The sequence below is a fragment of the Bidens hawaiensis genome, unplaced genomic scaffold (genome assembly GCF_021521415.1).
Source record: "Bidens hawaiensis isolate Kalapana, Puna unplaced genomic scaffold, B.hawaiensis_p1.1 tig00009253_1, whole genome shotgun sequence".
Taxonomy (NCBI): Eukaryota; Viridiplantae; Streptophyta; class Magnoliopsida; order Asterales; family Asteraceae; genus Bidens; species Bidens hawaiensis.
Window position 1 is genome coordinate 561,817 of NW_027491683.1, and position 144,179 is coordinate 705,995.

Consider the following 144,179-nt stretch of genomic DNA (forward strand, 5'->3'; position numbering starts at 1 on the left):
GCAACGGGCGAGAAGGTTTCATCATAGTCAATACCCTGAGTTTGAGTAAAACCTTTCGCGACTAGCTGTGCTTTATAAGTTTGCACATTTCCATGCATGTCGGTTTTCTTCTTGAAAATCCACTTGCTCCCTACTGCCCGACACTCGGGAGGTAGCTCAACCAAGTTCCAGACTTGATTATCACGCGTAGATTGCATCTCGGTGTTCATGGCATCTTGCCATTTCTCAGATTCCAGATCTAAGATAGCAGATTTGTAATTAGTTGGTTCGTCGCTTGACTCGGTTACTAAGAGGACCTCGGGACCATCTAGATGCCATAGGTATTTAGAGTTTGGTACGCGAGTCCTATTACTTTTGCGAACGCTTGTGTTCATGTCCGATGTATCAGCAACAACAACTTGCTGATCAGACGTTCCAACTTCCTCAGCGGTAGTTTGTAGTTCTTGAATTTCTTCAAGATCGACAATATTATCTCTAGTTCCTCAATCAAGAATTTCCTTCTCGAGAAAGTGGCCCTTCCTTTTGATAGAAATCACATTTGTATCAGAATGGAAGAAATAATATCTGCTTTGGTTATAGTATCCGACGAAAACAACTTTTACGCCACGAGGATCGAGCTTATCGTCATAATCACTATTGACATAAGCATCACATCCCCATACTCTAAGGAAAGACAAATTGGGTTTTGCCCATGCCATATCTCATATAAGGTTTTGCTTACCTTTTTAGTTGGAGCCAGATTGACAATGCGGGCGGCGGTCAAAAGGGCAAAGCTCCAAAAGGAGTGAGACAAGTTAGTTCAACAGATCATCGATCGGACCATGTTTAGCAAGGTTCGATTTCTCCTCTCGCTCACGCCATTGTGTTGGGGTGTGCCGGGCGGATGAGCTGTGAAACAATTCCACGCTCTTTCAGATGATATGTTAATTCTGAGTTGAGATAAACTCTGCCTCGATCTGATCGAAGCATTTTAATAGTTTTCCCGAGTTAGTTTTCCACTTCATTTTGAAACTCTTTGAACTTGGGTTGCATGCTTGTGTTTCATGAGATACACATAGGCATATCGACTGTAATCATCAATAAAAGAAACGAAGTATCTTTCATGATTCCTAGACATGGTTCTGAAAGGACCGCATACATCAGTATATATGATTCCCAACAGATCCTTTGCTCGTTCATTCTTATGAGTGAAGGAGCCTTTGGCGAGTTTGCCAGCTAAACAAGATTCGCAGTCATCAAAGGAGTCCGGTCCTGTGGATTCAAGAATCCCTTCGGATTGGAATCTCTTGACACGTGCCTTGCTTATGTGGCCAAGTCGGCAATGCCATAGAAATGTATCATTGATGCCATATCTGGTACGTTTAGAAAGATTATATACATTATTGTTTATTTGAACCTCATAAATACCATTTTGAGGTTTAGCCTCAAAATAAAAGATATCATTCAAGTAGGCAGAAATAGCAATACTATTAAAAACGTACTTAAATCCTTGTTCAAATAGGAAAGAAACTAAAATAATGTTTCTGGTCAAACCAGGTGCAAACAAACAGTTATCCAAAGTAACTACAAGGCCAGACGGACAAGCAAAACGATAGGTGCCAGTTGCAAGAACTGGGACTCTCTTCCCATCACCAACGATGAGTTCCATGCTGCCTTATTTCAGCTTCTTCCAGTTTTCAGGCTCCTGCAAGACATTAACAATATGGTAACCACATCCGGTATCAAATACCCATGTGTTGCTAGAGACAGTGAAAAGTTCAATAACGTAAATAGAAATACCTTTAGAGGAGCTTTCATAATTGGTCCACTGCCTTTTCAGCTCAGCAAGGTAGTCGGGACAGTTACGTTTCCAGTGTCTCATTTTGTTGCACTTGTAGCACTAGCGCTCCTCAGGAGGCGACAGTGGTACCTTTGTAACACCTTTGTTAGTGTTGATGGCAGACCTGGCAGCAACAGTAACCTTCTTCTTGCCTTTATCGTTATGACCCCGATTCTTGGGTTTAGGCTTGACAACACCAGCAGATCGAACCATAAGAACTTGATTGGTTTTAGCGGGAATATTCATCTCAGACTTCTTGAGCATTCCATGAAGCTCCGGCACTGTCTTCACCCATCCATTCATATTGAAACATTACGAACTGGTCGTAAGAGCTGGGAAGAGAGTTCAGGATGAAATCCGCTGCTATTTCATCTGACAGGGGATAATCAAGTTTCCTTAGTTGTTCGATGTACCCTTTCATCTTGACGACATGCGCACTAACAGGTGATCCCTGTTCCATTCTGTAGCTGATAAGCTGCTTCATGGTGTCATAGCGTTCTTGACGGGCTTGTTTCTGGAACATGCCCTTGAGTTGCTCAAGCATCTCATAGGCACCAAAATCTTCCAAGCCTTTAGCAAGCTCGTAAGACATGGTGGCTAGCATGATACAGGCGACTTCATCCGAGTCATCCATATGCTTGTTAAGAACCCTCTTGGCATCAGTAGTATTGTTTTCAGGCTCGGTTGGAACAGGTCCATCGAGAACATAGTGCTTCTTTACCATCTTGAGAACAAGTCCCAAGTTGCGGTGTCACTCAAGAAAGTTGGTGCCATTCAAATTTTCTTTCTCAAGGATAGCCTTGAGAGTGAATGAGGAGTTATTATCAGTAAACATCTGTTTAAATAAGCAAAAGTAAATTTTATTAGTATTTTCGATGTTTTAATCCTATTATTAATGACCCAATAACATTAGTAAAGAGGAACTTGAGAATCTGGCTTCCGGTTACTAATGGCAGCTGTAGCACACAACATTAGTAAGTGGTTAGGCAAACAAACAATGATTGCCAATTATGAATAGAGCACAACTCTCGTTTATGCGGCCTGTTAAGACAACATTTGCCTAAGTAGATACGTTTAGCCTCATCTATGCCCACCTTAGTATCCAGACAGCTGTAGCACGTAACAAGAGAGTAAAGTAATAGTCGCCCAAGTATAGTCACTTGTGAAAGAGCCGGATGTGTCAACGAAACCCTTTCACCTTTAAGGGATAGGCTAGAAATCAAGTGCGGTGCTGTAGCTCCAAACACTTGAAGTTTCGTAGTATGCCTCAAGTGTGACTTATAGTAGGATAGCATAGACTATTGATTTAAATTGGGATTAATTTTAAATATTACCGAATAGAGTAAAAGTCCAGTTTTACTTTATTGATCGAGACAACTTGATGAACCCTATCATCTCTCAGGACACTTAGTTTTATATAACCTATTAAAACTAAGTTTGTCGCGATAATACCAACCAATTTTAAGTTAATAGTTTTAACTATTAAGTTATTAGTTATGGAAAATTAAATTTAGTTTAATTTTGCAAAACTTGATTGGTTAATTTATTTTAATATATTTGGTATTAGGTTGGTGGTATTATAACCTATTATAATCAAGCAAGCAACCAAAATAGCAAACAGATAATGTAAATCTTAAATGGACAAAATTAGTGATTGATCTTACTAGAGCCTATTAACAAGATCAATCAGGTCAAGGGATCACAACACAAAACAACCACAAGGATGGACTCTTGGTGCATTACGTCATCTTTGGTAACTCCCACTGACTTCAAGAACTCCATGAGCTCGTCCTCGGTTTTCCTTCGGGTCTTCTTCATTACAAAATTACACTAATACAAGTAATGAAAAACTAAACCCTATCTATTACAATTTTGAACCATCAAGGTGGCCAAAAACCATAAAATAAAACCGAAAACTAAATACAACTTTTGAACCATCCATATGGCCAAAATAAAAATCATTCAACCAAACAAACAAGGTCGGGCCAGATTTACATATACAACGAAAAATAAGTCGGGCAACATTTTGGTCAAATAAAATAAATAAAATTTTGACCAAACTAAAATAGCCCTAATATTTTATCTAGATAAAAAACGTCAACTACTTTGAAGTTTAAGATGTATAACCGGTGAAAATACCGGATTCGGCTCGTATGTTGTAACCAAGGCTTTGATACCACTGTTGGTTTCAGTGGTGATCAGTTAAAAAAATTTTGTTTATTAAAACCGGTTTAATAAACGTTGTTAATAATAATTAATCTTATTAATTATAATTATACGCAGCGGAATGTATACAATTAATCAGCTCCGAAACTAAACCCGACAGGATCCGGTTACAGACAATACGAGTACGAGTCAAACAATAAATATATAATTAAACTAACGATATATTTAAGTTTACCTCGGTTAATAAAGAACCGGTTGAGACACCGAAGGCTAATGAACCGAGCTAGGTGACACAACGAGATCTAACAACCAACGGTGATGGTTCGCGACGGCAACCCGGCAGCAATTGTGGTGTGCGGCGGCGGCTGGAGGTGCGGTCGGCGGTGGCGGACAGCGACTGGTCAGCGGCGGCAGGTGGCAGTGGCACCGGCAGACAGCGGCGGACAGGCGGTGGCGGCGGCTGGTCAGGTGCCAGTGGTGAAGCAGCGGCGGTGGAGCAGGTGGTCGGCAACTATGGTGGAGGAAGAAGGACATGGACTTGTCAGGATTGGCTTCAAGTTATAAAATATCATATATTTATATAACCCCTCAATTAGGTTTAACTAATCTAATTAGGTATAAACCTAATGGGCCAATAAGTCCTTGTCTTGCTCCAAAGCCCGTTCCATGTAATTTTATCTCGTTAAAGTATCTAACCCGGTTAACTAACTTAAGCGGGTTAATGGTTCGCTACCTCACGTTGTAACTCTCACGGGTCATAACCCGGTTGACCGTATTGACTTACCCGAACTGGTCCATAATTCCAACAGTTAAGAACCAAATGTGGTTCTCGTTTTCTACAAAAAACCAAAGAGTTGAAAACATCACAAGTAGAAATTTTTTACCCATCTTTGCAACCAGAGTAGCATGACATAAACTGATGAAGAGACCAAGCTCTAGCAAAACCTAACATGTACTAACCAAGACACTCTTCTCCATACGAACATATGTGAAAAACCATGCTCAATAACATCCTCTTCAATCATGTCACACCCCGCCTTCGGGCCTAGGCGTGTGACTCACAATTGGTACCACTTTTGTCAATTTATCAAAGTTTGCAGCGGAAAATGTTAATTTAAAATATTTAATTTCATAACAAAGGGATTTAAATACCCTTGATCGTTTTACAAAATTACTTGTTTAAGAACAAGTTTAATATATATGCTTCATTACAAAATTAGCTGAGCCACCAGCTGTAAACTATGCCTAGTGTTCTTCTATCTCCACTGACATATCCATCACTATTCCTTACTCCTGATTACCTGAAAACAGTTTCAAAATACGTCAGCTATATGCTAGTGAATACGCTGACTCAAAAATATTTTCACAATTCGTAATGATACAACACCAATAGTGTTCAACGACTCAGTGGGTCTCAATCCCATCTCATCGGAACTAAACATACGGACAAACCACATAATCGGATTTTACTCGCCCTAGAGACAGTCACTTGCCTCATGGTCAGTATGTCTGTAGTGTGCTCACTACAGTACATATATGTAAGGATCCAAACACATGTGTATTTTAGCCTGAGTGTTTAGTACTACCTTATATCAAAACACATATGTATTTTAGCCTGGATGTTTAGAGGATTTGAACCAACCCTCATGCAAAATATTTCCATAACTCTTTTACATATGGATAACAGGCCATAGTTTCAAAGAGCAAATATCTTTTTAAAATATACAGTACATAGATGTATTCACGTCATAAAACATTTCACACTATAAAAAGATTTGGACGTATTCATGTCATAAAATATTTCACACTATAAAAAGATTTGGACGTATTCACCTTTTGTTGATTTCAAGATTTCTCACCAACAGATGTCTGATCTTTATCTCGGACCTATAGTACGAGAATAACATTCTATAAATAACTAGATCTACAATCTAGCTATAGACCTTAAGTCTATTTGCATAACCTTTACCTTGATATTCATTTCGTTTTACAAAACATTTATATGCTACGTATATATATCAAGTTTCTTCTTTCATAAGTAATATAAAAATAATGAGTAACATTTCATCAATAATCTTATCTTATGAAAGCTTATATTTCACTTAGTTACTTGATCAAGGTATAGACTATACCATTGACTAGGGTCTAGGCTATATAAAAAAATAACTTAAGCAGAATCCCTACCTTACGTGGGTATTTTGATTTGCCTAAGCCTTGTACAAGTAGCACTTCTACTTAAACCGTCAGAACCTTGTTTCGAACTCGCTTAATCACTCAATAGAGCGTTAGAACTTCAATTCATGCACGAATTACGAGAAATCGGAACCACGGAACCTCACATGAGTCGGCACGTCTCCCATGGTTGTGTGTGTGAAAGTGAGTGTGAAATTGAGATAAAATGCTTCAAACCCGTAGGCCCCTTTTATAGGCAAAGTTTTGACCACCATCTCGTAGCGCGATGGGGTTTTCCCCCAGGCCATCGCGTAGCGCGACGCGGCAATCCACCAGAGATTGCCACGTGTTGACACGTGGTTGATCCGATTACTTAACCGGGTCATCGCGTAGCTTGATACCCCCTTCCTTCTGGACCATCGCGTAACGCGACGCCCCTTTTCTAAACTCATGGGAAACTGCATCGCGTAGCGCGATGATCTAATCAGTATACCCGTCGCGTAGCGCGAGGGGTCTGGAAATCAGAATTTTTATTTTTAGTCCTTGAACTTTGGTATCTTGTCACTTCTTGGTTGATCTTCCACATTTCAAAAATACTAAGGCGGCCCTTATACGGCTCGCGGCGATGCAAGCGTGCGAAGTGCGCCATCAAAACGCCACATTACGCCCATCGCCCGAGTCCGATTCCGAGCGCGTCGGGTGCTTCGCACCCTCCGCTAGGACTAGTGAGAGTGGTTAGCCCCATAAGAACATTACCATGGAAAACTCCTTCCTTATAAAGTGCTTATATTTTTTTTCCACCTTCCATGTAGGACGGAGTTTCCTTACTTATTCCTTTAACATAATATGCTTTCTTTTCTTTATCATCTTTTTTTTCTCATTATCTTTCTCATAATTATTTTTGGTCCTTTATCTTTATAAACTTGTCAAATTTGGACCTAAACTTTGTGGGTGTTACAAATCAGTACCTCATAAATGACACAACGGCGTAGTGGAAGTGATTCTCTTCATAGCGAGATTGGCAAATAAGAGAATTCTATATTGAAAAAGATCATGACAGAAACAAATCAACTTTAGAGGAACCCATTTGATTCAAATAAGTTGTTACCGTTATTCGCCAGTGGAATGGCCTCATATCTCCATCCTATTTAATGGTAGCTTATTAAGAGGTTGCCAAATACCCTTCTCTTGGTATTCTTATTTAAACCATAACTCAGCGGTAGTACATGCAACATGTTCCATTAAATTGTCTGGCAAGGATATTAAGGCCAAAAAGCAAAAATGGAGTGCCATGAGCGTACCAAGATATTTGTACCATATCATAAATGTAAGAGCAAATAATTGTTTACAATAAATTTAGGACTTAGGGTTCATTGAAGATCCCTGGTTGACAGACCGAAATAACACATATTTTCATCACAAAAAGATTCAACAACTAAGAAAAGCACCATGGAGTAATTAAATAAATTACCCTATATATTCTCATACTTTCTATTATTAATGACGGTAATTTCTTAAAAGGAAAATATTCTTATGATAAATAATAAGCCATCATCATTTTTATGAGGTGGTCTGAAAGATTTTCCCAAGAGATTTCCTTCCTGAGGAGGAATTCGAGTCCCAAAAGGATTCGCCACTACCTCCTAAAAGTAGTTAGATGCAAGAGACTTGTATTAATAAAAGTCTAGTTAGCAACAATAATTGGTTATCCATGACCAAATGGACTTGCTTTAGTGGTATGATTCTGTTCTTACAAATTACAATTGTAAGTTTATGACCTATGGGGTTCAAATTTTAACACGTGCAAGATAGAAAGGTGAAATTAGGTGTTAAAAACTTGTGGTAAAAAAGAAAATCCTACAATAAGTGCTTATAAAGCTTTTAGATTGTAACAAGTTAAGCTCATTTTATATCATAACAAAAATTATGAGTAAATTGAACCCTGTTTTTATTTGATTTCTTCCTCTTTAACCATAACAATCTTAAAACCCTCGATTTGATTTTCTCTTATTTAGGTTTCAATGTTTTCTTTTGATTAGATTGAAGTCTCTTTAACGTTCTTTTTTCTTCTTAATAGCTTGTACATTTCAATTTTTATGTAGGGCATGCCTTGACATACGCACCCATAAGTGCGGCTATGCTTATCTCCACTTACGTTCGTTTTCTCATCTGCTATGCACACCCTAACACAACGACACTTCCTATTTCAATAAACGACAACTTTTTCTGTTTTTCCCTTTTTTTTCCTGTAAGGAATCTCGAAATAGCAATAGGAAATAAAAGATTCTGACTACATATAAGAAGGTTTTGAATTTTATATATTATCAAATTTTAGATGCTTTAATTATTTTATTTTATTATTTTAATAAATATAACCTTTAACTAAGAGTTAAAGATATGCTTAATTGTTATACAATATAAACAAACATAAAATTTAATAGATAATTAACATGTTTTAGCTCCTAATTACAATTAGTAATTTCAAATTGTTATAGGTGAGGTAACAAATTATTCACTTAAGTCTTTTTCTTCAAAAAAAAAGCTAAATTTTATAGAAAGGAACCGACTAGCAACAAACTAGACTAAAAGAATAATTACAATGTCAACATAGAATCTAACTATACTATTAAAGCAACACAAGTTGTCCACGTGATATTAAACTAGACCATCCACATAGAATGCCAAGTAGATGTCATGTCACTATTTCCTATTATATTATGACTCATGACCCGTTTTTCTATTATAACTCATGGCCCGTAAGGCTATAAAACTTTAAAAAAACAAATTACCGTGTGATACGTGTTTCAAACCCAAAACCTCATGTTTCAAACCAAATGTGTTTATCAACTTCATTAAAATAGTAATTGTGTTTGATTTCTTGTCTTAACATATATAAATGTGATTTCTCTTCAAGTATAAAACTAAAATTATACTTAATTGTTAATATTTTCATAATTCACAATATATTACATTGTCTTCTCATATCTCTTTAACACAATCATTTAAGATTGTTCATCGTTTCTCTCTTTATTTTAAAATATAATATATTTTTATTTATTTTCTTTTACAACAAAACGTTAGTCATTGTAATTTTAGTTTTTTTGTATGTGACATCATTTTGTTATAAATATCATTTTTATACACACAATATTTAATATAGCAACATTCGTATGAAGGTTTAATTTTAAATAAATCAAACATCAATATTTGATTTTCAAATTAAACTTAAAATTATAGTGCTTAATATATCAAAAACTTAATAGAAAAAGTCATAAATAAAAATTATTATATAAAACAATTGAATTTACGTATTACATATAATAATTTTTTATTTTTATTATACTTTTCACCCGCGTGGAACACGGGCTCTAACCTAGTTTAGTAATCAACTAATTCAACTAAAATTACAGTTATGATTCCTATTAATAAAACCATAAATATGCAAATTTGATAACATAATCAAAAGAAATTCTACCTTCTTGATCAACTGCAAATCAAGCATAATTCTCTATTATCTTTGGAGAGGCGCAAATCAAGCATCATATTCTCATTTCATGTTAATTTGGGTTTACTTCCATCTCACCTTTTCTCTGTTGTGAGTTTCTACTGATCTAACATCAATCGGTGTCTGTCTCATCTTCACATGTCCAAAATATCTCGTCTCCATTATCTTATCGTCAAGTTTTGTATTTTATGTAATTTTTCTTTGGAACTTTCCATTGCTTTAACTAAAAATAAATTTGTTTGTTCTTTCCAATATGGTGTAGTGGTAGTGAGTTTGGGTTTCTTAATGGAGACTCAAGTTCAATTCTCACTTACAACACTTTAGGTGGACATGAGTGGCTCAATGAAGGAAGACTGAGATCTTTGTGATCTCCAGTTCGATCCTGAGGGCATCCGGGTTATACCATCAGTGAGCTTTCGGGCGGGTGAGTTTTCCCCGGAACTAGAGTTAACTTGGAGGCGCTTAAGGGCTCCGTACGACTGGGTTGAGCCAGCTGGCGGTGGCCTTTAACAATTGGGTCACCCCGTACAGAATACCTACGCATTCTATGTTTGTTGGCTGTTAAAAAAAAGAAATAAATTTGTTTACTTAATTAATTTATTATATACAATTAATATTTTGCAATACAAGCTTCTACACAACTTTGAGAAGAGAAAATTACTAAAATGATTCATATTAGGAGAGAGAATCTAGATTTGGCCCAAAATTTGAATGTTTCTCATAATCCATACGAAAAGTCACGAAGCCGATGCTTTTGGATTCCCATAAATGGATTTCATTAGCCACTAATATACTGACACGTGTAATATGTCTGACCTCAACCATGAATTTTCAAAGGAAATTCATCTGTTCCGTAAGTTTTAATACAAAAACCGTCTAATTGAAAACCATCTCCTTTGTGATGTTTTCATCTTGTTTTTATTTCCTCCATAAGTTTTGAAAAAAAATTGAATATCCAAATCCACTCACCATTGATTCACCACTACCGCCACCACCAGCTTCTCCATGATGGATGTTTGACCACCAAGCATTTCCGTGAGGATCCATATGGGACTATGATAAAAAACCAAAATGCTAAAAAACCAACAGTAAGAACACAAAACAAGCTTCAACAACACCAGCCAACACCTTCAAAACTCTCCGATGAACCACCACGACCGGCATCCCATACGCAATCATCATCGAGAGCCTACATTCCCCGACCGACGGATCCTCACGGACACGTTTGGTTGCCGGACATCCATCACGGACACGTTGATGGTGGTGGCAAGTGGTGGTGGTGGTTGTGAATCAATGATGAGTGTATTTTGATATTCAAACTTTTTCAAAACTCAAGAAGGAGATGAAACAAGATGAAACATCACAGAGGAAATGGTTTTCAAAGAGACGATTTTGATATCAAAATCCACAGTTCAGATGGATTTTCTTTGAAATTTTACAGATGAATAAATATGTGTCAGTATATTAGTGGCTAATGAAATCAATTAGCTGTGAATCCAAAAATATCAGCTCCGTGACTTTTCATAGAAACATTATGGGAAACATTTTAAATTTGGGCCAAAACTAAATTCTCTCGTAATATGAATTATTTTAAGAATTATTTCTTTTTTGAGAAACTCAATTACTATTCTCGTAATATTTGTCACAACATAGTGACACAATACCCACTAGTCAATTATCAGCCATCAACTTTAGTCAGTTTGACATTCAACATGATTCACACTTTTTTTCCATATTGGTACTTTTTGTCGTATGCTTTTACCATAAGGTTGAGGGGTGTGGGGGGCTTTAATGGGGGCTCCAATCAATAATATTATGACGTGTGGCAGAGAGAGAAACTGGATAAGGGGGTGTTGGAGCCCCCGTTGGAGCCCCTGGCCCTGGTGTGGAGGGGCTCCAGCAGGGGCTCCAGCGAATTTTTTTTTATTTTTTATAAATATATTCAAACAACGTATTATTAAAAAAACTCATAAATTATTAAAAAAAACACACATTAATAAAAAAAACACATTAATATCTAAAAATAAAATAAAAATTAAAGTACTAAAAAAAACATTATTCTTATTCTTCGGCTTGGTCTTCTTCGATCAACCTCTTTCGGATACGTTCCTTTTGCTTTTCCATTAGCATTTAATCGACCGGATTTAGGTTACTGAAGTCTCTAGTAAGAAAGTCCAAATCTCTCATTCGACTTTTTTCCTTTTTGTCATAAGAGACCACCTCCATGGTTTTGTTGAATTTATTGAGGGATTCAACAAGATTGGCGATGTTTACGGCTTCCCCCTCAGCCGGTTTTTTCCCCTTGGCGTCCCTTCCCAATGGCCGCCTCCTCGGCGGTGAAGACGTTTCCTCCTCCGCAATGTTTAGGTCGAATCCAACGCGGCAATCCGACCCGGTTGAAGTGCTATACGCTCCAGACGAACTAGTTTTAGTCCGTTTCGGCCCTACTTCCGCATCAACGTCCGGCGCCACCAGCTCAACCCACTTGGAACACCTTTTCAACCTATCCCACAACTTTAAATCGTCCCACGTCTTCACCATCCCATACCTCCGCAAACACTCCTGCTTCCACTCTTCGACCGTGAAATTGTAAACCGCCAAATCATCACTGTCACTTGGTCTCATACGACCGCTGTTCCTGTTGAAAAGATTAATAAACAAGCCGACAAATTTTCTGATTTCGGACCACCGACCCGAAATCATATCGGCGTTCCGCTCTGTACTCCCAACGAGCATGTAGAACGTCTCCTTAACCTTTGTCCAAAAAATCTTGCTCTTTTGGTAGTCAGCTGCAAAATGAATAAATAAATTAGATTTCCATTTAACTTTTTTGTTTAACTTTTTTATTAAAAATCATTTTTAAAAACGTTAAAACAATTACCGCAACGCCGATCCTCATAAATGACTATCCAAGCCCGACACAAGGCTTCCTTCTCATCCGATGACCACTGAGTGGCTTTCCGTTTCGTCCTCGGAGTCAAAGCCGGTCCCGACCCGTCCGTTGCAACTTGTTTTTTCCGGTGGACGCGTCTTTTTGGTCCCGTAGCTTCACCGTGTGATTCTTGTGTCTCCGGAACAACAAAGTTAGGAGACGGTTGTGTGTTGGATGGTTGAAAGCCGGATGATTCTTGCGGCTCCGAATAAAACATCAGTTGGTGCGGTGACGACCATAAATCGTCGTCAATATAATCTGAATCAAGGTTTGAGTACCAATTTCCAGCCATTTTTTTTAAAAAAAGTTGAGAAGATGAATTGATTTTGGGTGAAGGTTTGAAGTTATGGTATAAAAATGGGTGAAATGGGGTATTATATAGGAATTTTTTTTTTAATTTAATAAGAGCCCAACGGCTCTTTTTCTAAAATTCAACAAGCTCCTCTCTCTCTTCTCCCGCTAACAGGCTCACGCCTGCATGGATTTTCGCGTTAGCGCCCCCATTAACGCCCCGGTGGTGTGGTGTTAGCGCCTGGGGGCGCGAGCGGAAGGGCTCTAGCGCCCCCGTTGAAGCCCCACACCCCTCAGCCTAAGTAAACCATATGACATGATACAAGTATAAAGTATTCTTATAATGGAATTGCTACTTTAAGGAATCAATGCCTTAAATTGAAATAGCCCCTATATAAAATAATAAGAATAATAATCTCATAGAAGTCGACCTAACTTCTTAATTAGACTCGATGCTTCATTTTAATAATTAAATCTTAAATTAAAACAAGTTGTTGCTAGCATTTGTTATATAACATGTTTGTAGATTAAAAAAGTAAAATACTTGAATAAATATAAGGGTACACGATGATCACTTACCACTAATTAATTCATGCATTCACATACCTATTTGGCATACATGTTGCTTCTAGTGGCTATGGAAACTTAACACCTTGCTGACGATGTTGATGTGCTAACTTCATGGGTTAGGTTAAAATAAAAACTCATTTGAGTTCTGAAAATTCTAGAAACTCATTCTCAATCACATGTTTTTAATTAAAGATTAAATCTTATGGTCCACAATTAAAGTTAATAAAAAATATTAACATAAATATAACTTTTTCTCTCTCCTAAAAACATATAAAAAAATTAGTAAAAAATGTTAAAAAATAGCAAAACAAATTTTTTTAATGTTTCGATGTTTTGTATTAAATGTTATAACATATATTACATGTAACAAAAAAAAAAACAATGTTACATAGATTTTTTTACGGGTTTTCACAACTCAAATAAGTTTTAATTCTATACTTTTCCCTAACTTCATTTGTTAAAGAAAGTTTGTTTTGTTAGTTAATAAAACATACCTTACTATGTCTATCATTATACAGTAGAGTCATATGTCATGAATTCTGAAAATATAAAATTCAAGGATACAAGTATGTATATATTTAAACTTCAAGGATACCACTATAATGAGTAACTAACCAATTAACTACTTTAAATAATAAATGCAAGATTTGACAATCTTAATCGGGATGAGTATTTTTGTCACCTGGTGGATTATTTGTAAATTCAGAAATCACTTGGTATTTAAGAAGGCTCGCCATAACAAAGAAACGCTATTTGATGAAATTTTACATTTCTCGTTATTGTGGTATAGTAGTAGAGATCGTAAAGATCAAGTAGCTTACAAACCCTATATTGTATTTGTAATGTTTTGTGTTTTTTTTTGTTCTATCTACTTGCTAGGACTTTTTTATATATATATAAAATACCGTCTTTCCCAAAAATAAATAAATAAATAAATTTGACAATCTTAATAAATTATTTTAATAAAATCGCAGACTAGAAATGAAAATTATATGAATATATATATAAACACAACTTCCTGAGAGTACCATGTGAATATTGTGACTCTAAAACTATCAAGTTGCAATTATAATTACCAAATCCCTAGTCGATGTGCTAGAATCAAAAAGCTACTTCCACAACAACCCTTGGATAGATGGAGTTTGAATCCTGCTCAAGTGGGATTTCTAAGTTGGTGTCTGGATACATAGTATTCAACGTACCCAAGTGAAGAAACACTAATGGACCCCGGGCAGATTACGGATAATCTGGGGGTTAAATAGATGTTTCCCACGAGGGGTTAGATCCGGCAAAGATGGTTCTTCTGATAACCTGCAAAACAGACACCGTGAGCTCGTCACTGAGAAGGGGGGGTTCCTCCTTGTGACCACCCTCCGGCGTGAGAATCAGACTAGATTGCTCTTGAATATAAGTGTATATTAAGAGATTGCTAGAGCAGATATCAGGTATAATATGTAAGATACAAGATTAGATATGTGATAAGATGAGATGATCATACCATTTGGGGTATTTATAGCCGAATGTAGGTTTCCAAGAAGGTATAGCCGGCTGAATAGTATTCCTGTTCTACCAACTGTGGCCTACGCACGTGCCATGCTGGTAGTTGGTGGGTAGGCAGCGGCTGACAGTGACCAGGCCTGCTGTGTACTATTCCTTTTCCACCAACTGCCGGCTATGCACGTGGTATGACAGGAGTTAGTGAGTAGGCAGCGGCTAATAGTGACATACAGTACAAGAGCATGCTGCTCGCCATACTGTTGTCAATGAGCTGTCGTATCTTTGGTCAGATCTTTTGCCCATACCTCGTCAGGTACAGTACAAAAGATCTTCCCGTATCGTACGGACTGGCTTATTTGGGCGGGAGTATTCCCCCTCCCGCCTTTGTGCGAGATTGTTCCCGGCTTTGCTCATTCCTTCAGGTGACAACTGAATTATTGAGAGCTAAGTGCCTTGTGCGTGTAGCCTTGCTGCGCGGGTGGCCTTCCCTGATGGCTTGTATCCGCAGCTGCGGGAACAGGCGGAGTACTTCACCATTGGGAGGCATTTCCTGCGGGAACGGCTTGCGTACTGCGCGTAAGGACGTCACGTCTCTGAGCATGGTGGGTCCTGCGGATCCAGTTGGTTTCTGCGCAGACGTCTCTCTTCAAGGTGAGTCCTGCGGGTCCAACTGGGCTCTGCTGGGACCTACCTCTTCAAGTCCCCCCAGTCCAATGTTCTTCTCATGAATGTTTAATAAAGTGAGGTGAACTTTTGGACTTAAGCAAAGGGTTTTGAAAAGGGTTTAGTTTTAAGGTTTTCCATGGGGATTCTTCCCGCGGAAGTCCTTATGTCACTTGCAGAAATTCCCGACTTTCCTGCTTGATCTTTGGGTATGATGCGGGTAGGTCTGTAACCTCCTCACAAGTCAGGAGCGTTGAGTCCCACTTGTGTGGATTCTCCATAAGGTTTTGGTAGTTTTGAACATAGTGATCAATTATGTTAAAACCACCAATTCCATCCTGGAGCTTCAAACAATGTAGTTCTCGACGTTCCCGCTATGCGGGGATGTTATTCCCGTTTCCGCAAGCATTGCCCAGAAGATCCTTCTTGGTTTCAATTCCCTGCGGAGCGCTAGGTATGTGAAGGGTTTTGCCTTGACACTGTACCCGCACTCGTCTTACGGTTACTTTACTTCCAAGGTATTCCTGGCGTCAATTCCCTGCGGGTGCTAAGTATGTGAAGGGTTTTGCCTTGACACTGTACCCGCAGCCGTCTTATAGTTACTTGGTTGCCAAGGTATTCCCGGCGTCAATTCCCTGCGGGTGCTAAGTATGTGAAGGGTTTTGCCTTAACACTGTACCCGCACCCGTCTTATAGTTACTTGGTCGCCGAGGTATTCTTGGCTTCAATTCCCTGCAGGTGCTAAGTATGTGAAGGGTTTTGCCTTAACACTGTACTCGCACCTGTCTTACAGTTACTTGGTTGCCAAGGTAAGGGGTATTTTCCCGCTTACTTTTGAATCTTTTTGAATTTTTGAAATTCGAAGAGTTGGTGAAAGGATAAGAACAGTCCAAACTGTTGAAACGTCGTGCGACGGTTTCTTCTGACTGTGTCAGGATGTGCAGGAAGTTATGGTGACGTGACAGTACATGGTCATTCCAGACGCTTTTTCAGGCGCGTGGGCGCGATTTTTCGGGCGCGTGGCCGCGAAATTAATGGCACGCGTCCTTTCAACAGCTGTTGCCAGCTTGCTTTTTGCCACGTGTTATAGTTTCATTGCACCTGCGATTTCTCTCTCTTCCGCATTAAATTCATCGCATTAATTGCGATTAGTATATAAAGGGGGAGAGGGTCCTTTGTAATCCACACTTTCACTTCATCTTCAAACGATTTCCGGCGAATACTCACCTTTTCAGTCGAGCATTCTCTTGAAATCGTTCTCTTCTTTCATACCTGCAAGATGTCTTCTCACGATCTTGAGGCTACAGCCCAGGAGGCTGGGGTGTACGCCGATGACAAGAGTATGCCTGTCGATCTATATCAGTACATCGTCAGGAAGTTCATGCTCGAGTCTTTCGAGCCTGAGTTTCCTGAACCTCATCGACGGTGTATGATGCCCCCAGAGGCAAGATCGGGGTATATGCCGCATTCTTTGTCTATGGGAATCTTAGGTTCCCCTTGACGAAGTTTGTGTACCGTTTTCTGGAGAGGCACGGTGTACACCTTACCGAGGTACACCCGATGGCGATCGCAAAGATTCGCCACTTCGAGTGGGTGTGCCGGATTCTGGGCGTTGAGCCCTTCGTCGACCGCCTGATGACCTTCTACTCTTGGAGGTGCATCCAGGGGTGGTATACTCTGATAACCCGGATCAAGGGTTTGAAGATTTGCGCAACCGAGCGCAGTCTTCATTCATGGAAGCGGGAGTTCTTTTATATCTCCGCTCGCGCCATCCCCCTTGCCATGAAGTTTAAGAATGGGCAAGCACTCCCCAGCCTTCACGCCTTCAACTACCAGGAGGCGGAATGGTTCTCAAAGATTTCCCGAGTCCAATCTCCGGTTTACCGCTTTGCGGAGTCCGGGATGGTGATGCTCGGGATGAGCCGGGTGTGGAAGGATGCGGAGGCGCAAAAGATCCCGATCGTCCTTGAATACGGTTTGAACTCTGTCCCTTACGGTATGCTTCTGTCTTCTTTGTTTATATAGGTTTGTCTTCTAACTGTTTTTCTTTTATTTCAGAGGGGAACGGCTTGCAGTCGCTCTTGTATCCGCGGGAGGCTGATAGTCCCGCTCGGATGGGTACTCGTGCTCTAGATGAGAACGAGTTGCCCATCCTAGAACAGACGGCGGATCGGTTCTTGGAGGTCTACCCGCCAGGCCACGAGATCCTGAGCGCCAGGCGGCCAGGTAAGGCGTTATTCAACCCTCGACCCCTCAATGCTGAAACCTCTGCTGGAATTCCTCTAATCTTGTGTTCTGATGAGGAATCCGCAGATGGTCCTCCGTTGGTGCGGAAGAAGAAGGTTGCCGGCGGGAAGGGGAAGGAGAAGGTGGCCTCCACTGCCGATCCGGTGCCTCGGTCTGATTCAGAGGTCGAGAGCGAGGAGGTGGCGGGGAACCCTGGTGGTGATAAGACCACTGCTCCGGAGGCTGCGACGACTGTCACCTCCGGAGAGCCCAGGATGACGACGGTGAGCGGCGTAAAGAGGCCGGCTCCATCGGGTTCGTCCCCGCCTCTCCGCACCTTTAGGCTCAAGAAAACCCGTAAGTACAAACTTCCTTTATTTTTAACTTTATAGGTTTCCATCATTAATACTTATCTTCTTTGTGCAGGCGTGGATGCTACCGCATTCCAGGGTGGAGCGGGGAGGAGTACCTCCGGACCCATGACGGTAGGCTTGGTCAGCCTACCTGAGGCGACGACCCAGGCGGCTGCGCCTGCTTCCGTTGGTTCAGTTGCTCACCCCGTTGAGCCAACTGTTCCAACTGTGATGACATCACCGCCGGCTGTCAGTGCCATATTTACTGAATCTTTCACTGAGCCGGCGGTGACTTTTTCTGCGGACTCCTCCGCAGCGGCGACCACGGTTGTGAGTTCACCTACGGTGAGTTCACCTCCGCTGGTTTCTACTACCGCGACGGCCTTCACCATGCCTCCTCCGTCATCGGCAACGACGACCGATCCTTCAGGTATGCTTGGGGCTTCTCGCCAACCTCTGCCTCATTCCCATCTGCCTGACCTCTTGGACGGATTTCCCTTGGGTTCAGGTGATGGGCTTGGCGGCTATCGGCCTGTTGTCGACCCTACAGGTGCGTAGGGTTCTTTTGGCCTTTTTTTTATATCATATTTTCCTAACTGCTTTTTGTTTTTTGCAGTGTCGGATTCCAATGAAATGTATGTTCCACGCTGGAACATCCGCCGAGGAACAACCCTTCGCACGCCTATGGAGTGCGTGGAGTGGGCTCGTCATGCAGCTCCCAGCGGTGCGTTGGGGGAAGCTATGGCTAGCTACCAGGAGAGTAGGCTAACCAATGAGCTTCGGATTCTCCTGGCCCGGATGCAGCCGCGCGTCGAGCTGCTTTGTCGTGAAAACGACAAGTTAAAAGCAGCTCGTATTCAAGAAGTAGCTCAGGCGCGGGCTGTCCGGGAGGAGAACATAAGGCTTACCGCAGTGGCTGCGGAAAAGGAGAAGGCCTTCAAGGCCCTCGAGGTTGAAGTTCAGGCCCGGCTCGAGGCCCGTTCCAAGGCTGCCCAAGCTGTTAACGAACAGCTTCGGCTGGCTAAGGAAACTGCGCGGAACACAACCGAGAGGGCCACCAAGGCAGAAGCTGTTGCTGAGCCTTTACGCCTCGAGAATGAGGAGCTTAAAGCCAAACTAGAGGCGCTCCAACAGGCTCATGATGCCTTGGCGATGGAAGACGCCAAGAAGCTCCAAGAGATCTTGGACCAGAGGGGCGTGCTTGACCACATTGAGCGGAAGCTAAAGGGCGTTGAAGAGGCTGCTGCAAAGGAAGTGTTGCTTGCCAACCTCAATAAAAGTGAAGCCGAACGCGCCCGTAACCAAGCTAAAGCCGCCCTCCAAGAGGCTCTGGTTGCAAAGGAATGGCTTCTTCGAGAAGCGTTGTCTCAGGTAAGCTTAACTTCATAATGTCTTTACGCTTTTCTTTGTAAATAGAAAAGGTTTTGATACTTGTATTTTTTTTTTGTAGGTTGTGCATCGAGTCTTCACGGACACATCATACGACGATGCCATGAGCGCAGCCCTCAACGCTTCTCATGAGGATGGGGAAAAGGCCGGCTTCCTGCTTGGTCTAGGGTTCGTTGAGAAAGGCATCCCGCCTTCCAACTTCCCTTTGTTTGATGTGGATACTGAAGCTGTATACGACCAAGCAGTGAATCAGTATGCCGCCTTCCCGCATCCGGTGGTGGAGAAGGTAAACGAAGTTGCCGCTGCTGATGATGGGCTAGCTATCCTTAAAGCTTTCCTTGAACCGCCACGCTTTACTGATGGTGCTGGTCCAAGTGGAAGTGGTCCTGAAGCTTGATCCTGAAGATCCCTTCCCACTGTTAGGATAGGTTTAGCTTGTATAGATTTATATTCTTGTAGGCGGGTAGTTACCCGGCCCTTGTAATAAATATATTATGAAATATAAATCTTTGTGCGGGTAAGACCGCTACTTTCACTGGATTACTTGCTTTATAAACGTTATATGACTTGCTCATGCATACTTTAGTTTAAATTAGCAATTTTCCAAGTGTTTAGAATAAGTTAACATTTGAACGTGGTAGATAATAGGTTGAAGTTTTGCTTCCTCCTTCGTGATTGTGCGGGTAGGACCGTCACTTGCACTTAGTAGGATGGCTAAACTTTACCTATATCTGACCTGCGTGGAGGTTTTCCTCATCTTTTTAGAAATTTCTAAGTGTTTAGAATAAGTTAACCTTTGAACGTGGTAGATAATAGGTTGAAGTTTTGCTTCCTCTTTCGTGATTGTGCGGGTAGGACCGTCACTTGCACTTAGTAGGATGGCTAAACTTTACCTACATCTAACCTGCGTGGAGGTTTTCCTCATCCTTTTGTTAGAAATTTTCTAAAGTATTTTGAATAAGTTAACCATTCGACGCGCGGTTGTCAATAGGTTCGGTTTCCTCTCATGATTTGTGCGGTTAAGACCGGCACTTTCATTTAGTTGGATGACCAAAGTTTACCTATGACTGACCTGCGTGAAGGTTTGCCGTTTTTTGGGTTTATGCGGGTTTTGCCGCCTTCCCCACGCAACGACTTTCCACGTAATTATGCGGTGAAAACCGGCATCAGTGTTAAGTAAATTAACCGTTCGACGCGCGGTTGTTAATAGGTTAGTGTTCAGTTTCCTTTATCATGATTCGTGCGGTTAGGACCGACACTTTCATTTAGTGGGATGACTGAACTTTACCTTTAACTGACCTGCGTGAAGGTTTGCCGTTTTTTGGGTTTATGCGGGTTTTGCCGCCTTCCCCACGCAACGACTTTCCACGTAATTATGCGGTGAAAACCGGCATCAGTTTTGAATAAATTAACCGTTCGACGCGCGGTTGTTAATAGGTTAGTGTTCAGTTTCCTCTATCATGATTCGTGCGGATAGACCGGCACTTTCATTTAGTGGGATGACTGAACTTTACCTTTAACTGACCTGCGTGAAGGTTTGCCGTTTTTTGGGTTTATGCGGGTTTTGCCGCCTTCCCCACGCAACGACTTTCACACTTATGTATGCGGTGAAGACCGGCATATCCGTGTGGAAAGTTCATTAGTATAAATGTAAAATCATCAGCGTCGATGTTCTAAGGAGAATCATTTCCATTAGAAGTGGCTCTGGGCCTTTACAAATTTGGAATTGATCTACATGCAAACTGTGTAATTGAGCTCCCTTCCATGTTGTTGGGATGGGAGTGCCATCGAGCCGATATGCGCCTGGTTCGGGATCTCGTTGTTTACGCAGTATGTAGTCTCCAACATTGAAGCTGCAATTTTATTCGTGTTTTCCCCAACTAGGGTTCTACACGCATCAGCCTGCTCAGCGTTCATTGCGCCACGAGGTGCGCGAGCGTCCCATCTCTGACAAATGCTTCGACCATGTCCTTTACGTCTGTGCATTCTTCAGTGTTGTGGCCTTTTGTCCTGTGAAAGTCACAGTATTTGCTCCGATCAGCATTGTGACGATGTCGGATTATTGGAGCCTTTGGCCATGGGAGCTCCTCAGTGGCGAATATCTCGGTGACGCTCTTGGTGAGTGGCGTCCATCTGGAGTTCTGGTTCGACTGTACGTTATCCCTTCCGCCTAACCGATGTTGCAAGCCGGATGAGGTGTCAAAGTTTACCCTTGACTGCCAAATGCCTAGCTTCCGCTTTTTGTTTAGTCGGGCGGTAAGGACGTTGTTTTCCCTTATTTTCTGGGTGTAGAGGTTTGTGCTCTGGGGGAGATCTCTACCCAATTGCTTCTCCGTTTCCGCAAAGCGTTTAGCTGCTGTCATGATGGCATCCCATGTGGATGGCATGCCATCTTTACCCGTTAAGGTGCGGATGAGCTCTGGGTCGTTCGCGCCCTGGATAAAAGCAGCGCGAACAAGATCTTCGCTAATATTACCCAGACTTAGCTTCTTTGAGTTGAAGCGAGTGATGAAGTCTGGCAAAGATTCATCTTCCTCTCGAATGCATTTGAGGATTTTCCATTGCTCCTCGGTATACTTTCTTTGTTGGCTGAAGTGTTGGCTAAACTTCTGCTGGAAGTCTGCCCAGTCGTAGATGTGGTTGACCGGTAGACGACCGAACCACGCTCTAGCTGGCCCAACAAGCGTCATTTGGAACATGTAACACCACGTAGGTTCCGTCCAACTACTGACGGTTGCCCCCGCTATGAACCTGTTCAAATGATCGTCTGAATCAGATATACCATCGTAAGTGCCGATGTTGGACATCTGTTTGGCACTTTTCGGGACGATTACTTCCGCAATGTCCCTTGCAAATTTGGACGTTCCCGCCTTTGCAGCAGTTGGTGTAAATGTTTTCGAGAAGTCACGTGGATTTCCACCTGTGTTTTTTGGTTTGAAGATTTCTTCAAAACGCCTTCTCGGTTCGGAGTCCGTTTCCTTACGCTTCCCTTTCGCCCTATAACGAGGGTTTGCGTCACTATCGGATTCCTCCGAATCATCGTCAAAGTATTCTTCGAATTCCTCAGGCTGTTGGAGTGAACGTAAGCGTTCATCCAACTCGGCTTGGAATTCTTTTTGACGTGCTTCCGCCCACGCTTTAACTTCATCGAGTGTTTGGCGGGGGAGCCTCGTTCGTTCTCTCTCTAACCGAGTATCAGTGAATCCCAGTGAGCGATTATTTACTGCACTTGCCCCAGCTTGGGTAACTGGGGTAGTGTTCGTAAAATTTACTGCACTTGCCCCGGCTTGGGTAACCGGGGTAGTGTTCGTAAAAACTGTGTAGTCGCCGGTATTCCCCCCAGTAGCTGGGGTTGTGGTTACCGGAGTTTCTTTAACCATCTTTCCAGAAGTTTGAAAAAACTGAAAAGAAATGAAGTTCTAGCTTTTATGCACGGATGGCGCCAATGAAGAAACACTAATGGACCCCCGGCAGATTACGGATAATCTGGGGGTTAAATAGATGTTTCCCACGAGGGGTTAGATCCGGCAAAGATGGTTATTATGATAACCTGCAAAACAGACACCGTGAGCTCGTCACTGAGAAGGGGGGGTTCCTCCTTGTGACCACCCTCCGGCGTGAGAATCAGACTAGATTGCTCTTGAATATAAGTGTATATTAAGAGATTGCTAGAGCAGATATCAGGTATAATATGTAAGATACAAGATTAGATATGTGATAAGATGAGATGATCATACCATTTGGGGTATTTATAGCCGAAGGTAGGTTTCCAAGAAGGTATAGCCGGCTGAATAGTATTCCTGTTCTACCAACTGTGGCCTACGCACGTGCCATGCTGGTAGTTGGTGGGTAGGCAGCGGCTGACAGTGACCAGGCCTGCTGTGTACTATTCCTTTTCCACCAACTGCCGGCTATGCACGTGGTATGACAGGAGTTGGTGAGTAGGCAGCGGCTAATATTGACATACAGTACAAGAGCATGCTGCTCGCCATACTGTTGTCAATGAGCTGTCGTATCTTTGGTCAGATCTTTTGCCCATACCTCGTCAGGTACAGTACAAAAGATCTTCCCGTATCGTACGGACTGGCTTATTTGGGCGGGAGTATTCCCCCTCCCGCCTTTGTGCGGGATTGTTCCCGGCTTTGCTCATTCCTTCAGGTGACAACTGAATTATTGAGAGCTAAGTGCCTTGTGCGTGTAGCCTTGCTGCGCGGGTGGCCTTCCCTGATGGCTTGTATCCGCAGCTGCGGGAACAGGCGGAGTACTTCACCATTGGGAGGCATTTCCTGCGGGAACAGCTTGCGTACTGCGCGTAAGGACGTCACGTCTCTGAGCATGGTGGGTCCTGCGGATCCAGTTGGTTTCTGCGCAGACGTCTCTCTTCAAGGTGAGTCCTGCGGGTCCAACTGGGCTCTGCTGGGACCTACCTCTTAAAGAAATCACTTGGTATTTAAGACACCTGGTGGATTATTTGTAAATTCAGAAATCACTTGGTATTTAAGAAGGCTCGCCATAACAAAGAAACGCTATTTGATGAAATTTTACATTTCTCGTTATTGTGGTATAGTAGTAGAGATCGTAAAGATCAAGTAGCTTACAAACCCTCTATTGTATTTGTAATGTTTTGTGTTTTTTTTTGTTCTATCTACTTGCTAGGACTTTTTTATATATATATAAAATACCGTCTTTCCCAAAAATAAATAAATAAATAAATTTGACAATCTTAATAAATTATTTTAATAAAATCGCAGACTAGAAATGAAAATTATATGAATATATATATAAACACAACTTCCTGAGAGTACCATGTGAATATTGTGACTCTAAAACTATCAAGTTGCAATTATAATTACCAAATCGCTAGTCGATGTGCTAGAATCAAAAAGCTACTTCCACAACAACCCTTGGATAGATGCAGTTTGAATCCTGCTCAAGTGGGATTTCTAAGTTGGTGTCTGGATACATTATTCAACGTACCCAAGTTTTAGGTCTAATGCTGTGTTGGTTTTACGAAAATCGTGTCTCTTCACTAATATTTTATTTTAATTAACCTATGGACAAGGAATATCCAATTGTCATTGTTTGTTGGTTGGCTGTCGTTTTATAAAAATATCACACTCTACTTTTGATTGAGGAATGAAATGATGTTCATGGTGGAAGGTTAAACCTTCATCATCACATTTTTATTACAACTCCTGGATTAACTGAATCGCCCGGAGGTAAATCCAGTCATATTTGGTCCGAACTTTGCTCCTTTGCCACCAATCAACGAGCGGCTTGTGTGGGAATTTATTGAAGACATTGTCGCAAATTGGAGGCCTAGTTTTAACCTTTTTTCCATAGTAAATCTAAAAGAGGATAATCATCAAAATAGTTATCTTTACCGGTAATTCTGATAATTAACTTTATTTTTTGTATATATCAATTGACCCTTTTATTAAAAACATTTTTCGGCCAACCATAAGTTCCACAAAGTAAACTCCTGCCTTGCGGCCGCCAAATTGAATTTGACGCACCATACTCTCTTGAAAACAATAACTTGACTTTAAGATTGTAACTTGTTGGCTCTAGTCATTTGCTCTATTTCACACCCATAAAAAACTTAAAGATTTTATCTCACCAATTGTCCTACTTAGTTGGACAAAGTAACAAGTTTTAAACACTAAGCAAAAAAAGTAACATGTTCTGTTTTTGTTTACAAGTTTGGGTATTAAGGAGGTATTTGGGTGAGCTTTTGAAAATTACTTATTTGCTTTTTCAATAAGCAAATAAGTCATTTCCAATAGCTTCAAAATGGAGATCTTCCAAATGACTCATTTGCTTATTTGCTTTATGAAAAGTAAATAAGCAATTTCTAAAAGCTCACCCACACACCCTAAGACTAACACTCGTTAACTTTAATGTTAAACTAGGATGAAATGACCAAAATACCCTTTAAGAGCTACCTTTTATTTATATTAAACATACACTTAGTTATACAGGGACAATTATATATTTTACTTAAATTTAAACAAAACTCTTATACCCCCTAGTACACCGACCAACCACCATTGGCGTCCACCAGCTTAAGATGAATACAAACAAACTTAAGATGAGTTTGATTTGAGCTAATCGATTGACTAAGATCTTATATTGGTTTGGTTTGTTTGATTTGGGGTTAATCGACCAGGCAACCATTAATACACTACAACCTTATTCTATTTCAAACAAATGTTTTGCCATTGATCAAAGAAACCCGAAAGTCTTGTGGAGATTAAGAGGAGAATGAAGAAAAAAATTAAATTAAGAGAAAGTAGAAGAAAGCTTGTATAGTTTCTAGATACAAGTAGTACATAGATAGTTCTCTTTCAAAATGTTAAAGGGCATTTTGGTCATTTCACCCAAGGTTAGTAGAAAACTTAACTGGAGTTAGGTGCTGTTTGTTTTTGCAGACATAAACTGTCTGCAAGCTGATTTCATCTGTTTTCATGTCTGCAACTGAAGATGTGGTCTGAAGATCTGCAAGCTGAAAATATAAGACTGTTTGTTTTTATAAGCTGATACTGTCTGCATAACTGTCAAACTTATCTCACAAGATAGAAGTCATTTATTCAAGTTACATCTAGTTTTTAGTCTTTGCTTGCCATGCCGATTTGGTTTTGGTGGGTGGTGGAAGGTGGTGGTGGTGGATGGTGGTAGTGGCGGCGGACGGTGGGTAGTGGCGGTGGATGGTGGTGGTGGACAATGGGTGGTGGTGATGGATGGTTTTGGTTGGTGGTGGACGGTGGTGGTGATGGATGGTGGTGGTGGCGGTGATGGATGGTGGTGGTGGTGATGGATGGTGGGTGGTGGACGGTGGTGGTGATGGATGGTGGTGGTGGTGGCGGACGGTGGTGGTGATGGATGGTGGGTGGTGGACGGTGGTGGTGGCGGTGATGGATGGTGGTGGTGGTGGCGGTGATGGATGGTGGTGGTGGTGGTGGCGGTGATGGATGGTGGTGGTGGTGGAGGACGGTGGTGGTGATGGATGGTGGGTGGTGGACGGTGGTGGTGGCGGTGGATGGTGGTGGACGGTGGCGGCGGGGTACGGGGGTGGTGGTGGCGGCGTACGGTGGGTGGTGGTGTTGGCGGACGGTGGTAGGAGCAGTGGATGAGAGGGTGGCTGCAAAGGGAGAAGAGTAGGGTTTTTTTGTGAAGATGTTTTAAGCAAGATTTCCTTGCTTTTCTTTTAAGATGAAAGAAGATAACTTCAGATCTGTTTTAAGAAAAAAAACAAACAGTCTTCAAGGGTAATGTCTGCGCGCCTGCAGACATTAGCTCCCTTGAAGATGTTTGAAGAAAAAACAAACACCCCCTTACTCTTAATGCCCAAACTTGTTATAACAATGAAATCATAAAACCCATGCTTAGTTACCAAACTTGTTACTTTGTGTTATTCGAAAATTTGAATGATTTTTAGAAGGTTTAAAACCTTATTTAATATATATATATATATATATTAATTAGGTATTAAGACCGGCACTTTAAAAATTTAAATCAAGTCAAGCTTAAATAAATTAAGCTTTTTAAGTAAATGAGCAAAAGCTCATACATGAAGCTAGAACAGCATTGCGAGTTTAAATGAGTTTATATAATTGCATGAAAAATTATTATATCTAAATCTGGTAAAAGTTAACTTATTAATATATCTTATGTTCTATAACTAAAATATATGCAAACATTTATATATGTTTATAGTTATAAAAGTTTAGTAAATAATAAAGATCATTATCGGTGTTTATAATGCTAGGGTTAGGTTTAAATAAAAAGTTTATTTTTCTAAGAAGGTTAAGAAGGAGGGTATTTTAGTCTTAACACTTTAATATCAAAACCCACTTACTTTAATCTCAAAACCCACTTACATTCATTTCAAAAACCCACTTACATAAAACTCATTTATATCTTCACTCATCTCCTACAACCACCACCACTCCACCGCCCACCGCCACCACAACCGTCACCCACCGCCACCACCTCGTCGGAAAAGTCTATGGAAATTTCGTCAGAAAATTTCACCGGAAAAGTCGTCGGAAAGTCACCGGAAAACAATCCCCGAGAAATTTCGTTGGAAAATTCACCGAAAAGTCGCCGAAAAAACTCACCGGAAAACGGCCGTCGAAAAAAACACAATGGAAAACACTATGAAAAACACAATGGAAAAAAACACTATGAAAAAAAACACAATGATAAAAACACAATAAAAAACACAATTGTATGAAACAATGGAAAAAAACACTGTGAGAAAAAAAACACAATGATAAATACAATTGTATAACACAATTTTGTAAAACACAATTTTGGTAAAACACAATACGTAAAAAACCCACTAATTTTTTTTAAATTTTATATAACAATATGGTACTCATATAAAAGATAAAAAGTCACTCGTTATTATGGTGAAATCGTTTTTCAATAAAAACGTCGTAAAAAAAGTTATGGACGTTTTAAAATGATGAGGAAATTTGGCATGTGTCTTGCATGTGGAGAGAGAAAGTCAACAAATGTGTTATTCCTTTTATGCCCTCCCCCTTATTTTCACACATGATTTCCACCTAAACTAATCTCAACCCTACATGTTCAAAATCAATGAACAAGATTACTTCTTATCCTTTCTATAAAACTATACTTCCTATTATAACCTAACCCTATAATGCTATCATGTCAGTTTTAGCTTAATTGAATTTACCTAATAATAGAGACAAATGATTATAATTATTATTAGAAGTTAATATGTGCATATCATACACTTGTACAAAACTATGGGTATTTTCAACACACATAACTCCATGGATCAAGAGGCAAAATACCAACGAATAAGGTGTTCAAGGAGACATCCCGTTGACAGGGTTGGAGGGATCCAAGAAACAACACGGAAAAACATTTCCTTGTTAGTATACATTGGAAGTTAATTTAAATTGAAGGATTGGTATAAAGCTGAATAGAAAATCATCAATGGTAACTCATGATTAATTGGAATTGACAAAAGTAGCGAGTGAGATAACAGAAATGGAAACTAATCATCAATCACAACTCAACTCTTATTAGATACATGCTTGTGTGGATTTGATAGGGGTTTCTTTTTGGTGGGCTTAGGGAGTAGTGGTTTCACAGCCGGTCAAGCTGTTTTGAAAGCTGCTTTAGACAATGTGACCAAACATGAGAAGGCGTGTCTTGATAACCAACATGTGTTTATTGCTTTTGCTTTTGACATTTTTGGTTTCCTCGCGCCTGAAGCTGTGGAGTTGCTTACCCGTGTCCAACGGGTCATGCATAGTAATATGACTCCAAGATCCCGCAAATGTAGTTTTTAAAAGATTGGGTGTTGTAATTCAAAAATGGGGAGCGGAGCCACATTATCCCCACCGGGTTCGGACGAACCCGGTATTTTTTCAATTTTATATATAACATATAGTGTCAAATTAATGAGCGAATCCATTCTTTTTCAGCGAGCGAACCCAATATCGTTCTAAAAAAATATATTCGAACCCATTGTTTGCAAAAAATTTAGTTATATTCTTTTAGTGATGAATATTCTTTTTATAAAATACAAAAAAAGCTTTTAAAAAAACTATCAATTTTATTAATAAGCATCATATATGGGTCAATAATAATCCATATATATATATATATATAAATTAAAAAGCCCAAAATTACTCATAGAATGGGTCAATAAGCCCAACCCAATTAACATTTTTAAACATAATACCTAAATAATAAATAACTAAACAAACAAAAACATCGGTCATCGCCTCAGCAACCAATCAGCTTCTTTCTGTCGACCAAACAATCATTGCTTCATCGCTTTGCCGGTTCGCTTCAAGGTTTCAACGATCGCCAATAACCAATACCCGTTGGTCTATCGTTTGTGATATGTTTTGTTTTTTCAATGAAGCATGTGAAGACGAATTTGCGTAGTTATTTGGGTGACAATTATATGAATGATGCTTGTATTTGTTATATTAAAAATGAGTTCTTTTTTAAAGTCACGATTGTATATAACGTTTTCATAACATAAAAACGCATAGAGAAAAATTATGATATGTAATATCTTTTTATTTAAAATGACTTTGTATATTATTGATTCTTAACGATATATTTTTGTTATGATAGTGATATTGTATTTTATTTATCGGATCAAATAATTGACCCGACCTATTCGGGCCTGAAAACTTTAATGTTGGAAAAAAAATCAAGTACCAAACAATTTCCGAACCCATAAGGAAAAATTCCTGGCTCCGCCACTGAGCTGCGCAGCTTGTTACTCGCTTACCTTTTGTTTCGATGTAATCATAAACATTTATGTTTCTAATTAAATAACAAAAAAATAAATTAGATACTATGGATAAGTTGCAACTTTGTGTCATTGAAAATTATGCATACGTTGAAACTTAAAGGGGTGATAACTAAGAGCATCCACACTAATAAATCAATTCAAACATCTATATCATCGTCATATCATATTCTAAACTTTTTACCAAAAAACCTTACTTTTTCTCCACCCATAAACCAATCTAAACCCAATTAAAATATAATAAATATGTATATATATGTGCATATATATATGATTTGTGTGTAGTGGTTGTAGTGGGGCCACTACAAACCCACCTCTTAAACGTTTGAGAATGCAAACCAAACCTAACATAAACGTTTGTCACTAACCATAAACCAATCCAAACCACATGCCATGTCACCAAAAACCAATAGATGGAGATGCTCTAAGTATCAGTGGAGAATTAACTATCAACTAAAGGTTTCCCCACTAATAAAACTGCTAAATTGTTGACAGTTATATCAGTAATTGTCATATTTTTTTTTTACATAAAGTTGCAACGTTTCATCGTTTGGTTCTCAAACTATATAAGAATGAAATTCGAACTTCAAAACTATTTAAACATGGCCACCTTAAAAGTGAAGGCCTAAATCAAATGTAAAATACTTTATTAAAAATGCCATCCTATCATGAAGAAACTCAAGTTTTATACACAAAGACCGAAACTAGTTAAGTTGATATGTGTGCCAAATTAGCACTTGAATTAACATGTGTTTGATCATTGTCTTTTTAATAAACGTTTCTTACATTATAGTCACACATGTTACACACATCATATGATTGATAAAACCCAAGAATAGACACCAAAATGTAAATCCCAAAAACCAATATCCTCACATGTTGACAACACCAAACACAATGTGTCTAAAGTGTAAATTCCACCCTAAGTTGACACAAGGTTATTTATATGAAGTGAACAAGAAGCAAGAAGAAAGTGTGGCTTAAAGTGTTTAAAAAAAAAACCACCACCAGAAAATTATCTTGTTTTTCACTCATTCTCTCTCTACAAACCAATCCTAGAGAGAGAAACATAGAACAACAATGGATATCACTTCAACCTCGGCCAACTCTCCGACCAGCAGCACCACCGTCCAAACACCACCACTCACTCCAAAACCCGTTTCAAGATCCGACCCAAATCCATACCCGACCACCTTTGTTCAAGCAGACAGCAACAACTTCAAACAAGTAGTCCAGATGCTTACCGGATCCTCCGAAACAGCCAAGAACGCTTCACTAAAACCGTCCCAACAACCAGATCCAGCTCCGAGTAAGGTATCCATACCGCCGATCAAAACGGGTCAACTGAAGAAACAAGGGTTCAAGCTCTACGAACGCAGAAACAGTTTAAAAGCCGGGCTGATGATTAACCCGAACCCGGGTTCCAAATACGGGTTAATGGTATCACCCCGGTTTCACGAGAGGCTTTCGCCAAGCATTCTTGATTTCCCGTCGTTGGTTTTGAGTCCGGTGACGCCGTTGATTGAAGACCCGTTTAATAAGTCGTCGTCGCCGTCGGTCGAAAACTCGTCGGAGGAAGACAGGGCGATTGCGGAGAAGGGGTTTTATTTACATCCGTCGCCTCGGGCGGCGACGCCCGGTGGGACGGTGGTGCCGCAGCTGTTGCCGTTGTTTCCGGTGACGTCGCCGAGGGTAACTGGCTCGCCGGAATAATATTGGTGTTGGAATGTTATTATTAAAGGTTAGAAATATTTTGACTGGTTGTACAATTTGATTAAAAGAGAAAAAGACTTATAATTAATTTGGAAAATTACTTATTTTTGATTTTTGAGATTTTAATTTAGAGTTTTGATTGGGTAGTATATCCTTTTTGGTTTATCTTCTTATGAATTATATAATTTTAATTACAAGTATTGAAAGTGTTAACATTAATGTGATTATTATTGTTATACTTTAAGTTTTACCATTTTTACCTTGTTTATATGAAAAAAAAGGTTTTGAAAATCCTTACTTATACTCGGAAAACAAAATTTTTGATCCTTCGTTTAGTACAGTTTTCTCAATTAAATTTAATACAAACATATAGAGTTTTGTTAATTTAAGTTAGTTTCTTTTTTAACTTTCCATTAGTGCAATAGCTTTATTTATTTTATTTCCGTTATTAAATTAGCTTTTTTAAGTAAAGAGTAAAGTTTTGTTAATCTAGGGTTGGGTTATAATAGGAAGGATAGTTTTTATAGGAATGATAAGAAGTAATCTTGATCATTGATTTTGAACATGGAGGGTTGAGATTAGTTTATGGGGAAATCAAGTGTGAACATAAGTGGAAGGGTATAAAAGGAATAACACATTTGTTGACTTTCTCTCTCCACATGCAAGGCACATGCCAAATTCCCCCATCATTTTAAAACGTCAATAACTTTTTTTTACGACCTTTTTATTGAAAACAAATTTACCATAATAACGAGTGTCTTTTTATTTATATGAGTACCATATTGTAATATAAAAATTAAAAAAAAATTAGTGGGTTTTAGAAATTGTGTTTTACCGAATTGTGTTTTACAAAATTGTGTTATATAATAGTATTTTTCATTGTGTTTTTTCCAATGTGTTATTTATATTGTGTCATACAATTGTGTTTTTTATTGTGTTTTTATCGTTGTGTTTTGTTTTTCATAGTGTATTTTTCCATTATGTTTTTCATAGTGTTTTTCATTGTGTTTTTTCGGACTTTTCCGGCGAGGTGGTGGCGGTGGGTGACGATTGTGGTGGCGGTGGGCGGTGGAGTGGTGGTGGTTGTAAGAGATGAGTGAAGATGTAATTTGGTTTTATGTAAGTGGGTTTTTGAAATTAATTTAATTGGGTTTTGATATTAAAGTAAGTGAGTTTTGATATTAAAGTATTAGACTAAAATACACTCCTTTCTAGGCTCCTTCGGAAAATCAAACTTCCTATTTGAACTTAACCCTGTTAATTTAAGTTAGTTTCTTTTTTAACTTTCCGTTATTGCAATAGTTTTATTTATTTTATTTCCGTTATTAAATTACCTTTTTTAAGTAAAGAGTAAAGGATGTGAACAGGAGGTCAAGAATTTAATCCGTATAAAGTGAGAAAAATTTAGTCATACAAATAGAAGAAATTATCATTAGTGTCTCGGAAAGATGAGACGTAGGCAAGCCTAGAGAGACTATTTCAAGCAACACTTCAGTTCCATGTGTATCATTTACCGAAAGCAAATTATAATTTATATGATTCGCAAGGGTGGCTTGTGGGATAGCGAAAACAAGTTAGGGCTTTAGGCTTACACTTAATAAAGGCCTCCAAGTCCAAAAAAACCTTTATATATAGATATATTATAATGGGTAAAGTAAACTCAAAGTAATGTATTGGTGTGATGGTAGGCTTGGTTGGTACTAAAGTATAAGTTATTATAAGTTATGAGTTCAAAACTTGTAATAAGTAATTTTTTTTCCTTAACAATCGTGATGAAAATGCCACAAAATTTTGTTTCGATTTAGGCTTTCACATTCGTTGAGCCGGCCCTGATCCGTCTATTATCAAGGTAGGTCTGGTCCGTAGGGAAACTAAAACAGCTATGATTTTTTATTCAATATGTTTGATTGAAAAAGTGATTATGACTTTGAAGTTTAAAAATAAATGCAATTTAATAGAGTAAATTGACAATTCATAGCTTTTTGATTACTATTATTTCTTTTTTGACTCATATAAACGATGAGTATAAATGTAATTTATGATAGATTTGCAGTATTATTTGAAATCAAAATGTAAATTACACATGAATATCAAGGTTTTACTGTTTTAGTAATTCATATTTACGTAGGTGTCGTTTCAACTATAAATGTGTGATCAATGTAGCATTTGTTCAGTCTTTACAATATAACATTTTAATTTATTAGATTTAAAATTTAACTTTTATTTTATTGCAAAATTCATCAATAAGAATTATGCATATGGGACGCTCATTGTTTTTATTATGGGGAGATTCACATTTTATTTCACTAGGTTACTTTTAAAAGTTCATTGCCTATAACTTTCTATCATGAGAATCAGAACCTTGTAAAAACTGACTCAACGCAACTTAAGAACCAATATCTGTCGGGCATATACCGGTTTGTATGTACTAGTCCAAGAATCAGACTACAAAACTGATTAGAAACCAGCCATACCCGTCGAGTATATACCTACCGGTTTATATTTCATGACCAAGAAATCAGGTATAGCACCGGTTCCATGACCGGCTATTATCATTAAAATCCATTTTATGAGATCTAGCTATTGGTTAACACTTATGGCCGTTTGAGGGTCTTTTTGACCAATTTTAGGATTCTTTTACCTTTTGCCCCCATGTGACGATATTAATAGGAATCGAATACGTTGGTTTAATCACAACTTTGCAAAACACTATCTATTTTCTTAACTCTAAAAAGCTCCGTCCGAATGGAATCCGAAAGTGCACAATCCTTTGTTGGCAGTTGGATATTTGCCGAACAACTTAACAGTGGTTTTGGCTAAAACAACTTTACGTTATGGAACATTTTGATTTATATAATACGTGAAAGTGAGGAAAGAACTCGATGCAAGAAATGACAACATTTTAAAGTCGGCTTGAATCACCAAAACACTATCATTCGAAGTCGGTTACTAGAACTGATTATTGATTGTGATTGCTGCCTTAGACTTCGAAAAAACCATTTAGAAAAAGTTTGCAACACGCGACAAACACTATGGAAATTGTGTCACCAAACAACGACCGTGAACAAAACACTAAATAAAAACCGAACTTTGTTTTTTACAATGTTTAAAATATAAGTTATAAAAACCCGGTTCCAGAACCCGTTTTTTCATACTAGGTCTTGAATCTTACCCTACAGGGTTCCTATCGGGTTGAATTTTCTTCTTCAAACTTGGTTCGATGTCCGACCCAGTTCCACCTAGCACAGGTTTGACCTTTGAGTCTTTGACCGTACCTGAAACCAACTTTTTCCAAAAAAATCCCTGTTTTGTGCACCTTTAATTTTAATTATCATGTACGTAAATGGACCACTTTCCAAATGTTGGTTAGGTTGTTTCTTTTCTCATAGCCCACTCAGTGCTTCAAAGTTGAAACCGATAATGATATAAAAAATGTATAGTTACATAAATAATATGCCCGTTAAGACCCTTGAGCCTAATAAAAAAGGGTATATGAAGCCCGCGAATTGTTCACCCACTTCATGATAATTGTCTCATCAAATCTCCATTTGCGAATTATCTTTCATAATCGAATATATTTTAGTTTTTTGAGAGTATGAAATGTTGATGGCTTTTAAGATGTTTTCAAGTAGTACGAGTCATTAGAGGGTCCGAATCACATACGAGTGAGTTGTGTGTTGGACCGATCTAATTCCCGACCCAATTGCGAGTTATGTAATGGGTTGGGTAAGGCCCGCACCACAAGCTGGTGATTCTGGACAGATTCAGCTTTATCTAGTCAAGTTGGATTAGATTAGTTTATTTCAAATTCAAGTTTTAGATATTGATTAGTTTGAATTTATATCTGATAAGGGGTTTGAGCCTAGCTAGGGATTGGCTAGGTATATAAACATTGTAATCAAGTTTTTGAGTAATTTTTCTTGATCAATAACATGCTGGTAGTTGTTGAATTCTGTCTTGTGATATCGATTCATCCTGTGATTGTGGTATTTGACTTTCAACGATATCGAATTGTGCTATACCTTATAAACATTGTTAAGAAAATCCAACGCAATCATTAATCCTTTACCTCTCATGACATGTCACACAAAAACCATCAAAAGGGTATTTCTGTAAACGATTCGACCGTCTTAAACCCATGATTCTTGGGAAGTGATACGTTTCCAGGCCTAACCGAGATCACCACCTCCAGACCTGAGACAAGAACAGTACAACTTAATTCAAAATAAAACCATAAACAACTAACACGGGCTGGATCATACCAGCTGCCTTTGCTGCTTCTGCTTCTTGAATAACATCGGTTATAAATAAAACATCAGATGGCTTATCAACTCCAAGTGACTCTGAAATTTCAATATAACTCGTTTTCTCTCTTTTGTACCTGCAAATTGTAGACAATAAAATGAGGCTCACACTAAAACTATATATTAAAGATCAATGAATCAAGTTTTACCCCACTTTGGTGTCGAAAAATCCGCATAAATATTTCCTTAAGTCGCCATAATTTGTATATCCAAATATCAACCGTTGTGCCAATCTGCTACCACTCGAATAAATGTACACCTGATTCAAAACAAAGACGTATTTGAGTCAAAAGTCAAAACTTGCCAACTTTTTGTTGGAACCTACCTTTACACCAGAGGCATGCCATCTTTCAAGAGCTTGAGGAACATCATCATAAACAACACCTTTTATTTCATTTTTCTCAAACCCTGTGCACCAAATATGCCCCTGCATTATCGAGTATTAGCAACAGCGTCTCGAACTACTGACTAAAGCATTGTTATATAAATGTTGTTTTCAATTACCTGCAACTGTTTTAGTGACGTAATTTTCCTATCGGCTTTTATCATTTCTTCAACATTAGCAACCAAAGCAGCAATCACCGCCTCTTTGCCCGAATTATCTGATGGAACAGGAACCGCACCCGCAACTCCATTTTGTAAATCATCTTCTATCTTCAAAAACAATCACAGGGCTTGGTCAAATGGATACTTTTGAATTTATTAAATATATTGGCTCTTACTTGAGAGCGTAACAACTTGATATCATCTTTAGTATCGACAGTACCATATGTTTCTTCCAAATGCACACGCACATTGTCACGTGCGTACGGGAAAAGAACATCGGTTACAAATGAAATAGGCGTAGTCGTCCCTTCAATATCCAAAACAACACAACGCTACGAAAAAGAAGTTAATTGTATTTTCATGAAACCATACTTAGAGCAAGTGTTGTGGAGCGCCAGTAGGGGCGCAAAGAGCACATGTGGACAAGCACAGGGTGCTGCCATAACAACATTTAGGTCAAAGGGCGGGCGCTGCCCATTCGCTTGCCAAAAAGATCACGGGTGCTGCCCCATCTTTTTGTGATTTTTTATTCTTTTAATTTTCAGTTAATTATTAAACCAGTAACACATATCCAACTCACTCCACTCCACCCAATGATTATTTTGCCCATTTCACTCACACCGCCCAGTTCCACCCTCATTGCTTACGAGTTCCCATAAGACAGTCTCATGTATAAAATTATAAAAAAAAAAACTTACTGGAGTTGTTTCAGCTTGATTGCTTGTAAGAGCCTTTGCTTTGAGATCCAAAATTCTTTTGGGTTTCTGTGTCGGACCATAACTCCGGGTCAAATGGTCCAAATTCAATTGGTTAGGTTTGATTGCAGCTTGAAAATGAGAGTGATAGCATGCTGCCTGAAATTAATAAAGTAAAGTGACAATATAGATAGATGTTTAAGGATCAAATTGGTAGCTTGAAATAGACATTGACATTGAGAGAATTTGTAACAGTTTATTGAATTTGAAAGTACCTTAATTGAACAACCGGGAGACTTTGGCAATGGGGAAAACAGGATTGATTGACTTGCAGATAACACAAACATGTCGTCTTCTAACGTTGTTTCCTTTTAGACAGCTGATTATATTCATTCATAAAAAGCCCTCATTTTTATCCTTTTTACTTGGGAAAAATGATCGCCACATAATTTATTTTTATTTTTGGAGATATTTACCAATTTACACGTGTGTGCAAGGCAGAGGCGTTGTACAACTGAAGGCATACCTGTAATTGTTGCTCAATCCTTTGCCATCCTATGTGGAAGACAACAAGTCAATGGAACTGAAGTCAATTAAGTCACTTCCCAGAAAGCGTACGGCATATATTCCACACATGGTAACTGGCCGGTGTTGATATGAGTTATGGCAGTCACACGATTGCTCCTAGTCTCCAACTCTAACCTAAAATAACTTAATTAGGAAAGGAACAATTGTTGTAGTAATCTAGACGGCCCGTGTTGATATATAGTGGATTAGTCTTGTTAGTTTCATTGAGAGTTGCACGAGTAACGAGTTATATTTATGAAACCCTATTTTCCTTAGTTTTTGAAGAATGATTGTTGCGCCAACCATGGTTGAGGAGGCTGCTATGGAAGAAGATGTTCCAAGTCTTTTGAAATAGGCTGTTCTAAAAGAAACTGAAGGCGTAACCCCTAGATGAACCAATGATTGAGGCAACTCTAGTGTACCATGATTCTTCTTTCACATTTGTTACTCAAGATACAGGAAACTTTAGAGCTCACAAATCAGGCTGTGTTGTGTTAAACGAGCCCAACACAACACGACACATTTTACCTGGCTACTGAACCCGAGCGTGTCATTTTATTAAATATTAACATGAACATGTTTAATAAGCAGATTACACAACACGACACATTTAACATAATTAAAGCTAACCAGATTGATAACACAAATGACATGACACATTTAGCGTAATTTAATATAAACAATATAATAACACGAATGACACAAATATTGACACGACTCACTACGCATAATTAAATTAAAAAAACAATACAATAACACATCAAAAATAAAAGTTACCGTAACTTACAATCCATATTGAATTATTTATAAAACTATAAAACCACGCCCCTCTAAATCTCTAATAAACAAGTCATAAATGTGCCATGTCAATCTATTAACCTACAACGATAACCCAAACGCGTTATGCATATCATAAACAGGTTATGTGAGTAGCTGGTTAAATAGAATTTGTTTGGTAACCTGTTTGGGTACGGGGCGGGGCAACCCAAATCCCGGATATATTATACACAGTGTAGTCTGGAACAACATAACATATCCATCCAGTTTTATCCATTGACGTTGTTCTCCAATGGGTAAAGGCACAGATAAGTTCGTGAAGAACACGAAGCAACTGTTGGACAGTCAATTCAAATTCTTCAATCGTCATTTAGGCGAACCCTTGGCTCATCTTATTGACCTGCCGGTTAAAATCATCCTCTCTCCTTTCACTCTCGCCAACGACATCTCCGGCTCTGCTCCTCGCGGTTTCGGTATTCCGGAGTTCATCTCTAAGCTCTCGTATTCTACAGTATTTGTAAGTCCTTCGTTCAATTTGGATATGAATCCGTACATATGTCAGTTCGTTGTGTGATATGATCAATTAGGCGACTTTAATTACAGTTTTATCGCATCTGCGAGCTATTCTGTTACAGTTAGGGTTTCGTATGTGTTCAGACTAATTTACTCAAGTGTGGAGTGTGTACTGTGCAGCCAACTAGGCTGGCTCGTTATATTTATTATTAATTAATTTCTATAGGTTTTTATTTATTTTATAATTCTATGCGGTCAATATCGGTGCTATAGCGGTTATTGGACGACACCCATAATATCGGCGATATATCACCGATTTTCCAGATATTAGTTTTTTAGGTCTCAGTTGTCAATTTTCAGTGTTTTAAGTCTTAAACATTTCCTACTTGCTACAATTGTTAGTATTTTGTAAGTTGCAAAGGCTTAATTTGTTAATGGCAGGAGAGCATAATGAATTGTTAGTGTTAAATTGCTTTATATAGATTCTGCATGATATAAAAATTTAAAATTACCAATATACCACCGCAATAACCGATATCTCAAATATCCAATATTTTTTCGCATTAACTGCGAAGTGTTGAAAGTTAATCCTGAAACGAGTTAAAAGAACGCTGAAGGGGTGAGAGTGATAACTTTTAGTTTATTTTAAGTAGTTTATTTGATTTTGAATTAAAATAGGTTTATGATTTAAAAGGCTATTATTGAGTCATAGTAGGATTAGATCTTGGCTACTTATTCATCAAGGGTATGTTTGGTTGGAGGTAATGGAATGGAATGGAAGAAGGAATGGAATGGAATGGACAAGGGAATGAAATGGATCATTACCATTCCATTTCCTTGTTTGGTTAACCTATGGGAATGAAATCAATTATTCATTTTTATTGTTTGGTATCCAAAAAAATTGTAGAAATGAAATAGAAACAATAAAAGCACTCATATCTCAAAATACTTTTTAACCAAAAAAAAAACTTACAATGGCGAAGGTGGTAACTCCGGTGACGAAAATGGTGGTGGCGGTGGTGATGGTGGTGGCGGCGGTGGTGGTGTCGACAGAGTTGGTGGTGGTGTCGATGGTAGTGGTGGTGGTTGTTAGGTGGTGGTGGTGTTGAGAAAGTAGGGTGAAGGAGGAATGGAATGAAAAAAAAGAAGGGGGGTGGGAAGGAATGGTTTTGATGGAATGGGATTCCATGTGTAATGGATGATTCCATTCCATTGAGCAACCAAACACCACATTTTTCATTCCCACGTAATGAATCATTCCATTCCTACTGTTATTCCTGCATACCAAATGCTACCCAAAGGTTAAGGGTAATTGTAATGTGGTCTTTTTGTGTGAAGAATTATAACAAACAGGAAAGAGTCGATCTTAGTTGAGATCAAATTTCGTGTTAGTGTTCTTGGGCCGGATTTCTAACAAGAACCTTAAGCGAGCCTAAGTTCTGCTCGAGCTCATGTAGTATCTTAATCGAGCCAAAGCTCGGCTTAAGCTCCGGTGTGCAGTGTGAAATAATACATAGAGGTCTCAAAAAAGTAAAACTTTAAAAATATACAAGGCTTGGGCTCGATAAATAAACAAGTTTTATTTGAGGCTTGGTTTTGTTTCGAGCTTTTTATTTATTTGATCTCAAGTAGCTCGCGAGCAGCTTGGCTTGTTCACACTCCACTTGTGCTTATTGTTGTTTGTCTCAGGCTGTTGCTGCTCTTGGGACTTGTGATATTGCATTGGAATTGGGGAAGAAAGTCATATGTCAAAGGTGATTATTGCTTTAATTGAGTCTATTTGCAGCTTGAAGATGCAATAGGTTGTTAGAATCTGTTTAATTTGAAATATCGTGGCTAGGTTTAACATCATATTTCATTAAATTACAGAGACTGCCAAACTTGCAGTGGGTGGAATGCTTTAAGGTGTACCATGTGCAGAGGCACAGGGAAAGTCATGTACCAGGTCAAAAACTACACATTAAGAAGGTACCGTTAGATATAATGTAACATTGCATTTTTATAGACTTCAAAACATTTAACTTTGTTAAAAAAATGTTTCAGTGGAGAGAAAGCAACAGCTGAAGCTATTGCAGATGCCATAGCTGAAAACAGAGCAGAGCTTGTGCATCTTCCCGCTACCATGGATCTTAATGTTCCATTGCCCTCCAAAGACTGTGACATGTGTGACGGATCTGTAAGCAAGTTAACAGAAATAGTATTCTTTAAATACTTTTAATTTTGTATAAAACCCTGGTTTAATAATGTTGCAGGGCGTGATGAAATGCCCTGAGTGCAAGGATAAATTACAAGTCAGGATTTCTGCTGATGACGTAAGTATTATTTATCTAGTTTTGGCCTTAAATTATATGAATGCATTATTAAATATTTTACGACTTTGCAGATTATTGATCCTCCATGGAAAGCATACAGTGTAATGAAGAAAATGGACTATCCTTACGAGGCACGTCATGCTTTATTTTTTAATTAAAGCATTTACGAAATTACTCTCACCTCAAAATGTACATTTCAGCATATTATCAGCAGCATGAAAGACCCCAGCATTGCTGCATTTTGGTTAATTACAATGCCCCAAATTATGGGAGGATTTGAATATGATGATGAAGTCAAACAGAAAATTTGGTGGCAATACAAGGTTTCTTTCTTTTCTTTTAATGTTTTTCTAGCTAAAAATCTGTTTCAGTAGAATTACAAAACTACCCATTTTGATTCACGTTCAGGAAAATATGCGGTATGATCAGCTTCGAGATGCTGTAGCCAAGAGAAAACCAGGATGGGAGTATTTGCAACAAGTGAGACATTATTGTTAACGAGATTATTTATTCAAGTAATTGATTTACATTTTATTATTGTTGGAATCAGGGCTTGATCGCAATGGATCCTGAACGTGCAAGAAATGATCCGGTGGTAGTTAAGAACATTCCTTACTACAAAGCAAAAACTGCATTAGAGGCGGAAGTCATGAAGCTTAATCCGCCACCACGACCTCAAAACTGGGGGGTATGCTTTATTCACTTTGCGAGTCAAAACAAGTCGGGTTGACTTTTACAAATATGTTTTATCCATTTCAATAATATTGTGAAATCGAGTGTGCAGGAGCTCAATGTTCCACTAAATGAATCTTCATGGAGTGAAGAAGACTTGAAAGATCCTAAAAAGTTGGATGAAATGACGGTTCTTTTAAACGCCCAACGAGAAATCACAGAAAAGATTTTGGATGATCAGTGGGAAACAAAATGGCGTCAAGAACAGGTAATAATGTAATATTTAATAAAATAAGTAGTATTATTATGTGAGATTTTATCAAACTAGTGTGAAAATTATTATGTTTTGTAGTTGAACAAGATGTTGGAAGAGAAGCTGCAACCATATATTCAGAATATTGAAAATGGTGTTCTTCCTCAACCAATATTAGCTGGTCCCCCGAAAAACGATCAGAAGGTTGTTCTCTCTACTATTTAGCAACTCGGGTTTGTGATTTTTTGGTTTAGTTAAGGTTTGTGATTTGTTTCGATGTTTGGCAGAAGAGTCGTCAACCTAGAAGATGGTGGTTTTTTTGATGATGAGAGATATGTACCAGGTATTCTGATATACGGTAACAGAGCTAGGTAATCGGTTTATGTTTTAGTGTTTAATATATATAAACTACATTTGATTTTAAATGTACTAAAATTTTTGGTTCTATATTTATTTTAAGATCATTAAGCTCCTGAGTAAATCATATTAGGCTTTTTCATTCTTATTCCACAACAAAAAAACCTTTCACTTGAAAAGAATATGTTCGGGATTTCACTTGAAAAAGAATATGTTCCATACTATTGAATTATGTCTAAACCATAGGTATCCATATGTTTTCAAAATCCTAAATTTATATTCGATGCGAAAATATACATTTGAATATGGTTTCTGTAATTGAATTGAACTCGTTTCGATTTGGATTTTGATTTATTCAGAGTTAAATTCAAATACTGAACACCGTTGTTAGGCTGGTTGTATTGGTTGGGTTACTAACGTGTCACGTCAGTGCCACGTAGGTAGTGGCGTAAACTAACTTACAGCCTACTTGTTAGCTAGGGTGTTGTGGGTTAGCAAGCTAGTTATGGATGGCAGAGTAAATAAAGAAAAACAAAAGATTGATTGGTTGTTAGCGGAAGGGACTCGCCTTTTTCATTTTTAAAAAACGCTAGTTATTGTATAAACTAACACCCATAACGCTCCGACACAGTGTAGCCGGCGTTATTGTTGAAAGCCCTTTTGCAGCTCAAAAAACCAGCCTTACCAAGCATTCTACTGGATCTTATGAGAACCTAGTTTAATAATTTAGTATATTGAATATCTATAAAATAATTACCCTAAAGTTTATCAATGTAAAACATTATTAACGTTATTATGCTTTTTTATCATATCAGACAAAACTGATTTGTAACGAATTAATTTTGTGAGAGTCTCAAGTAAAAACTAAATTCTACCAAAATATGCAACGAATTATATTGATGATTAGGGTTGTAGCCAAGCTGAACGAGACCTTGTGTATGTTTGTTTGTTATCTAAAATTTAGATGGGTCAAAGTTGTTTTATTTCTGAATAATCATTATGTTATGGTCTTTGGTTTTTTTATACGAAAGGAACTAGAAATCAGGAAATAATAAAGCAAGAAAATAAACTAAATAACAAAGAGATTGGGAGAATATTTGAATTCCAATACTCCCCCTCAAGTTGGAGCGTGGATATCTTGAGTGCCCAACTTGTCAAGTAAGAAACGAAGATGTTTAGTCCCAAGCCCCTTGGTTAGAAGATCAGCAATCTGTGTCAATCGAATGGGGTATAACGTCTTGAGAGTCCACTCGTTCACGAACAAAATAGCAGTCCATCTCTACGTGCTTAGTTCGTTCATGGAAGACAGGGTTATTGGCAATATCTCGGGTGGCTTGGTTATCACAAAATAAGGGAGTGGGATTAGGAGATGAAATTCCCAACTCGGTTAGGAGCCACCTGACCCAAAGGACTTCGCTAACTGTAGAGGCCATTGACTGATACTCAGCTTCAGCCGACGAACGAAAGACAACTGATTGTTTCTTTGTTTTCCATGAAATTGGTGCCCCACCCAAAAGAAGCACATATCCGGTTCGCGATCTCCGGGTGTAAGGACACCCGAGCCAATCAGAATCACAATATGCGGTGAGAGTGCAACCCCCCTCACTAGGAAAGAAAACTCCTTGTCCTAGCGTTCCCTTCAGATATCTAAGGACTCAATGAGCAGCGTCCAAATGCGATTGTCGAGGATCAGCAACGAATTGGCTTAATATGTTGACCGAGTAAGCGATATCGGGTCTCGTAGCTTGTAGGTATAGGAGCCTACCGACAATGTGACGGTAGCGGCCGACGTCAACCTTTGGTTCACCTTCGGCTTGATCGAGTTTGTGATTTTGCTCTATGGATATTGGACTCGGTTTGCAACCTTGTAAACCGCAATCTTCAAGAATATCAAGTACATATTTTCGTTGATTCAATACCAAGCCTTCTTTTGTTCTGGCAACTTCGATGCCAAGGAAATACTTTAAGTTGCCAAGATCTTTGATGCTAAATTGGTTATTAAGCTCGTTCTTTGTGTCTTGCATCTTGATTGCCATTGCCAACCATCACCACATCGTCAACATAAATAAGCACAACAACAAAACTATTGCCTTGTCTTTAGATGAAAAGAGAGTAATCTGCCTTAAATTGTTTAAACCCAATATCTAGTAGAGCATTGGTAAATTTATGGTACCAATTGTGTGATGCTTGTTTTAAGCCATATAATGATTTCCTCAAACGGCAGACTCTAGTTTCCCCGTCTTTAGCGAATCCTTGTGGAATCTTCATGTAAACTTCTTCGTGGAGATCTCCATGTAAGAAAGCATTATTGACGTCAAGTTGAAGAATGACCCAATTTCTTTTAACCGCCACCGCGTTCTGTCGGTGACTAGTTTGGCTACAGGGGCAAAGGTATCATGATAATCAATCCCCTCCATTTGGGTAAATCCCTTCGCGACGAGACGCGCTTTGTATCTTTCGACTTCACCGTTCGGCTTATACTTCACTTTGTACACCCATTTGGAATCAATGGCACGTTTTCCTTCGGTTAGTTTTTCTAAGGTCCACGTACCATTCTTTTCAAGAGCTTGAATTTCATTTTTCATTGCTTCTTTCCACATGTCATTTTTAACGGCCTGGTGAAAATACTTTGGCTCATCGTTCGAGTCGATGGCCGCTAGAAATGCTTTGTGAGAATTAGAAAAATTATTGTAAGTAACAAAGTTAAGCTAAGGGGTATACCGTTGAGGTAGACGTGCACAAATCGGGTTCAACTGGAAAACCCGAACCGGTTCGAAACCGGTTTTTTCACACCGGGTTGTAAAATGGAACCGGTTCCAATCAAGAACCGGTTCGGTTCCCGACCCGAACTGATGCCCAGATATGCTAACTTTTAAGAACCGGGTAGGGTATGAACCGGAACCGGTTTTTACGTAAAAACCGGTTCCACCGGCTTTTTTTGAAATTTAAATATTGTAGCCGTTAGGAACCGGTTCCAACGGCTATATAGCCGTTTTTGACCGTTGGAACCGGTTTTTTAACTACAAATAGGTTATTTTCTTACAATAAATAGCAAGGTTTGCTTGTGTACTTGTTAAACCAATTCCAAAACTATAAAACACACTCCAAACCACAATTAACCTTAAACCGACAACAAATGGCAACTAATGATGACGTTGTTATGGTGATCGAAACAACAAGATGCCCCGATGTTTGGGTTCATTACGATTTGTGTCTCATGACCGACTCACATGAGTTGGCACGTTGCAAATATTGCTCGAAGTTTCTTAAAGCAGGGTCCAACTCGACATTACGAAAACATACGAATAAGTATTGTCGAGAGAAAAGAAGGTTGGAAGCTAAAAAAACGGAAGTGGGAGAGTCGTCCGGCTCTACAACCCAAAAATAAGTATTCCCGGATTAAAACGACGGACTTTGTTTTTTATGTTTTAGTTGTTATGTTTAGTATCGTTTTGTAATAGTTATTTTTTAATAATGTTTGTAATATTATTTTTTAAATAATATTTAGTTGGATGGTCGGGTAAAGGAACGGGTTTGCTAAAGGAGTAGTATTTTAGTTTGTTTTTGAGTTTGGTGGTAAAACAAGTGGCGGAAACAAGTTATATATAGGTTTGGGCATCAAAAATCGGTTCCAACGGCTATATTACCGTTGGAACCGGTTCCAACGGATCTATTGTCTCAAAAACCGGTTCCAACGGCTATATTACCGTTGGAACCGGTTCCAACGGCTAATTGGTGTCTAAAAAACCGGTTCCAACGGCTATATTACCGTTGGAACCGGTTCCAACGGCTAGTTTGACTTTTGTTTGACCCTTCAAAAAAAACCCGTCGGAACCTGTTTTTCCAGGTACGAACCGAACCGGTTCCAATTAAGAACCTGGTAGGAACCGGGTTGGAACTGATACTGACATACAAATAGGAGAACCTGGTACAATTTTCGGATACAAAAATACCCAAACCGGGTATTGTACCAACCGGGTTGGAACTGGAACCGGTTCCGGTTCGGTTCCACCAGTTAGGTTCCGGAACCGGTTTTTTTGTGCACGTCTACGTTGAGGAACTCGAATTTGGCAGAGCTCGTGCATGGTCGACCGATGGGGGAATTTGGATATGATAATCGCTGAAATGCTTAGGTTGAGACCGGTTTCTCTTACCCTGAGTACGTTAAGTGGCTGAGTCCGGATTTTCAGCTGTAACTAAGTGTCCCGGTTTGTCTTCTTGTTCTGGGCTTTTTTTTTTTAATCTGAAGATGGGCTTGTAGTTTCTGTGTTAGGGCCTTCACCCATTTCATTTTGGGTTTCAACTTCTTGTTGTGAGCTTTATATTATTATGGGTTTATCCATATCATGGACCTCACCTACTTTTTCACTTTCACGTTCAATATGCCTATCATATAATTCAAACAATTCTGTGTCATCATAAGTCACCTGCTTCTTATCAAATGGAAAATGATTCTTATGGAATCTCACATCCCTTGAGACAACAATTTTTTTATTTTCAATGTCAAAAATTTTGTAGCCTTTTGTCCCTGCCGGGTAGCCCAAAAACACCCCGGGCCTCCCCCTTGCTTCGAATTTATCCCCTTTTGTTTCATTGCTTCTAAAATAAGCCAAGCAACCAAAAAATTTCATGAAACTATAGTTGGGTTTTTGTTGAAAAACTATTTTATATGGCGTTTTGTTTTCAATGACCTGGGAAGGTAGTCTATTGATAACGTAAACAGCGGTCAAGACACACTCGCCCCAAAATTTTTTTGGTAGGCTCGCTTCAAACCGAAGAGCACGAGCCGTCTCTAGAATGTGTCTGTGTTTTCTTTCTACAACCCTATTCTGTTGTGGGGTGTGAGGACAAGTGGTTCCAAGCAAGATGCCCTTTTCACTATAAAAATTAATCATCTCGTTTGACGTGAACCCCCCCCCCCCCCCCCCCCCGTTATCACTTCTAATTCTTTTGACGGTTTTTCCAAATTGGGTTTTTATCATATTGTAAAGGTTCATGAGGCATGCACCCGCCTCATGTTTAAATTTTAATAAGAAGACCCAAACCGCCCTACTAAAATCATCAACAACCGTTAAAAAATAATTGGCACCCGAAAGGGAGGGTGTACGATATCTTCCCCAAATATCACAATGTAATAATTCAAAACAATCCTTAGTTTTTGTTTCACTTAATTCAAAAGGAAGTCTAGTGTGTTTAGCCTTTGAACAAGAATCACACATTTTATTGAAAGAAACGTTCTTAAGAAAATCTATTTGAGCAAGTTTTTCACCGGAAGCGTGACTTAATCTTTTGTGCCAAATGTCAACGGTTGTCATCAAAGATTTCCTCTCGACTCCAAACATCCCCATTCGGTACAGACCGCTCCTGCACTCACCCGCACCAATCAAGTTCCTTGTGTATAGCTTCTGCATGACACAAAAATCAGGAAAAAAGGTTATTGCTGATTGAAGGTCCCGACTAAGTCGACTAACGGATAAAAGGTTGCAAGTGAATTTGGGAATACAAAGAACTCCTTTTATTTTAGTCCCCCCCCCCCGGGCAATGTGCATTCACCTTTCCCTTCAACGGATATTGATTCTCCGTTTGTAATAACAACCGGTGTTTCGTTATGGGTCTCAACTCTGTTTTCAAGAATCCCAACATCACGTGTGATGTGCTCGGTGGACCTCGAATCAATTACCCAATCATTACGATAGTTTTCATTACCTGCCATATAAGCCGCCGGGTTTGTATCTTGTTTGGGTTTTGCAAAATGTTTCAAAAAAACTTCATATTGTTGCTTAGTTAAACCTGTGATAGGGCTGATGTCTGTTTCAACACACGCTGCCATTTGCTTTGTCTCTTCACTCTTTTTATTTCCCGGGGATATCCTATTCGTTTGAAGCAACCGTCCCGATTGTGTCCGCAAAACGTACAATGTTCAACTCATACGACCGCGGGGCGCTCTCTTTTCTAAATCGTTCGAATAAATCAGCCCATACTTCGGTTGCGGTACCGGCGTATCTCACGCTATTCCTAATTTTTTTTCCATGGCCGTTGTGAGCCATCCCTTTACCATGGCATCACAACGCATCCATAACGTGTAATCTGCAGCAGTTTTGTCAGGTTTTTCGATGGATCCATCAATAAAATCGACTTTGTTCTTGGCGAAAAGGAAGTTCATCATCTCTTGTGACCAGTCGGAGTAGTTTTTATCGGTGAGAACGTCATTGACGTGCATCTGCTTCGGGTAATCTGAAGCATGGATGTATAATGGGGAGTTTGTGTCGGGTGTGGTATTATGTTTCAAACCGGAGTTCGTGGTATCTTCATCGCCGGCCATTGAAGAAGGCGGCGATTAGGGTTGTGTGTGTTTAGTTTAGGTCAAGAACCGCTCTGATACCATCAAAAATTTAGATGGGTCAATTTCTGAATAATCATTATGTTATGGTCATTGGTTTTTAAATACAAAAGGAACTAGAAATCAGGAAATAATAAGGCAAGAAAATAAACTAAATAACAAAGAGATTGTGAGAATATTTGAATTCCAATGTTTGTCAGGACAAACAAACGGTTTACGAACACATAATTGAATCAAACTTTTTGTTTGTGTTATTTCATTAATTTGATTAATGAAAATAAACATTCTTAAACTTAAGCATTAGAAATAATCACCCAAAAATAAGTATAAAGTGAGGTACTAGGGTGTCTAGCACAAAAGTTATGGTAATAAACTAATAAAAATTAGAATATATATAAAATTGAAGTGTTAGGATACTAATCCAAGAAAAAACAAGTATAAAGAACCTTTAACTGTACATGAACACGTGTGCGTTAACAAGCATAAAAGAATGTGAACGAACATAAACAAACACATTTCTGAACGTACATGAACACAATTGAATGAACGTAACTTTTGTTCATCTCGTTCATCTAATTAAGCGAACAAAATTTTTTGTTCATGTTTGTTCATCAAGCAAATGAACAAATGTAAATAAACTAATGCCAAATGGTTCACAAACAGTTTGTTAAAAGTTCGATTCATTTATTGCCCTAAATGATGATCCTAGAAAACCATATGAAAACTTAACAAAGACATAATCACATAAGAAATAATTTCAATTGCATATGAAAAGGGTAATATAATTGTATCTAATGATTATATAGTCGGTAGTTTCAATCTTGTCTCATCGGCCACCGCACCTCGTGATAACATTGCAACCTCGGCTATATGGGTTAGCTTGGCCTCTGCTATTACAGTCGTAATAAGATTTGCCACGTTGGTTACATGGAACATTATTCTTTTGCATTGCCTCATAGCTTATGTATCCCCTTCCGGCTAGAATTCGTCGAGCGCTTTCAGACTCCATCATCATCTCTTCTTCAGGGTCGATGGCATCCCTTACTAGTTGACCTGGCTCGTTAGAGAGATGACTCAGCACCTCCCAATTCGGTTTATATGGCGTGTTCATGGATGAGGAAACTGCAAAACAAGAAAATATCATAGCCCAAATGATGAGAAACACAATACCATTAGTCATTTTAGACATGATTATGGTAAATGAAGAACAGAGAATATAGTTTTTATTGGTGTTATTGTTTTTATTGGGTATTGGCGATATAAATTTGAGATTTTGGTGGAGAATTATTAGATGTGGTTTACATTTACTATCCACAAATTTAAAGAGATCCATTTGTTTTTGACATATGACGGGGCCACAAATATAAATTTCTAGAGCTAAAATGCCACCAAAGGCCTAATTGGGTAAAATACATTAAACTGCCTAACAACTTTATTTCATGTGACATATATGGGAATTTTATGTGTGCCTTTTAAAAGGTACCAAAGGCCAAAATAGACGAAATTAAAATAAATGCTATTTATTTGAAAACGATATTGTGTTAATTAAAGCATTTATGATTTTGACATACAACCACCGATTGATACCAATAGAGTGAGTTAGTAATAATGTTTGAAAATGAACAATAATATTGATAGACAATCTTTGGAATAGATCAAACACCACATGTTACGTTGACATGTCATACAATTTTGTTCACACTAACAAATGATTAGTTCATTAAATAATTTTTAAATTAAAGATTTGATTTTTTGTAAAGAACTAATTTGAAAGGTTTGAAGTTTTGATGAAACAAGTCTTGAAATTCTTCCAACACATTTTATTAATCTTTATCTGATTTTGTTCGTGTTTTTATGTATTTGTTTATTCAAATGAGTAAGAATTAAGATTTAAGTGGGAATTTACACTTTAATTAGAAAACGATGATAAAGGTACTAATCATTCAATTATCATATGTCACCACAAAAAGCAGAAATAATTCTATCATTATTTTTACGTTAAAGTGATTTGAAAAGTAGTATTGATAAAATGACGAGGCATTTATTTGTAAGGACTTAAATTCAGCTTGCGAAAGGTGGTTAGTAGGCCTTTACTTTGACTCATCAAGACTCGAGATGTGATATATGTTGAACATGTGTCAACATGGATAATCATTCTTAATTCAATCAACATCTTGGTTTTAAAGCTTTATTATTTGTTTGTTTGTGTTAACAAGCCTAAATTAATCTCCTTTGGTAATTGTTTCACCTAAGAGGTGTGAAAAAAACCGAGAAAACTTATTTAAAATTGAAAAACCAAATCAAAATAAAAAATGACGGTTTGATTTTATGTTTTTTATAAATAGAAATAAAAAAAAAGGTTTGCAGTTTATGTTACATTTTATTGATGTTAACCGTCTGATGTTACTATTTTCTACAAACAAAGATGGCTTGTATCATTTATTTTATCTAGAGAATTCCTTCTGTTTTTTTAAACGTTTGTTTTTATTTATTTAAAACTAGATTAGTTATCCGTGTAACGCACGGATTGAAATAAATAAATTTATATAAATAATAACATAATGTCAAATAAAAAAAATTATGTTTAACAGATATTTAAATAATAAATTTATTTAAATATCTGTTAAACATAATTAAGCTAACTATTAAATGATAACATAATGATAAAAATTAAGCTAACTATTAAATGGGTTGTTGTGGGTTGGTCCCCTTAACGCCTCATGTGCTGTTGTGATGCGAAACGTTAATCCACAGATTAAGCATAGCCTTAGAGTTCATATTAATATATCAACATTTAAAAACATACAACTACCTTAAATAATAAAATAAAAGGTTAAATATTAAAATTTATTCAACCAAAGTATCCATCGCACATTTATACAAACTATGCACACATATAATTTTTGTTTACGGTGTAGTGACGATATACACTCGTTTATTAACATTCAACTACTTGTATCAATCCAACAAACAAAACCCTAACATTACAATATAGCCAAACACTCCAATTCCCCGTTTCAAATCATTAATTGCACCATAAAACCAAACATCACCGTTACAAGTGATGTAATCATGGTACCAGAAAGCGGTGGCATCGCCCCCGAACTATTTCTTCCAGGGGATGATCCACCACCGCTGTTTTCTCCTGGAGAATTTGCAGGTGCTCCACCAGGAGAATCCCCGCTACCTCCCCTAGGAGAAACCGTACTTCCCCCGCTAGGAGAATCTGCAGTTTCTCCAGTAGGGGAAGCTGCTGGTGGGGACACAGTGGGTGTCCCGGCTGGTGATAATTTAGGGGCTCCGGCAGGTGAATAGACAGGAGATACCGCTCCAGAAGGTGGTGAAACAGGAGATACGGCCGTGGAAGGCGGTGAAACAGGGGATACAGAGGGTGGATGTGGTGGAGATACATCAGGAGACGGTGGCATGGGTGATGGAGAAGGCGGAGTAGCAATAGAAGAAGGCGGTGATCGGTTTCTAAGCGCCAAAACCACCACAATTAGCTTCTGGCCTTGATCACAATTCGATTTATTACCCGAGATAAAATAAAATGGACCCGAACGATCAAACTTAAACGTCGAATCGCCGCCTTCCAACTTAGTAATTGGATTGTTAGCATTGCATCCATCATAATCACTTTTGTTCACCACCAAAACAGAATCCGACCCACCATCATACTTAAATTCTGCAAGGTACATGTGTAGGTGGTTTATAGAAGTATGTAAGTTTGCCGTTAAAAATAAATAAATATAAACAAATAAATAAAACATGAAAGAGAGAAAACGAACGTAGGGTATCGTTGATCAGAAACCGCAATCTGCTAGACCAACTGTCGTAGCTTTCGGACGGGTGTAAGGTCCAGCCATCTTTACCACCAACTTGGAAGGTGTTTGCATGGGAAGAAGATATGAAGGTGATGAAGATTAAAAGGCAGATAGTTTTGTGAAGCACCATGATTGATCAGAGAAAGTTGTGAGCCAAAATAATGGAGGTATGTTTCGTATTATTAAAGGAAGAGGACAGGATCACTCTGTTTACACGCGGCAAAAACATATGAAGTTTAACGTCAATATATTATTAATTACGTAGACTGAGAATAGTATGTGAATGGGTAGTCTCGTACCGGCTACCGACACTTAGGTTGTTATTGTAATCTTGGCGTTTAAGGAACAGAACTAACTTTAGGCAAAAATCTATTTAAGAGTAAAAAGAAAAAAAGAATAAAAAAATTACTGTCTAAGGGTATACTAATATTTGCTCGAGTATTCATGGAGGAGATTTTTTTTTTCTTTTTAACTAATTTTGTACTTTGCCGACAAGTTAAGAAATTCATAGACCCGTCTTCTTTTCTCTCTTGTTCGGTTAGCGTCACATTATAATACGGGATTGAAAATTCAAATTGGCGACTCGTTTGTGGACCAATGGGAACACGGAAGAGTAAAAAGAATCACAACTCTAAAAGATACTAATCGTAGCACCTTTCTAAAAACTTAAGTTTTATATTTAGTGAGTCTCAACAGATATTAGAGACAGAAAGAAGACTCAAGTCTCTACATTCGTAAACTTCATCAATCAAAAGGATGCTTTTATTGCAATGCTAGTCATTTATAAAATGAATCTAATTGAGGGCCCTGCTTACACCGTTCATGACAAGAAGCTTAGATAAGAGAATAGTTTCGCTTTTTTTTTGTCGAAAGCTCGACTTGCGATAAAAGTTTTTGGCTGAAGACAAAAGTTGACCCACTTCATTCGCTGGTCGAATCATCCTCGCTTCGCGGGAACAACAAAAACCACCATCTCATTCTTTCGTGTGTTTTGTGCTACCTTTTTCTTTCCAAGGAACAGGGTTGGGATGCATAATAACCTTTTTTTTAGTATGCCAGGGAACAACTCTTACAGAAATTCAGGAAAAAATGCTGGAATCTCATGGCTAAGGATAAGGTAATGGAATTGATTGAGAAATTCATAGACCTAGGTGGGATAGGAGACTTGACAAAGGGAATAGAGATGATGATAGAGATTATACTAAGAAACAGAAGAATTCCATACGAGTACGACTTTTTATTTAAACGTGAGTCCAAATGTTAGCTTTGACGGTAATTAATATTTTGGTCAGGGTCTTTAATTCATTTATGACCCTAGTTAATTGCGCGAACCAAAATTTACTATGTAGGCTACTAGAGTGCCAATATGTCACGGACCAAATATTTGAAGATCGAGATGCTTAATTTATGTTGAAATATTTGGGTTTGTTGGCTCGTCCCGGACTTCATTGGACACGGCCTTAGCGGGAAAGAAGGCGTACATGTCTAGTCGTGCTTGCATGACGAACACATCGTTGGTTGCGAGCTGTTGCCGCTCGCCTGATGAGTCCAAGGCAGGACGAAACCAGCAGACCCTGATCATGAGCGGACCGATTGGCTGACCTTCGGGCGCCACACGGAGTTTGAGGAGTAACTCCGTGACATATAACTCTATAAGAAGATGGCCATATGTAATGGTAAAAAAAATTAATCTTTAGAGTTATAACTAGTGGTGATTTACCCGCGCGTTGCGCAGTAAAACCGGTCAGCAAAACTTGGGTGCTGCAGTGACAAATCAACGCGAATTCAGTCAATAGTAGCTACGTCCGTTACAGTATTGGAACTAAAACAAAATGGAAACAAAAAAATAAGAATAAAAGTTGAGGTAGTTCAATGGGGTAGCGTCAGTTGGTCCCGGACGACAGCAGCTAGTCGACGCGAATTTAGTCAGTATTAACAATGTTCGTCATGGTACTGGAACTAAAACAAAACGAAAACAAAAAATAAAAACAAAAAGTAACGTGAGCCAATGGGGTAACGTCGCGGTTGGTCCCTGACGCTGAGACAGTGACTCTAGGACACTCGTATAACAATTATAATTTTTTTTCTTACCATATTTAAAACAATGTTTATTTGGTCGGTAAACCCGAGCGTTGGTAAAACCTGATCATTGAAACGTCGAGTTGACTCATATTCGGGAGTTTGTGGTGGTGAGTCGGTAAAAAACAAGGTTTTCGGCGGTGGGTCAACGCGAATTTCATAGATTTCATTTACTTTGTTACGGTATCGGAACTAAAATAAAGTTTGGCAAAACCCGGGCGTTGGGAAAACCCGAACGTTGTCGATACTGGACGTTGCGCGATGAGTCGGTAAAACCCGAGCATTGTTAGCCCAAACGTTGTGGCAGTAAATCAACATGATTTAAGTAAAACAAAAAACATAATTGTCGTTACGAATCTAGAAAAGAAACAAAAAGGAAAACCATTTAAGCAATAAAAAAATTAAAACCAAAATTTTGCACCAACTAAAAAACAAAATAACAAACGTATTTTGAAATGCGCAAAAAAAAAACCCAATAAAATAATCAAAAATGAATCTTGTGGCACCGACATGTTTACTTTACTTCTATACGAAACGTTGAGTCGACTCGTATTTGGGCGTTTGTGGTGGTGAGTTGGTAAAACCGGGGCGCTGGTAAAAAGCCGAGCTTTTCGGCAGCGTGTCAACGCTAATTTCATAGATTTCGTTTACATTTGTTACGGTATTGGAACTAAAATAAAGTTTGGCAAAACCCGGGCATTGGGAAAACCCGAACGTTGTTGGTACTGGACGTTGCGCGATGAGTCGGTAAAACCCGAGCATTGTTAGCCCCAGACGTTGTGGCGGTAAGTAAATCAACACGATTTCAGTAAAACAAAAAAACATAATGGTTGTTACGAATCTAGAAAATAAACAAAAAGGAAAACCATCTAACCAATAAAAATTAAAAAAAAAATTGGCACCAGTTAAAAAACAAAAAAACAAAACATTTTTTGAAAGGCGAAAGAAAAAACAATAGAATATTCAAAATTGAGTCTTGTGGCGCCGACCCTTTCTACTTTACCTTAGTTAGATTAGATCATTAGATAATAGATTTTCTTTCATGTGGGTTTTATCTCTAAACGTTTGCTAGAGCGCATCTAGCCTTTTTTTTTCTTTTCTTTTTTTTATTATTTCAGCTCTGAGTCACATTAGTTACCTATTAAAGAGATCCTAATAATACAATAATACATGCTTATGCATTATAATTGAAAATCTAAATTAAAATAAGAATTAAAAGTGTGGTTTTGTGTTTGTAGTTTGGAGTTTGGACGACACAGGATAAAAAAAGAAAAGTAATGTACTGGGCCATTATTTGTTAAACCAGCCCATTATTGTTTCATGTTTCAATCTGATGCACGTTATTTTGTATACATTGAATATTTATCGAACTATGACATTTTAGGTTCGTATATATTCTTGTGATTATATTTTTTGGTTGTGGCATAGTATATTATGTAATTGTTAATTCCACCATTACATTAGATGGCTAACTTGGTTTGGTAAAAACTTGTAGAAATTTACATAATACTTGTCCTAAGTTAATCAATCAATATAGGATTTGCAACCATTCGAGTACCTATATCGAGCATCTATTCATACTTGAATAATAATTATGTTTAAGCATCGAAATGGATATTAATCATATGCATGTGATTTGTAGTTGTTTAGGTGTGATTGATTTGTGTTGATTCAATAGAAGGTCTATAGTATGTTGGCCACCCGATTGTGTCTAGTGCACCTAGTTAGTTGTGAGAAACTCATCTTTGAATAGTAATATGCTTTCAATTTCTCAATTTTGTAAAAAGTAATAATAATAATTTTATTATTTAATATTAATACTAAGAGTAATAATAAAAATTACAAAAAAGTTGAGTTGAATAAGACAAGGAAAATTAAGAGGTGACCTATTACTTGTTCATATGTGTTAAGCTAACCTAGAAAAGAATAAGAACAAACAAAAGCAAATATACCACCATGCAAAAATCATGGCTGAATCAAAGGGCCAGATGCCATTCATATAGAACAAAACATGAGTTCAAACAAAGTCTTTGTGTTTTTGGTTCACAAGACATGAAAAAAGTAGTCAAACATGAATCATAATGTCTAAATCATTGCTAGTGTCGAGTTCCACTCGCACCCACCTTTTGAGATACACTAGTAGTAGCAGAGCTCCTGTTTGACCCGAGAGGCCGGTTATCAAGCCAATCCACAACCCCTACAAATCATATATTCTCGTTATATAATGTCAAAACACAAATGTGATCAAGCAAACCGCGTTCTCTTGTGCATTGTGCATTAAAACAAAACACAAATATGATCAAGCAAACCGTATTCTCTTGAACATTGTGCATTAAGAAATTTCACCTTGGCATATAGTTTGAGGAGAAAAGCAAGGACAACTGCAACCGGCATGCCAATCAGATAAAACATTGATAAGTTGATGTACACAGCCACATGCTGCCAACCACATCCCCTTGCCACCCCTGCAAAATCATGTATAGAAGAATATACATAATTAAAAAAGTGTCCTTGACATTTTTAATTTATCGATCAACCAGGTGTAACATGTGTCATTCGAGCATTCGACACGACAAATTTCATTTAGACACATCTGATTGGATCACTTTGGCGTAGCATATTTCCATCCGATTATCCAAAGCAATTTTATTTAATTAGAATAACGAAAGTCAAGGGTCGTTTGTCAAAGCAATGGTCAAAATGGCGATTTTGATAATTTTTCCTTACTGTTAACAGGCAACCAGTCTCACCCGACTTAAAATGACCCGTTTCCAACCTCAAGTCCTAGATCGATAATCAAACACAAAGTAAAGGACTAACTCTCGTTTATATTAATCAGAAAATATTACTAAAAAAACTTATTACAATACCTCAAATGCCTTAACTCGGTTTGATTCTTGATGAACCCTAACTCGGTTGCACCAACTTCTTATTCTAATGTCTAACCATAACTCGGCTTATATAGACTAACCAAACTTGCTAGTCAAGACATTACCAAATATAATAAACCCTAATAATTCTTGGGCTGGACTTTACACTTGGGCTAAACAACAATTAAGCCAACAATCATCCCCCCCCCCCAATTGTTGTATCCGACTCACCCAACTCATCCTCTAATTTCCTACTCGAAATTGGCGGATCTTCAACTTTACGCTTGTTATCATTTTCTTGATTCTTCCGAGACTTTTCTTGATCTCTTGCAATGTTCTTTGGGCTCCACTTGGCTTGAAGTAACACTTGCTTCGTTTGATCATTAGACACCTTCCCTTGGGATTGAATCTCTTCCTTGACCACGCGTTTAAGTTCTTGAACACTCTTCTTTGGACTTTGAATTTTGGAACTTGGATCTTTGATTGGAATCTGACTCGTACCTGGCTTGTCTTATTTCAGTCCATTACTTTGAAGATCTCTACCTGCAAAATTCTTCATTCCAATGATAGCTTGTTTACCTGGACTTGCTATCTTGAGGCTAATCTTGTACAACCGGTCCTTGGTCCTTGTCACATTCATCAAAAGCTTACCTGTATCATCTTTAATGGTTAGCAAATCATGTTTCATGTGAATCTCGCATCCACCTTCCGTTGCTTGACCAAGACTTATGATATTGCACTGTAGGCTCGGGATTTAGTTGACATCAGTCAACTGGCGCTGCTCCCCCGTTTTCCCTTTAATTAAGACAGACCCTTTTCCCCGAATATCAATACAAGATTCATCTCTGAACTTCACCGTTCCCGTTTCTTGTTCATTCAATTCATAAAAGTACGCTTTATTACCCGTCATGTGATTCGATGTTCCATTGTCGAGATACCAAACATCTTTCTCCATCGACTCAGTTTCGAAACGCTTTGGAATCACCCCATCTTCATTCAGTAAAACCGTTTTTTGATCACCTTTTATCATAAACAAAGATGGATCAAAATCATCAATTTTGTTCAAATGAGATTCTTCCTTTTTCTTCATACGTTCCGAGCACATAGTCGCAAAGTGACCAAACTCATCACAACGGTAACACTGAACTTGTGATCTATCCTTTCTTCCCCTTTGACGATCATTGGTTCTTCTTTGTCCCTTATGACTTGGTCCACGATCTTGACCACCTCGGTTTTCGCAACCATCTTGGTCCTCATCCTCTCGGTCTTGACCTCCAGTTTCACGGCCTCTTCCACGCCCCTGTGAACTCGGCCAACCCTTACCTCGACTACCGGACTTATCATACGACTTGCCTTTGTAACTACTTTCCGATCGATTGAAAAGTAACTGACCTTGTGAATTTGAAGCACGCTCTCTCCCTCGTAGACGTTCCTCAAACGCCTTAAGTCTTCCAATAGCATCTTCAAACATCAAACTATCGAGATCAACACTTTGCTCGATTGAGGCTACAAGTTGAAAGTACTTATCTGGAACTGCATCCAGCAACTTCTTCGCCAAGACATCTTGCTCGAACACGTGACCTAGACTCGTTGCCTTTGAAACCATACTTGTTATTTTTCCTGCAAACTAGTCAACAGTTTCGTTTTCCGCCATCTTGAGTTCCTCAAATTCACTTTTCAGAGTTAGCAGTCGAGCCTTTTGAACTCGCTCATGTAACACCCCGACCAAAGGCGGATTATACATCGGGGCGCCACATATTGTTTCATTACTCGTGACACTATTGGGTGTCAATATTTAATAAATACATTCATTCGCGCACGCGCAGGGTAAATGTAGATAACATAAATCATCATAAATCAATATATTATAAATCATAATATTCGAACAGCAATAACTTGTCTTGATACATTTTAATCTAGGTCCAAAATAAAGAAAACTTCCTATGTGTCCACAAGCTCCAAAACAGCTACTGCAACCCTGAACATGTGTTAAAATAAACGTCAAACACTTGCGTGTTGGTGATAAATCAAGTTTAATACAATAAATAGATAACAATAAAATCTGCGCGCAACATGTGTATGTCTGGTTTACAACAAGGGTGTAATCTGATCGGGACCAACTCTAAGATTCATAAGACTGCCAGTGCTCACAATTGAGCTCACAAACAAGACTAACTGTGCATGTGTAAACAAAAGAGAAAATCATAAACGATAGTTCTCCCGTGTTCATCTAATGGTACCATGAAAACTGCGGAATAGACCGACAAGACGGTTAATGATCCACACATACAAATAAACAGCCAAGTCTACGTCCTCAACACATGGGATACTGCGCGACTAAAGTTCATAAACAAGTTTAAGACTCTAAGTTTGTATGAACACATGAACATCCCAAAACATTAAAAGCAAAAAGGGATTAGGTACGAGATTACTCACATGATAAACGATGCGGTGTAAGATAAAGCAAGAACCAACTTTAAACAAGCACAAGTTAACCTATAAATAAGATTATTGTTTTAATGATTTGTTTTAAGTCTTGATTATAAGTTAGCATAATTAATAAGTAAATTATTATATATAATATATATTACCGGAAAAGCAGGGCAGAACAGGGAGGAAGACGGAGGCAGAGAGGGAGACGGCAGAGAGAACAAGGAGCAAGAGAACAGGAGAGATTAAGTGTTTTGTGTGTGTAGTGTAATGAAAATATTATTATTATTTATAGGAAAACCCTAGGAGACATAATCCCTAGAAAAGGGGAAAGGATCTTTAACAGGATCAAGCAAAAGATATCAAAAAGCATAAGAATCCAAAAGCAAAAGATATGGAAAGATATGGCAGCTGCAGAGGCAAGATAAAGCTGTCAGGGAACAGTAAAAAAAAGCATGGGCGGGTAGATAAAGGTACAGGTCAAGCATGGCAAAAGCAGATCTCAAAAGATTATGTCAGTCACTTTATCTGTCAACCAATGGGGTTGGTGCGCATGCTGCGCCGAAAGTAACTTTTCAGACATAAAGCAGATTAGGTCAACAGCTCAAAAGATAAGACAACTCAAAAGCAACGGCTAGCTTAAACAGAAGAAAACTCAAAGGGTTTAACGCGAGAAGGCTGACACAGAAGGTCAAGAGAGCGCGAGCGCGAAGGCAGACAGAACTAACCTTAACGCGTCGCGGAAAGAACTACCATTTCTAAGCGCGCCGCGGGAAGAGTCACATTTCTTAGCGCGCCGCGGGAGGAACTAAAATTCCTAGCGCGCCGCGGGAAGAACTATAATTCTTCGCGCGTCGAGGGATGAACTACGATTCTTAGCGCGCTGCGAGAAGAACTACAAATCCCTAGCGCGTCGCGGGAAGAACTCCCGTTCTTAGCGCGCTGCGAGAAGAATTACAATTCTTAGCGCGCTGCGAGAAGAGTTCGTCTCGCGTATCGCTGAAACAGGTGGTCTTCACGCAGGATTCCTTGTAAGGGGTCTGGCGCGTGGAGCTGCGCAGACAACCTTAGGCGGGAAGGAACAAAGGACAAGCACAGAGTTAGAAGAAAAAAGAGGGAAACAAGGCGTAAGGGCGGGACGGCGACAAGAGGGAAAAGAAGGCGGAAAGAGAGGAGAGGGACGGGACGGCGGAAAGAAAGAGAGAGATAGAGGCGGGAAGGAAGTATATATTATTATTTATAAGTATAAGTATAAATATATATTAAATCATAAAAGAAAGAGATCGGGTCAGAGAAACGGGTACCTGGGTCGGGTCGGATCGGGTCAGATGTCACAGTCTCCCCTACTTTAAGAAATTTCGTCCCGAAATTTATCTCGAAGTAGGTTGCGCAGAGAACAGGTGCGGGTACTTGATCTTCATTTGATCTTCCCTTTCCCATGTAAACTCGGCTCCGCGCTTGGACTCCCAGCGAACTTTCACGATAGGGATACGACTGCGCTTGGTTTGCTTTACCTCGCGATCCATAATCTCAACAGGCTTCTCAACGAAATGCATAGTTTCATCAACTTGAACTTCATCAAGTGGAATGTGAAGGTTCTCGTCGGCTAAACACTTCTTGAGATTGGATACATGGAACGTTGGATGCACATTACTGAGCGCGGGCGGCAGGTCAAGTCTGTAGGCAACTTTTCCCACACGCGCGAGAATCTTGAATGGACCAACATAACGAGGAGCAAGCTTACCCTTCTTCCCAAAGCGGACAACACCTTTCCAAGGCGACACTTTGAGGAGAACAAGATCACTAACTTGAAATTCGAGAGGCTTTCGCCTACGATCTGCGTAACTCTTCTGTCGGCTTCTGGCAGTCAGCAGATGATCACGGATTTTGGCGATTTTATCGGTTGTCTCTTGAACAAGTTCGGGTCCTGTGATTTGAGTTTCACCCACTTCGCTCCAACAGATCGGGGAGCGGCACTTACGACCGTAAAGTGCTTCAAATGGGGCCATACCGATACTGGAATGATAGCTGTTATTATAAGAGAACTCAATCAAAGGCAGGTGTGAATCCCAATTACCTCCAAAATCAAGAACACAAGATCGGAGCATATCCTCAAGAGTTTGAATAGTTCGCTCAGACTGACCGTCAGTCTGAGGATGATATGCCGTACTCATGTCCAAGCGAGTTCCTAGCGCAGATTGGAGAGATTTCCAAAAGCGAGATATAAAACGGCCATCGCGATCGGATATGATGCTCAAAGGAGTACCATGGCGGCAGACAATTTCCTTGACATAAAGCTGCGCGAGTTGCTCAACACGGTAGTTTTCACGAATGGGCAGGAAGTGAGCAGACTTAGTCAATCGATCCACTATTACCCAAATGCTATCATGTTTGCTTGCTGTCAAAGGTAACTTGGTAATAAAGTCCATCGCTATACTTTCCCATTTCCACGTAGGAATTTCTGGTTGTTCGAGCAAACCAGATGGGCGTTGGTGTTCAGCTTTCACTTTAGAACAAGTCAGACATTTAGCTACGAACACAGCAATATCCTTTTTCATACCGGGCCACCAATAAGTAATGCGCAAATCCTTGTACATCTTATCAGTGCCAGGATGAATAGAATACCGAGATTTGTGCGCTTCACTCAGGATATCAGCGCGAAGATTCTCATCAAAGGGAATCCAGATGCGATTGAGATAGCAGAGAATTCCACTCAGATTAGGGACAAAGAGTGCTTCCGCGCCACACGCTAGCTCGGTGCGAAGGTTACCATTACTGATGGATGCGCGCTGCGCCTCACGAATACGCGATTCAAGGTTGCTTTGAATCGGCGCGAAGTGAAGCTGGGTGCGCGGCAAGATACAGTTAAGCTGGCAGGGTTTTCGGCTGAGCGCATCGGCTACCACATTAGCCTTACCAGGATGATACCGGATCTCACAATCGTAATCGCTGATGAGTTCGTTCCATCGGCGTTGCCTCATGTTAAGTTCCTTTTGATCAAAGATATGCTGAAGGCTTTTATGGTCAGTGTAAAGGATACACTTAGTACCATAAAGGTAGTGTCTCCAGATCTTCAAGGCAAAAACAACTGCACCAAGTTCGAGGTCGTGAGTTGTATAATTCTTTTCGTGAACCTTAAGTTGCCTTGATGCGTAAGCGATAACCTTGCCTCGTTGCATAAGAACACAACCGAGACCTTGGTTGGATGCATCGCAATACACGACAAAATCATCATTACCCTCAGGTAGCGCAAGAACAGGAGCTTCACACAACAAACGCTTGAGCGTCAGAAAGGCTTCTTCTTGCTTCGAGCCCCAAATATACGGTTTACCTTTGTGCGTTAGAGCTGTTAAAGGCAAAGCGATCTTTGAGAAGTTCGAAATGAAACGCCGGTAATAACCAGCTAAGCCCAGAAAGGAACGGATCTCAGAAGGAGAGGATGGCGTAATCCAGTTCTTGATTGCTTCAATCCTGGATGGGTCGACATGAATACCCATCTTGTTTACAACATGACCAAGAAACTGTACTTCATCAGACCAGAATTCACACTTGGAAAGCTTAGCATAAAGCTGCTCAGCTCTAAGCTTTTGCAATACCAATCGGAGATGTTGCTCATGCTCGGCCTTGGTCTTAGAATACACCAGAACATCATCGATAAACACGATCACGAATTTATCCAAGAAAGGCCTACACACCCGATTCATTAGATCCATGAAAACGGCGGGTGCGTTGGTTAAACCGAAGGACATGACCAAGAATTCAAAATGGCCATAACGAGTACGAAAAGCAGTCTTCGGAACATCTTCATCGCGGATGCGCAACTGGTGATAGCCAGAGCAGAGATCGATCTTGGAAAAGCAAGAGGCACCTTGGAGTTGATCAAAGAGGTCGTCAATACGCGGTAAGGGATACCGGTTTTTAATGGTGAGTTTGTTCAACTCGCGGTAATCAATACACATGCGGAACGATCCATCTTTCTTTTTAACGAACAACACCGGAGCACCCCAGGGCGAAGAGCTAGGGCGGATGAATCCTTTAGCAGTCAACTCTTGAAGTTGGCTGGCCAATTCTTGCATCTCAGCGGGTGCAAGACGGTAAGGAGATTTAGCTACGGGGGAAGCACCAGGGACAAGATCAACACGAAACTCGACTTCACGAGCGGGAGGGATACCAGAAAGATCATCAGGAAAAACTTCAGGGAAATCACGCACAACAGGGATATCGCGAAGCTTCTCTTCTTCAGCAGGTTTAACCACATGAGCTAAGAATGCAATACACCTTTTCCGCATGAGTCTTTGGGCTTCGGCGCAAGACATAAGTTTAAGACCGCGGGAGGGTTTTTCGCCGTAAATATGAAGATCACCATTTTCTCGAGGTATGCGAATCATCTTCTTGGCGCAAATAACTTCGGCGCGATTCTTCGAGAGCCAGTCCATACCAATGATAACATCAAAGCTTCCAAGAGGCATAGGGATGAGGTCGATTAGAAAATCGTTTTCGTTAAGGTTAAGCGTGCAATCTTTAATCACCGAGTTAATTAAAACAGTTTCACCGTTAGCCAATTCAACTGAAAAATCTTCTTTTAAGTTATCGCGCGGTCGCGCAAGCTTCTGCTCAAAGGCGCGAGAGATAAAACTTCGATCGGCGCCAGTATCAAAAAGTACAGAAGCATAAAATCCGTTAAGCAAAAATGTACCATTAACTACGTCATTATTCGCTTGCGCTTGGTGCGCGGTTATGTTAAAAGCTCGTCCACGCGTCACTTGGTTTGAAATCTGGTTCACTGGATTCGCTTGCGTAATCTGAACTTGTAGCCTTGGGCACGCGTTCCGGAAATGACTGGGATCACCGCAGTTAAAGCACGATCTGGGTCGTGGGTTTTGGTAGGTTGGTTGTGGGTTCTGCGGGTAGACTGGTGGTGTTGGCGCAATTGGATTGGCGGGAAGGACTCTACAGTTTTCAGCAGTGTGACCAGTACGGCCACATCGGTTGCAAAGTCGACACGGGGTTTGGGTTGGGTGGTGAAATCTACAGGTTGGGCAAAAGGGTTGATTTCCTGTGTAAGGTTTCTTAGTTGGCGGGGCAGGGAGTGCGGGATTGGTTAAGGCATAGTTATGGACTACAGGAGGTGTTGGGTAGGCTGACAGAGGGTTAGGCACGTAAACTGGAGGTTGATAAATGGGTTGCTGGACAATGGGCGGGTTGGTAAGCGCATAGGCCTTGCGCCTGCGCTTGAGGTTGTTACGGTTTGAGGGTTCAGGTTTGGTTTCTGTTGGTTCAGGGGCAGTCTTGGTGAGTTTGGTCTTCTCAGTTCCCCGCAGGAACAGGGTTCCTGCTCTGACATGGTTGTCGCTGAGCACAGCGGCCAACTCAATGGCGTCAGAGAGGGTAACTGGGTTTCTGGCCCATACAGAATCTTGAATTTCCATGGGGAGACCCCCAAGGAATTTCTCGATTGCTCGGCGTGAAGGGGTAACAAGGTGAGGGACCAGTAAGCTTAGCTCGTGGAAGCGCGTCGCGTACTCGCGCGCTTCGCCACTGTATTGCTTCAAGTTCCAGAATTCTTCCTCCAGGCGCTTAACTTCGTTGGGAGGGCAGAATTCTCGCGTAAGAATTTCCTTGAATTCCTCCCATGTCATGCTAGAAGCAACCTCTGCGCCACGCGCATGAGCTACTCCATTCCACCATGTAAGCGCTCTGGATTCCAGGACACTGGAAGCATATAGGGTTCGTCTGTCTGAGGGGCATTGGGTGTGGAGGAAAGTGTTTTCTATCTTCTCGAGCCATTGGAGCATCACGGTGGCTCCTCCAAGACCTGTGAACTTTGGAGGGTTACCCGCGTTAAAGGATTTAATGTTGTAACCAGAGGTGTTGGTATTGTTTTGGCTCAAGGCTTGGGCTATCGCGGCGGCCATTTCCTGGGAACGTTGCGGTCTACGCATGCGCGAGGCTTCTCTTCTCTGAAATCGGCGAGATAGCGGAGGCATTCTATAAAAGTTTTTAATTTTAGTTAATATCTTGGTTTTTATCGCAAAGTTTTAATCTTATAAAGCTTGGTTTCACGGAGTTAGATGCTATCAAAAGTTAAAGTAAAATAAATGACCCTAATTGCAGACTTAATAAAGGTAACAAATTCGAATCAGAAATCGACAATTCATGTATCACCATGACTTTCCGAATTCCCAATTTAAAATATACGAGTAAACGAGTATTGGAGGTTGACGATTCATGTATCACCATGACTTTCCAATCTTCAATATAAAATATACAAGAAAATGAGTATTGGAGGTTGACAATTCATGTATCACCATGACTTTTCAAGTCTCCAACCTCAGAACATAATCGTAAGTGGAAATTGAAAATCAACTATTCATGTATCACCATGACTTTTCGGATTTTCAAATCCCACAAACGAATATGTAAGTAAAATTAATAAAAATCGAAATTTAGCAAAAATCGAAATATCGCGAAATAAAACATAAAATCATATACTGCGCAAGCGCGAGCATATTCACAAATAACGAGTAATTAACAATAAGCGCGCAAACATGAGATTTCTCTCATGCGCGAGAAGGGACTCTTAGGTATTCTAGGCCGTTACGTCTAACCACCTATCCTAAAGTCAACGAGCTCTGATACCAATCTGTAACACCCCGACCAAAGGCGGATTATACATCGGGGCGCCACATATTGTTTCATTACTCGTGACACTATTGGGTGTCAATATTTAATAAATACATTCATTCGCGCACGCGCAGGGTAAAAGTAGATAACATAAATCATCATAAATCAATATATTATAAATCATAATATTCGAACAGCAATAACTTGTCTTGATACATTTTAATCTAGGTCCAAAATAAAGAAAACTTCCTATGTGTCCACAAGCTCCAAAACAGCTACTGCAACCCTGAACATGTGTTAAAATAAACGTCAAACACTTGCGTGTTGGTGAGAAATCAAGTTTAATACAATAAATAGATAACAACAAAATCTGCGCGCAACATGTGTATTTCTGGTTTTCAACAAGGGTGTAATCTGATCGGGACCAACTCTAAGATTCATAAGACTGCCAGTGCTCACAATTGAGCTCACAAACAAGACTAACTGTGCATGTGTAAACAAAAGAGAAAATCATAAACGATAGTTCTCCCGTGTTCATCTAATGGTACCATGAAAACTGCGGAATAGACCGACAAGACGGTTAATGATCCACACATACAAATAAACAGCCAAGTCTACGTCCTCAACACATGGGATACTGCGCGACTAAAGTTCATAAACAAGTTTAAGACTCTAAGTTTGTATGAACACATGAACATCCCAAAACATTAAAAGCAAAAAGGGATTAGGTACGAGATTACTCACATGATAAACGATGCGGTGTAAGATAAAACAAGAACCAACTTTAAACAAGCACAAGTTAACCTATAAATAAGATTATTGTTTTAATGATTTGTTTTAAGTCTTGATTATAAGTTAGCATAATTAATAAGTAAATTATTATATATAATATATATTACCGGAAAAGCAGGGCAGAACAGGGAGGAAGACGGAGGCAGAGAGGGAGACGGCAGAGAGAACAAGGAGCAAGAGAACAGGAGAGATTAAGTGTTTTGTGTGTGTAGTGTAATGAAAATATTATTATTATTTATAGGAAAACCCTAGGAGACATAATCCCTAGAAAAGGGGAAAGGATCTTTAACAGGATCAAGCAAAAGATATCAAAAAGCATAAGAATCCAAAAGCAAAAGATATGGAAAGATATGGCAGCTGCAGAGGCAAGATAAAGCTGTCAGGGAACAGTAAAAAAAAGCATGGGCGGGTAGATAAAGGTACAGGTCAAGCATGGCAAAAGCAGATCTCAAAAGATTATGTCAGTCACTTTATCTGTCAACCAATGGGGTTGGTGCGCATGCTGCGCCGAAAGTAACTTTTCAGACATAAAGCAGATTAGGTCAACAGCTCAAAAGATAAGACAACTCAAAAGCAACGGCTAGCTTAAACAGAAGAAAACTCAAAGGGTTTAACGCGAGAAGGCTGACACAGAAGGTCAAGAGAGCGCGAGCGCGAAGGCAGACAGAACTAACCTTAACGCGTCGCGGAAAGAACTACCATTTCTAAGCGCGCCGCGGGAAGAGTCACATTTCTTAGCGCGCCGCGGGAGGAACTAAAATTCCTAGCGCGCCGCGGGAAGAACTATAATTCTTCGCGCGTCGAGGGATGAACTACGATTCTTAGCGCGCTGCGAGAAGAACTACAAATCCCTAGCGCGTCGCGGGAAGAACTCCCGTTCTTAGCGCGCTGCGAGAAGAATTACAATTCTTAGCGCGCTGCGAGAAGAGTTCGTCTCGCGTATCGCTGAAACAGGTGGTCTTCACGCAGGATTCCTTGTAAGGGGTCTGGCGCGTGGAGCTGCGCAGACAACCTTAGGCGGGAAGGAACAAAGGACAAGCACAGAGTTAGAAGAAAAAAGAGGGAAACAAGGCGTAAGGGCGGGACGGCGACAAGAGGGAAAAGAAGGCGGAAAGAGAGGAGAGGGACGGGACGGCGGAAAGAAAGAGAGAGATAGAGGCGGGAAGGAAGTATATATTATTATTTATAAGTATAAGTATAAATATATATTAAATCATAAAAGAAAGAGATCGGGTCAGAGAAACGGGTACCTGGGTCGGGTCGGATCGGGTCAGATGTCACAGCTCAGCCCCAACATATCGTGCCTTCAAAGCTGTCCATATATCTCGGGCATTGTTGTATTGAGAAATCTGAAAAAGAATATCATCATTCACCACTTGAAACAAAAACGATCTGGCTGTTTTATTCTTCTTCGCATCAATAACCGCACCCTCTTCTGGTTGAACAACTTCCCATAGGTCTTGATCATCCAATATCGCTTCCACTACAATCGCCCATGTGATGTAATTAGTTCCATTCAACTTTGGAACCTGTAGCGATATCCCCCCACTTGCTTTGGGTTGGATTATTGGTCTTTCTTCGTCACCTGCCATTGACGTCGACAAACCCCTTTGCTTCACTTCGTTGGAACAAATACAAACAGCTCAGTCTGAACAACTTTTCAGAACCGAATCCGCTTGCTCACAAAATAAATCAAACCTTGGTTAAAACCTAACTCGTTCAACCTTTACAAAAACCAAACTTTGAATCAAACCTACTCGTTTAACCCAAATAAAAAATAAGCAATGGTGATTAAACCCCACTTGTTTAATCCAAAATAACTCAAGCTTTGTAAAATCAACAAAACAAAATAATAAACCAACTTGTTTAATAATTTACCCAACAACCAACAAAAAACAAGAAACTTGTACTTTTTCTCTTATCCCCTGTATGTCAATCACGGTTTGTGAGAGCAACTCCAAATTCCTTTTTTATGTTCTAGTAATTCGCTGCAACTTGGATGGAAAGAAAAACTTCTTTTCTTCTTTATTTATTCAATCGTAAACTCACAAACAATTTCCAATCAAACCCCGTTTTGGCCGAACACTCTTTCCAGCCGAACACCCTGATCAAACACTCCGTATCGATCGCCGCGAAACAGGTCCGACTGACCTGCTAAAAGAAACTTCAATTCGGAAACCCAACTCGGTTCCGATAGAAAACCGATGATAGCTTCTCTCCAAGCTGATCTCCCTTAACTCTATTATCGATTTCTTGAACTTGGCTCTGATACCAATTCAAGTCCTAGATCAATAATCAAACACAAAGTAAACGACTATCTCTCGTTTATATTAATCAGAAAATATTACTAAAAAAACTTATTGCAATACCTCAAATACTTTAACTCGGTTTGACTCTTGATGAACCCTAACTCGGTTGCACCAACTCCTTATTCTAATGTCTAACCATAACTCGGCTTATATAGACGAACCACACTTGCTAGTCAAGACATTACCAAATATAATAAACCCTAATAATTCTTGGGCTGGACTTTACACTTGGGCTAAACAACAATTGAGCCAACACAACCAAGGTTGCAAAAGTCGCTAGGCGGATCCTACGCGGCCGACTGGAGAGTTGGGTGTACTCGGAGTACTTGGGAAGTACTCGGAGAGTACTCGGAAATGGTGAATATAAAGAAAATTAATTTTTGGATATTAAATATATGTCAAATATCATAAGCAGACTAATATTTATAACAAAATAAGTGAATATCGATATAAATAAGTAAATATATATTTTAAATATTAAATTATTCTAAAATTTGCTAATCATTAACTAAAAAACGTGATATTTTTTTATAATATTATAGAACTATGAATTATGTTTTCTTTTTTAAGTCAAAATCGGCCCAAGTTAACCGACTAGATGCGATTCTAGCTGGGGTTGACCATATTTGATCGATTCTTAGTAACTAGACGGAGTTGAAGAAACTCTCCTCGGTGCCATACCCAGGGTCATCCCTAAGAATGCTTGTATCTTCATAGACCCTGTGCGAGTAAAAAAAAATGGGCCCTAATATAAACTCGCACCCAACATATATTTTATATCAGTAATAGAACGCTTAATGTGATTGCATATTAACATCAAACAAAACAATACTATTGTAGAAAAATAATATAATTAAAATAGCTTTTACAATTGTACATTTATAATCAAGGATATTTAAGTGCTTTCAAATTAAAAAAATCATAATGAGAAAAATAAACGAACAAACTTGTCTCAATTTCAAATAATAAGCATATGAGATTAAATCCCAAAGGCAAAATAGTATGTTTTAATTAAAAAAAACTTATTATCTGAGTTATAATTTGGGTCTATTTGGGTCGTTTTATTAGTTTGGGCCAGACAATTATTTAGGTCTTTTATTAGTTTGGGCCAGACAATTAATAAAACAATTGGGTCAGGACCAAAAGGTTTTACGGCCAGACAATTAATAAAACAATTGGGTCAGGACCAAAAGGTTTTACTTGGGCTTGTTAATGCTGGAAGGCTGCAGTATATATGGGCCCCTTTAGGATTTGGGCCTTGTGCGGCTGCATAGCCTGCACAGGCCCAAATCCGGCCCTGACCATACCTTGTAGCGAATACTCGGGGATACTCGGCTTTGGAGACCTACTTTTACAACATTGTTTCCAACCCAAGCTCTCCCATAAAACACTTATACGACTTAGAATTTACGCAAACCTGATAAGACTCCTTGGATAGAATCAACCATGAGGGAGATCAACAAGAGGGGCGTCAAGGAAGCGAATTTGTTTATGATTACCGGACTGTCACTAAAAAGGCCAGCCCATATGTCATGACCAAAGCCCAAAGCTAAAACAATTGCAAGTGCAATGATGACAGCAAGCTTTAGGGACACAGTCATCGCACGTTTAGCTCTTTCGGTATTCCTAGCTCCCAGCTCGTTTGACACGCGTGTGCTGTCGAGTTAATGTTGTTGTTAATATAAGTGCGCTCATATATATATATTTGGAATGGAGTAAGATCATTGCGTCTAACCTTGCAGCAGCACTTAGCCCGTACATAAAGTTGTAGGCGATAGCTTCCGTGTTTACACTAATATAAAGAAAGTGTTCTTAGATGTGTTTTGAAAGTAAGCTGATGTTCAATTAACTTTCTAGTCACTCTTACAGTCTTACCACATTGCAATCAAGGAAGTTGTTATTTCAGAATTTGGCAAAAGCCCAGCCAGCAGCACAAGCAACTCAAAAGCCCAATACTCCAAGCTTCAAAAGACCAAACAAAATGTCAACTTTGATTAAAATATCCAAATAGTAAAATATTCATGCACATATATGTGTTCTCAAAGAATGCAAGAATTGTTTAACTGACCAAACCATAGCAGCAGACGGAAGCCCGAGTTTCAAACCAACAACAACATACTTAAACGACTCCATCGAGAAACCTCGCCATGTTTCCTTAAATCTTCGCGATAAAAGCACATATCCAATCAGCATAAGTGCTGAGATAAGAAATGAAACTGAAACAGCCAACGGTGATCCGATGAAACCCAAAGAAGTGTGATACACGAGTACATAACTAAATCCGATATGGACAATAAAAGGGAGTAATGAACACCATACTAAAGGGTACACGACCGATTGCGTTTGAAGAAATCTCAGTATGTTGTGTATGATCCCATATGCAAATAGCCCAGGAATAAGATACTTGATGTAGAGAGCAGCCATCTTGGAGATTTGAGGATCTTGTTGAAGTAAAATGAGGATAGGTTCGGTGAAAAACCAGACAACCGAGATGAGGATCGCGAAGAAGATGGAAATCCAACAAGATGCCTGCAGATATATTCCTAACATTCTATAAGCTTTTGCTCCAAATCCTTGGCCACATAATGTCTCCAGTGCACCACTTAGTCCAATCTGATGAAAAACATTGTAATTAACTTCACATTATTGATCAAATTAGACTAGAGATGGGAAGAGAACCAACTTTGTCAGGAAAACCCGAGACTGATTAGTTCTAAAATATTTTACGGGTTTGGGACGGGTATAATATTAAGTGATGATCGTTTGATTAAGCAAACCAGCTGTTTATCAAACCGAATATATATAATTAGTGGCGGACCTACTTCATAAGTAGGGGTCAACTTTTCGTCGGCAGTGTAAATTTATTTCTTTTTGGGCCGGTTTTCGTATTTCGTTACCCCAGAAAAAAATATTACGTTACCCATATTTGTTTAAAGGCCAACCAATTTAAAAGTTCAAATTAAATAAAGCCCAAACAAATTTATAGTCCAAAGCAAATAAAAACAACTATTTTTTTTTCTTTTGTTTGAACGAGAAACATTAAACAGAAACAGATTCAAGCAGAAACAGACTCAACAGAATCGTCATTTTTTAAAAGTTCAAAACAAATAAAGCCAAAAAAAGTTTATAGCTCAAAGCAAATAGAAACCATTAACATTTTTTTCTTTTGTTTGAACGAGAAACTTCAAACAGAATCAGGCTCAACATAATCATCATTTTTAGGTTGACATTTTTAATACGGTTTTGGATGTAAAAATTCAATAACTTGGAAATAGGTTTAATGAGCCCTTAACTAGTTTGCTAGAAAATATGCCTGGTTTAAATCTTGAGATTCGTTTTCCAAGTTTAACATATCTAAGATAGTGACATTTTTAGAAATGTATCCGAATGATTTTAGTAATAAAGAAAGATGGTGTATTTCGGGTGATCGTACGACATTTTATCACACTTTAAAGGAAGATAAATTTTCGAAATTGGGTGAATGTGTGACCTTGCTCGTGTAATGGTGGAAACCGGAAAGCACATCTCCTTTTCTTTTATTTATCAAATATTGAAGCTATCGCTGATTTTACTGATTGCAACCGCAACCGTTGAAATATGTTTTTCTAAAATGAAACTTATCAATACAGGTTTGCGTAAGCGAATTGGTGATGAGTATTTGAACAATGCTTTTATGCAATCGAAAGAAAAACGTTCGATAAAATAAAAGAACATGATGTAATGGCTTGATTTCAAGCTTTCAAAAACCGAATAAGAGAAATTTGTACCCTATGTATCATGTTTCTATTTTTGTTTCGTTTATATTGTAAAAATACAATTTCAAGCTTTCATAAACAAAATACGGTAAAAAAAATTTTGAACTTTACCCCTTAGATTTTTCTAGACCCGCCACTGTATATAATAATGTAAAATTTTCTAAAATAGGAATTTTGACTCAATATTTTGCAAAAATAAGTATTGACTTTTAGTAATTATAAAACGGATAAAGTTAGAATACAAAGGGAGGCAAAAATGAGAAGTGCGAGAATAATTTGTGACCATACAAAAAACTCTTTAAAAATAAATTCAAAAATATAATAAAAAATCATAACTCAAAATATAAATAAAAAAACAAAAAAATTTAAAAAACTAAAATGTTTCCCTCATCATTTCCATTTTAAAAAAAAACTAACGAAAAGACAATGCCAAGATCAAAGACACAATGACGAAAATGAACAAAAGACAAAATAGATCGCAAAATATAACACAAGCCGAACAAAATATAGCACATTGTTGAGTAATATAACACAATATCAAGAAAAAAAGACATAATGTCAAGGAAAAAAGACACAATCAATGACGAAAATAAACACAAAACACAATAATAAACAAAAAGACACAGTGATGTTTTTCACTGTGTGTTTCTTTTTTTTTTTTTTGTGAACGAGAAAGACGGTGGAAACATTTTTTTTTGTTTTTACTTTTTTCGGTTTTTTATTAAATTTGAAGTTATGCTTTTTTTTTATTAATTTTTTTTATTTTTAAAGGTTTTTTTTGTGTGACTACAAATGCTTCTCATCCTTTTCATTTTTGTCTCACTTTATAGAATAATATGACCCTTATAAAATAGACATATCAAAAAGACCAAAACCAATCAATTAAACAAGGCCAAATGTTTACCATAAAATAAATAATAATAATAATAGTATATCACGTGTAAAACGCTGGCTGAATCCTAGACGACATCAAAAAGGGCCGGTTGATTCATAGCTGAAGGTTTAGACATATTATGCTATTATTAGTTTATTTTGTAGACTAGAATTACATGGCAGATGTGCACAAATGTGTAAAAGGAAAAAATTAAAAACTAAAATATAATCAACCAATAGACTATTTCAACATTCCGGGTAAAACCTCATGTATGCAGGACAAATTTGAGCCATGTGATGTCAAGGCCGGCTTTAAGAAAGTAAAAAAAATTTTGAGTTGAAGGTAATTTTTTTGGGCCGTAAAATAAGTATTTTGTTAAGTTTAAACAATTTAATTTTGATATAAGCTTATTTGGTTATAATTTAGGTTGTGTAAAAAACTTTTGTATTAAAATAAGGTTAAATATGTCTCAGATGAGACTAGAACCCATAACCTTTTGGTTAGAAGTAATACCCCTTTGCCACTAGACCAAGCTAGTGATTATGTAATTGATTTTAAACACTAAATATACATAATGTTTTAATAAAAAAATACGTATAATTTAAAAAAAAAATAAAAATTCGGGCCTAGCGGAGTGTCGAGCCTGTGGCAGTCGACCACACCCTCCACACCTTATGGCCGGCCCTGTGTAATGTGACGCATCTATGACTAAGGGGTTGTTTGGGATTCCTTATAACTTTTCAGTAAGTTAATAAGGTACAACATTGTAACTTATGAAACTTTTCCTCTCACAATATAAGCAATCCCAAATACCTTATTACTTTTCAAAAAGTTAATAAGTTATAAGTTGGTTAAAATAAGCAATCCCAAACACCCCCTAATATTATCTAATTTTAAGGAATCAACAACTAACCATGAAGGAGAATCCGGTAACATTGGCCCAAGAGTTGGCCAGGTTCGAGGCGGCGAGCTCAACATCTCCGAGGTGGCCGACGAACATAACGGACACCAACGGTATTGCATAATAAGAAGCATTGGTTATTATCATAGGAAGGGCAAACACCACCTGATTTTTAGCTTCTTCCCAATCCAGTATCTTATTCCACCACCTATCGCCGCCACGGTCCGCATTGGCTATCAATGGAGTTGTGTTTTCCGACATCTTAATTTGTAACGGATAACTTTATAGCATACTGAAAAGGTTGTGTCATGTGGATACGTATTCATACAAGCTGAGGTTCTTGTTTTTTCATGCTACTTGATTATTAAACTATATATAATTAAATTTGGTTTTTTTTCAAGAAATATTTGTTTTAAATAATATCAACTATGTCCTATTGCAGTCTCGACTTAACGGTCCGTGACTAATGAAGAACTAACTCTGTTAGTTGTAGTTCGTCGGAAAAAACGTTTTTGGCCGGGAGATTTATACTTTTTGACGAAAAACTCAACATTTTCGTCCCAAACATCTTTGTTACCTTGGACTAAACATTTAGGAATCTTTTTTTAGTAAAAGTCTGAGTTATTGAGGTCGTCGGAACCCTTGAACTACTGTCAAAATCGGTTGGTGATGGTCAAGTGGTGGTGGTGGTGGTTAGTTGGTGGTAAGTCAGTTGATGGTGGTGGTACTCAGGTGTTGTTTAGGTTGAGTTTTCTGGCAAAAAGTGTGAGTCTTCTAGCAAAAACATTTTTTCGGGGACCTGCAACTAATGGAGTTAGACCTGCAACTAAGACCGTTATAAACAATGCACCTTTGGTTGGGACTGTCACCAGGCAAAAGTGAACTTGAAACTGTTATTTGCCCATTGAGATTATTTAAAACCAATATTCTTTTTTTTAATAAGATAAATACAATCTAATCTTAAATTTTAAATATATATAAACGAACTTTTAAAGGCTCTCTAGTTGCTCCTTACATCCCATCAACCACCAGATTGTGTTATTTGTAAATGAAGGTTTCTCATGCATTTGACCCGAATTCACGGATACGAGTCTCACACTCTCACCAAACCCAAATAGCCCTAAAACGGGTTATAACATCTCATTAAATTAAAAATTAATCTTACCAAATATTGGATTCGAAAATTCTATAAAATGGGGATATACTAAAAATTAATATCCAATTTAAAATAAAAGATATTATTAATAATTAAGAAACAATTTTATAGTAAAAAAAATAAGCGGGTCGTGGGTCCCACCAAATCCAGATAACTTTTAAACGGGTTATAACATCTCATTTATTTGTAAAACATATTAATCATCAAACTCTAAGTATAATATTTACTTTCTTACAATAAATAAAATTAAAATCCAAAAAAATATATAAATATTATAAACGAAAAATATAAAAAACCCTTAACCCTTATAGTAAGAGAGATAAAAGCTAATGATTAATATAATTAACTCACGTATCTTCTTAGTAATTAATAATTTTTCTTACTTATGAAAAAGAGGGAAACGAAATCCCGTGTGAATCAAAAGATCATCGTGTTGATTTCTTTATATTTAGAAAAAACAACTAAAGAAATATCTATATACTATTTCTATATTTTATCCTCCGTATTACGGGGGTTGTTTTACATTATTCGTTTTTAATATTTGGATTTTAATTTTATTTATTGTAAGAAAGTTAATAATTAATATACTTGAGGTTTGATGATGAAATAGTTTCACAAATAAATGATACGTTATAATCCGGTTTAAAAGCTATATGGGTTTGGTGATATCCATTACCCGTTTATTTTCTTTATTATAAAATTGTTTCTTAATTATAAATAAGGGTTAGGTTATAATAGGAAGTATAGTTTTTGTAGGAAGGATAAGAAGTAATCTTGGTCATTGATTTTGAACATAGAGGGTTTAGATTAGTTCAGGGGGAAATCAAGTGTTAACATATGGGGAAGGGTATAAAAGAAATAACACATTTGTTGACTTTCTCTCTCCACATGCAAGGCACATGCCAAATTCCCCCATCATTTTTAAAAGTCCATAACTTTTTTTTACTACGTTTTTATTGAAAAACAAAATTCACCATAATAACGAGTGTCTTTTTATCTTTAATATGAGTACCATATTGTAATATAAAAATTAAAAAAAATTAGTGGGTTTTTTAAAATTGTGTTTTACCAAATTGTGTTTTACAAAATTGTGTTATACAATAGTATTTTTTATTGTGTTTTTTCCATTGTATTTTTTACATTGTGTCATACAATTGTGTTTTTTATTGTGTTTTTTTAATAGTGTTTTTTTCCATTGTGTTTTTTACATTGTGTTTTTCATAGTGTTTTTCATTGTGTTTTTTCGGACTTTTCCGGTGAGGTGGTGGCGGTGGGTGACGGTTGTGGTGGCGGTGGGCGGTGGGGTGGTGGTGGTTGTAGGATATAAGTGAAGATATAAGTGGGTTTTATGTAAGTGTGTCTTTGAAATGAATGTAAGTGGGTTTTGAGATTAAAGTAAGTGGGTTTTGATATTTAAGTGTTTACTAAAATACCCTCCTTCCTAGCCTTCTTAGGAAAATCAAACTTCTTATTTGAACCTAACCCTTATAAATAATATCTTTTTTTAAAATAAAATAGGATATTAATTTTTAGTATATTCCTATTTTAAGGATTTTCATATCAAATATTTGATGAGATTATTTTTTAATTTAATGAGATGTTGTAACCCGTTTAAGAGTTATCTGGGTTTGGTGAGACCTTTACCCGTGAATTCGGGTCAAATGCGTGAGAAGCTTTCATTTACAAATAAAGTAATCTGATGGCTTGAGAGAATGGTTGTTTTACATTTTTTTGTTTTTTAATATTTATTTTTTGGATTTTAATTTTCTGTATTGTAAGAAAGTTAATAATATACTTAGGGTTTGATGATTAAAGAGTTTCATAAATAAATGATATGTTATAATCCGTTTAAAAGCTATCTGGATTTGTTGACCCATGACCCGCTTATGTTTTTTACTATAAAATTGTTTATTAATTATAAATAATATCTTTTTTCTTTTTAAATTGGATATTAAATTTTAGTATATTCCTATTTTGTAGGATTTTCATATCAAATAATTGGTAAGATTAATTTTTAATTTAATGAGATGTTATAACCCGTTTAAAAGCTATCTGGTTTTGGTAAGACCCATACCCATGAATTTGGGTTAAATCAATAAGAGACCTCCATTTAAAAATCAAGAAATCTGGTGGCTTCCATAAAATGGGGAGCGAACACATCGTGACACATAGGATTTTTGGGTTTTCGTTTATATAGATTATAGATATAAAACATGAGTTAGCGATCTCTTAATTTTTAAGAGGCATCAAACTTCATGCTTTAGGTACAATACATAGTGCATCTAAAATATAAAATTTAAGGGCAATTAAGTTTTACGCAATTTTATTCTTTCAAAATATAATTACAACCTTAGTTCCTTGACTTCGAGTACTTTTTTATTAATTTGAAATAGTCATACATACACCCCTAATTCAAAATCAACTACCCCCATGACTTTTCATAGCCATAACTTTTTCATACGTTAATAGTTTTCTATAAAACAATTACATTGTAAAAACGGGTATTTTTTCTTTTTAATTTGAGTATGATGCTATACTTTTTAAATTTTAAAATGTCAACATTTTATGTGATTACCAATTAGAACCGACAACGGGTCGAGTCAGTTGAGCTCGGGTCATGTGTAAAACTGGATTAGGGTCGGGACGAGTCAATACAATCAAATGGTTAATTTGGTTCGGGTCTGTACGGGTTCAAGTCAGAAGGGTCAGGTTAGAATGGCGTCAAGTTGGAACGGGTTTCGGGCCAAAACACGCTGTTTAAAAAATGATTTGTTTGAAATTACTGTGTATTTCAACTTTGTTTCTTGATTTCGCACACCGTTTACACGGATGCCATTGTTTACATGTACCGGGGCCGATAAACACGTATCCAACACCTCGTAACATGTGTAACCCAATCTTGGTAAGCGCTCAGCCTAATGCCCCGCATAAGTAATCGACGTGAATTCCACAAGCAATGTTGATTAAACGTGTTTAATGTAGGTAACGTGCATTCCAGTGCTTGTTAAGCGTGTTCAATTTTTGGTTATAGTCGTACTGGCTTTGCACGAGTTATGAGTCGAATTTCGGGTTGTATGTACACCGTCATCACGTTACAAATGTACTGACACTGATTTGCGTTCAATGACGAGTTACGTATGCACCCCTCGACATCGCGCACAGACACCCCGCTAGTAAAACACAAAGTGGCTGTGAGGTCTAACTTAATTTGATTTTTATTTTCTTTTTCTGAAATTAGTCGTTCTAAAAAAAAGGAGCTATCGTGATAATTTCTAAATCTAACTTCTCATCTAACCTTATTTTCCTTCTCTGATTCATGGATGAGGCTGGAGACTTCAATCTATTCTTGTGGCTACGACTTTTAATCATAAATAAAACGTGTATAATAAATACTACCATAAATTCAAATATCTACTCTACCTATATAATAAAAGGGGTCCTACTAGGGATACCCACCACATGCCCTAATATGCCGCATATAGGACTATACGTGGTGTATTGGGTGTTATATTATTGGAGCCCGGCTCTCCTCTTCAAGACTCGAACGAGGAAGAGCCGGGTTACGCCGTTAACGATCAGCCGGGCTCCAATAATATAACACCCAATATAACGCACGCGGCCTGAAATTAGTCGTTCTAAAAAAAAGGAGCTATCGTGATAATTTCTAAATCTAACTTCTCATCTAACCTTATTTTCCTTCTCTGATTCATAGATGAGGCTGGAGACTTCAATCTATTCTTGTGGCTACGACTTTTAATCATAAATAAAACGTGTATAATAAATACTACCATAAATTCAAATATCTACTCTACCTATATAATAAAAGGGGTCCTACTAGGGATACCCACCACATGCCCTAATATGCCGCATATAGGACTATACGTGGTGTATTGGGTGTTATATCTACTCTACCTATATAATATCCCTCCCTCACGCTCACCCTCACCCTCAAGACTCGAACGAGGAAGAGCTGGGTTACGCCGTTAACGATCAGCCTGGCACGTCATGGTTACCCGACTTGAACCAGGTTCGTTCTTTATTTATTTTGTATGAAGTCGGTAGTTGTTTTTTTAACTAAGACTTGCTACATTAATATTTGTTAAGAGCATGTCGGCTATGATACTCAGCCCCAACAACCTTACGGTCAGGCTAGCTCGTCGGGCTTACCAAATTTGAACCAGGTTTCGTTTTGTATATTTATTTAGTATGAAGTTGTTAGTTGTCTTTTTAAATAAAGCATGCTACATTACGTTTTGTTATAATTAAATCGGTTATTATAATCGGCTTGAACAGTTTTACAGTAACCCTAGCTCGCCGGGCCTCCTAAATTTGAACCAGGGTTCCCGTACTATTACCATTATTGTTAATTTTTTTATTACAGTATTACTAGTATTATTATTAAAATATTAATATTATTATTAAAATGTTATTGTTATTAAAATATTATTATTGTATTATTATTATGTTAATATTATGATTATTATTACAATATTTTTTTATTAGAATATTATTATTATTAAAATAATATTATTCTAAATATATAATTATGTTATTATTATTTTAATATTATGATTATTATTAAAATATTAATTTTTATACTATTATTAGTATTGAAATATAATTATTATTAGGTACCTGGTGTTTACGATAGTCAGCCGTCGTACCAGTCACCTGTTGCCGGGTCGGATTATGTTTATCTTCTTAATTACGTTATTATTATGTTATGTTATGTTATGTTATTTCAGGCCGCGTGCGTCGGGTATGCCAGAGATTCAGATGAGGGTGCCTAGTGCTGACACGACACGTTCTGAGGTACGTTCTTAAAGTGTATTGTATAATATAATATAATATAATATAATATAATATAATATTGTAACATCTCGAAAAAACTCATATTTATTTTGGGCAAAATATGTCAACTTTGAAAGTTGAGGAATTAAAAATAATCTCAAGATAAGTCAGGGGGAAAAATAAGATAAGAAAATTAAAGACATCTTATCTTATGGAAATGATAAAAATTCCATCTCACATGTAAATATGAAAGAAAATGGAAGCATTCTATATGGGTATAAATAAGGAATGAAACTTTCATCTCACATGAAAACAAGAAAAGAAATGGAAGCTCTTTATAAGGAAGCAAATTTCCATATAAATGTTTTAACATAGCTAATCACTCTCCATAGTCCTAGCGGAGGATGCGAAGCACCCAACGCGCATGCGCACGAACTCGGACTCGGACTCGGACTCGGGCGTAATGTGGCGTTTTGATGGCGCACTTCGCACGATCGCATCGCCGCGAGCCGCATAAGGGTCGCTTTAGTATTTTTGGAAAATGAAAGTATGACCAAGAAGTGGCAAGTTATCAAAGACGAATGACCAAAAGTGAAAAATATGATTCCAGGACCCATCGCGCTACGCGATGAGCCCAGGAACATCATCATCGTGCTACGCGATGCGCTTCCTAGAAATCAGAAAAAAGGGAGCGCCGCCGCTGCGCGATGACCAGGAATCAAAGGGCATCGCGCTACATGATAACCCGATTAAGCAACCGGTGCCACGTGTCCAGCCACGTGTCAATACGTGGCAGCATCTCAACAATTTCGGTGTCGCGCTACGCGATGCCCTAAGTGAAGGGACCATCGGCACTACGCGATGGTGCCCAATTTCAGCTATAAAAGGGAGGGGTACGGCACACTCCCATCTCACACCTCCAACACACATTTCACACGCTTTCTCACACACACTAGCCTCAGTTTGCATCCGGTCTCGTGGAACGTGCCAAGCTCCGAAGCTCTGATGGTTTAAGCCGTAGTATATGTCACACCCCGACCAAAGGCGGCGGAACATGCCGAGGTGTAACGATTGTCCATAAGCACATGACACTAATTAAAGTGACAGTATTTAATAAACTCATTTCATTTCACAACATCGAAAATGTCACATAACAATTATCCATAAAATAACCATAAACAAGATATCACAAAATATGGCAAATTGATATTGTTCATTTTTACTAATATCCTAAGGTCTTTGATGTCGTTTTCTTCACAATCATAAATCAACCAAGATGCAAACCTTCAACATTTCATAAAATAAAGTTTGTCAACACAAAGGTCGGTGAGCAATTCATAAGTTTAATCATATTAGTCTATAATAAAGATAGCCACAAAACTTGCATACGAAACGATAAATAAAAGTGGTAATTTGGATAAATAGATATCGCTAAACACATTAGCGACACCTAGCTATAAGGGGATGCCAAATAGTCTAGGATTTTATAGTTATCGTTAATTGCATTACGTTAACGACACCTTGCTATAAGGGGATGCCAAATAGTCTAGGATTTTATAGTTCCACCAACCAAAAGCGATAAACACATAGGCATATAAGCATAGAACACCAAATCGAGCAATTATTTAGGTAAAGTATACAACTACATTTGTGGTTTAAGATTCAAATATAAAGCATTTTGTTGAATAAGTATGAAATGTCACCCCCAAAATAAAAGATGGAAAATGGGGTATGAAGTACTCACCTTCAAGTAGTAAACTTGAAAGATGATAATTTGGAGATTTGTCGGAACGACGAGTTTAATGCACAATGCCTAAAAAGAAAAGAAGTCTTGAATTTAGAAAGGTTGTCTTGAAGGTCTTTAAACAAAATAAATGTTTAGAAATGTAAATAATTAAAGTTCAAGGTTTAAAATGTGACTATTTAAGAATTTATAATAATAACCTTTTAAAAATGTAAGTTTGCTCGAAACCGGGTTAAAGTATCTAACCTTAATATTTACTCAACCGATGTTAAGTAATAAGGTGGGTAAAATGCAAGAATGCAAATCCCTTTGGAAAAAAGATACTAGAACAGGTTTTTTTTTATTGAGTGTTCGGGTTGTCGGTTCGGGTCTTGATAATTGGTCAAACCCAAAGTCAACTTTCCAAATATCGAATGTTATGATATAACTCAATAAAATTTAATAAGACTTAACCAAGTATATAATTCCATTATTTTAGAACTAACAACGCACGTTAAGCGAGTGTTCGGTTTTGTCGGTCCAAATTTTGTTATGAGATCAAGTTGGATCCAACATTTCCAAGTACTTAAGAAAATATTTAAAAATCAATTTGTAACTATTTTTAAAGAAATATACAAGTCTTGATGACTAAATAAAACACACTTGTGTGTCTTAAGCAAGCAAGAATCGGTTTGGTTCGGTTTCCATCTCACAACAAGTTCATAGATGGTTTCCACATGTCCAAACACTAAATAACTTGTATAATAATGTACAAATAAAAAAAATAACAAAAGTTAACAATAAAGTGTTTAAACAAAAGTTCGGTTTTCGGTTCGGATCGTGTTTCGGGTTAAGACCGAGGTAAGATTCTACAAACCCATAACCATAGAATTTGTAAAAATGATTTTAGAAACTTAGATCTAACACTAAGTATGTTTAAACAAACAAAACTAGTAACAAAGTTCGGTTTACGGTTTAGAGCTATTTACGGTTAAACCAGCATAGACTCTTAAAAACCCATAACCATGGAACTTGTAAACATGACCAACAAACTAAAATAAGCAAGATTAATATGTATGAACAAGTTATATAGATGTATATATATCAAGGACACGAAATCCTCCATGAAGCCTTGCCTTATGGGGTCCGAAACCTCACCGACCGGAATCAGATAAGTAACTACCAAAGGTAAACAATGGGTGTATATTATATATATGTTGCACAACCATAAACAAGTATTAATAAGGCTACATAAACTAATTAAGATGAAAGACCAAAATCGTTCAAGAACACTTAAGAAGATAACCTTGAATCTTTGATGTTTGAGAGAGTTTTTTTTTTTTTTTGAGTTGTAGCAAGGGAAAATGAAGAGGAAATGTGGTGTATATATAGGGTAATGTTGGTGGTCAAATATGGGTGTGAGACACAAGAGTTTTCATGCAAAATGGATCAAGACAAAAACACAAAACAACAATAAATAAATAAATAAATAAATAAATATAAAAATATGATGTTTTCAAGATCCAACAAGTGTGAAACAATATTGTAACATAAATCCATCATTTTGATTATAACATAAGCTTCGGTTTACAAATCGGGTCGGTTTACATAATAAACAAATACAAAAACGAATACAAACAAGACCCGAAATTGACGAATGTCACAGTATACGATATAAAGTAGAAGTGTCGCTCAATCAGTCATAGGCATTTAACTCTAAATACCCATGCGAGGTAGGGGTTCTGATTAAGTTATGATTTTATTATTATGGCTTAGACCATAGTCGGGGGTATAGCCCAACCTTGATTACTGATAAGCATAATATAAATTTTTATAAGCAAAGGTTATAGACAAATTATTATTTCTTCATGATTAAGAAACGTGAGCATTTTCATACTATGGTTATAGATAAAGTAATTTTTCTTCTTGAAAAAGAAACCTTGTATAGATGTTTCTTCTTGAAGAAGAAACCTGGCATATAATTGATAAATGAACAAAAGTACTAAAAGTCAATTTTTTATGCAAACAAATGATTTGTCAAGCTTAAAGTTATGCAAAACCAGACTTAAGATCTGCTAAGTTAAATCAGACTTAAAATCTGATAATCAGACCAAGAGTCTGCTGAACTAAATCAGACATAACGTCTGCTGATCAGACCTAAGGTCTGCTGATTAATCAAAATACATTTATGCAAACCCATTATAAGTATAGGTTAACAGCATATTGATAGGAAAGATTTTCAAACGTCACCGAATTGACAACAACAGGTGAATACGTTAAACCTTCTGAACTGATTTTACTCTTGTAATAGACAGGTTATTTATTGCAAAAAGTCTGATAAATGTTTGCATGAGATTATTGTCTCTAAAATCGTTATAATACAAAATAGATAATAAAAAGCAACTCAGACCGAATACACATGTGTCTGTATCCAAACATAACTGATAATTGGCATACAAAACCAAATCAGTCATAACCAGTTCTCCAACAAGGTTACATAGCCTAGGGGAAGGTTGTCTCCAAACAGGGGCTATGTACTCGGGAAACCTTTGAATTGTGTGTGTAGGGCAGTGGTACAAATCCCGGGAATGGACAGGTGTTCCTGCTGAGCTTGTGAAACAGAAAACTATGTTCGTATTTAACGACTGTTATAAACTGTTTTATTGAGTCAACGTTTCACCAGCTGTGTGCTGACGTATTTTCCCCCCACATATCAAGGAAACTGTAAAAAATAGAACTGACATGCAGGACTGATAGAAGATTGGAGACATAGTCATTAGAGGTGATCTGATGGCTTAGATATTTTATTTAGATTATTTATTCAAATATTATAAAAAATTATATTTTTAAATGACAGGTATTTGAAATATCAAAACGGGTAATTAACTCCCAAGTTTTCATTATAATAATATTTTATCTGAAAAAACTTCCGTTAAAACAAACCCGCAACTCTGATAAAATTTTCAAAACAGATACCAACTAACGGGTGTCGCACCTAGGCCCTGAACCGAAAGCGTCACAAAGCCGACTTGAATGATCCACACTAGCTAGGATAAATAATACGAGACTTTAATCGAGAACCTATCAGGATTATATATATTGATAAGTTATGTTGAGGTTTTGAGATTTTAATACAACTTTTAGCAATCTTGATTGTTATATTATTATTTTAGTTAATGGAATTGCGATTATAGTATCATATAATCATTTTATAGGCGACGATGTGAAGATTAATAAGTTTGGGATTCTTGAATTAATAATTATAATTTTAGAAAAGACTTAGCGTTTTAACGAAATGAATTTTAAATGTTTTATAGTTACGATAGAAGTTAACTAGTAATTTTTAATTCGCGTTTTAAGAAAGCGGAAGTTTGGGTTTTTAAACGAAATAGATGAAATATATTTTATATGTAATTTTTATTTAATTTAAAAATATTTTTTATATGATTTTTAATTGATTATAATTAACTAGTATAGAATAATTAATATAGGTTCTGACCCGGGTTTTGAACCCAAATCTCTATGTTACAAATTCAGAGAGCTAGCCAGCTGATCCAAATAAACTATCTGTTTTTAATTTATTATATATATTAACAGAAGGTAAATAGTATTGATAATGCTTATTAAAAAAAACAGAAAGTGACTGTGTGTGTAGGATAACCAGAACGCAACCATGTGAACCAAGAAGACATTCAGTTTAAGGCGTGATAAGTATTAATTATATTAACTGCTTTAGAAGTCTCTCCTTCAATTGGAACCCTAGATTTCCAATTGAAGAATTCATTCAATGATCGATCAACTAGATTTAGGGGTTTGGTTTGTCTTGTCAAAACCGGTATTATTCATAAGTTAATTACCTGTTAAGGACCTTCTAGTGCCAGAAAAAAGGAGCTCGCCGGAATCCAGTTGCCTCGGGCTTAATAGAACAGTAGAGAGTGTTTGGGAGAGTTTGAGTGGTATGAGCGAGTTTTAGAGATAGTGAAATGTCCTATTTATAGTCGAATTGTAGCGAATGGGTTGCTAATCGGGTTAATTGTCGCGGCGGCAGGTCCGGCTAATATCACGGGATTAAACGACGGTTAAATCGGTTGATATATTATAATTAATACATTGATTATGATATATTCGCGACGATTAAAGATATTATACTAATTAACTTGGTCAAATAACTATATTAACGGCAGTTATGTGGTTTTCGGGCGCCGGAGAGGGTGACGGAAAAACGGGCGGCAGGGGAGGGGTTGGGTATTAAATATGATATTTTGAATTATTTTCACTTTAGTCCCTGAAGTATTAATTAATTTGTACTTTGAATTATAGATTATGCCCTTGGACTTTATAATAATATTCAAAACTGATTTAAATGATTATATTTTCAGTTTTAACCCTGAACTTTGAGAATGCTATAATATTATGAGTTTGGATAATTACGCATTTAGCCAGAAAGTTGATTAACGATAAAACTCGAGATTTTTGTAAATGAATAAACGTACTAACCATATAACGTCAGGAATATTATAGTAGTAAACGATGAACATAGATACATTGAATGATAAGCCGAGTCGAAAAACATTGACGAACGTCAAACTAATTTTTGGAAATATAATAATATATATAATTGGAAACAAAAATCCGAAAATTCAAAACGGGTCGGATTTTCGGGTTTGAAAAGTAACAAATGTTACAGGATTCACAACTTTTGAGAATTTCGTCCCGAAATTAAAATAAAAATAAAATTTTATAAGAAAACAACTAATATGAGGAGTTGTTTAAAAGTTTTAACGATTTTTCTATATACATATAAAAACAATAACGTCGATCTTTGAATGACCCGAAAGACGCCACAAATAGGAATATGGAAAGGTCACTTATATATAGGATGTATCAGCGGCGTATCTACCATGTCCTTATCATATTTCATTTGTCCTGTCTTTCAATATCATTCCAGGTTTCGAGTTATTGCACACAACATACTTATTATGTCTTCCATGCGAGGACTTGGATAATTATGTGTCGACCAATAATTACCTTTATCGTCGGATGGTCCACATAATCCGTCCCATTGTGTGGGTTTAAAAATATAATAAGTCCTTATGTGAAAACTTTTGAATTCAAGAACGATGAACTATATAGATCAAAATTCAATAACATATAGAAACCAATCCTTAAGGTCAAGGATAAGCAAGAATGTAAAATCATTGAAGTTTTAAAGATATAAACAATGTTTGCCAAACAAAATGCGCGAAACTCTCGAGTAGTATGACATAATTAGAATAACGGAGACATCAATTGAAATCATGATCATGAAATAATAAAGTTGAGAATAACATGTTAAGTAAACATAGCATTGAGCTATAAAATGTAAACACGTAAGTCGATAAGCATTGGGTCCGAGAATAAAATAGAATAAAAAAAACTTTAGTAAAAGAATCAAGTAAGTTCTTGGAGTCAATAATAACTCTTTAAACAAATGAAAATCTTCAATAAAGAGAATATCAACGCAATATATGAGATTAATAGAAATAAATAATTGCAACTTCGAGATCAAAGTAAAACATTGACCTCAAATTGGTAAAACATTGAGAACAAAATAATCGAAATTTCAAGGTCGAATTAAAATATTGATCTCAAATTGGTAAAACATTGGTATTATGAATAACTAAGTGATCCGAACAAAACGTTGAGCGAAAATAGAACAACATGACCAAACTATTCGTGTAATCAAAATAAACTCAACATGTGTTTAAACATGCTCATGGTCTCCAACTTCCACTAAACAATTATGTTTATGGGAAATCGGTTATAGACCACGAGATTGAAATAGCAAGGTAAACTGCTTCAGAATGTATCTATGAATGGGAATAGTTCACAAATTAATGAATAATAAGCTTAATATTAACTTCGTAGACAACCTTTTGAAAGGAACTTGATACATAGAACTTCGTGAAATGCCCAAAACATAAAAATATCTATAACATATGAAAGAAAGGAAAACAAAAGGGTAACTTGCGATGCCCGTCTTCTCGAAATGGGTTTTACGGTATGAAGGTTATTGTGGTGCGGTGGTATGGTTTACTTATCAAAAACTCGTTGGCGTTGACAAAGGGGGGAAACAGAGATTATTGATGGCACTGTTTGCGAAAATCGTTTGTAGGGACACGATGTTTAAAACTCAAAGGAAATTTATAATAATAATCTTGCATATATACTTAGCTAGTAAGAAAACTTTGGAAAACTTTAGATGTAAAGGATTTCCCGGTTGGGTGACATTTTAAGAAAATGGAAGTCGTTAGATAAATAACTCATTCATGGCTTAAGAATTGTTTAAAGCGAAATATTTTATTTTATAATAATAATAATAATAATAATAATAACAGTAAAAGGCATTAATAATAATAATAGTGATAAAAACGAGCCACTTGGATTTCGTAAAGTTCTTTTGATGCAAAAACTACTTGATTATATTTCGTATAACAGAATATATACTTATTAATGATTTATTTAAAATAATAAATGTTTGAAATTTCATGAAAAAGAATGTTTGTAGAAGAACTAAATGTGGAAAAAGAGTGCAAGAATAATAATAGGTTTGAAAAGGCGAAGTATTGAAGTCGAAAATCCAATAAACCTTTGAGAGGTCAAGGAACGCGGGGTAAGGTTTTGTATGTGAAAATAAGTAAGGGCTTATAACGGGGTGTGCTTGAGTTACTGCAATAGTAGTGAGTTTGAAATACGAGCATGGGGTAAGGTAGAAAGTGGGGGATAAATGGTTGGGTAACAGGTCGTAAGAATAAAGGTATGTATAGTTATGAGACAAAAGTTGATGAGTTGGCCGAACTTAACACCATCTGGAACTTTTCGACATTGCAGTAGCGGAGTGGAGGAATCGTTCGTATTATACAAAGAGTGGGTTATCGTGTAATATCTTGGTTGGGTTGGGTTTGAGTATCCAAGAGTTAGGTTGGGTTTGGATTTACTTAGGCATACCTTTGAGGTTTGAATGTATTGTTATGGTTGGTAATGAATCTTGGTTTGTCATGGTCGGGATTGCGATGATCAATCGCGGTAGCGGAGTGGGGGAATCGTTTGTATTATACAAAGAGTGGGTTATCGTGTAAATATCTTGGTTGGGTTGGGTTTGAGTATCCAAGAGTTAGGCTGGGTTTGGATTTACTTAGGCATACCTTTGAGGTTTGAATGTATTGTTGTGGTTGGTAATGAATCTTGGTTTGTCATGGTCGGGATTGCGATGATCAATCGTGGTAGCGGAGTGGGGGAATCGTTTGTATTATACAAAGAGTGAGTTCTCGTGTAAATATCTTGGTTGGGTTGGGTTTGAGTATCCAAGAGTTAGGTTGGGTTTGGATTTACTTAGGCATACCTTTGAGGTTTGAATGTATTGTTGCGGTTGGTAATGAATCTTGGTTTGTCATGGTCGGGATTGCGATGATCAATTGCTTGATGGTTTGGGTTGTCGTTTTGTGGTTTGAGTTTCGAGGGCAGCGTCGAGGAGGACAAGAAAACATGAAGTGTGAACAATTCGCGTAACATTGGACGTAAATATGAAATTCATATCAAAATCAAAAGAAACGTTACATAAAAGATTTCTAAAATCGGAATTAATCTTTATAAATCACAAAAATGAAATCGCATGAAGCAAATTTTGAAATCAAAATTGAAATGCTCATGAGTTTTCGCATTTCAATAATAATCTAATTAATCTTGGAATAAACATATAATAAAAGAGTGAGCTTTCAAAAAAGAGGGTGGTTGTAGAAAAGACCAATGAAAGAGATAATAAAACAGTGAGTTTTCAAGAAAACATTTCTTATTTATAATTAACAATGAGTTTTCAAAGTGCCATATGACAATTCCTATTACTTTTTAATTATTTTAATTTTAAAACTAAATATTTTTTTTTATTTTAAATTAATAAGGAGTTTTCAAAATGACACATGGCAAGTAGGTTTTCCATCAAACTCTCCTTTTATTTTTCATCAAAATATCACATGGCATTTCTTAATTATTTTTAATTACTTTAATTCAATTTCAAAATCAAACTTGTGATACCTATCATATTTAGAATTTTTTTTCATCCCAATTCAAATGTTCTAACTCTAACAATCACTATCTATCTATTACATTAAAATTCATCAATATTAAAAGTAACTATCAACAAATATTAAAAAATAATGCTTTTTATATTTAACTCTAGCAATCACTATATTGTTCTTTCCTATTTAATTGAATAATATTTTTTTTTTAACTTTATCATTACAGTTTTCTTTTACCTTTACTCTAACAAATATTAAAAAATAAATAGAGACAAACAAAGTTTCCCCAAATTTATAAAAAAATCACTACATTTTCTCTATCAATCCTATAATTAACATTCACAATCACTCAAAACTCCACCTTATAATTTGCAAACTACCCTCATATAATTTAAGAAATGGATTGAGAATGCTCTAATACATTTTCTCTCTCTAACAAAAATCTTAAATATGCATCAATGACAGCATTATCGTGATAAAAATAACTTTTTTCAAAATAAAAAACAGCATTTCAGAGATTGAATACACTTCTCCCTTGATGGAAATTTGCGCTCTCTATCAGCTACATTTTTCTTTAATCAAACTGTAGATAAAAGATAATCGAAATTAACTTGATCGAACTAAACGAGTTCAAATCAGTCCAACAGATTTGAACTCCAAATGGGACCATTGAACAAGTTCAATAGAAATTAGAACAAAGAATCATCTACAATACTTGTGTCTTTCTCACACGCACGCACACGCACAGTCTCTATATAAGTACATATATCTGATATGATATGTACTACAGTTACAAACAGAAATATACGAGTACAAGGGGTTACATTAACCAGAGTAACAATTTCACTTACCAGAGTCAGTTCAATACTTTTTTCACTTAAAAATGCAAGTGACGTGAGTAGTCTACTTGAACGCTTTAAGATGCGAAACTTTAGCTGGCTCACTGGCCTTGGGTTTGCCAAGCCTGTTGATGTTGCGGCCTTGCGTTTGCTTGATTGGACTTGAAGTAGCACTAATGGGTTTGCTGAGCCCGTTGATGTAGCGGCCCTGTGTCGGCTTGATTGGACTTGAAGCAGCACTCATGGGTTTGTAACTGCCTAAGCTGTGACGGACCCGTGCACAAAGAGCTTTCTCATCAATGGTCAGTTGTGAGGTTGTATCACCACAGCTCTTTCTTCTAGTTAAGTTGGGTGATTTAGCACGTGTCAGAGGTGGCTGCAAACGAACCAACCAACCAGGAAAACAGACCATTACAACCCATATATATATATATATAATATATATATATTAAATAAACGGGTTGATTTAGGTAAATGAAATCTTAGCAGATATAGCGAAGGATACGCATACCTTTTTAAGTTCAACCTTTGGCGGTGGTCCTTGTCGGTAAAAACTGGGAACCGGGTTTGCTTTAACAACCATGCTCTTTCTCATCTGCTTTATAGCTTCTTCTTGTTCCTCCTGTAAACGAACGAAAACGTTGAATGATTCGTTGGGCGGAAAGTTTGTTTGTTTAATTAACGAACGAACATGAACACTCTTTTTTGTTCAACTAATTAAACAAACGAACATAAATGCATGTCTCGTTTGTTCATTTATGTTCCTGAACGTTCATTTATGTTTGTTCATTTAGGTCCATTTACGCTCGCTAGTTTATGTTTGTTCATTTATGTATTCATTTAAATTGCTAGGACCTTACAATTTAGTCTAATTTTATTTAATTAAAAAATCACGCATTACAATGTAGTCTAGTTTTATTAATTTTTTTGGCTTTAAAAGATCGATATTAATGTTTACTTTTAATTGATGTTCACTCAGTTATGTTCGTTTATATTCATTAATCTATGTTCAATTATATCCGTCCATTATTGTTCGTCAACTGTCCGTTTATACTATTAACGAACAAACATTAACGGACATGAATGAGCAAACACGAACAAGAAAACCAGATTCGCTTAACTGTTCATGTTCGATTAAAGTTGAATGAATGAACACGAGCATGCCTCGTTTGTGTTCTACAGGCCTATATGGGTTAAAAAGTTAATAATGCTTACCAAAACAATACACGTACACACTAATAATCTGATAATTAAATAAAATCATTTAGTTGAGTCTAACTTTCGTGGACTTTGAACCCCAAACCATTTGATAAAAACGTAACACATCCACCCATTTAGTCATTTACTAGTAATTTATGGGAAATTGACACTGCTAAAAAAGAGAATGTATAGCAAAAGGTATATGATACTGTAACTAGTGAAATTCCATCACGCGAGGAGCTAGAAATTCAGCTTTGGTAGGTATCAGTTCGCTATAGTGCCCGTACGGTGCTGGCACTCGGTATAGTAACCAAAAGAGAAAACCAAAGGAATATAGTTGTGATATGCCCGAAAGGACATCGACATGTTTTTACATCGAACAAAAACCATAAATACAAAAACCATAAATACGAACAAAGTCATGATAATCCCAAAAGATTGCACACAAAACTTATACCAAAACATTGAGAAAAAAAAAATTAAGCACGCCTATGCATTGAGCTTTTTTCAAAAATCAAAGTTAAAAAACTAAAAAGTTTATGGCTAAAATTCAAACTCCAAAGAATTTGTGATCAATTTATAGAAAAATAGAAACCATGCTAACTAATAAAAATGAACTCATAATATATAATGTACCTTGGTCCTGGCTTCATACTCCATCTTCTCAGCCTTGAGAGCCTGATGCTTTTGCTCTAGCTTTGAATAAAACTACAAGAGAAGGAATGAACAATATGCATTAAGAGATATTTGAAAACAACCATCTGATGCCTTTTTAATTCAGGAGGTAATAAATGAATAATAGAAAACTACCTCTTTACGCTGTGCCGCGCGTTCGGCACTTCTAAAAGAGGGTGCTACTCCAACCGTAACTCTTGATCTGACTGTTCGTGAGGTTGCAGCACTGTATATTGCTAAGGATAACACTTGCGTACTCTGCGGTCAATATCGGCAGGACATCGGTCATTGGTCCCCATGTGAGATATCAGCCATAATATCAGTACCAATAACATCGGCGATATTGGACCGATGTATCACCAATATTTCCGATATAAGTGTTTTAAGTCTTAATTGTCAATTTTTAGTGTTTAATGTTAGTGTTTTAAGTCTTGATCAGTTCCTAGTCTTATTTGTTAATGGTAGGATAATATAATGAATTGTTAGTGTTAAATTGTTATATACATATATAAATTATGCATGATATTAAAATTACTGATATATCCCACCTCGATAACCAATATCTCAAATATCGGTCCTTGACCGATATCCAATATTTTTCCCCATCAACTGCATAGCTTGCATATATAAAAGTGATGACTTTGATTGATAACAAAAGGATACGATGAAGCGACAGACCAATTATCATCATCATCATCATGAAATCTACCCGAGTAAGATTTGGGCGCCCGAGGCACGGAGAAATGCGAGTTCTGGTATTCAAATTTCAACAGACAAAACTCTTACACTGTAGTGTAAACAAGTGCATAATTAGAGTGCACATGTTTAGTTGTTTACTTACCTTAGTGTTTGATGACATGGCATTGACATTTTCTTCAGACACTGACGCTGTTGGGCTTATTATTGTTATTTTTTCAGTTGAATTTGAAGGCTGAGGCTTTGGCGTTTTTGAAACAGAGCCTATTGTTTCATCTGGGGTACCGTTATCGTTCAACATTTGGTTGGTTTGTTATCAAGATGGACACTTGTGCCCATCATCCTGCATTGATATTGTATGTGGTTTATATATGGAGTGGAGAATTTACCAGATGAAGATGCAGATCCCAAACGTGACGGCGATAGGCGGCTAATTAGGGTTTGGTTTACTTGTCTTCACCTACACCCACCATTTCATTTTCCTTTCAAAGTTATATTTCAACCTTCATCTTATAACTTTTTATCAATTTAACCCTAAACCTTTTCCAATTGTTTTTATTTTCTTGCTGCATGCGTTTTAAACTTACTTACGATATTTGATGTACAAAAATACTGCCAAGTTTAAGTTATTGTATTGAATTTTAGGGACTTTGTGAATTGCGATCCCGTTTCACGTTCTGTACTGGAGCGTATCGCAAACCAAGTGACTATCCGATCACACGTAAAAGGGTTTTTTTTTTTTTTTATAAGTTTACCTAGAAATTTTGAAAAATGCTTCCTAGTAGGCACTACAAATAAGATAGTCATGTTTAAATTGGTAACGAAAATGTTTTAGCAACCACTTTCTATTCTTGTAATCGATAAGAAGAGAATCATAAGAGTAACGGTAATGCTAAGTAGTTAAAATTATCTTAGCACTCAGAATGTACCATAGAACCTTGTAAACGAGGCAAATGAACATGAAATAAGCATGTTTGTAAGGATTCATTTAACTTTACCCGAGCAAACAATAGAAAACAGGCGGAGTTTACTTGTTCATGTTCGGTCGTTAAGAACATGAATGTGTTTGTGTTGGTTTATGTTCGTTCGCTAATTGTATAATCGAGCAGTTCATGACCAAGCATAACTGAACATAGATGAACAGCCATGACATAGCGAAAACTAATTAAAAGTGAATGTGTACAAAAATTTGTTAGGCCAACGTAAACTAACAAACTTAAAACAAATATAGCATAACCAATGGCGGAGCCACCCTCTGGTCACAGGGTTCGACCGAACCCGGTCTTTTTCGATTTTATATATAACCTGTAGTATCTAGCAATTGAGCGAACCCATTCTTTTTCGACAAGCGAACCCAGTGACATTCTAAAAAAAGTATTCGAATCCATTAATTATAAAAATTTTAGTTAAAATTTTTTGTAATGAATATTTTTTTATAAAATATAAAAAACTTTAAAAATTGTTAACAAACATTATAAATGGGCCAATAATAACCCGTATAGATTAGACAGAACTACAGAAATTGTCCTTTATCTTTACCCCAAATTTCACTCGTGGTCCTTTATCTAATAAAATTGATATTTTTTTCCCTTTACGTTTCAGAATCCAACAACGTTTGTTCCTTTAGCCTAACTCTATTAAAAATCTTCGTTAAGTTATGTCACCTGCTGGTCACGTGAGGGCAATACGGTTATTTCATGTCCCCTTCCTATTTCCCCAAATATAAACCCACCCAACCCCCCCCCCCCCTAATCGTTCAATAACTGATTACCAAAAATAATTAGGGTTCCAAAATCCAAAATCGTTCAATCGATCATGGTTTTATGCAAATGTGGGAAAGTGGCAGTCATCCTCACATCATGGACAGACAAGAATCTCGGTCGTCATTTTTATTCATGTCCTGACCAGGTAATTGATGATAATGATTGGTTATTGAAATTGGCGGTCTAAATCATGTTTTTATGTCTAAATCCATAATTCAAGATGTAGATTCATTGGTTGGTATGATCGAAGGTGTGAAAGATGTGCAAACATCATTTCGGGGTTGCTTAGGGTACAGGACACTTCAAGAGGCTCTTAAAAAGTTGGAACTTGGAAATGAAATACTTGAAGGCAAACTGAATGCAAGTGAATCCGGCGCGAAGAAACTGAAGAAGATGTTGATTCTGTGTTGGCTAGGGTTTATTTTGTATGTTGTATTCTTTTGATGCAAAGTGTTGTTTTGTATGTTACAAATTATGTAATGTTGTTGGTTTAGTTTGATAGGTAGGCCAAGTATGTGGGGTTGGTTTAAGTTTGGTTAAATGTAAGTGCAAATATGCATATATTTTGTATCTGTACAACATGATGCAATAGTTTGGTATCCTAAAGATAGTGCCAAAATGCACAATTTTGTACCCAAACCTCATACTTTGGTGCACATTTTGATTTAATGACTGCACAATCTAATGTTTAACATAATTTGTTGTCTATCCATTACTATTGACCGAACAAACTCAAACACAATCTACTTTATCCAAACAGTTGACTGCAGCAAGTCAAAATGATCCACAAAGTCCATTACACAAACTCAAAACTCAAACTCATCCAACACAATCTCAAAACTCAAACTGATCCAAAACCTGGTGATGCAAACTCAAACATTTGACCATGTCTTGCATAAACTCAAAATTTAACAAAACTAAGCTCAAAACTCAGACTGATCCAAACAATTGACCAACATTTTACACTTCAATACACACAAACTTCATAATACATATAACCACTTAGAATACCTAATCAAGTCAAGTGCTCCCACAAAGTTCAAAATACATAAAATCCTATCAAGTTTTCAAATTACATAACCAAAATACATAAGTGAAGTAACATAACCAAGTCAACATCTAATGAAGCAAGATCCCATTAAGCTGCCTTTTTTCCCTTCTTCTTAAGTGGGTCTGTGTAAGTCCTCACATTATGGCCAGTGCTCCCACACCTGCTACATGCTCCTAAGGTGTTCTTCCTTGTCAATTTGCCAGTTGTTTGTATATCATCCTTTTCTATAACTGACATCTTTCTTACCTTATTAGATCTAACTGCCATAGTGTGATGCTTTGGTGCTACAATGGTTGTAGGAGCCTCACATTTTGTCCACAAAGTCATCCAATTTATTGGATTATTTTGAAGGAATAAACCAACTTCAACCTATCCATTGTGTGCACCAGGTGAACCCAACTTTCTAATGCCCCCACCATTCCTCCATTAGCAGCCATGAACCAAAGTGCAACCACAACATGTCTTCTGGGCATACCTGTACCAGATGAAATTATCATTTTTATGCATTTTAAACAAGGCAACTTTAGATAATTAATTCAAACCAAATATACTTAACATACATGTAATTTCGCAGCCCCTACAACTACAAGTCCTCATTGCCAAATTCACAACGCGTGGATTAGTGGGTTTACCACTCACCTCATATAGATCCCCTCCATTCCACTGCACACTGTAATGATTTGCCTGTTTCTGGATTGCTTCAAACAATGTGTGGCACTAGGTGTTAGCAAGTCTTCACTTTTATTAATAATACCAAGCATAATCACAATCATTCTCATTAAATACTCCCTTACATACTTAACTGCAGATATGATGGGTTTGTCCCTGCCTTCCACAATCTTGCCATTGTAAACCTCAAACATATTGTTAATCATTACATTAGAAACTGCCCTTCCTGTAAAAGGATTATACAAGATAATAAGCAGACAGCCTATTAAGTATCACATGCATACCAAATAATGTTAAAGCCTTTAAATACCAACCAGAGTAGTGTGACCTGGACCAGGATTGAGGTGCTATTTTTAACAACCACAAGTGTGCTTCCTTATTGAATGCCTTTAACTCATTCATTGCAGTCACAAACTCAGGTTTTGTTGTTGAGGTAGCACAATTGTATGACATGTTTTTGTAAAGCATACTGCTAAATCCTGCAAGCTTCATATTCTCATAGATGTGCCTAAGACAGTATTTATGCTTAGCACATGGAAACAAACTTTGAATGTCTTGAAGAAGCCCATGTTCAACATAAACAAAGGTTAAAAGATAACATAATGACAAATAGCAAGTGAACTTGAATTCCTTACCTTTTTCCTGTCTCTCATGAAAGTAAACCATGAATTGCTTTTATTTCCAGATCTTCTGCCATAAGCTCTAAGAATCAAGTCCATGAGCTAAGACTTTTTGCCTCCACAACTGCATAACAAACATGATTGATTCCATTGTTGCTATCAAGACCCACTTCAGTAAGCATTTGACCTGGAAAGGTGCCTTTCATAAATGCACCATCTAGACCAAGCAAATCCTTGTTTAATGCTTTAAACCCCTGTTTTAAAGCAGCCAAACAAACATATATCCTTTTGAACTGTCTGGTTGTAGCTTCATGATCTGATGGTACTTCAACCTTAATCTTAATAGTGCTACATGGATTTTTATCAAGCAACTCATCAGCATACTCCTTAAGCAAAGAATACTATTCCATGTAGTCCCCTTCAACTTTTTTCTTTGTTGTCATCTTAGCCCTGTATGCTTTCATCTTATGAATACCAACACCATACTTCCTTCAAAATTGATCTTGAACTGCTTTAACAGGGATGTTAAGGTTCTCTTCAATCTGTTCTAACATTTGTTTAGATAGAAAAGTAGATGTGCACGCATATATATTCCTTGATTGAATGTATGTGTGGTTGGTATTTAATGTCCTAACCACCCAAGTTTGAGAATCTTTTACTTTGGAAAGTAACATGACCTGTGGACATTGATAAAGATGTGAATTTGTCCTTTTGCCCCTGCCACCAACATTTATTTCGGGTCTTGTTCCCACTAGCCACTTTCCCTTTGTCTTTTTGTTGCCACTAGCCCCTTTCCTTTTTCCTTATCAGCCCCCTTCTTTTTATCAATAGCCCCTTTTCCTTTTCCTTTGTCTTTTTTGTGTTTAGATTTCTGTTGGCTAACAACATGCACCCCATAGTCATCAATCTCAAAGTCTGGCTTAGAACCAGTACAAACCACTCTTACTCTTATGTGATCATCTTGTTTAATTTTAATTAACCTTCTAGTTTCAACTGCATGCTTTCTGATCAGCTTCTTAGCATCTTCTTTTGTTCCAAATACTTGGCCAAGATAAAAGTTTGACAGGTTTTCATTAAATCTTCTTATACCGTGCAACGTGTTTCCTTGTGTTGGTCTCATTCTCCTCTGATTCTAACCTACTCAGAAACTTGTGATTGTCTATTACATCCTTAAAATCTAGTGGCTGGGCAGTTTCTAAATCATCCCCATCTTCAACACCTGTATCAAAATTCATCCTATAATCACTCATGTCCACTTCAGGGTCTATCATGTTATTCTCTCCATCCACAATATAGTATCATCATCATCCTCAATTCCACCATTGCGCTCATTATCAACCCTATCCACTTGATCACCATCAACCTCACTTCCACCACCCCCTCTTTATCAATCTCTATATCCTCTTTATCATTCCCAAACCCACTTTCATCAATGTCTACATCCACTCTATAATTCCTAAATCCAATAGAATGACCAATATCTATATCTTCTTTATCATGACCAAACCCACTAAAATGTTGCGTCTTTTGCTCATACGAGCACCGAAAAATGCCGAGCACCGATTTTTTCCTCTTTATCATGCAAGCACAAACTTTGGCGCCAGAAAAATACCGAGCACCAAAAAATGTCGAACCCACAGGAAAAATTTTCTGGCTCCACCACTGAACATAACGAACATAACTGAATGAAAACAAACAAGCATGAATATAGTTAAATGAACACAGATGAAGCTTCAGGTGACCATCAACATGCTAGAACAAAAACAGTTACTAAGGTCTACCTTATAACACCACACCACTAACAGAAAAACTACCATAACTTTCTATCTTATCATTTAACACAACTAAGGAAAAGGTGAACGAATATCAAAGTCTGTAACACAAAAAAGATAGATAAGTATTGAAACTTGAACATGATTCATCATAAATAAGCAGCTGAAGATAAAATAGTCTTTGTCACTAGCCATACTTTGAAGTAATTACTACATACAATTCATATTAATAATTTATAATGAATCATACATGTTTTAGTGGTTAATTTATTTTTGTTTTATCTTATTTTTTAAAAAAAATTTTAAACCTTATTTAAATTTTATTATTTTGGTCAAGTCATAGCTATTTAAGTTGGAAATTGTGCGCCCCTCTATATTTTAATCATTATCTAATGACATAAATTTTACTGTGCACAATGATAAAAGTAGGCTTACACATGTTAGAATAGATGCGACACTGGTTATTATCCGTCGTGCAACGTAGGTTATGTAGGTATTTGTGCTAGATGGTGCTGGAAAACTGACACTTATTGGAGTTTGGCTTAAGAAGTGTTAATGCTTCCTTTTATTTTAGTTCGATTTGTTTCTTAAATTTATAAATATTTGATGAGGTCCCATTTCTGTAAAAAAATAAAAAAAATAAAAAACAAAATAAAACACGCATAAAATCCCGTTGTAACGTGCGGGTAAGTTGCAAGTAATCTTTATATATGTTCTTGTTGTAACATTTAATGAACATTAAATTTGCAATCCATTCACCTAACAATAAATGATTTACAATCTATTAATATTTTTATGTGTCCTTATCATTAAATCCCTATATAAGCTCTTGTACAATCTTCCTATTTATCAACGCCATGGCTAGTTATTTCAGATTCATCCTTTGCTTGTTGTTAGTTTTATCGACATGTGTATCAGAATTAGAAGTCGTCTCTTCGTCAAACAACCTGTATCTTATAGATTCCAGAAAAAATACATGTAGTATGTTGAAAAATTACAGGTTTACGAATTGTCATTTGAGTGTTTTAAGAGGAGGGTTATATTAGAATACGTTTCTCAACGAGGTTCCAGTTATGAAAGTCATAGTCGCTAATAGTAGTTTTCATATAGGTGATTTTAAAGATAATGAAATAATGAATGCTCCTTAAGTTTTTCTTCTTTTATATAATTATTATATGCCGTGATTAATATAAAGCGATATATCAAAGAAAACCCGATACCCTTTATATGGTTAGGGTGGGGGGTCCCTAAACTCCATCTTCTTCACATAAGGTCTGAATACAAATTGTTTTTTTTTTAATAAAAATAGAATGGTCAATTAATGGTTAAAAAATAAAAATGGCCAACTATTGCTCAAAATTAAACTATTTAGGGGCGTACATAGGTTGATTTGGGTTGTTGTGGCCTAAAACATTAACCATAATTGAGATATCGGTTAATGGATAACCATAACCATAACCATAATCGATTGGTTATGAAAGTTTTGGTTAATCAGTTTCAAAGGTTAAATTAAGTTGATTATGGATCGGTCAACAGTAAATTTGGGTCTAGCTTAGAATATATAACTATACATTTGAGAATTATTTGGGCATGAAAGTTTGATCTTTAAGCTTTTTATAAATAGTTATTACACATTTGCATCTATATATATATATATATATATATATAAATAAAAGTAATTAAGTATATTAACATAACATTAAAATAATACATGTAGTCTATAATATTAAAAAAAAAACATATAATTGGTTCAGTTTTGATAATACGAACTTTGTTAACCGTAACCAACCCATCGGTTTCTGGTACAACTAGTTTTATACCCGTCCGGTGGACGGAAATTTGAGTGTTATAATAGCATAACCATCGTTCTTTGCATTATAAACCAAAATAACATGTGTAAAAGCTCGGCTTTCAAGTATTTAATAAGTGAACTTTAAATCGAGTTACAAAACTTTCTTACACCCAACTAAAAAAAATGGATCATTTTAAAGAAATGGGTCTTCTTCTTCAACAGTTTTAAGAGCTTTCTTGTCAATTGTATTACCAAAAAAAAAAAAAAGAAAAAAATCATTACCCGAAACATACCTTTCTATGAAAAACCTGATTTCATATTGTTGCAACCCACACATACACTTTAATATATTCCAAACCGGATTATCCACATGTGCAAAAACCTCAGAAAACATCCTAAAATGCATTAAAGTTTTGTATTACTAATATCATCCTCAAGCATTTCTGCATTCATGGCCTTAAAATTGTTGAAAACAACATATAATACTCTTCAAAAAAGGCTTGGCAGGTTTTGGAGTGCTGAATCTTGAAACTTGCTTACCGGCAAGGTTACAGTTATTGATACAAATTAGTTGAAACATGTAAATTTCAGGAGGAATATGATCCATTTCATTCTCATCGTGCACCTAAGAACAAAACAAACTCCCCAAAAAATAATTAGTTATTGTTTTAGTATAAATTTTTGAACAGTTATAAATCAAAAAAAAGATTACAAACCTCCACCAATGCTGTTAATCCAAACAGTTTGCAAGTCTTGGTCATATATTTAATGTAAGATCTAGCAAAACAGCAACAATAACAAAAGCGCATTAGTACATTTTGCTCAAGCATAATAGAGTTGGCATGCATCTACAATGAACTTTCTTTAATTTTAGAGGGTAATGTAGTTAAATAGTTCATTAAATCTTATAAACCTGGCTGTCGTGACTCTTTCTTAAATAAATAGGTTTATATGTGTAATATTTGTTAGATTAACGGGTGGTGGGTACATAAGCTTAGTTAAATGGTTTACCCTTTTACTTTAATTACATCACCCGACTTTAGTTATCCTCATATTCCCTTTTATTCCCTTTTAGATAAATCTGTAAAAAAAAGAGAAAGTAACATTATTAAGTATTAAAATAAAACTAAGGCCAGAATCTAGATTAGCAGTTAGCAACTTGTATTGACACACCTGATCATCAAATCAATGTAACCTTTAATCATCCGCTTACCTAAGAACTCAAAGGGTAGCTTAGGAAATTCCTGCAGAAAAGATAGCTGTAATGCAAGCTGACGATACTCATTTGTGTTAAGCACCAAATCCAATTCATTTTACTGCAGTGACCCCCAACAAAAGGAATGCATAAATGCATTAATCAAAGGCGGTACGCTTAACTCGGCGACACACATAGCAAATTATTGAACGTGTAACCGGTGCTGAACTGCTGACACACGTGTAACGCGGCGTTGGATGCGTAACCCGGTACAATTATTATATTTACTATGATTTAGAAAGAAAAATATATGTAAGAAACATGCATGAACATTATAATGAAGAGCATCTTCCTTTTAATTATAAACATCCTTAAAAACTGCAATTATTATATTTACTATGATTAAGAAAGAAAATAATAAACAAAATATTAAAATAAAGTTAACAGAAAAGTAATTTACCTCACCAACAGAAGAAACCATATAAGGTAAATATTTGTCCCGAATCCCGATTAGCTGAACCCAAAGTGCTTGCCACAAAACTTAACATTATCGGCTGCAAATATTAAAAAAAAAATTGAATTTTTAACCATACATGGTAACCAAACTTTCAAATCTTGTATAAAATTAATAAGATTCTACCCGAGATTTATGAGCATCTCGAACCAACTTGTCCATCTTATTGTAGCTTTCAAATTAGCAGTGGAGCACCATCAAAGGTTCAGCAACAAACTGATTATTCCACCTATCAAATAAGTAGTAAATAGGTCAAAGGTCAATAGTATATTTAATAATAATCACAAGTCCTTAGTTCAAAATCATGGCATAATAGAAAAATCTCCACGGGCTACGGTTTGTTATTAGTAGCATGAACCGAATGTGATTTACATGCTTCAAATGACTCCTCAAGATATTGGCTTTTTCTTTCTCTGTTACAAGTCACATGTCAGTTATAATTTGCAAAAACAGCATGCCTTCAGTTTCCTTAAATATAGATAATAATATACCAATGGTATAGTATGTTGTGTCTGTGTGTTTCTAAATTTCTTGAATTACGTTACCCACAATTCTCATAGAGCTTTTATCAGACACGTGGTGGGCATAAAATAGGCATTTAGGAATTACACTACAAAATTTCACACCAAAACACTTGTTATCTGATTGTGACTGTTGATGATCAAAACTAAAAAGCAAAGATATGTGTTCCTTATTTACCCTACCATGTTCTGAAACTGAGTAAAGGGGATTTAGGTAGTGGGATGGATGGGTGATATTTTTATAATATAATCTGATGGATACATAAGGCTATTACTAATATATATATGCATCCATAAAAGCCCTTACTGAAGAAGCATAAACCCTAAAAATCAACAACTTATTTTAAGAACTGAAAAGTGTAGAGAGATGAGTTTAAAATTTAAATAATGTTGGAATTGACTACCTGATACTAAAACAGATAAACATATATAGGGTTTTCGCTATTTCTCAAATTGTACCAGAAATTAGGGTTTTTATGTAATATAATTTGGGGGAAAGGAGTTGCTGAGAAGGAACTATTCGAATTAATTAATGAAAGAGATATGAACACAGATGAACACGTGTGGAAAAGAGTTGGTTTTTAATCCTTATCAAACGGTCAATATTCAATCTTCTTATCGGACGGTTAATATTCAATCTTATCAGACGGTTAATATAAAATCATGGACTTTGATCTAATGGTCAGTTTCAAATCACACTCTATGATAACTATATATATAATTCAATTTCATTGGTTAGTTTAATTATGAATAAGTTAATTCGATTAATAGCACACCCCTATATTATCAGGAAACAACTTAGACTAAAAAAAAACTAACAAGAGAAGATATGATATGATAAATTTATAGTGATACGTTAACGAGTCCATTTATAAATTGATAAAAGGTCTCTTTCTAAATTAAGAAAAATGAGGGATGTGATGTCAAAACTTAACTGACAACTAACCGATAAATCTGACACACCATCCATCTCATATGAACCGAGGCTAGGTGTCCAAATTCTAGTATGAGTCGGTCGACAGATATGCCACCCCACTCATATGCTATAAACAGATTACCCTCCTTCTTTTCGTTATATATGTATTTGCAAGGTGTTGGACGAAATCATGTATTCAACGAAAACAGCAATGATAGCAAGTGCTATTCGTCGGCATGCACTCCTTCAAGCCACCATACCCGCTCGCTCCGGTAACGCCTCTTTAGGCGGTTGCTTCTCCTCCGTTTCCACCCATCCCGAGGTACGCATACGATGAATATGTTAGGCAGGTCTGTGTATGATATTTTGAGTGCCTAGGACGAGTATGAAAAGCGGGCCTTGTATAACTGTTTTTTCAGGACGAGGGCCACTTAGCCGGATCATTTATCAAATATCAATTAGTTAGAGCTGCTTTAACTTAGGCCCAATTTATCAATTAAATAGACTGTTAGGCCCAATTTATGACTAATCTTAGCTAGAGCTTTGAATGCCCAATTCCATTATTTTGTTTATATTTGAACTTCTGAGTAACTTATAGTCTCTTAATACGGGGTGTTTTATGTTATTTGTTTTTAATATTTATATATATATTAGAATTTTAATTTTGTTTATTGTAAGAAGGTTAATAATTAATATACTTGAGGTTTGATGATAAAATGGTTTCACAAATAAATTATATGTTATAATCCGGTTTAAAAGCTTATGGGTTTGGTGATACCCATTACCTGTTTATTTTCTTTATTATAAAATTGTTTATTAATTATAAATAATATCTTTTTTAAAATAAAATAAGATATTAATTTTAGTATATTCCTATTTTATAAGATTTTCATATCAAATATTTGATGAGGTTATATCCGTTTAAGAGCTAGCTGGGTTTGGTGAGACCTTTACCCGTGAACTCGGGTCAAATGCATGAGAAGCCTTCATTTACAAATAAAGCAACCTGATAGCTTGAGAGAATGGTTGTTTTACATTTTTAGTTTTTTAATATTTATTTTTTGGATTTTAATTTTTTTATTGTAAGAAAGTTAATAATATACTTAGGGTTAGAGTTCGATGATGAAAGGGTTTCATAAATAAATGATATGTTATAACCAGTTTAAAAGCTATTTGGATTTGGTGACCCGTGACCCGATTATGTTTTTTTACTATAAAACTGTTTATTAGTTATAAATAATATATTTTTCTTTTTAAATTTTGGCTATTAAATTTTAGTATATCCCTATTTATAGGATTTTCATATCAAATAATTGATAAGATTAATTTTTAATTTAATGAGATGTTATAACCCGTTTAAGAGCTATCTGGTTTTGGTAAGACTCATACCCATGAATTTGGGTTAAATTAATGAGAGACCTCAATTTAAAAATCAAGAAATCTGGTGGCTTCCATAAAAGGGGGGAGTGACCACATCGCGACATATAGAATTTTAGGGTTTTCGTTTATATATATTATAGATAATTCTTTTCAAACATATATCATTTTTTTTTAAAAAGAAAATTCAGGCTGCCGCCTGAAAATGGGCCCTAGACAGCCGTCGAGCCCTGTAAGGGATCTAGGCTAGGTCAATGATGTTAGGTCAAAGTGGTACGCAACGGAAACAAACAAACGCACGCACAAACCAATATCATGTAGGACTGCAAGTAAAAAGAACACAGCAATATAACGTGGCTTGGTTTCGGTATGAAACCTATGTAGTGTTTCTCTTTATCCGATCAAGTGCAAAGATAGCAGTTACATGCAATAGAGATAAAACAAGAGTTAATAACTTTGGTTTGGTTGCAAGAAACATAAAACATGAGCTTAAAACAATAATAAAACCACCCCCTTTTTGTGCTTCTAACCCAAAGCCTTCACAACCTAGCAGAATCAACCAATAACTGATACCAATCAAGCATGAAAGATGTAGTAATTAATTAACTAATAAATGATGTTTTTGCAGCGTGGATGTGAATGTGCAGGAGAGAAGGCAAAGCAAACAATGGATAATGTATTGGGTGCGGCCAAAGAAGGTAGTGAGAAGCTTAAAGATCGAGCGACAGGCACGGGCACAGGTATGGGAGCAGGAACGGGTACTGGAACGGGGACAGGGACGGGGACGGGAACGTCTAAACCAAGCAAGGACCCCGATATGAATCATGGCATTGAATCCACGGACAGTAGTTGTGAAGATGTGAGAGGTCGCCCTGGCGGATACAATTGAAGGATCATTAACGATGGTGTTAACTTGATCAAGATTGCTGTGAAGGTCTTAGGTTTTCAGTTTTAATTTGTTTAAATTTTTTTAATTCGTATGTCCCAAATAAGAGAGCATTTTATAGATTACTTATGCATTTTTACGTTTTTATAAAAATGATGATGTTGTACCTTTAAATTGAGCGATGCAAATGCTCAGCGACCATTACCGAAACGATAAACAAAATACTGAATGCAAGATTGTGCGGTTAAATTTAATATAACTTTTCAAATTGTGTATTTCGTCTGAATTCATAAACGTTTTGACCACTACCATAGATACCTACAAGATATAAAATTAAAAACGCATGATGTGACCCCTATTGTAGTTGCATGTGGTTTCAGATATCCTAGGGTTAGAATTTAGGATAATTCAGGTTTGGTTTGGTTTGGTTTTGAAGTAGGATTTTCTTGCACACCCTTACTAAACCTTGAGATAGACAACTGTTGACTTGTTAAAACACCTTTGAGTTCCTTTTTCCTATTCATCTAAACCAAGCACATAGGGTGCTTTGGATCATATGTTCTCAGGTTCGAAACCCAACTCAATGGTTTTTTTAAAGTGGTGGTCTGGTTTCCTCCTAGCTTGATGGTGTTTATGGGTAAGTCATGCCTGAAGCGCGTCAAAATAAGTATGGATTGTTGATATATTGTCTCAAAATTATTCACTCGGGTATTGTGGGTAATTCATACTGCGATTAAAATTTTTTTTTTAACCAAACACAGTGAAACAAAAACCATCTATCGTTGGGTAGGGGTACCATGCATGTCTATAAAGTTAAAAGAGATAATATTCAATAAGAGAAATCTTGATCCATTTTCTTTAGACACCAACATCATATCTTCAAGGTTAGACATAATTAATATTTGAATTTACCATCGCGGAAGGATCATTAGGGGTTTTTAGGTGCACTATCCGAGCAGTAAACAAGTTCTTATCTGTTCTTTCAGAAATAAGTATATCATCTACATTTAGCTCCTAGTCAAACATTGCCCAATTCATGTTCTTCAACTATGGGATGGGCAACGGACGACAGCAATGTATAATCATATCAACAGAGTTTTCTTCTAACATGGCATGACCGGAATCACCCTCTAAATCATTATCAGTGACAACCCAAAAGTGTATAACAACAACATGAAAGCTAGTCTAAATATGAAAATGTTATAGATTTAAAAACAAGATGTTACAATATATATACTGATGACATTGATGTTGTAGATGTGACAAAGAATTAAGTGTTCCCTCATAGATTCATTTTCCATTCGTCAAATGTGATCCTAGCAAGCCTTTCACCAGCCTCATCAACTGCCTCCCCTTCATGAACGCCATCCTTTTATTCGTGGCCCCAACTAAAGTTGTTGTGCTATATGTTTTGATCAAGTTGTTATCCTCGTCAATGTATTTGGATACAGACATGCAGTGGACGTCTTCTCTTGCTGCATATGGTACGGTGGACGTATTTCCAATAATTAAATCGATATATCAACATCGACGTTGGACATTGTTCCCTATAAGAAAAAAATAAATACAACGTTTTCAAATGAGATAGGAATAACTGTTGTTTTTGGGTATTGTAACTACAATACTATGTAACACTTGTTGTAAATGGAATGCTAGTGGCGTGGATGTCCCCATTGTTTTGCTCATCTACTTTGAAAGTGATAGCCAGAGTTTGACTCATCATGTAATTTTAGTGTGATATAAAAAAGTTAATAGTATAGCGTCAGTGATCGTTTATACAATAAAGGATTTGCATTTTCTTGTAGATATCAACAAGTAACAGAAGATTGATACAATTGAGGCGCGTGTGGCGGTGTGGCATTAAACATGGATCACCTTATTGCCTTATTGGTGTGTTTCTGGTGTGTAATACCGTATCATTTTGCATCTATTAAAAAAAAACTTTATATACATGTTTATTTTTGTTTCCTTGCATATGAAAATCTATTTTTATTTTCAACGAATCAAACATCAAAACCAAAACCCAATGAAACAAATTTTGAAGGTTGCGGAAAACAACTTTCCATATGTCATTTTGAGATGAATGCATAATTAATTTCTTTACAAGTTTTATTCCACCTTAAATCCACCAAACCCAACTTTTGCTAAGACGTGAATCCAGTATTACACATTTGAATACACAAGAACCATATCAGTAGACTAGTAGGTCATAAGTAAGATAAAAGCGTAATTGCATTTCTATTATTAAATACATTAAACAGTTAACGTGCTTACATTTTGACTCACATATATATACTGATACTTGATTAGCAACACTGTCAGAATGCATTTCAAAAGAAGTATAGAAAAGTTCATTAATTTTCATTATAGATGTAAAAAGTTATAAGTACGTACCAAGTAGTGTGATACAAGTTAAGTATGGTATCATTGATATGTATTAATGGTAGGTAAGTTGGTCAAAAAGGACTGCCACATAATCCTTGTGATGTATAAGGTCCCAAAAGGGTCTCCTACCATTAAACTAAATGGGAGACAATGGCATTGTTAGGATTTTGAGTTGTCTCCCTGTTTGGAATTGGCACTTGACAAGTATGACATTCAAGTTTTGATCAAATGATGCAAAGGCTCCGTGTTGTTTTGTTGAAATTTTGCTGTTATAAAATTACCATTACAATAATTTTAAAAACAAATTACCGTTCTAAAATCCCTTATAAATTTCAACATAAGAATTCATTTCCCTAAAGATATTCTTAAGTTGCTGTAATAATTATTTACTAGGATAGAGCCCGTATGATACACGGGTGATTAAAAAAATAAAAAACTGAGTCACGGATTATAGCATAACTAAAAGTGTTCGTGTCCCATATAGTGTTTATAAAAAGAGATAATAAAATATGAAGCTGCTCACATGACATTTACATGACATATTATGTAGAAGCACTAGAATGATACCATGTGAAAAAATCATCTTGTTTTAATATTAGATTATGCACTTTTGACCCGTAAACTCATAATACTTCTGTAAAAGAATTAAGCAAATTGATCAAAATGTGGAAACCAGTTATTATTTCTTATGTAATAACTAACTTGAGATAATTAGAAATTGTTAATAATATAATTCTAAGAAAGTCATAATTGTTTTATTTGAGGTAATTAATAAATATTAAATATTAATAAATGCATTAATTGTCATATGATTTAACATAAAAATGTATTAAATTGACGGAGTGGTAATTAAAAAATTAGTTAATTAGGTGGAATATATATAAATGAAAATTATTGCTTTTATTTGAATGACATATGGAAAACATGTATTGCTTTTATATATTAGTTAGATTTTAAGACATTTATGATATTGATTTCAAGTTTGTTAAAGTCACGCTATAAGTGTGCGAATGAATATCTTATCTTAAATATATATAAATGATACTTTTAAAACTCTCTGGTTGTTCTTTAATCCTCTCAAGCCATTAGCTTGCTTTATTTATAAAGGGGAGGTTTCTCATGCATTGACCTGAATTCACGGGTATAGGTGTCACCAAACCCAGATAGTCTTTAAACAATTTATAACATCTTATTAAATTAAAAATTAATCTTACCAAATATTTAATATGAGAATCATATAAAATAGAGATATACTAAAAAATAATATCCGATTTTTTTAAAAAAAAATATTATTTATAATTAAGAAACAATTTTATAATAAAAAAATAAGCTGGTCATGGGTTTCCCCAAACCCAGATAACTTTTAAACGGTTTATAACATTTCATTTATTTGTGAAACTCTTTCATCATCAAACCTTAAGTATTATTAACTTTCATATAATAAATAAAATTAAAATCCAAAATATATAATATTAGAAATGAAAACTAAAACAACCCTCGTAATACGGACGATAAAACCAAGTATTAAAATATGATTGTGTCAAGTGAATAAATATACCATTTTTTTAGAATAAATTTCCATATTTTTAATATTGGCTGTTAGAGGATTCTCATCCTACCCCTTATCTTTAAATAAAAAATTACATTAAAACTCACTACATTTTTTCTCTTCATTTCAATTAAATAATACTTTTTATACCTTTTATTATTATTTTTTCTCTTTCCTTCACTCAGAACCACTCTCAAAATATATTAAAAAATTATAGGGGATGAACAATATTTTTTCAAATATACAGAAAAATCGTTATTTTTTCTAAAATATAAAAACTCTTCACTCACAACACTTTGAATCACTCTCTAAATTATAAAAACGTCCCTCACACAAAATAAGGGGTTGGATAAGAATGCTCTTAGTTTTCTTTTTAAACAAATTTCCATATTTTTAATATTGTCAGTTTATATATATTTAATTATGTTCACGAGTTGATGCATTCTTTCTAGTTTTTACATAATTTGGATTGTTTAATCTGTTTATCCATTTTTCAAAGATATAATGAAAAAAAAATATAAAACTCAAAACTATATATCGGTAATGGTCGATAGCTACCATTAAATGTAAATATATATAAATTAGAACTTTGATGTCATAAGTGGTCTATTGGGCCACTTTTCAGCATCGTATTTGTTGTTAAATATTTTTTTAGTTCGGTTGCCTTAATGAGCGTAATGAAAAATGAACAAACGTCAATTTTTTTGTTGTTTTAGTTCCGGTACCATAACAAACCTGAAAGAAACCGACCGAATTCGCGCAGACTTGCCGCCTCAACGCTCGTGACCGACAACACTCGGGTTTTACAAGCATGCAAGTTTACCTTCCGATACCCCCCCCCTTCCCAAATTGGCCGTTGTTTTATATATATACATACATATATATATATATATTTTGTTTTTTAGTAGGTACTGTAACGAATGTAATTAAAACCGATTGGATTCGTGTCGAGTTATTGCCTCAATGCCCGGGACCCACAACACCCACGACACTTGGGTTTTACAATCGTCCGGGTTTGTCGACCAAATAAACAGTTTCTAATATTTTGTTATATTATATATTAATTTGACAAATTAATTTTCAAATTTTACTAATGGCTATACAGTAACGAATGTCACATATATCGACCGAACTTGCGTCGGCTCACAGTCGTAACGACCGGGTTTTACCAACACTCAGGTGCAACACTCCGGGTAAAAAAAAGCTAGTTAAATGTAAACAGCAAAATGAGGTGGACTAAAATGGTTGGACTAGAAGCCCACTCAAGTACTAAATAAGAAAAGATGGGAAACTAAATAAGTAAGGCAAACTTTAAACACTCAAAAGGAACTTTGTGACATTAATGATTTCCAAGTGTTCCACATTGAATGGCTCTTTGCTCATCACTCAATGACCTGGTCAATACCATAAGGAGTAGTCTTAAAGGATGAGTTCCATATGATCCTTATGAGTTATGATCATGGCTACTATTATAGGATTTAACAGTTGTATCATATAATTCTTAAAAATGGATAAATTGAATTAAGGTTTAAATATTTGGATGGTGTTTTAGATTATCTCAACTGCATTTAGTGTTCTTTAGATGTGTTGAAGCAGACGTTATTTTTCTTAAATGTTCATACAACATAGAATGATATTATCAAAGAGAGTAAATGACTTAAAAGAAATGCTTTTTGATTAGTGTTAACACATCATGGCATTAACTATTTGTTAAGACCTTTAAGCTTAAAAGCCTCCCAGGTGCTTCTCAAAAGGAATGGTCCATCACTCCATCATGAATATTGTTATATGTATTTGGGCATTAACTTTAATTTTAAATCCTCTCTTTTCTTAGAAAAAGTAAATCTTGTAATAAGTTCCTTTTAATAAAGGAAAATTGGTTTTAAATAATCATAACTATCACCTATTGGCAAATAACAGGCTCAACTTTGCACCTGCCTGGTGACGGTCCTAACTAAAGAGGTATTTGTTTTTAACGGGCCGCGACTAACGGATGTTAACCCTGTTAGTGATTTGCTGACATGGACCTTCTTCTCCAGCCGGAAACCTGCAACTCGTCTCTATTCTCCCTAATATCATCACACCGTCTCCCTCCCTTTTCAAAACACATAAGAAATTTGAAAATGAAGTACATTACATCTTCTTCCATGGCCAATCCCTAGATACCAAACCCGATCTTATTTTAAAAAATTCGAAATCAATGTTACACGATCTACAAAATAAGCATAGGGCTTTTGTTAAGGGAGTCAAAACGAGTCGAATGAAGTGTCAATTACCTCGAATGGCGCACGATTGACGAGGGTGGACTTCGCCGGAGACAACAACGGCGACACGTCGGTTAGGTTTCGTATGAGGGGAAAGATATAGAGAGAGAGAGACGGTGTAACGATATTAGGGAAAATGGAGGCGAGTTGCAGGTTTCCGGCAGATTTTCGGCCGGATAAGAAGGTCCACGTCAGCAAATCACTAACGGGGTTAACATTCGTTAGTCGCGGCCCGTTAAAAACAAATACCCCTTTAGTTAGGACCGCTACCAGCCAAGTGCAAAATTGGGCATGTTATTTGCCATTAGGTGATAGTTGTGATTATTTAAAACCAATTTTCCTTTAATAAATCTATAACTTATCATCCCGTTTCAAGTAAGATAAAAATTAAAAGATTTGCCATACCACATCAATGAGGCAAATTTTGTATAAATGAAAATGCTTATAATTTTCATCCCACTTTGCTAGTTTGCTAAGGAAATAAAGTAAATACAATGTAAACCATAAACGTCTTTAAAATACAATGTAAACCCAACATCAAAACTAAATAATTACTAAAAGAAATTTAAATGCTTTCAAGTATATGACAACACCCCCCCCCCCCCCCCCCCCCCCCCCATTTTGAATAACTATAGGACCACACATGAGTAAAATGTTGCAAAAGCCAGGGTCTAAGCCATTGGTTATTTTCAACAAATACAGGACCACCCATGAGTGAATTGTTGCAAAAGCCAACGTCCAAGGCTCTAAGACAAATAAATAGCCATTACTTGTCTTCAACAAATTTAGGACCACCCATGAGTGAAATGTTGCTAAAGCTAAGTTACTTGTCTATAACCTTGAATAGACCTCATTTAGATAAGCACCTTCATTCCAAACAAATCAAAAGTATCTCACTAGACAAACCTACTCATGGACTCATGGTAGGTACTAAAATTAAGTTGTAGTAGTCAAAGGGTTTAAATTGTATAGCATAGATAGAAATGCATTATAGTATTATAGACATGTTACAATCTAATACACTTTAATCCAACTACACAACTAACAAGTCTAATATAACAAAAAACCAATGATTGCAAAGCCGATGCAATGTCCATCCTCAAGTCTCGGTTACTCACACCGCCTTTGTAATGCCGCAAACGCATTTGTAATTATATCATTGTTAATTAAACACCTCAAAAGGATGAATAACATAACGTTATCCAAAAGCCACCAAATTCATAAAAACGAATCCTCTTTAGGGGGAAACTCAAAACACCAAACTGGCCCCAATCCCCATTACTCCCAATCCCCCATAATTCATACCTATTATAAATCCATTCAAACTCTTCAATCCAATTTCAACTCCAATTCCAATTCCGCATGGAAACTTATCGCCAGCAGAAGCCTACTTCCGCTGGCGATATCTTCACATTTCCATCCATATCACATAACTCGCAATTCGAATCCGAGCTAGCCGATCAACTATTCTCCAATGGCAAACTTCTTCTTCACGCATTCCCTGATCAACCAACCAACTTCACCATTCCAAGATCCGTAATCTTGAGCCGAACAAGCAGCATCAGCAGCAAGGGCTCGTTAATGTCGTCTCGTAGTAGCAGCACCAACAGCAGCAGTACCACCAGCAGCAGCAGTTGTAGCAGCACACGAACAAGCATTAGCGAAGCTTCGTCTAGGCGAAAACTATCAACCGTCAAGTCGACGAAGGAATGGCCAAATCGAAGTTATTGTAACACTTACGGGCATTCTCAAAGATGGCAGTTTATTTTGCCGGTTCCGGTTTTGAACCGGCGGAATTCGAATAAAAGGAAAGGGAGTAAAAAGAAGCGGGAAAAGGTTGTTAGGAAGGGGATATGTCGGAGGTTTTTAGGGTGGCTTGTGTCCACTTGTCAAGAGTGTCATGCTATTGAACCTTCTAAGAGATTGAAAGTGAGTGTTTGATTTAACATAATTTATTGTTGTTTACTTGTGTTTTTTGATCGCTTCATTGGGTTGATCTGTCATGTCTTTTTACCAGTTTAATCTTTCAATGGAATTGTTCAACATGGGTGAGATATCATTATAAAGTGTTCACTTGTATATTCCACTTGTATGCTACGTATATAAAATGGAACTTAATAACAAAGTGGTTAACAAAGTTGGGTTTCTTTTTATGTTTATTTCGTAAATCGTGTAACATTGATTTCATTTTTTTAAAAATAAGATCAGGTTTAGTATTTAGGAATCGACCATAGAAGAATATGAAATATATTTCATTTTCTAATTTCCGATGTGTTTTGAAGAGGGAGGGAGACGGTGTAACGATATTGGGAGAATTGGGGCGAGTTGGAGGTTTTTGGCATGACGCGGCCGGAGAAGAAGGTCCACGTCAGCAAATCACTAACGGAGTTAAAATCCGTTACTTGTGATGGCGGTTGATTAGGTGGTGACAACGGTGGTGGCAGTCGGGTGGTGGTGGTTATGATGGCAGTTACGCAGGTGGTGGTGGTGACGACGACGATGTGGTAGTGAAGTGATGGCGGCTATGATGGTGGCATTCATGCGGCGGCGGTCAGGTGGTGGTGGTGATGGTCCAGTTGTGGTGGTGGTAGTTATCAGGTTGTGCTGTCTAGAGAGTAGGGTGAAAGGGGAATGAAATGAAATGGAAAAAAAAAAGAAGCGGGTGGGGGGGGGGGGAGAATTGTTTTGGTGGAATGCGATTCCTTGCGTGATAGTTGATTCTATTTCATTGACCAACCAAACACGTCTTTTTTATTCCCTCTCATATTTTTACATACCAAACGCTACCTAAAATTTGGTTAAATATATCAATAGTAACGGAATGAAGTTTATATTTCCAAAAAATAAAAAATTGAGGGTAGATAGAAAGTACATACACAACAATATTAATAATATTATTAAAGAATATTGCCTTCAAATAATCTTAACTATGTCATATTGACAAATAACAGTCTTAACTATAAACTTGGCTGGTGACGGTCTCAATTAAAGGAGTATTTGTTTTTAACGGACCGCGACTAAAGGTCCCCAATCATCGCCATCACAACCGTCGCCACCATCACCACTTGACTACCACTGCTCTCACCTGACCACCACCGCCACCATCAACGTCGGCCCACCACCACCACATGACCGCCGCCACGTATCACCACCATCGTCGTCTCCACCATTGTCACCACCTAACCACATCGCCGCCACCACCGTCGCCATTGCCATTTTTTTTCGTTAATTTTATTTATTTTTGAGGTATGTGTCTTTGTCATTTATATTTTATTTATGTGAGTTCTTTTTCCTACCAAATAAAATAAAGTAATAATTCAATTCATTCTCATAGATTAACCAAACAAGTTAAAAGAATGATAATGATACATTTTATTCCCTTATTCATTCCATTCCCCTTCTATTAAATTACTTTTTACCAAACAGACCTTTAAAGTTCGTGTGTGTATGATTTCCACTAGCAATAAATCGCTAGTTTTTTTTTTAAATAAATGTAAAATATTGAATAATAATAAAACAAAAATTTGAACCGAGTCTTTCTTTTACTTGGACATTTCACTTATATTTTAGTTGTGTATTTGTTAATTTATTTAAATAAGCTGATTCTTTTCTTTTGGAATTTACTAGTATGTAAAAAATATCATGATACGATACGGGAAAAAATTTATTTTCTTTTACGTTATAACCTTTTTAATATATATTTTAGAGGTCCATATTTTTTTTATATAAGTTCATATATTGGAGTCCAACTTATTTAATTTGATCTTAGTATTTCTCAGGGACAGAATATATATATATATATATATATATATATATATATATATATATACTAGTAAGAGTGTGACACAATTGTGATTCAGTTAGCAGCGGGGTCGTTTTGTTACCGGCATTTTTGATAGTAAAATTTGGATTCCGTATAGTTTACGATACCAAGAGTTGTCATTTTAGACAACAATATTAGGCGAAAAGGAAATAATTTAAAAAGCAGTATACACTTATTTAATTTTTTTTGGTTGAGTGTCTTTCCTTAACGCATCAAATGTTGTATTCTTATATAAACATTTGTTTGAAGAACATTTTAGAGGTTGTATAGTTGAATTAAAAAATGCATAGATAATTGAAGGTATTAACCATAACAATAAAGAGCAATATCCACTATCCCTCAGCCATGTCTTTGACTTACAACTGCAATAAAAAATGTTCAATTTTGTTTCAATGTCGAACTCAAGAAATAATTGACCAATGACCCGTCAAAACGGGTCTCGGGTTCGGGTGTGCCACATACATATACCTTTGTTCACTTCTTTATATTTTAAAGATATATATTTTAATCATTTAATACTAATAAAGGTCACTCCACTAAATATTTTTTTTTTCATCACATCTCTTTTGACTGGATTTCTCTCAGTTTTGTTTGTGTTTTTACGTCCGCGAACCGTTCATTTATACCGTTAATGACCAAAAACAAACAAACACGAAGATGTTCACTTTGTTAATGCTAAAACTTGAATTGAAACCCGAAACTATAAACACCGGTTAGGTGGGGGACTTTGGGTTAAAGTTGTTCTAAAACTCAGATTCGCAGAAGGAGATTTTGCCATGTTTTGAGAATATACCAAAAATACCCCTCTGGTACAAATCTTAACTGATGTGTTTTTAATTCGAAAAGTGGCTTAAAGGTGTAAAATGACCACTATGTCCATCTTAAAGGTGTAAAATGACCACTATGTCCATCTAAATGACCTCGGCTCTTTATCGACCCAACGCGTTACATGTATGCGCATAACCGCACTCTGTAAAGGTCGTAATGTAAGCCTAAATCAGATCTCAAAGTTTGGTGCAAAGGTAGCAAACGGTAACAGTGAACAGATTGTTAGCCGTGACATTTACAGGCTTGGTTGCTGGTTTGACTTTTTCCGCATGCTTTCGTGTTAGTTCACAACAGTCGGGTTGTACTTCAGCAGCCTGGCAACTTCTTAGTTGTAAACGGATCAGTTAAGGTTTGGTCAAACCTCAAAGTCAAGGTTAAAAAAATGTTTGAAAATCGAAAGACATGGCTATTGCTAGTCAGCCCTAACGGGTCAACTTTATATGGAAAAATATGTGTTTAAATACAGACCCGTTATGATCCGATGGTTACCTGTTTTGATCCGATGCTTGTGCATGTCTCGTTCGTTCATTTAAATTCGTTTATGTCCATTCATTTACATTTATTTATTTTTGTACTTTACGGTTGTTCAAGTTTGTTCGTTTACGCTTGTTAAAGTATTCATTTAAACTTTTGGGGCCCATTATAAGTTAGGCTAGGTTTTCAAACTCTTTAGGCCAAACACTTTGTTCATCACATCTCTTTTGACTGGATTTATGTCAGTTTTGTTTGTTTGTTTATGTCCGTGAACCGTTCATTTATACTATTAACAATCGAAAACAAACGAATGCGAAAATGCTCATTTGTTAACGCTAAAACTTGAATTGACATGAAACTATAAACACCAAGCTGAACTTTGGTGTAACACCTTTTGGACGTCCCTGTAAATAACAAATACAGAAATTAACAGACAACAGCTTACCGAAACAAAGCTATTTCAACATAGGATTAGGTTAAACTTGTGATATTGAATCCAACAAAAATGTCAGTTTGAAAATGAAATAAATATGTTTCTTCACCCAAAACAGTGTTAATAACAATAGAGGTTTGCAAGGTCGGTTCTGTTTAGTTATGGGGGCTTAGCCATAGCCATAACAATAGCCACGGTTCGGTTATAAAATACTGCTTAACCATAACCGAATGGTTGGTTAGCCATCGGGTATGGGTCGGGTTTGGTTAATCGACGAATGTATTTTTTAATTATTTTTTTCCTTTGGTTTGGTTCAAAATGGTGTTCCGAGCTCAATTATGAATCTTCGAACTGAAATATTTCGTTTCAAAGCTTGGTTATGATGTTCAAAGCTCGGTTATAGACAGCTGGTGCATCATTTGATCAATGTACAAAGTTGAAAATGCTGGTATAAATAACGAAAATTGAAATATAAAATTTAAAAAAAGGTTAAAAAAGACAAGCATACAAGGTTCAGTTTCAGTTGTTCTAAAACTCATATTCGCAGCAGGAGATTATTGACCATAGGGGCGATGCGTCTGAAGAATCTGTTGCCTTTCGACACCCTATTACAAGACCTGAAAGTGTAGTTGCTGAAATAGTTAGAAACCTCATTCCCAAAAAAAATAAAATAAAATACCGTTCGTGGTTGTTCGGTTCTTTTAGAAGCCTAATTTTTCATGATGTGGCTGGTAAAACCATTAACTTAGATGAAAACTAATATTATCTAAATCAGTTTAGTTTGGTCAAATAATGTGGTTGATTCAATATTTGCATAAGCTTACGTTTAAGTACACGTTTAATGCGTTTAAAAGTGCGAAGATGGGTTTTTGCTAACCTAACAGGCCTGGGCAGTTTTACAGATTATGGTGATTTGTTGCTAAATTGTATAGAACGCTTGATTTGTAGAACCTATAACTGTTAATTTACACCATTTATTATCTATTTAATAGTCTGAGTTAATCTCCAATATGTTACATGCATTGCTTATATCATGTAATTGTTGGATCTTACTGTTTGATTATTTGATTGTGGTAATTGAATTGAATATATATACAATTATGGGTGAAATTGTGCATCACCTGGTGATTTGAGTGTAGGTCCTCTGTTTAATCGATCATCTACCATTTGGGAACTTTAGGTGGCGGTGGTGCAGTGGTCCGATGGGTGAATTTATTATTGTTGGGTTCAATTTGGGAACCTTAGGTCGTGCTTATCGTTGCCACTGTTCTGATTCGAACCCTTGGTGACGGTGGGGTATTGGTGCTGGTGATAGTCTGTTGTGGTTGCTGGTCGTCAGTAGCAAAACCTTTTTCAATCTACTATTTCCGACGGCCGTCTGTGGCAGCAATGGACCGCGATTGTGAGTTGGTGTTTTACCGCCCAAGACTTCGGGTTGGTTATGCACTTTGCACACTCGCATGGTGTCACTATTGTTATTGGACTTTTGTAGCATAAAATAAAAACACACAATAATTCTAACTTTTTCATGTTCTTACAGCCCAGATTTTGCAACCTCCTGAGGCTCCTATTGACATGCAAGAAGTATGTGAACTGCATTTAGGTGGTGAAATGGATTGGATAACTGGTGAATTAGATGATACATTTGGCTTAATTAACTGTCACATAGATAGATAATAGTTAGTTTGCCCAAAACCTTTGCTATGATCAAAAGTCTTTTTTTTGGGCGTAGTATATAACCAAACACCACTTACTTTGAACTAAACATATTCATGTCCCAATGTCATGATGTGGTACAGATGGCACTTTGCTGTTACTTATCATGTGAATACCAAAACCGGTGGTCCATCATGAGGCTTACGGCTGAACAATTTCCCATCATCTCATGATCTGATTTATATCAGGTAAGTTGCAACTACTTTTCTTACTTTGGATTAGCTTTATGGTGCTAATAAACTTAAATCTTTGTTGGAGTAGGCTGGTGTTGTTGCTGTTGAAGTTACTCAAGGCCCTGCTATTCCTTTCCATCCGGGAAGGGAGGCTAGTTTTGTTTACTTTGTGAAGCTTTTTTTTTTTTTTTTTATCATTTGAGTTCCATAATGAATTTTTTGAAACAATGTTTGACTATGTTTTGATTTTCATGTTCTATGCGATAACCTAAAAATTGCTTCGGGATAATCACGAGCCGCGAGTTCAAGGACGACTTCCTGATGAAAATAAAGTTTAGTAGATTTGTTAACTTTGAGGGTATGATGATCATATATTCATTTAATGTTTATGGATGTCTTCCAAATGAAGCTAATAAGATGATCCTTTATATATATTTCAGGAGGCAACCGTTTGAGGGATGTATTTGCTAGGACTATGGGTCTTAACGACATAGACAAGTGACGCTATTTGTTGGCTATGCTCTGGTTTGAGTCACTACACTCATTATTTCAGTTTTCAGTTTTATTGAGCAAATTTTATAATGTGAAAATTTACAGAGAGCTGTAGACAAGGAGCGATCTAAAGGACCACATACTTGAAGCCCACCCGAGGAGGTTGATTGCAAGAGACGAAGACTTGGATCCGAAAGACCACACACTTACCCTCCACTTGTCTTTGAATTCTTATTTTGATGTAAATGCTAAATAGTTGTGAATAGAGACCTTGATGGTGAGAAAGAGGGTCGCTTGCCACCACCCACCTACAGAGCTCTTCTTTGAAACCCTGTGTTCCTAATCTTGGCTGAGAAGTTTGCCGATGCGAGTAGTAGTACATATACATCTTGCATTTTATGTTATGTACACAATAAATTTACTGTATCTCTACTCATAGGTTTTGCTATGTTCATGACTTTTTCTAATCATTACATGTTTGAATTTACATCTTATGGGCGTACATGTTCTATGTTTCTTTGATAAGTGTCTATTGTTTCAGTATTTTGGATAAGGATGTTAAAAATAATGATAACGTGCAACGAGTTCACATTAATATGTTCCTCACCACCAGAAAAACCATTCGGACCAAATCGGTTCTTAATGAACATCAAAACCCCGTCGCAACTAATTCTACTAATTTTATATATGTTCATGCAGTTTGTGGTTTTTCTAAGTTGTACTTCTTGTTTTGTAGGTATTACTTTCGTATCTAGTTTTCCAAGTATCTAGGAAGTGGGTTAGTGGTAGTTGACTATTTTTTTACATGTATCTCGACAACACTAATTGAAGGAGATGAGTTTATGTTTAATGAAAAGTTTTGAGTTGATTTTATCTTAATGGATTTTGAGTAAAAATGATTTTGTCTATGCTAGCTCGAGTTTGGCATCTCGAGTGGTGTTTTTTAGATACGTTTCTTATTCGAAGTGGTGAATCTGTATCTTCGGTTAAAGATCGTAGCCCGACGGTTTGTTTTTGGTGGTGAATCAGTATCTGAAACCGATTGTTAAACTATCAAAAACTTAAAGTTTTGATTTTAAAGTTTTGATTTACCATATCAATTTCCTATCCATTACCGGTGATTTGCTATCATATGGGTAATAATCAAAAACTTAAAGTTTTGATCTTAGTAAAACCATAAAACTATTCATAATACATTCTATCAAGGAAAGATCACAAGCGTATTCTATCTTGATTTTTGACCGAAAGAAATCTACAAAACAAGCCTGACCTTTTAAAAAAAAAACACAGCTGTCGAACTTTCTATCTTTTTTAAATAAAAATGAACCAAGTTTTTGTCAAGCGAGTCGTTGGCTATTTAAACAGCCTTATTCTAGGGGTGTTCAGAATTTGATTCGAATTTGAAACATTTGAAATTCGATTCGAATTCGAGTATAGTAATCGTATACAAATCAAATACGAATTCATTTCTTTACTCGATTCGATTTGGATTCAAATTATATAATATATTAATATATATATTGAATTTATTAATTTAGGTCGAATCCATAAATAATAAATTTCCAAAACATAATAATTAAACCCAATAACCCAAACTGAAATTTCTTAATTTTGCCAATACTTTAATTTTGAACTTATTATCTTGTAGTATTGTAGATACTTTAAACTTATATTTGCGTGTTTTACAATGATGATTATGGTTTTCGAAGTTTTTGACATAAGTGAACTTGAATCAAATCGAATTTATTCGAATTCGAGTTTCAACTACGAATAGAAACGAATTTCGAATATAGGATATAATACAAATATGAATCGAATAATCCAACTTATAAACGAATACGAATCCAATACGAATACCAGCAAAAACATAAATTATTCGAATTATTGGATTCAATTAACTTGAAAATTCGTTATCTGATTCGATGAACGCCCGTATCCTATTCTATTTTAGAGAGAAAGGTTTAAAAAATATAGTAAATGCATTTAGTCCGTTGCAATAAAGGTTTTTATTTTTTAAAATGGAGGACTTATAAAACTAATGATGATATATATTTCATAATAATAATAATAATAAATTAAGACAAACCAAAATAGATACCAATATACCATAACATAATAACAACATATATATACACACAATAATAAAGAAAGTCTCTTCACGTCTTACAAAATTCAACCAGCCCTAGATTCTCTCTCTGCCTGCCTGAATATCTACCCAACCTAACCCTACAATCACGCATGAGGCCGCCACCGCCACCGCCACGAACAGCTCCACTATTTCCTTTGCCCGAAAGCATTGTCGATTCAATTATGCTGAAGCTCCCAATAAAATCCCATGCAAAAAGGTTACCCCTGTTTGGAAAGAAAAGATTTCCAACAGTCCGTCTGTACGCTTCAAATTCATCTTGTTATCGTCTAATAATGTCAACAGATTTTATTGGGCTGAGCCCACCTATCAGGCTCATGAGTGCAGATAACCCATCAGGTGCTTAGTCTTCCTAAAGCCCTAGTCTCTTCAGGCGGATTTGTAGGCAATTTTGCTGATAAGGCTTGCCTTACGTCTTATGGTTTCGGTTATGATAACACGAGTAGACAACTTAAAATTCTGGTGACGAACCAACCGTCTGAAGTCACCGCTCAATTGGCACGGGTGCATGGAGAGCCATTGGTGGTCTCACCGATGATTTTGGAATATGTGAGCAAAGTGCTGTAAACCTGAAAAACACTTTGAATTGGTTAACGCGCCAAAATGGGAACTTCGGTATATGTACCTTTGACCTGAATTCAGAGACTTTTCGAGCACTGCCTATTACCATTCCCGAAGAGCTTTTTCCTGTGGCAGCCTCACCATCTTTAGGAGTGATCAGTGATCTCTTGTGCCTTTCATTCGTCACCCTTGTCTCTCACAATGGCACGCTCTTCTTCAAGATCTCCGTTTGGGTACTAAACGAGCACGAAACCATGGAGTCTTGGAAAAAGGTTGAGGTGACAGTGGATAGTCACCATATTTCTGGTCCTCATCATGCCAGTCCAAAGGTGAAGGTGATATGTAGTTTTGATGACAAACTTGTCATCAATTTTGATTGCAAGAAGTTGTTTATGTATGATCTTCATGCAAACAGCATCGAGGCCATAGCCCTCGATGCTAGTTTTTTGGGAGGCCTAATGTACAGTCCGTCCTTGTTTAGCCTCAAGAACAACTTCGAGGAAGAGAGGACAAGAATTGGGTGCATGCTGATACCGCTCACTGAATGAAGATATGCTTCGCTTAACTGATTACATCTCTCATCTCTAGGTAACTTATCTCAACTCTTTATTTATTTGTATATGCGAGTAGAGATGTAGAGGTTTTTAGTCTAAAAACAATTTCATCATTTTGACACCATAGGTCTTGATGACATCCATTAACGGTGATACACTAATGCAAAACAATTGTTTTCAGTTCCCCCCCCCCCTGTTGGCTGATTGATTAGACAAGTATTATGTTGATGATCATTTTTCTTTTTGTCAGGCGTAATAATTGGAGGTGGTGGAACTCAAGCATTAATACAGAAGGTAATTGGCGATAAATGGTACCAATATGACAACACTCTTTCTGGCGTCTTCACCTGGTTCTGTTTATCAACATGCCTGCTTTTAATGTATCTTTCTGGTTTCTATCATTTAGTATCAGCAAGAGTTTAATCAAACTTAAAAGACATTATGTTTTATTTGGAGATGTACTTTGTTTTTTTAACTAACCATGCATGTTTAAGTTGGTGATGAGGTTCGTTTATGCTCTTTCGTTTAATAAATGAGTGAACATGAACAAGAAATATTGTTCGATTAATTAACTGAACGAACAAAGGTCGTGTTCGTTCAATTGCATCCGTGAATGTTCGGTAATATGCTTGTTTATGTTTGGTACGTCCGTTCATGGTTGTTTGTTTAGTTTGTGCTCGGTCATTAAAGGTTTCTTTTTATTTTTATTTTTTTATATTGTATATTTTTAATGTTTTGGTTTATGCTCCAACTTTTATACTAGAAACCATGATCATTCGAAGTTTGTATTATGTTAAAAACTTAAGTCAATTGGAACTTAGATCTTTTTTTATATGTAAAAGGTACATGTTCGTTTGTGTCAGTTAACAAAATGGACATGAAAACGAATTTTCATGTGGTATGTGTTCATGAACAAGTTCAATGCTAAATGAACGAAAATGAACAAAGGCTTCGTTCGGTTCTGTTTGGTTCGGTTCGGTTCGTTTACAGCCCTGCAGTGGCGCCTACAATTCGGACCAGCGATTGATTGTAACCATGTTCGTTCACTGGCGATTCTAAATAGGTTACAGGTGACTCGTTCCAGTATTCAGATTCTAACCAGGTTTGTTCACTGTCGATCAGTGGTTTTATATTGTTGCGATTGGAATCGGCAGGTCGGTTTAATTAACAAATATTTAGGTTATGATGGATCGATTGTAACCAGGGGGTCCAATATTCAGATGTCACCTTCGACCTGTTCCATTATTCAGATTGTACCCAGTTGATCGTTTCTGTTGCTGGCTATTAAGTTTGAAAGTGCATTCATGAATTTGATCCTTGTTTCAATTACAAAGTCCAAGTCTTGATGCTATTCCTATGGGGTAGAGGTAAGGTTGTCTACATCTTTTCCTCCTCAGACCTTACCATAGCTTTGTTATTGGTGGGATTTGATTTCAATTTTCAATTACAAAGTCACTCAGGTTTGGCTTTTATGTTTCTTAAATTGATTTACTTTACTTAATTTGGTACGGTTTACTGGAGAAAGCTAATAGAAGGTTTCACTTTTTGTTCCTTTTAATTTGGGGCAGCACTTCCATTTACTTGTATTGCAGCATATCATTGTTGTTAGTATAATGAGAATTTGAATCATACTCAGTTGCAGACAATAACTGTAAAACAAGAATAGACATATTTGATAAGGAAATCCTTGGAGAAGCAAATCATTGGTTTCTTGACAAGGAAACGGAGTTCTTAAGTTCTTCACCACACTAGTTGAATGATGTTGACGACAAAAACATGGCATGTGACATATTTATAGTATTGCAAATGGGAGTAAATGGTGGAATTCATGTAGTTGAGTTAACATGGTTTCAGTGGGTTTCTATCTCTTCACGTTTTCTTTCTATTGGTACCTTGATAAGTTGATAGTGCTTTAAGTTAGAATAAGTCATAAACATTATTATGTGAAGTGTAATTATGTGTGTGACAATATGTATATGTGTGTAAAACATAAGTATTCAGTCTGTATTAACTGGTACCTCACTTAGCCACCTCAACTCGTCGGTTTTACAGATGTGAACATGTGTGAGTTTGGGGAAACCAAAATTCTGATGTTTTCAATCTAATAAGATTCTGGAAGTTATGGTGAAACATTGTGATATTATAATATATACTTGTTCATGTACATTTTTTACCTTGATAAACCCGTTAATGTTTGTGTTATGATGTATGTTTTTAAGCGTTGTTCATGTCTCTCGTGATTGTACTTCTTTACAAAGAATGGGATATATGATTCTCGGAATTGGTTTGATGATCTTACATGGTACGTGGATAGTTTTTTGTTTCCTTTTATGACTGACTTGTCACTCAATAAAGCAAGCATAACACAATGCCTTTTACTCATCCTAAGCTATCCTCTTGGATGAGTCATTGGTGGACTAGTTGGCAGCCTATGCGACATACTTCTAGATATAATCAGCATACTACATCCATTTTGGCCATTTATTTGATTTTTACTAAAAGCTTAGCTTAGCAATGTAAAATGTTAGGTTTTTGCATAACGGGTTGCCTAATACTCGTTCTGGTCAATGATCAATGCAGATGGGAAATTTTGGTTTGCTTAATACACCTGGGCTTGACAAACTGAAATACTCTCCAGGTATGCGTCACATGGAACATACGCTCTGACTCATAATAGTTCTCATTTACTTAGAAGCATAATTAATTTCAAAATTTTCAACGGGCCCGGAAAACTGAAAGGATATTCCAGCTTCAGGCCAAATGTTAAAACATAATTTATCATGATTCGATGAATATAGTTTATATACCAGCCTCCTAATCTTCTGGTCTTATTCTAAGTTTTTATTTTTATTTTATTTTATTTTTGTTAAATATAAAGTCAAATAGAGTCAGAGGCAAAGTTCTGGTTAATTAAAAGTAAACAAAGCAGTTTGGTTAAAGTCCAGGGGGTTGTTTGTACTTCTTTCATAGCTGGTGATGGTTTGGGGTTTAATTGGAATGCTTACTAAAGATAAGGGACTAGATTTTCTGATTTTAAAGTTAGTTTGTTACTTGTTTGTTAGCAACCAATTTGGTGATGCAGCCCTTGGATTCATAGCTCACTCAAGTAGTTTTTGTATACATTTATTTTTTGTTTCAATTTCTTTTTTTAATCGTTCGATATTAATCAATTTTGAAAATCGTTTGATCTCTGAGTATTATTCACCTTTCTTGGGCGTTAAATCCACAATATCTTTGTTGATAAACATGTGATTAGTGGTTGAGATTTGAGAAAAAAAAATGCTTTCTACTTGCCACTTGTGTTGCGGATTTACAAAACTATTTGGACTTTATGGCTTGAATGTCACATATCTGGTAGATGCTAATGTGCATGAAGCCATGACCACATTCTAAATTATGTATTTAACTTGTGCTTTTATGAGGGACTAATATGATTGCTCAAGTTTTAACTGCAGGCATATAGTGAACTAGATTACGAATTTGCATGCTTCAGGTACATTAAAGATATTAAATCATGGTTTATTGTATTACACATTTACACTCATCTTTCATTTGGTTAATATGGTTTATTTAAATTCAACATATTGTAGAATGGTCTGGTGAAGTGCGAAGTATTACCTATTCAGCAGAGGGGAAATACGTATCTGTTACATATCGGGTGACAATGGTATTGATGCAGAGGTATAAGTTTAGCTTTTCACTTTCCTCTAATTTAATTCCCCATTGATAGAAGGGTATTTCTGTCATTTTAATGTATTTTCGTTTGTGTTCATTTCTGTTTTTCTAGAAAGTTAAACAAAGAAGATGAACAGGTTCATTTCCTTAACGGACGAACACGAACACAAAATTTCGCTCAGTTATGTGTTCGTGAACCGTTCGTTTGTTCGATAAAAGCTTTATGAACGAACACGAACAAGGCTTCATTCGTTCAGTTTTTTCAGTAAGGTCGGTCGTGTTTGTTCATTTATGTTTGAGAATGTTCGACAACGTGTTCGTTCATTTACGTTCGTTAATGTGCGTTCGTTTACGTTCATTCATTAAACGCCTTTTATAAATTATTATTATTATTATTTATTTATTCAAAGATCCTTTTTTGCATTGTTCTTATGCAACTGCTGGTACATTTTTATATACTTAGTTTGTCGGACTTCTAATTAAAGGAAAGCAAGGGTGATTGTGTTATATTTATCTGAATTGTAGGCTGAGCAAGATATGGTTAAAGTTTGTGCTCAAATCACTTTACCTCCAGAAAGGAAGGAGGGATCTACTAAGGCCTAATTTAGTAAAGCAGGTTATTGTTTTCATTTTGCTATGTTAGAAATATATTTGAATATTTGATTGCTATTATTCTTTTTCAGTGGATTGAGATTCCTATTATTATGTATTTGGATGAAGGTGTTGGTTAAGAGAACCTGTTTTAAAGGTTTTACACAAAGATGTAAACATTGATCCCACTGTCAGTTCCAGATTCACAGATTCAGGTATTCAGTCTGATAATATTGAGTCTCAAATGTAACTTGATTGATTAATGATTACGGTCAAGTTTTTGATTATTAATGATTATCTGCTGAATGATTTCAGAAGGAGATGTTGATGCAAAGTGAATTAGTGGACAAAGCCAGTAAGAGAAAAGACCAATAACTTTTAGGATAATGGCTTGACTTGTGCTTTGGCTTTTTTTTTTTTTATAACAATACAAGCTTCTTTTTTTTTAATACGAGGATACTATGTTTTAGACATATAGGTCCAGCTTTCACTTTAGAAATTTGTAATAAATGATTAAATATTTTTTCATCTTTTATATAATCTTTAAGTAACTTGGTTACATATTTATTTGATTTTTAAAATTTCATAAATTATATTTATTAATATGTTTTTAAAAGAAAATTTTCAACCCGTGTATCACACGGGCGTATAAACTAGTGGGATATGTAACTCTCAGAATTGGTTTGATGATCGTGCATGGTAAGTGGATCATTTTTTTGTTTCCTTTTATGTCTGACTTAGTCACTCAATAAAGCAAGCATAACACAATGTCTTTTACTCATCCTAAGCTATCCTCTTGGATGAGGCATTGGCAGCCTATGCGGCATACACAATGACCTCTTTTGTTTTGTTATGTTTTTGTTTTGTTTTTTTTTCTGGAACAATACAACGTACAAAAGATGCTGAAATTCATTGTAGGAAACCGTTCGCGTATAAAAATAAAATACTTTTAATAAAATGATTACAATACAAGGAATCAAACCTATCTAGGAAAGCAAGTAAATTACAATACGAATTACACCGGAAAAATCAAAATTACAATACAATTGAAATAAAATAATGCAAGAAAGGTGTAGAAGAAGCAGGGCCGTCTCCGAGGATTTAAATACCTCGGCCGAGCCGGAAAAAAAAGGCCCATAGCCTTAACGAGTAACGAAATATATAAGCTAATTTTTTGAACGAAGCTTAATGTTATAACAATAAACATAGAAAAATATATTATTAAAATCAAATACCGTAATAATTAATGATTAACCAATGATTTGTGAAACTCTACTACGTCCTAGCATTGGAAAAAAAATAGTTTGGTCCATAGTGGCTAGCTTGGTCAACCGTGGAGGAGCCAGGTGGTTAACAACGAACCAACAGTGGTGGTCGGTTGGGTTGGTTGTTGTTCAGCATTTGCAAAGAATGAAGGAACCAAAGAGAAATTTCAATCGACCACTATTTCTTTTATTTTGCATCGGGTTTTTATTTATTTTTTTTTGTTTTTAGTTTTAGTTTGTACCCAATAATTTAAACTTAATTAAATGGATTATGGATAAAAAATAATTCCGGGCCCAATAATTATAAGATGGTAAAGAACAATTCATAAGTTTTATATTTTTAAATGTATATACAAAAAATATAGATACAAAAAATTTTGGCCCTTAAAAATTACGTGCCCTGGCCAACGGTCCAACCGGCGCCACCCTCCAGCCGGCCCTGAGAAGAAGAATGGTATCGTAATCTTTGTGGCCGAGGATCGTGTTTTACACGGGGCCCCAGGGTACAACGGCCTAAGCAATATGTACTGCCGGGGAGGGCTCTAGCACCCGAATAGTACCTTAAAGAAAATGATGAAGATGATCAAAAATGTTGGAATTTTTTTTAAGAAGAAAGTTGGAGAAAACATAAGAGAGAATCTGTTAATTTTGTGTTTTTTGTGTGTCTACAACCAAGGAGCTCCATTGGTATTTATACTAGTAGAAAGTTGAAACCATTCAACCATCATTAACCAAAACTTTAATTTTTTTACCAAATTAAAGGAACCATTAACCAAAACTTTAATTTTTTTTGACCAAATTAAAGGACATTTTAATGGCTTTGACTAATTGACTAACAACCTTGAATAAAATAATTCAAAGTTTAAACATATATATTTTTTTTTCACAAAAATTTTCCAACAATCCCCCACATGTGAAAACAAAACTTATTCATTTCCACATATTTTCCAACATCCTCCACATGTGAAAACAAAACTCATTCATTTTCACATTGAGATCAATCCATACATGCAAGTTTCTTAGATTCAATTCAACTGTTGAACATTGCAGGATAGTGAGGTGTTACCCTTTGAACCTTCCTTTGTGAAGCATACTTAGTCTCCTAGCGGTGTGTAGACACGATGTCTTTGAACATACCCCCATTTATGTAGACGGAAATACACTTCACACAACACTCTCCCTGGTCTGGCCAACCCCTCACTGTCGTGTCCTATTATGGTTCTAGAACACTAGCCTGGTTCTGTGAGAGCTCTAGGATTTTTGCCCTAAAATCCATTCGAACCGACCCTAGTTCTTTCTCACATAGGTGATTCTCGCTCGAATCATTAAAGCAATAGGTTTGGTAATTTCCACAAATCATTAACCTTTATTATGCTTATCCTTACAACATGTGTCACTGATTGGAATGAACTAGGACGCGCGCGCACGCAACGCCCTTTAGTTTGGTTTGGGGTACTCCCCCACAGTGACCACCCTTGGTTTCATGATTAAGTTGTCCTATTGAACCTAGATCTTGGGATATCCAGTCAACTAGGTTAGGTTTCCCTCATGTCCCCTTTTCCTATAGGCTTTAGTCCCATTCCTTTTGACGACTTGTTAACTAACTCTTTGCTTAAGCCTTTTGTTAACGGGTTTGCAATGTTATCTTTTGACTTCACATGGTCAATCGTGATAACACCCGTTGTGAGTAGTTGTCGTACCGTGTTATGTCTACGTCAAATATGCCTTGATTTGTCGTTGTACATCACGCTATGGGCTCTACCAATCGCTGATTGACTGTCATAATGTATGCAAATAGCCGACAAAGGCTTTGGCCATATTGGAATATCTTCCATAAATTGACATAGCCATTCCACCTCTACACCACATTTATCCAAGGCGATAAACTCCGATTTCATCGTGGATCTAGCTATAACCGTTTGCTTAGAAGACTTCCAAGCAATAGCTGCACCACCAAGTGTGAATACATATCCACTTGTTGATTTAGAATCTTTTATATCCGAACTCCAATTTCCATCACTGTATCCTTCGATCACAGCTGGATCTCGATTATAATGGAGTCCATAGTCTCTTGTGTATCTTAAGTACCTTAGAACCCGTGTTATACTTTTCCAATGTTCCACGCTCGGATTACTAGTATATCTACTTAGCCTACTCACGGCATAAGCTAGATCGGGTCGAGTACATATCATAAGATACATTAGACTACCAATAATTCTTGAGTACTCTAACTGAGCAACACCCTCGCCTCTATTTTTAGATAGATGGTGGGTCGTATCAATTGGAGTTGACGCGACACGCGTGTCATCCTTATTAAATTTCTCAAGAATTTTATCCACATAGTGAGATTCACTCAAGATAAGACCATTTTAGGTTCTAGTAATTTGAACCCCAAGAATCACGTCCGCGAGACCCAAGTCTTTCATGTCAAACCTCGCTTTCAACATATCTTTTGTTGATTTAATCATAGTATCATTACTCCCAATGATAAGCATATCATCTACATAAAGACAAAATCACATAACCTCTTGGTGTGTCCTTCACATAGACACATTTTTCAGACTCGTTTATTTTGAAACCATTGTCAAGCATGACATGATCAAACTTTAAGTGCCATTGTATTGGAGCTTTCTTCAAACCATACAATGATTTGACTAGTTTACATACTTTTCCCTCTTTCCCTGGGGCGGAGAAACCCTCAGGTTGCTCCATGTAAATCTCTTCATCTAAATCGCCATTTAGAAATGCGGTTTTTACATCCATTTGGTGAATTTCCAAATTTCGCAAGGCCACGATTGCAAGAACCAACCTTATTGAGGTTATTCGCGTGACCGACGAGTAAGTATCAAAATAGTCTAGACCTTCTTTTTGTCTATACCCTTTGATCACTAACCCTGCCTTGTATTTATCAATACTTCCATCGGCTTTCATCTTCCTTTTGAATATCCAACGATATCCAAGGGGTTTACAACCCGGCGGAAGATCTACTAACTCTCAAGTATGATTTTGCAATATAGAATCTATCTCGTTCTTAATTGCTTCTTTCCATTGAGGTGATTCCGCGGAGGTAATCGCCTCGCGGTAGGTATTGGGCTCACCCTCAACCAAGTAGCTCACGAAATCAGGACCGAAGGATTTTTCAATCCTTGGTCTTTTGCTTCGTCTAAGCTCACCTTCCTCAATTTCGGGTCGTTCATGTCTCTCATCATGAACAGTATCATCAATCGCTCTTGATGTACTTGCTTCATCAACCGCTCTTGATGAACTTGCATGTGTTTTCCTTAAACAGGGAAACACATTTTCGAAAAAATCGTTGGTCCTCCACTCAACAATAGTGCCTTTATGTACATTGGGATTTTTGGACTCATGTACAAGAAACCTATGCACATTACTATGGTCATATCCAATGAATATAAATCCACGGTTTTAGGTCCTATCATTAGTGCCTTTGGTGGCGGAACCGTCACCTTGGCAAGGCACCCCCACACTCGAATGTATTTGTATGAAGGTTTTTACCCTTCCATAACTCATACGGAGTCACGTCCGTTTTCTTGCGGGGTATCTTATTCAAGATATAATTGGCCGAGAGAACAGCCTCCCCCCCCCCCCCACAAGTCATAGCTCACGCCCGAGCTAATCAACATGGCATTCATCATCTCTTTTAATTTACGGTTCTTTCGTTCCGCAATGTCATTTCATTGTGGAGAATAAGGTGGGGTACACTCATGTATTATGCCACTTTTTGCGCATATTTCCGCAAATGGTGAAACATATTCACCACCCCTATCACTTCGTAAAGTTTTTATTCTCCATTTTTGTTGATTTTCAACCTCATCTTTATACAAGATAAACTTGTATATTGCTTCATCCTTACTTTTAAGTAAGTATACATAGCAATACCGAGTACTATCATCAATGAACGTGATGAAATACTTATTTCCACCTCTTGTGGGAGTGGTTTTTAAATCGCACACATCGGTGTTGATTAAATCAAGGGGTTCGGTTATTCGTTGAACCGATTTGAAAGGCTTTCTCGTTAGTTTGGATTCAACACATGTTTCGCATTTATATTTTGAATCGATTTTAAAACATGGAATGCTATTTAATTTAATTAAACGTCGAATTGAATTAAAATTTACATGTCCTAGTCTACCATGCCAAACACAAGAATTAGAATTTGACGACGCAATCATGTAAATAGAAGTTGCAATTTTATTCATAGAATTTTTGACAACAATTACATTCAATTTGAACATAGCATTGTCGGCATAACCCTTGCCAACAAACATTCCATTTTTGGATAAAATAAATTTATCTGATTCAATCACCAAGCGAAATCCGTGCTTGTTGAACATCCATCTGAGACAAGATTCTTGCGAATCTCGGGAACATAGAGAACTTTGGTCAATGTGAGCTCCTTGCCAGAAGTCCACTTCAAGACCACATCGCCTTCCCCCATGATGTCCACAGTCGTTTTATTCCCCATGTAAAGCTTCTGGTCACCCACTGCCTCTTTGAAATTCTTAAAGAGTTGTTTGTCGCCGCAAACATGGCGGGTTGCGCCGGTGTCAACGTACCACCCTTTGGGAGCGTCTCCCACAACGTTGACTTCCTCGATGAAAGCCGCTTCCTCGGTAATCATCGCCACGAGAGGAGTGCCATCCTCGTCCACCAAATGCGCGCGCTCGCGCTTCGGTTTCTTGCACTGGTTCGCCCGGCCACATCTCGTTACAGTTGTAACATGGTCCTTGGAAAGGTGAAGGCTTCTTTTTGACAGCCCCTTTCTTCACGCCAAGGTTCACTTTCGCTTTCCCTTTGTTACCTTTACCTTTTCCCTTGTTGCCCCCTTTGGAGGATTGACCGTACTCGACTAAGTTAGCCTTGGCGGAAACATCCACTAGGCTATCTTTTTCTATCCGAAGTCGAACAATAAGATCATCAATGGTCATCTCCTTTCGCTTATGTTTAAGATAATTCTTAAACTCAACCCAACTATGAGGCAATTTTTCAATCATCGCTGCCACTTGAAATGTCTCACTAAGTGTCATTCCCTCAGCAAAGATGTCGTGAAGTATAACTTGCAACTTTTGGACTTGACTAATTACAGTCTTAAAGTCAACCATTTTATAGTCCAAGAAACGGGCGACAACAAATTTCTTTGTTCCTGCATCCTCCGTTTTGTACTTTTTGTCTAAAGACTCCCATAATTCTTTGGCAGACTTTATTGAAGAGTACACGTTATACAACGCGTCAACTAAACCGTTTAACACATAGTTTCGACATAAGAATTCTGAATGCTTCCACGCATCTACCGCCCTCAAAGTTTGAGCATCGGTCTCCCCCTCCGCGTTAGTGGCAAGGGGAGCGGATTCTGTCAAGAACCTCGCAAGGTTCAAGGTGGTCAAATAGAAGAACATCTTCTGTTGCCACCGTTTAAAGTGCAAACCCGAGAACTTCTCGGGTTTTTCAGCGTGATTAGCCATGGTAGTCGTGTTGGGACTTATATTTTAGACCGACGCATCGAATTATTATTTTTATGGGTGAAAAATAATTAATATTGTTGGTCTCAACCAAGGATGGATGGCTTGAAGACCAAGACATGCTAGACTAGTATAAATAGATGTATTTGCTAATTTGTCTAGTATGAGTGTATTGTGTATCTGGTGAGATCTAGGGTTTTATCCCTATGAGAGAGCCGCCGCCTCCGGGATGAGCTCTCCCGGAGGTGGCTTATCTTTATTGTCACACCCCGACCAATGAAGGCGGAAGCGTCGAGGCGCGCCATGATTGCTCATTGCACAATGACACTATAAAGTTACAATATTTAAACAACTCATTTAAATCCATATTATCATAAATAACACAACAATTGTTCATACAAAATGCCAAATAGATAGATAAACAAATAACTTGTTCTTTTATTTTCTAATATCCTAAAGCCAAGATAATAAGTTTCTTCAAGTAATCCAATCAAGCTAACATCAAACCTGTAACATTGCATAAAATAGAGTTTGTCAACACGAAGGTTGGTGAGCAATTTTCATAGTTTTGGACAATAAGTATATAGTATGAAATCCACAACTAGTATATGAAAACAATAAATAATAGCAACAATTTAGATAATAAAACCGTCAATAAGAATACATTGACGACAATAATGAAATCGTCAATAAGAATACATTGACGACATCTTCCTATATGGGGATACCATATATACTCGGAATTAACGTATGATCATACTTTGATGAGGCTACCCCCTTAGCATTCAAGAATTTGCACATAATCATGTAAAGCATATAACACCAAATCGAGCATTTATTTAAGTAAACATATACAATACGTGTTGTGGTTTAAGACTCAAGTATAAATCATTTGAATTTGAATAAGTATGCAATGCCACCCCCAAAACGAAAGATGGAAAACGGGGGATGAAAAAGTACTCACATTAACAAGTAACTTGAAAGATAGTGTCGTGAATAATCGGAGAGATCGGTTTAACGAGCAAGACCTATATTAAACGGGTCTTGTGTTAGTAGGTAGTCTTGGAAGGGTTTAAAATAAAATACATGACAAATAAAGTAAATAAATAAAGTTTAGGATTTAAAATGTAAATATTTGAGAAATTAAAGAAACGAGTTTTGTAAAATAAGTTTACTCGAAACCGGGTCTCGGTATTCTATTCATTAGTTTTTTTCTTTTTTTTTTACTCAACCTATGTTAAGTAATAATGTGGGTTAAAATGCGATATTGCAAAACCCTTGGTTATAAGAATAACAAAACGAGGTTTAAACGAGTGTTCAGGTTTGTCGGTTCGAGACTTGATAATTGACCAAGCTCACAGTTAACTTCCCAAAATAATAAATGTTATGAGATAACTCAATAAAATCAAAATAGACTTAACCAAGTATGTAGTTCTATTGTGAAGAACCTTAACGTTCATTAAGCTAGTATACGACCTTATCGGTTCGAACTTATTATAAGATCAAGTTGGTTACCGACATGCCAAGTATGTTTAGAAATTAACTAAAATTGATTTAAAATATAATCTTGAAGAAAAATATGAGTTTTGGTGGCTAAAAACACACTTGTGTGTCTTAAGCGAGTGAACTCGGTTTAGTTCGGTTTTTTGGTTCGGTCATTGACTCGGAATAAGACCGAGGATGGTTACCACATACCCAATTACCATGGAACTTGTAAAATAACTTATAAATAATAATACTCAAGTTTTACATTCAAAAAGTTAACAATAAAGCTTCTAAACAAAAGTTCGGTTTTTGGTTCGGTCCTTGACTCAGAATAAGACTGAGGATGGTTACCACATACCCAATTACCATGGAACTTGTAAAATAAATTATAAATAATAATACTCAAGTTTTACATTCAAAAAGTTAACAATAATGCTTTTAAACAAAAGTTCGGTTTTTGGTTCGGTTCTCAACTCGGGATGAAACCGAGGCTAGTCACCACATACCCAATACCATGGAACTTGACAAATATGAACAATAAACTAAAATATGTAGAAGTTAAGCAAGTATAACAAGTTATATGGTTAGATTTGTTAAATATATAAACAAGGACTACAAAGTCCTTCATGTAACCTTGCCTTACTAGCCCGACATTTCAACCGGCCGAGACCGGAGAAATGAAAGACCGAAGGTAAACAAGGAGTGTATATTATATATATGTTGTAACATCAAGCTTTAAGTATTGAGAAGTTAGTTAAAATGAAAGATTAGCTTATGAAGAACAACCTTAGAATTCAAGAATTTGAGAGAGAAATGAAGAAATAAGCAAGCACAATTGAAGAAGATGGGTGTGTATATATAGGGTAAGTTGAATGGGTCTTTCATAAGGGGTGTTTCATGAAAATGGGTTGGTTATAGACCCAAGAAGCACAAAATACAAATGGGTCCTTCACGTCTCCATTTTGGTAGTTTTAGTCCCTGGAGTTCGTTTTGAGCGTTTTCGGGGAATTTTAAGAACCGAAAATTTTCGGTTGTTTTTTTTTATCCAACAACTATAAAACAAATATTTAACATACAATTCATCATTTTGATAATATCGAAAGGTTCGGGATACAAAACGGGTCGGGTTTACGTTAAGAATACAAGTATAAAATAACCCGAAATTGACAAATGTCACATTTATTGTATGTATGAGTGCTATGAATGACAATCTTTTGACTAATGAAATCATACTACCACTTCTTTATTTGTGTTTCGATTACATGTCCATATACCATTCAAGAGTGAATACGATTCGATCCTTGCTCAGATCCGAGCTCCACCGTTAATAACGACCATTATTCAGGCTTCAGCACCGGGGCTCGGTCTTCACAAGTGGTATCAGAGCGGGTTTCCGAATCGTTCAGACTAACCGCTGAATCTGATTCATCTCGCTCTTGAATCCACCATGGACGTTAAACCAATGAGGTTTGTTGAAAAATTTTTAGGGTTTTGAAATTATTTGATAATTTGGGTAAAATTTATGTGGATTGATGTATGAGTTGATGACTCGTTCGGAGATTCAACATTAATTTCCTGTTTATTTGGTCATATCGATCCAGATCTGATGTAACAGTGTTTCAGCTCGGTTTGGGGCAAAACTGTTATTGAAGATGATTTTCAGATCTGTAACGGCCGTTGATAGATTGAAGATAGATGGTTAATATCGAGATGAGTGGGATATTGCTACAACGATTAATTTCAGATGAAGAAGCTTGGTTCTTGATCTGAAAATTAGGGTTTTATGTGCTTGTATATGTTTCTGATATGAGTGTGCTGCTTGAACAGTAAAGGGAATATTGAAGAACATTGCGGCTGGTACAATCTGATATGTAGAAGTCAAGAATGAACAGGTACTAGAAGCAATCTAATCATTGTTCGTAGCAGCAAATGGAAAATGCAGAGGGAATATTCAAGCAGGTTCTGTATTGGAAAATCATTGATTGATGATGCAGAAGAAAGGTCTGTTGTTCGAGCATCGATATGTGTGTATCTTATCTATTGCTCGAGCACAGTGGACAAGTCCTTAACTGTCATGAAGTATTACGAGCACAAGGAAATGTTTCTGCTGTTCGAGCGTCAATATGTTTACCCAAAAGGTATCTTATCTATTGCTCGAGCACAGTGGACAACTCCTGAACTTTCATGAAGTCTTTTGAGCACAATGGAATGATTCTGCTGTTCGAGCATCGATATGTTTACTCGAAAGGTAGCTTATCGATTGCTCGAGCATGCAAAGTCGAGCACATCAAGTTTGGATTTGAGCACATGAACCCCTAGCACATCCTTGTTTATCTCAACACTCTATATTTTGGTGTCGAGCACACTTTGTTCTACTTGAGCAAACCTTCTTCGAGCACACTTTGGCTTCTGAGCATGCCCATGAAAAGAGAAGAAAAAGACAAGTGTTTTCGAGCACACTTTTGCTTTTGAGCATGCGCAGGAAAAGAGAAAAACTAAGTATTTTCGAGCATGGTCTCGAGCATACTCGATGACAGAGAGTATTTTCGAGCAAGGCTTCGAGCAAGCCCTCCAGCATGCTCGAGTAACGACAAAAAAATACTGTTTTCTCGAGCAAGGTCTCGAGCATGGTCCATGCTCGAGTAAAAAAAAGAAAAAAATTGGTAGTATGCTCGTGAAGGGACTTGGACTTATGTGTGCTCGTGAACCGATAATCCATGCTCGTGATTGAATTACAAGTTTTGAAGAAAGTTTTGGATTTTTTTTTATTGAGGTGACTTTCTAAAGTCAAACGGGCCAAGATGGAGAAAATACTTAATATTGGTTTATCCGTTGACTTTTTGACCATGTGCTTTTAACGAAAAATGTTTGCCCAAGTTAGAGTGACTGTTTGGAAGTGACTTTTCTGGTCAACTCAGCTGTTGACCGTGTCGGGTCAACGAGGGGCATTTTGGTCATTTTTGAGATTTTTGAGCAAAAATTCGGTAAAATTCACCTAAACTTCAACAAGGTGCTTACAAGATCAAGATGGTTGATTTTTCCGGATCATATCATGAGTTGACAAAGTCAGATGTCAACTATCAATCACAAAGAGTTTTATATTTTCACCCATACTTGATTTGAAGACACATTTTTCAAAGACAATTGCAACGAAATTGGGGGAGTAAAAATTCTTGAATTTCATTGCAAATTGCTTGCTTCAAATCAAGTGAAAAGACTCAAGTTAAGGAAAAGTTGATCAAGATCAATAATCCAAGATTCTTTATGTTTCTTTATTTGTATAGTACGATCGAGCATGATTAACTACCTCGAGCAAGGTTCAGAACCTTTAGTGGTTGATTCTTTAAGTGTTAAGGATTCGAGCAAGCTACACTTCAACGAGCAAGAGTGTTCTTCTATCGAGTATGGATTGCCAATCGAGCAAACAACTTGATCATTTAGGTTTTAACCAAGTGAACCGAGCACAGGATGTTCTAGCACATGGGGACGAGCATGGATGCAATAAGAAGATGTCACGTGATCAAAGCAAGGACTTCGAGCACAGTTCAGTTCCCGAGCAAGAATTTCATCCGAGCGTGATAAAGACTGCTAAATAAGAATAACTGAAGACATCAAGAAGAATGAGCTTGCTCGATGGACTAGTTCGAGCAAAGCTTGGATTAGTCAAGAAGAATGAAGCTTACTGGAGGAGAATATAATTCTTCGTTAGAGAATATATTCTAAGTAAAGTATGCTCGAAGACACTTATCGAGCATACCTTGCAAAGGAAAGGTTTGAAGATGACTTACAATGGAATAAACGGGTTTGAAGAATGGAAGATTATTTGATGATCACATTGAGTAGAAATTTGATGGCATCGGTCTAAGGGGAGATTGTTGGGACTTATATTTTAGACCGACGCATCGAATTATTATTTTTATGGGTGAAAAATAATTAATATTGTTGGTCTCAACCAAGGGTGGATGGCTTGAAGACCAAGACATACTAGACTAGTATAAATAGATGTATTTGCTAATTTGTCTAGTATGAGTGTATTGTGTATCTGGTGAGATCTAGGGTTTTATCCCTATGAGAGAGCCGCCGCCTCCGGGATGAGCTCTCCCGGAGGTGGCTGATCTTTATTGTATGTATGAGTGCTATGCATGACAATCTTTTGACTAATGAAATCATGCTACCACTTCTTTATTTGTGTTTCGATTACATGTCCATATACCATTCAAGAGTGAATACGATTCGATCCTTGCTCAGATCCGAGCTCCACCGTTAATAACGATCATTATTCATGCTTCCGCACCGGGGCTCAGTCTTCACAAGTCGCTCCTACCATAACAGACAAAGGCGTACCGGTAACCTTGCTCGATGACGGTGATGCCATTTTTTTCTGAAAAATAAACTATGCTAAGTTAGTTTTTCGGAAATATTAATAATGGTCGCTCCCACTAAATTAAAGTTACGCAAAACTTTTTAATCCGAACTCTCGAATTAACCCACCGAAGGTGTTGTAAGTCCAACTTTGAAAAGACCAAACAATGGGTTTTTCCAAGAGTTTAGCGTTAAAAAATCCGAATTGTAACCGGTTTCCGTTTCTACAAAGTCGCTCCTTTGAACAGAAACGAAAAAAAAAATGTTTTTTTAAAAACACAACCGCGTGAAACAAAACTAGTTTGAGTCACACGAGAATGTTTTGAATGCACGAACGGTGATTTTTAAAAAAAATTGTTTTAAGATTGTAGGAAACCGTGCGCGTATAAAAATAAGATACTTTTAATAAAATGATTACAATACAAGGAATCAAACATATCTAGGAAAGCAAGTAAATTACAATACGAATTACACCTATAAAATCAAAATTACAATACAATTGAAATAAAATAATGCAAGAAAGGTGTAGAAGAAGAATGGCGTCGTAGTCTTTGTGGCCGAGCATCGTGTTTTACACGGGGTCCTTAAAACAAATTCCGGGTCTCTCCCCGTTTTGTTTCCCAGGGTACAACGGCCTAAGCAATATGTACTGCCGGGGAGGGCTCTAGCACCCGAATAGTACCTTAAAGAAAATGATGAGGATGATCAAGAATGTTGGAATTTTTTTTAAGGAGAAAGTTGGAGAAAACACAAGAGAGAATGTGTTAATTTTGTGTTTTTTGTGTGTCTACAACTAATGAGCTCCCTTGGTATTTATACTAGTAGAAAGTTGAAACCATTCAACCATCATTAACCAAAACTTTAATTTTTTGACCAAATTAAAGGAGCCATCAACCAAAACTTTAAATTTTTTTTACCAAATTAAAGGACATTTTAATGACTTTGACTAATTAACTAACAACCTTGAATAAAATAATTCAAAGTTTAAACATATATATATATTTTTTCACAAAAATTTTCCAACATTCGTTTCTCACGGTTTGTAAGATAAAAGATGCTGAAATTCGTTTCTCACAGTTTGTAAGATAGTTCCTCAATCATCAAACGATTGATTGATGTGGATATAGATTTCTATGTTGGGAAATGCATATGTTTTGAACTTTCGAAGACTTGAATTATTTGTAGGCAACTAATTTTTACAATAAAATTTGATGGATCAATCATCAATGGCAAGCACATATGGTAGGTGAGATGAACGGAAGCATGGAGATCTCTAGAATCACCCACGGGCTATTATTTCAATATTTTCTTTGTTTTTGTTTCTTTTATCTAATTTTCCATGTCAGCATGTTTAGAAGAAATAACACGTCATGTAAGTATGACAAAAAAACATAGGATTAGAACAACTTTTGATGCTTAAGTGATTTAACTGAGACCAAAAAAAAAAAAAAAACACTAATTGAAACAATTAAAACTTGATTGTCATTTTATGAAGTTTTCCTTATAAAAATTTGGATTGACGAAATATATAATTAGTGGACTTAGGTAGGGGGAGTTCTTTTTTCACTAAAATGGGGCGGGTCGAAAAATTATTTACCAAAGTAGATGATTTGAAACTTATTTACCAAAATAGGTATTTTATAGAAATCTTATATTTTCTCACTCCTAATTTTAGTGGATAAAAGTAATTGATATTAAAAAAAATGTCAATAATATTAAAGCTATACAATTAAATGGCTAGTAATTTTTAAAAAGGTATTACATCAAAATATAGTTATGTTTATTTTTTCTGTTTATTATATATCATATAAATTATGTAAAAAGTAAATATATAATATATAAAACATGAATAAAAAATTATACATGAATGATAATTATCTAATATATCAGGTTAACAAGAATTTTTTTTTTAAATATTGTTCCATCAAAATTGATCCAAATAATTAAATGCATCTGAAAATACAAAATATTTTTTCAAAACTATATAAACTTCAAGAATAAGACTAATGGTCGTTGTGTTGGATTGAAACATAGATAAATACAAGCACGTCACGACCTAATATTTCAAATTTTATAGAACATACATCTCAATGGTATATTTGAAGTTTTGTAAAAGTTTATATAATAAAAATTATAAAAGAAAAACAAAATACTTGAAGTAGATTATAATAATAAGATATTAAATGAAAACTTAACATAAATAGACGCTGCTTTTTCGATTTTGGGAAATGACGTCGCCACGAAATAAAGATGAAATAGTGAAGGCATGACGCATGAGTTGGTTTAAATTAGGCGTGGCGCTTAGTTTGGTGCC

At 36.7% G+C, this 144,179-nt stretch overlaps 6 protein-coding genes and 1 pseudogene across 6 annotated transcripts; 3 read left to right on the forward strand and 4 right to left on the reverse strand.

Moving 5' to 3' along the window:
* The first annotated feature begins 30,758 nt into the window (after positions 1 to 30,758).
* On the forward strand, positions 30,759 to 31,743 carry LOC143531805 (VQ motif-containing protein 4 pseudogene; annotated as a pseudogene).
* Positions 31,744 to 35,596: 3,853 nt separating this feature from the next.
* Positions 35,597 to 37,497, reverse strand: LOC143531827 (putative bifunctional methylthioribulose-1-phosphate dehydratase/enolase-phosphatase E1). Its single transcript, XM_077027036.1, has 8 exons — positions 37,426 to 37,497; positions 37,154 to 37,309; positions 36,632 to 36,787; positions 36,414 to 36,563; positions 36,235 to 36,336; positions 36,059 to 36,168; positions 35,868 to 35,986; positions 35,597 to 35,799 (listed from the first exon to the last, which is right to left on the reverse strand). The coding sequence occupies exons 1-8, from the start codon at positions 37,495 to 37,497 to the stop codon at positions 35,702 to 35,704; spliced, it is 963 nt and encodes a 320-aa protein (XP_076883151.1). The 3' UTR covers positions 35,597 to 35,701.
* A 1,289-nt stretch (positions 37,498 to 38,786) lies between these two features.
* Positions 38,787 to 42,749, forward strand: LOC143531806 (uncharacterized). Its single transcript, XM_077027018.1, has 12 exons — positions 38,787 to 39,011; positions 40,697 to 40,761; positions 40,877 to 40,975; positions 41,051 to 41,183; positions 41,260 to 41,319; positions 41,391 to 41,450; positions 41,520 to 41,642; positions 41,728 to 41,799; positions 41,870 to 42,007; positions 42,104 to 42,259; positions 42,344 to 42,448; positions 42,532 to 42,749. The coding sequence occupies exons 1-12, from the start codon at positions 38,787 to 38,789 to the stop codon at positions 42,565 to 42,567; spliced, it is 1,272 nt and encodes a 423-aa protein (XP_076883133.1). The 3' UTR covers positions 42,568 to 42,749.
* Positions 42,750 to 49,767: 7,018 nt separating this feature from the next.
* LOC143531828 (uncharacterized) lies at positions 49,768 to 52,929 on the reverse strand. Its single transcript, XM_077027037.1, has 3 exons — positions 52,730 to 52,929; positions 52,021 to 52,626; positions 49,768 to 50,063 (listed from the first exon to the last, which is right to left on the reverse strand). Exons 1-3 carry the CDS (start codon positions 52,893 to 52,895, stop codon positions 49,768 to 49,770), a joined length of 1,068 nt encoding a protein of 355 aa, XP_076883152.1. The 5' UTR covers positions 52,896 to 52,929.
* A 3,980-nt stretch (positions 52,930 to 56,909) lies between these two features.
* LOC143531807 (protein DETOXIFICATION 19-like) lies at positions 56,910 to 75,660 on the reverse strand. Its single transcript, XM_077027019.1, has 7 exons — positions 75,412 to 75,660; positions 71,938 to 72,482; positions 71,745 to 71,831; positions 71,605 to 71,661; positions 71,287 to 71,525; positions 57,191 to 57,309; positions 56,910 to 57,041 (listed from the first exon to the last, which is right to left on the reverse strand). The coding sequence occupies exons 1-7, from the start codon at positions 75,658 to 75,660 to the stop codon at positions 56,910 to 56,912; spliced, it is 1,428 nt and encodes a 475-aa protein (XP_076883134.1).
* A 16,172-nt stretch (positions 75,661 to 91,832) lies between these two features.
* On the reverse strand, positions 91,833 to 94,834 carry LOC143531829 (protein WVD2-like 2). Its single transcript, XM_077027038.1, has 6 exons — positions 94,679 to 94,834; positions 94,501 to 94,589; positions 93,973 to 94,063; positions 93,799 to 93,870; positions 92,474 to 92,584; positions 91,833 to 92,338 (listed from the first exon to the last, which is right to left on the reverse strand). Exons 1-6 carry the CDS (start codon positions 94,832 to 94,834, stop codon positions 92,027 to 92,029), a joined length of 831 nt encoding a protein of 276 aa, XP_076883153.1. The 3' UTR covers positions 91,833 to 92,026.
* Positions 94,835 to 105,554: 10,720 nt separating this feature from the next.
* Positions 105,555 to 107,737, forward strand: LOC143531808 (uncharacterized). The gene is made up of 2 exons (XM_077027021.1): positions 105,555 to 105,668; positions 107,352 to 107,737. The coding sequence occupies exons 1-2, from the start codon at positions 105,558 to 105,560 to the stop codon at positions 107,610 to 107,612; spliced, it is 372 nt and encodes a 123-aa protein (XP_076883136.1). The 5' UTR covers positions 105,555 to 105,557; the 3' UTR covers positions 107,613 to 107,737.
* The last annotated feature ends 36,442 nt before the right edge of the window (positions 107,738 to 144,179 follow it).

Bases quoted from the DNA above. Each gene is read 5' to 3' on its own strand.
- LOC143531827 (XM_077027036.1), bottom strand. From the start codon at position 37,497: ATGTTTGTGTTATCTGCAAGTCAATCAATCCTGTTTTCCCCATTGCCA. The intron at 37,310-37,425 runs GTACTTTCAAAT...TATTAATTTCAG, and splicing joins CTCCCGGTTGTTCAATTAAG to GCAGCATGCTATCACTCTCA. The intron at 35,800-35,867 runs GTATGATCCAGC...TTCTTGTCTCAG, and splicing joins AGAAGCAGCAAAGGCAGCTG to GTCTGGAGGTGGTGATCTCG.
- LOC143531806 (XM_077027018.1), top strand. From the start codon at position 38,787: ATGGGTAAAGGCACAGATAAGTTCGTGAAGAACACGAAGCAACTGTTG. The intron at 41,184-41,259 runs GTAAGCAAGTTA...ATAATGTTGCAG, and splicing joins GTGACATGTGTGACGGATCT to GGCGTGATGAAATGCCCTGA. The intron at 41,451-41,519 runs GCACGTCATGCT...TGTACATTTCAG, and splicing joins AAATGGACTATCCTTACGAG to CATATTATCAGCAGCATGAA.
- LOC143531828 (XM_077027037.1), bottom strand. From the start codon at position 52,895: ATGGTGCTTCACAAAACTATCTGCCTTTTAATCTTCATCACCTTCATA. The intron at 52,627-52,729 runs GTTCGTTTTCTC...TGTACCTTGCAG, and splicing joins TCTGATCAACGATACCCTAC to AATTTAAGTATGATGGTGGG. The intron at 50,064-52,020 runs GTACCATGATTA...CTTGTTTTGCAG, and splicing joins GGCGATGCCACCGCTTTCTG to TTTCCTCATCCATGAACACG.
- LOC143531807 (XM_077027019.1), bottom strand. From the start codon at position 75,660: ATGTCGGAAAACACAACTCCATTGATAGCCAATGCGGACCGTGGCGGC. The intron at 71,832-71,937 runs GTCAGTTAAACA...GGTCTTTTGAAG, and splicing joins CCGTCTGCTGCTATGGTTTG to CTTGGAGTATTGGGCTTTTG. The intron at 71,662-71,744 runs GTAAGACTGTAA...TCTTTATATTAG, and splicing joins ACTTCCTTGATTGCAATGTG to TGTAAACACGGAAGCTATCG.
- LOC143531829 (XM_077027038.1), bottom strand. From the start codon at position 94,834: ATGTTGAACGATAACGGTACCCCAGATGAAACAATAGGCTCTGTTTCA. The intron at 94,064-94,500 runs GTATCCTTTTGT...AGCAATATACAG, and splicing joins AATTGGTCTGTCGCTTCATC to TGCTGCAACCTCACGAACAG. The intron at 92,339-92,473 runs GTATGCGTATCC...GTTCGTTTGCAG, and splicing joins CAAAGGTTGAACTTAAAAAG to CCACCTCTGACACGTGCTAA.
- LOC143531808 (XM_077027021.1), top strand. From the start codon at position 105,558: ATGATAGCAAGTGCTATTCGTCGGCATGCACTCCTTCAAGCCACCATA. The intron at 105,669-107,351 runs GTACGCATACGA...ATGTTTTTGCAG, and splicing joins CCGTTTCCACCCATCCCGAG to CGTGGATGTGAATGTGCAGG.